The sequence below is a fragment of the Choloepus didactylus genome, chromosome 2 (genome assembly GCF_015220235.1).
Source record: "Choloepus didactylus isolate mChoDid1 chromosome 2, mChoDid1.pri, whole genome shotgun sequence".
Taxonomy (NCBI): Eukaryota; Metazoa; Chordata; class Mammalia; order Pilosa; family Megalonychidae; genus Choloepus; species Choloepus didactylus.
The window spans coordinates 115,002,252-115,146,430 of NC_051308.1; the positions used below are offsets into that span (position 1 = coordinate 115,002,252).

At 38.4% G+C, this 144,179-nt stretch overlaps 4 protein-coding genes across 6 annotated transcripts; 2 read left to right on the forward strand and 2 right to left on the reverse strand.

The window, feature by feature from the left end:
- The first annotated feature begins 21,621 nt into the window (after positions 1 to 21,621).
- Positions 21,622 to 23,314, forward strand: LOC119526679 (EP300-interacting inhibitor of differentiation 1). Its single transcript, XM_037825992.1, has one exon. The coding sequence runs from the start codon at positions 21,652 to 21,654 to the stop codon at positions 22,225 to 22,227; it is 576 nt and encodes a 191-aa protein (XP_037681920.1). The 5' UTR covers positions 21,622 to 21,651; the 3' UTR covers positions 22,228 to 23,314.
- Positions 23,315 to 34,344: 11,030 nt separating this feature from the next.
- On the forward strand, positions 34,345 to 80,089 carry POGZ (pogo transposable element derived with ZNF domain). 3 transcript variants are annotated; one of them, XM_037825995.1, is made up of 19 exons: positions 34,345 to 34,564; positions 45,170 to 45,294; positions 46,295 to 46,453; positions 57,991 to 58,166; positions 59,100 to 59,208; positions 60,495 to 60,785; positions 60,894 to 61,085; positions 61,960 to 62,066; positions 62,717 to 63,054; positions 63,458 to 63,612; positions 70,870 to 70,970; positions 71,557 to 71,703; positions 74,297 to 74,431; positions 74,546 to 74,718; positions 74,883 to 75,023; positions 75,487 to 75,543; positions 75,742 to 75,854; positions 76,147 to 76,171; positions 76,315 to 80,089. In XM_037825995.1, the coding sequence occupies exons 2-19, from the start codon at positions 45,171 to 45,173 to the stop codon at positions 77,984 to 77,986; spliced, it is 4,215 nt and encodes a 1,404-aa protein (XP_037681923.1). In that variant the 5' UTR covers positions 34,345 to 34,564; position 45,170; the 3' UTR covers positions 77,987 to 80,089. The 3 variants fall into 3 exon arrangements, with proteins under 3 accessions (XP_037681923.1, XP_037681921.1, XP_037681922.1); XM_037825993.1 differs by having other exon boundaries at positions 34,346 to 34,564; positions 60,867 to 61,085; XM_037825994.1 differs by lacking the exon at positions 34,345 to 34,564 and adding an exon at positions 37,972 to 38,027 and having other exon boundaries at positions 60,867 to 61,085.
- Positions 80,090 to 80,889: 800 nt separating this feature from the next.
- PSMB4 (proteasome 20S subunit beta 4) lies at positions 80,890 to 83,285 on the reverse strand. Its single transcript, XM_037814716.1, has 7 exons — positions 83,113 to 83,285; positions 82,674 to 82,880; positions 82,288 to 82,434; positions 82,038 to 82,119; positions 81,514 to 81,630; positions 81,210 to 81,298; positions 80,890 to 81,011 (listed from the first exon to the last, which is right to left on the reverse strand). The coding sequence occupies exons 1-7, from the start codon at positions 83,250 to 83,252 to the stop codon at positions 80,999 to 81,001; spliced, it is 795 nt and encodes a 264-aa protein (XP_037670644.1). The 5' UTR covers positions 83,253 to 83,285; the 3' UTR covers positions 80,890 to 80,998.
- Positions 83,286 to 135,575: 52,290 nt separating this feature from the next.
- LOC119513038 (centromere protein P-like) lies at positions 135,576 to 136,055 on the reverse strand. Its single transcript, XM_037807877.1, has one exon. It carries the CDS (start codon positions 136,053 to 136,055, stop codon positions 135,576 to 135,578), a length of 480 nt encoding a protein of 159 aa, XP_037663805.1.
- Between the last annotated feature and the right edge of the window lie 8,124 nt (positions 136,056 to 144,179).

Sequence of the window (144,179 nt, forward strand, 5' to 3'; positions counted from 1 at the left end):
TACTGAATGTCTCTTGTTCCTCTGCTCCCTAGTTTTACCCATTCTTTCCTCGTTGTGTTTTTATCCCATGCTCTGTCTATGATCTTCCACAGCTCCAGACCCTACCCTCTCTCTTCTATGGTTACCTCTTCTCCGGTCCGCTAACTGTGGCTGTGGTCCAAGTTTCTTTCCTTTGCCTTCTACTCTTGTTCCTATATGCATGTTTACTTTCTCTCATGCTTTCTACTGCCACCTCTAAGCAGAATACTCTCAAATCTCCATTTGAAAAACTGACCTCTCATCTGTGTACCAAATCTGTATTTCCAACTTTTCCTAGGACTTCTACACTTATACATCTCACCTTTACTTAGGATGAGTACAAACAAGATGCATTAACTTCCCCAGTACACCAGCTCTCCTTCCCAACTTCCCAACTTAACTGTAGTCCTCAATCCCCTCAATATCAGAAGCAACTCCTTCCTTAGCATTGTACTAAAAACTAGTTACTAGGAAAACCTGTTTTACATCAAACTGTTTTCCACTGAGTCTGCACCATTTTACATTCCCACCTGCAATACAAAAGGGTTCCAATTTTCCAAATCCTTGCCAACACTTGTTGTTTTCCTTTTTTTTTAAGGTGTTAAGTGGTATCTCATTATCTGTTTGATTTGCATCTTGTTTATCCATTTATCTGTTGATGGACACTTGGGTTACTTTTACCTTTTGGCTCTTGAATAATTCTGCTATGAACATTAGTGTAAAAATGTCTGTTTGAATCCCTGAATAAGGGAAAAATAGTTTTTAAACAAGCAAGTTTCTGGAAATAATGGGGATAATCTCAACTGTTGGCAAAGAAAGCCGGAAAGTAGATTTTCACTTCAAAGGAAGAAATGCCATTGCTAGGTTGAAGTTGGAGGACAAAGAAGGAATGTCTGAGCACTAGAGTGGATGTGGAGGAAGAAGAAGGGTGCCTGGGAGCCTCTGGGAAGAGAGATTGGAGACAGGACAGGGAATGGGATCTAGACTCAAGTATTTGATGATTTTGTATCATCAGCATGACTAATTCAGATAGGGTTTTGCTCCATTGGTCAGTGAATCGATGTGTGATGACAATGATAAAAACACTAAACTCAATCATCATGGCCAAGAGGAACCTAATGAGACATGACCAGTAAATATAATATTGTATTTTGGATGTGATCCTGGAAGAGAAAAAAGACATTAAGTAAAAACTAAGGAAATCCGAGTAAAGTAGGAAATTTAGTTAATAATAATATATCAATATTGGTTCATTAATTATAACAAATGTACCATATTAATGTAAGATGTTAATAACAGGGAAAACTAGGAATGGGAATACTCTATACTATCTTTGCAACTTTTCTGTAGTCTAAACTAGTCTTTAAAAGTTTATTTTAAGAAAGCAGTAAACTTTAATGAATTCCTGTTTCTAACACTTTGGCTCCCTAGGCACATGAGAAGACCCTATCACTGGGAGGATTCCTGCTGGATGAGCCCGGTAAGGACACTACTGTTATCCCCCAAACCTAGAAACACTGGTGTTACCTTTTGTTTTGTTTTGTTTTGTTTAACTTGCCATGTTAACCATTTTTCAGTGTACAATTTTGTGGCATTAATTACATTTACGATTTGCTACCATCACCACCATCCATTAGCAAACTTTCATCACTCCGAACAGACACTCTGTTCCCATTAAGCATTAACTCCCTGTGCTGGTTTGAATGTGTTATGTACCCCATAAAAAACTATGTTCTTTTAATCCACTCTTGTGGGGGCAGACCTATTGTGAGTGGGATCTTTTGATTAGATTATTTCCATGGAGATGTGATCCTGCCTATTCAAGGTGGGTCTTAATTAGTTTACTAGAGTCCTTAAGAGAGCTCAGGGAGAGAGAGAACTCAGAGTCAACACAGACCCAGATGCTTGGAGAAGCTGAGAGAGACATTTTGGAGAGAAGCTAAGAGAGGAAATCCAGAGTTTGCCCTGGAAAAACTAAGAGAAAACCCCCAGAAGCTTAGCGAGAAATACCACAGGAGAAATAAGCAAAGATCCACCAGTTGCCAAGAGAGAGAAGTTAAGACACAATCCCAGAGGCATTTTGGAGAAAGCTGTGCAAACCAGAAGCTAAACCTGGAAGAGGCCCAGCAGACTCTGGCCATGTGCCTTCCCATGTGACAGAGGAACCCCAGATGCCATCAGAGTTTCTTCAGAGAAGGTATTGTCCTGTTGATGCCTTAACTGGGACATTTGCATGGCCCCAGAACTGTAAATTTGTGAAGTAATAAACCCCCATTGTAAGAGCCAATCCATTTCTGGTATATTGCATTTTGGCAGGTTTAGTAAACTGGAACACTCCCCATTCCCCCAACTCTGGCTCCATGAATTTCCATCTCCATGAATTTGCATAGTCTAGCTATTTCATATAAATGAAATCATACAATATTTGTCCTTTTGTATCTGGCTTATTTTACCCAACATGATGTTTTCAGGTTTCCTCCATGTTGTCACATGTATCAGAACTTCATTCCTTTTTTACAGCTGAATAATATTCCATTGTATGTATATATCACATTTTGTTTATCCATTTATCTGTTGATGGACACTTGGGTTACTTCTACCTTTTGGCTCTTGTGAATAATTCTGCTATGAACATTGGTGTAAAAGTATCTGTTCGAGTCCCTCTTTTCAATTATTTTTGGGTATATACCTAGGGGTGGAATTGCTAGGTCACATAGCTCAAAGAGTTAAATTCAATGTTTAGTTTTTTGAGGAACCATCAAACTGTTTTCCACTGAACTTGCACCATTTTACATTCCCACCAGCAATACAAGAGGGTTCCAGTTTCTCCATATCCTTACCAACACTTGTTATTATCCTTTTTTGTTTTTTTTAATAATAGCCATCCTGGTGAGTGTGAAGTGGTATCTCTGTTGTCTGATTTGCATTTCCCTAATGTGGTTTTACCTTTCATATATCTTCTTCCCTTCCATCTACATCCAAGCTGTCATCAAGTACTGCTGATTGAAATTCAGCTGATCTCTCATCCAAAAGTTTCATTGTATAAAAGTAAAATCTTTGCTTCTTTATAGGAAAAAAAAAAATGCAGCAAAAAAAAAAAAAATCAAAATATTAACAAGTCAGGGAAAATATTTATAACTATATGATAGAAAAATGATTAATTTCTTAATTTACATAAAGAAACATGAAAGATAATATAAAAGGAAAATGAACAAAAGGACAGCAAAAAGAAATTCATAAGAAGAGAAATACAAAAATGACCAATAAACAAAATATATAGAAAAAATATTCAACCTCACACAAAATCAAATAAATGCAAATTAGAACTACAAGATGCTGTTTTTTGTCTATCATTTTGACAAAATTTTTAAAGTTTGAAAATCTCCATAATTAGCAAGCTGTGAAAAAACAGACATTCTCAAATATTCTTAGTAGGAATGAAAATTAGTACAAACATTTTGGAGAGCAACATGGTAGTATCTGTCCTAATTTTAAATGCAAACATCCTTTGATTCAGCAATTCCACTGCTAGTGTACCCATGAATATATTGCAAGGCATACCAAAGTATAGATATTCAAGGATGGTCCTTTCAGCTCATTTCTAAAAGCAAAAATCCATAAACAAAGTAATGTCCATCAATAGGAGACTTGATAAACAAATTATGATGCACCCATACCATGGACGGTAAAAGAAAGTAGATCTGTATGTGAAAAGATCTCCAAAGATAGAATATTGAGTTAAAAAAAAAGATTAAAGTACAAAATAGTATATATAAAATGAGCTTATTTATTAAATTAAATTTTAAAACACACACATACATGACAGGCTACATCATTTGTGGGGCCCAACGCAAAATAAAAATGTGGAGGTCCTTGTTCAAAAATGAAGAATTAAGACAGTGACAGCAGAGCCCTCTTCTGAGAGCCAGGCCCTATGTGACTGTGCAGGTTGGATATCTATAAGCTGGGTCTCTGTCTCTGTATATATAGGGTGGCTCCATCTCATTAGGGACTCAGGCTCCTTCTAGGCCTCCCCTCTGCTATCCTTAGCTCATATATATATATGGATAGATACATGTTTAAAACTTATTTGAAGTATGCAAGAAACTGTTAAGACTGGTTACTTTTGTAGAGCCACATTGGGAGTAAGGAAGAGAGGAGAATTTTTTTTTTTAATTTTATACATTTATGTGCTTTTTTAACTCTAAATATATCTTACTTATATTTTCTAAAAATAAATTTTAAACTAGATTTCCCTCATCTTCTCAGATTCCCCTCATCTCTTCCATGTTTACGGCAATATTAAATTAGGTCCTCACCACCTCAAACCAGAATTATTGTAACTACCTCTCAACTGTCTTCCCTTCTTCTAATCTTTTCTCCTCCCCAGTCTTTCTGGGAAATGACTGACAGGTAAATCGTTCTGAAATACCACTTTCATCTTGTCATTTCCCTCCGAAAAGTCTTGACAATTCTCCACTGCCTATTACAGGAAATCTAGCTTTCAAGGTCTTATATAATGAGGACTCAAACAACTTGCCCAAGCTTCTCTCTCCCTACTCCCCAATTCCAATCCTTCAGTCTGGCCATCTCTTCCCACCTCCACCTACCTCAGCTGTCCCTGCACTTTGCCAGTTTCTGCCTCCATACCTTTGCCTGTTGATCTCAGGATCTGGACTTCACCTTTACATCTACCCAAATCCCACCCATTCATTTTTTTTTTAATCTTCATTTTATTGAGATATATTCACATACCACGCAGTCATACAAAACAAATCGTACTTTCAATTGTTCACAGTACCATTACATAGTTGTACATTCATCACCTAAATCAATCCCTGACACCTTCATTAGCACACACACAAAAATAAGAATAATAATAATTAAAGTGAAAAAGAACAATTGAAGTAAAAAAGAACACTGGGTACCTTTGTCTGTTTGTTTGTTTGTTTCCTTCCCCTATTTTTCTACTCATCCATCCACAAACTAGACAAAGTGGAGTGTGGTCCTTATGGCTTTCCCAATCCCATTGTCACCCCTCATAAGCTACATTTTTATACAACTGTCTTTGAGATTCATGGGTTCTGGATTGTAGTTTGATAGTTTCAGGTATCCACCACCAGCTACCCCAATTCTTTAGAACCTAAAATGGGTTGTCTAAATTGTGCATAAGAGTGCCCACCAGAGTGACCTCTCGGCTCCTTTTGGAATCTCTCTGCTACTGAAGCTTATTTCATTTCCTTTCACATCCCCCTTTTGGTCAAGAAGATGTTCTCCGTCCCACGATGCCAGGTCTACATTCCTCCCCGGGAGTCATATTCCACGTTGTCAGGAAGATGCACTCCCCTGGGTGTCTGATCCCTCGTAGGGGGGAGGGCAGTGATTTCACCTTTCAAGTTGGCTTCTCTAGAGAGAGAGAGAGGGCCACATCTGAGCAACAAAGAGGCATTCGGGAGGAGGCTCTTAGGCACAATTATAGGGAGGCCTAGCCTCTCCTTTGTAGCAACTGTCTTCCCAAGGGTAAAACCTACGGTAGAGGGCTCAACCCATCAAACCACCAGTCCCCTATGTCTGTGGTCATGTTAGCAACCACTGAGGTGGGGTAGGCCAATACCCCTACATTCTCCACAGGCTCCTCAAAGGGGCACTACATATTTTTTTTCCTTGTTTTTTTTTTTTTTTTAACCTTTTTTTCCTTTTTAAATCAACTGTATGGAAAAAAAAAATTAAAAAAAAAAAACAAAAAAGAAAAACATACAATAAAAGAACATTTCAAAGAGACCATAACAAGGGAGTAAGAAAAAGACAACTAACCTAAGATAACTGCTTTACTTCCAACCTGTTCCTACTTTACCCCAAGAAAGTTACCTAATATAGCAACATTTCTGTGAACTTGTTCCTACTATATCCATCAGAAATTAACAGACCATAGTCATTCCTGGGCATCCCCAGAACATTAAATAGCATATCTGTTCTTCTTGGATTACTATTCTCCCTTCCTTAATTACTCTCTATTGCTAGTTCCCCTACATTCTACATTATAAACCATTCGTTTTACATTTTTCAAAGTTCACATTAGTGGTAGCATATAATATTTCTCTTTTTGTGCCTGGCTTATTTCGCTCAGCATTGTCTTCAGGGTTGATCCATGTTGTCATATGTTTCACGAGGTCGTTCCTTCTTACTGCCGTGTAGTATTCCATTATGTGTATATACCACATTTTATTTATCCACTCATCTGTTGAAGGACATTTGGGTTGTTTCCATCTCTTGGCAATTGTGAATAATGCTGCTATGAACATTGGCGTGCAGATACCTGTTCGTGTCACTGCTTTCCAATCTTCCGGGTATATACCGAGAAGTGCAATTGCTGGATCGAATGGTAACTCTATAACTAGTTTTCTAAGGAACTGCCAGACTGACTTCCAGAGTGGCTGAACCATTATACAGTCCCACCAACAATGAATAAGAGTTCCAATTTCTCCACATCCCCTCCAGCATTTGTAATTTCCTGTTTGTTTAATGGCACCACTCTAATAGGTGTTAGATGGTATCTCATTGAGGTCTTAATTTGCATCTCTCTAATAGCTAGTGAAGCTGAACATTTTTTCATGTGTTTCTTGGCCATTTGTATTTCCTCTTCAGAGACCTGTCTTTTCATATCTTTTGCCCATTTTATAATTGGGCTGTCTGTACTATTGTCATTGAGTTGTAGGATTTCTTTATATATGCAAGATATCAGTCTTTTGTCAGATACATGGTTTCCAAAAATTTTTTCCCATTGAGTTGGCTGCCTCTTTACCTTTTGGGAAATTCCTTTGAGGTGCAGAAACTTCTAAGCTTGAGGAGTTCCCATTTATCTATTTTCTCTTTTGTTGCTTGTGCTTTGGGTGTAAAGTCTAGGAAGTGGCCTCCTAATACAAGGTCTTGAAGATGTTTTCCTACATTATCTTCTAGGAGTTTTATGGTACTTTCTTTTATATTGAGATCTTTGGTCCATTTTGAGTTAATTTTTGTGTAGGGGGTGAGGTAGGGGTCCTCCTTCATTCTTTTGGATATGGATATCCAACTCTCCCAGCCCCATTTGTTGAATAGACCATTATGACTCAGTTCAGTGACTTTGGGGGCCTTATCAAAGATCAGTCAGCCATAGATCTGGGGGTCTATCTCTGAATTCTCAATTCGATTCCATTGATCTATATGTCTATCTTTGTGCCAGTACCATGCTGTTTTGACAACTGTGGCTTTATAATAAGCTTCAAAGTCAGGGAGTGTAAGTCCTCCCACTTCGTTTTTCTTCTTTAGAGTGTCTTTAGCAATTCGAGGCATCTTCCCTTTCCAAATAAATTTGATAACTAGCTTTTCCAAGTCTGCAAAGTAGGTTGTTGGAATTTTGATTGGGATTGCATTGAATCTGTAGATGAGTTTGGGTATAATTGACATCTTAATGACGTTTAGCCTTCCTATCCATGAACATGGAATATTTTTCCATCTTTTAAGGTCCCCTTCTATTTCTTTTAGTAGAGTTATGTAGTTTTCTTTGTATAGGTCTTTTACATCTTTGGTTAAGTTTATTCCTAGGTACTTGATTTTTTTAGTTGCTATTGAAAACGGTATCTTTTTCTTGGGTGTCTCTTCAGTTTGTTCATTTCTAGTATGTAGAAACATTACTGACTTATATGCATTAATCTTGCATCCCTCTACTTTGCTAAATTTGTTTATTAGCTCTAGTAGCTGTATCGTCGATTTCTCAGGGTTTTCTAGGTATAAGATCATATCATCTGCAAACAATGACAGTTTTACTTCTTCTTTTCCAATTTGGATGCCTTTTATTTCTTTGTCTTGCCGGATTGCCCTGGCTAGCACTTCCAGCACAATGTTGAATAACAGTGGTGACAGCGGGCATCCTTGTCTTGTTCCTGATCTTAGAGGGAAGGCTTTCAGTCTCTCACCATTGAGTACTATGCTGGCTGTGGGTTTTTCATATATGGTCTTTATCATATTGAGGAAGTTTCCTTCAATTCCTACCTTTTGAAGTGTTTTTATCAAAAACGGATGTTGGATTTTGTCAAATGCTTTTTCAGCGTCTATTGAGATGATCAATTGATTTTTCCCTTTTGACTTGTTAATGTGTTGTAATACATTGATTGATTTTCTTATGTTGAACCATCCTTGCATGCCTGGAATGAACCCCACTTGGTCATGGTGTATGATTTTTTTAATGTGTCTTTGGATTCGATTTGCAAGTATTTTGTTGAGGATTTTTGCATCTATATTCATTAGGGAGATTGGCCGGTAGTTTTCCTTTTTTGTAGCATCTTTGCCTGGTTTTGGTATTAGATTGATGTTAGCTTCATAGAATGAGTTAGGTAGTGTTCCATTTTTTTCAATGTTTTGAAAGAGTTTGAGTAAGATTGGTGTCAGTTCCTTCTGGAAAGTTTGGTAGAATTCCCCTGTGAAGCCATCTGGCCCTGGGCATTTATTTGTGGGAAGATTTTTGATGACTGATTGGATCTCTTTGCTTGTGATGGGTTGATTGAGGTCTTCTATTTCTTCTCTGGTCAGTCTAGGTTGTTCATATGTTTCCAGGAAATTGTCCATTTCCTCTACATTATCCAGTTTGTTGCCATACAGTTGTTCATAGTATCCTCTTATAATTTTTTTAATTTCTTCAGGATCTGCAGTTATGTCACCTTTTTCATTCATTATTTTGTTTATATGGGTCTTCTCTCTTTTTGATTTTTACAGTCTAGCTAGGGGCTTGTCAATCTTGTTGATCTTCTCAAAGAACCAACTTTTGGTGATATTTATCCTCTCTATTGTTTTTTTGTTCTCTATGTCATTTATTTCTGCTTTAATCCTTGTTATTTCTTTTCTTGTACTTCGTTTAGGATTGGTTTGCTGTTCATTTTCTAGCTTCTTCAGTTGATCCATTAGTTCTTTAATTTTGGCTCTTTCTTCCTTTTTAATATATGCGTTTAGTGCTATAAATTTCCCCCTGGGCACTGCTTTTGCTGCATCCCATAGGTTTTGGTATGTTGTGTTCTCATGTTCGTTCATCTCTATATATTTAGCAATTTCTCTTGCTATTTCTTCTTTAACCCACTGATTGTTTAGGAGTGTGTTGTTTAACCTCCAGGTATTTGTGAATTTTCTACGTCTCTGATGGTTATTGACTTCTAATTGTATTCCATTGTGGTCAGAGAATGTGCTTTGAATAATTTCAATCTTTTTAAATTGATTGAGGCTTGTTTTATGTCCCAGCATATGATCTATTCTGCAGAAAGTTCCATGAGCACTAGAAAAGTATGTGTATCCTGGTGATTTGGGATGTAATGTTCTGTATATGTCTGTTAAATGTAATTCATTTATCAGATTGTTTAGGTTTTCAATTTCCTTATTGGTCCTCTGTCTGGTTGATCTATCTATAGGAGAGAGTGATGTGTTGAAGTCTCCCACAATTATTGTGGAAACATCAATTGCTTCCTTTAGTTTTGCCAGTGTTTCTCTCATGGATTTTGTGGCACCTTGATTGGGTGCATAGACATTTATGATTGTTATTTCTTCTTGTTGAATTGCCCCTTTTATTAGTATGTAGTGGCCTTCTTTGTCTCTCAAAATATCCCTGAATTTAAATTCTATTTTATCTGAGATTAATATTGCTACACCTGCTTTCTTTTGGCTGTAGCTTGCATGAAATATTTTTTTCCATCCTTTCACCTTCAGTTTCTTTGTGTCCCTGTGTCTAAGATGAGTCTCTTGTATGCAACATATTGATGGTTCACTTTTTTGGATCCATTCTGCGAATCTATATCTTTTAATTGGGGAGTTTAATCCATTTACATTCAACGTTATAACCGTGAAGGCATTTCTTGAATCAGCCATCTTATCCTTTGGTTTATGTTTGTCATATATATTTTTCCCCTCTCTCTATTAATATCCTTTATTGTACCCATACCGAATCTCTTTAGTACTGAACCTTTCTCCAAGTCTCTCTGTCCTTTCTTTGTTTCTCTGTCTGTAGGGCTCCCTTCAGTATCTCCAGTAGGGCAGGTCTCTTGTTAGCAAATTCTCTCAGCATTTGTTTGTCTGTGAAAAATTTAAGCTCTCCCTCAAATTTGAAGGAGAGCTTTGCTGGATAAAGTATTCTTGGTTGGAAATTTTTCTCACTCAGAATTTTAAATATATCGTGCCACTGCCGTCTCACTTCCATGGTGGCTGCTGAGTAGTCACTACTTAGTCTTATGCTGTTTCCTTTGTATGTGGTGAATTGCTTTTCTCTTGCTGCTTTCAGAACTTGCTCCTTCTCTTCCGTGTTTGACAGTGTGATCAGAATATGTCTTGGAGTGGGTTTATTTGGATTTATTCTATTTGGAGTTCGCTGAGCATTTATGATTTGTGTATTTATGTTGTTTAGAAGATCTGGGAAGTTTTCCCCAACAATTTCTTTGAATACTCTTCCTAGACCTTTACCCTTTTCTTCCCCTTCTGAAACACCAATGAGTCTTATATTAGGACGTTTTATATTATCTATCATATCCCTGAGGTCCGTTTCGATTTTTTCAATTTTTTTCCCCATTCTTTCTTTTATGCTTTCATTTTCCATTCTGTCATCTTCCAGGTCACTGATAAGTTGTTCAACTTCCTCTAGTCTTGTACTATGAGTGTCCAGAATCTTTTTAATTTGGTCAACAGTTTCTTTAATTTCCATAAGATCATCCATTTTTTTATTTAGTCTTGCAATGTCTTCTTTATGCTCTTCTAGGGTTTTCTTGATATCCTTTGTATCCCATCCTATGGTCTCATTGTTCATCTTTAGTTCTTTGAGTAGCTGCTCTAGGTGCTGTGTCTCTTCTGATCTTTTGATTTGGGTGCTTGGGCTTGGGTTATCCATATCGTCTGGTTTTTTCATATGCTTTATAATTTTCTGTTGTTTTTGGCCTCTTGGCATTTGCTGAACTTGATAGGGTTCTTTTAGGATTTGTAGACCAATTGAAGTCCTTATCTCTAATTTATCAGATCTATAGCTTCGTGGAGTACACTTTCTCTAACTACCCAGCAGGTGGCGTCCATGAGCCACCTGTTCTTCACAAGCCAGTTCTCCTCTGCTTTGCCTTTGTGGTGAGTGGGAGAGTGAGTCTTGTGGGGTCCAATTGGTGTACCAAGCTTGCATGTGTAGTTGCTGTTGCCCGCCCTGTATATGGGGTGTGTTTCTGGGCAGTCAGGGAGGGGGGGTGGCTCTAACAATCAAATCTCCCTGGTGATCCTGGAGTTTTAAAGCTGCTGCAATAGTCTAATCCTTCAGTTCAGTCCTGCCACAGTTTGTCTCTGCCACTGACCCACAAGTCGTTGGTATTGGCGTATGGCTCCTGAGACTTGCGAGTGGGTCCCTCTTCCAGGCCTTGCACCCCCTGGTCCTCTGTTGAGGGATGACTGTGCTATGTCACAGGTAAGTCCCGTCCCCCCAGGGCAGTTCTGGGCTGCTGGGCTGTGTAGGGAGGCTCCCAGTCTGCTGAAATGATGGCTGAATGGGGCTTTGTTAATTCACACTGCTCCACTTTCCCAACTCTGGGACAATCAGCTGAGGTTGCAGGGAAGGCTAATGTCCACGCCCAGTTTTGTGGAGTGTGCCTGTTGTTTGAAGCACTTCCGTCACACTGGGTTGTCTGGGGCAGTTCTGGGCTATGGGGCTGGCGATGGGCAGGAGTGTTTCCTGTCCACCAGGATGGTGGCTGTGAGCGGACACCCCCCTTTTCTTGGGAAGTTGTGGTGTTTAGTGAATTTTCTCAGCCACTGGATTATTGCCTTTTGTCTCAGAGCTCTCTTAGTTCTGCTTTTGTCTTGACCTGCCCAAATTGCAAGTCGTTGAAGCTTTCTGTATTGGGCTTCTTAGAGTAATTGTTTTAGAAAAAGAAAAAAGGATTGGAAAAAAAAAAAAAAAAGAAAAAAGGGCCTTCCTCACAGATCTAATGGGTTATTGAAATGCTAAGAGACAAAGCAACCAGGGCCATTAAGGAAAGGTCCACAGGGCAGAGAGAGCAGCTTTTCTTCAGGATTTGCATATGAGCCTGAGGGCCTGAGCTCTGCCCTTCCCTTTTCTATGTTCACCAGAACTCCAAAAATCCTCTGCTTTTATTTTGGAGTTTTTCGTGCTGTTTTTTTTCTATGCCTGTCTCCTCTCTGCTGGGCTGGCTGCTCTCAGATTCTGTGGTGTCTGGTCTCAGTCTATCTGTGGTTGGAGTTTGGATCAGTAGAATGTGTTTCTGATAAGGGCTGCCACTGCAGTTCTCCCTTCTCCTTCCCGGAGCTGACAGCCCCTCCTCCCACAGGACTGAGCGTGGCAGGGAGGGGCGCGGGTCCCCTGGCTGCAAAAACTTACAGATTTCGCTGATCTCAGCAGTTCCACATTTTCATGAGTGTTGTATGAAGTATGCCCAAAGTCAGATTGCTCTGTGATGTCCAGTCTACGCAGTTCCTTGCTTTCTACCTACTTTCCTGGAGGAGTAACTAAAACATACAGCTCACCACTCCGCCATCTTGCCCTGCCCCCCACCCATTCTTGAGAGTCTCACTATTTCAGTGAAATTTCTTGTTTTCTTTTTCCCTATAATTTTCCTCATTTCTAATTCTTACTGAGGTTTATCACACACTGAGTATTACATTTATGTTATTTATAAATCTCTAATTATTCTGTGTACATTTATTTAACAAGCACTATGCACTTACTGTATGTCTGACAATGTTCTAATTATTTTACAAATATTATCTCATATAATGGTCATAATCACCCTGATTTAAGCAAGGCAACTGAAGCACAGAGAAGTTAAATATCTTGCCCAAGGTCACACAGCAAGTAGCAGAGTCAGGCAGTCTGACTCCAGTATCATGTATGAATCATATGCATATGCCTGCTGGTTGCTCAAAGGATTAATTATATTGTGAGTTCCTTCAAGGTGGGAACCATTTCTCCTATTACTTCTCTTGAGAGTCCCTTATCATGCCTGAAAAAGTCTTATCAACCGCCAGACGAGTTTTCTGGGCCTCATTTTTATGGGAGGCTGACACTCCTAGCCCTGGGAATGGACTTGGAACCGGGAAGTTGGCTAGCTGCCTCCCTTCTTTTTGAGGTCTCTGTCCCATAGATGTGCCCAGCCGAGCCAAGCCCTTTGTTGACTTTTGCCGCCCTCCCCCCATTCCTTCTTGACACACCGATTGCTAAGTGTTCACCGTGGGTCTTGTGGCCACAAGAGGGCGAGATGGATGTCGGCTCCTTCATCAGGAAGACTCAGTCAAACAAGAGCAAAAGGTGGGATTTCAATTCACTGGTTCTCACCAGATTGAGGCTTCCAGGGTGCAGTAGGGGAACGCAAGCTTTTCAGAGTCAGACCTGCCTGCGTTTGAATCTTGACTCTACCATTTACTAGCTGTGCGACCTTAAACAAGTACTGAAGCTTTCTGAATTCACCTGGGCCTCTGAATATGAGTATGATATTGCTAATACAGTAATAGCCAACACTGAGCACGGTTCTGAGTACTTTATATGTACAAACTTGTTGAATCTTCACAACTCTTCGAAGAGGTGCTATTGCCTTGTTTTACAGATAACGAAATTGAGGCACAGAGAGGTGAAGAAATTTACCCAATGACACATAATGAGGTGCAAACCTGGCCTAACTTGATCATGGAGATTTTTTTTTAAAAGGCAGTATGTTTAAAACACCTGATATATGAAGGTACTCTGTAAATATCCCCCTGTATCAGTTAGGATTAGGTTTGCATACATAAAATGGAAAATATAAGAGTGGCTTAAAGAAGCTAAGAGTTTATTTCTGTCTCATGTGAAAGAAAGAAATCCAAAAAAGGCAAGCCCAGGCTGGTAGGGTGGCTCCATCTCATTAGGGACTCAGGCTCCTTCTAGGCCTCCCCTCTGCTATCCTTAGCTCATGTTTTCCATTCTCAAGTTTGCCTCTTGGTTGCAAATTGCCGTTTGCAGTTCCAGGCACGATATCCATGTTCTAGGCAGCCTGAATGAGGAAGAGGCAAAGGTAAAAGGGTGTCCTCTTGGCTATGTCAGAACCCTTTAAAGAGCTTTTCAAGAAGCCCACCCAAATATTCCACCTACCTCTCATTGCTACTCCTATCTACAGAGGAATCTAAGAGACGTAGTTTTTCAGCTGGACATACTGCCATCCTCAATAATTTTATAAGGACTCTATTAGTAAGGAAGAAGGAAAGATTGGATATTTAGTAAACAACCAGCAGTCTCTCTTCTCTGTGCACTGAGATGTCACATCCCATCCTAGACACCTACATTTCAGAGTCTTCCCATTTGACAGACTTCCTGAGGTCTAACTTTAGAGGATAGTCTCAACTTTCCTGTCCTATCTCCTTCAAACTCTTTATTCTTGGACAGGAAACACACAAGAAAGACAGTCTCTGCTGTCTTGATGGACTAAAAGCTGAAAATCATTCACTCATTCACCTGACAAATATTCTCTGAGTACCAACTATTGGCCAGCAAACCACATGAGGTACTTGAGACACACAAATGAAAAAACATGTTCTCAGGCCTCATTCAGCTCATAGTCTAAAGGGAAAAAATACATTCCAAGGGAGATAGCTATCCTTCACCAAACAATTGATTCTCATGGAGGAAGGGGTGCTTCACCAAGCTGAGGAGAATCAAGGAAGGTTTCACAGATGAAGTAACATTAAAGTAAGAGCTGAAGGATTAGTGTGGGAGTAATACCAGTGAGAATACAGCAAGTACAAGATAAGGAAGTATGCGAGGGTATGGAGCACTCCAAGAATGGCAAGGAGGTCTGTAGGGCAGGGAAACAGAATGCCCAGGGCACAGTGTCAGGATATGAGTCCCAAGAGGTAGGAAGGGGCTAGATTGTGATGGCCTTATAGGCTTTTATGATGAAAGATTAACTTTAGCCTATGAGTGATAGGGAACTATAGAAGAGATTTGCTTGATAGATTGGGGATGGAGACTTGTGAGTGTAGAAGTTGGGACTTCTGTTAGGAGGCTATTTTCATAGTTTAAATAAAAAATGATGAGCCAAGGCATGGTGAAGAGGACAGAAAGAAAAGTTAGACTGAGAGAAATGAAAAGACTAAATAAAGACTACATTTCTCCTTCTGGCTTTAGCAGCCAAATTGTTCTGGACTGAAACTCAGGCCAATGACCTACAATGGTCTCCAGGCTGGATGAAAGAAGGATGGATATATCTCCCATAGCCTAACCTCCCCCTGGTGTCTTAGTGTTTTGTCTTCTATTTCAAAGGCTGGGTTTCATGCTGTATGAGCTAAGTGTGTCAGAGACCACTAGTTCTCACCAACATCTGTGCTCTCCCTTTTCCCTTTGCACACAGCTAGAACACATTTTTAACCTCTGCTGTGGTTAGACATGACCACAACCCTGAATTCTAGCCAGTGGAACATGAAGGGAAGTAATGTACTACACTACTACTTCTCACACCTTCTGTGGTGAAGGGCAAGTTTTTTTCTTTCTAACCTCTTGTGGCCTGAAACTTTTGTAAAATAGTCTATATAAAAGTTACCAGAAAAATGAAATAAAAAACCAAAGACATAAAATATAGGCTCAAGTTTTTTAGTTTAGATTCAACAGACATAAAACTACTCTGTTAAAATTGCTATAAAAATCTCTAAAGCTTTACTCTCAATTTCTGTACTTATCTTGCCATGGACTAGTTACAAACTGTTTGTGAAGACACCGTTCCATGAAGCACCCTTTGGGTGATAAAAACTTCCTATGTGTGCTCCTCCATGCTTTTTATATGGCAGGCCTTCATAACCTGGGTTCCTGAATAGCTGCATGGAAGGAGGGCTGCCCTGCCAGCCAAGAAGCAAGAAATAAATTTCTGTTGTATTTGAGCCATTACCCATATGTAGGTCTATTTGTCATAGCAATTAGCCTATCTTCACTAGTCGAATACAACATACTTCTATAACTTTCTTTCACAAGAGTAATCTGTTCAGAAAGAAATTCTCAGTAAATCTTGATAGTGAGAGGGGAAGCAGGGCAAGCTGATAGCCTGGAATGTGTAAAAAGGCTTAAGATGCTCATGGAGCAATAGTCAAAGATAAAAAAATGTTTCAGTAGGTGGGGCTACCTTAATACCAAAACGTTTCTGTGGTTTGTCCTCACGCTGCTGGATCTCACTTCAGGATAAGATTCAATTTGTGAAAAAGCTGAAGGGTTTATTTAGGTCCAAATATTAAAACAATATAGTAAAAAGATGTAGATAGAGCTGCCTTGTATATAGTAGCAACTCAACAAATGTAAGTTGGTTATGAATCCAAATGCCAATGCTTTCTGGGGACAGGCCCTCCCTCAGACCAGACCTGAGGTTAGAATAGTCTTTTCTATATAGAGAAACATCTTTTCTCATTTGTTTTGTGTCAATGTCTACTCTGCCTTAATAATAGAAAGTCCTTCTGGAATTTACAACATTCCTTTCTTCCTTCTGTGGTTTCAGGTTCTCTCTTCACTCTCAGTGGAGGCAAAAAGTGTGTTGGTATCTGGCAGAGTTGTCTATGTCTGAGACATAAACAGAAAGATGAGTACACAGAGGATCATGAACCCACTTTCTCAAACCTGAAAGGAAAATAGCCTATATGCCTGGATTGGCTGTTCCTTCAACTAAGAGAACCGGTCCTCCAAAGAAAGTGGGCCAAGTTAAGAAACTACCAGCTCTCAGCACCTGAAAGTTTATTTAATTCGGTATTTCATTTATTTATTGATCTCCACAAGACATTGAATAATTAACTTGCCTTATTGCCCTACTGCAGGAGGCAGCAGCCATTTACCTGAAAGAGGCATGGCCTTGGGTAGCGGCCTGGGTTCTGACTTGCTTCAAATCACTAAACGATCCTGTGTAAGTACTTGCACCATTTTCTCCTCTGTGAAATAGCGAAGAGGCTTTTTTAACTCCCAAAGGAAGAAAATACATATTTTTTTCCTATAGAAGCTCTGTATTCGACAGGAAAATTTACTCGAAGACCATGCTGAAGTAAAAAGTGTCTTAACTCAATCCAGATAAAACATCAAGCTCTTCTAATTGTTTAATTAAGAACGTGGAACACAGAAGTAAATAACCATAGTACAAATTTTAAAATTTATTTAAATTCTGTAATATAATAAATTACAGCAGGAAGGAGAGAAAGAAAATAAGAAGAAAAGGAAATGGAATAAAAGTGGAATGCAAGAAAGAAGAAAAAAGCAATTCACATGCTAAGAGGTGGTAAGAGGAGGGAGGGAGTGAGAAGCAGACCAAAAAGAAAATAAAGTCAGAGAGGAAAGGAAGAGGCAGAAACAAGAGAGTGAAAGAGGGAAGTGAGGAGGACTAAACTAGTGAGCAGACCTCTCATGGCAGGTGCTTTATGTATGTCCTCTCACATTTGTTCAAAATGCATTCATCATAAGGTTTTAAGCAGAGAGGCTACATGATCAGATGTGCATTTTTAAAAAATCATTCGAGCTGCAGAGAGGGACATGGGTGGACACAGGTAGAATATTTCAGAGGGTTTTGGAAGTCTAGGAGAAAGAGGATCCTGGGGTGGATTAGGGTAATGGCAAAAGAATGCAGAGCAGCAGACAGAATTAAGGACTTTTAGGAATAAGACTGAAGGAATTTAGCCCCTTTTATATGCTCTCATCGTACCTTAGAATTCTCTCATCATAGCCTTTATTACATTGAATTGAAATTACCTGCCTACTTATCTGTATTTCCCCTAGACCTGGGCTGTCCAGTAGGAGGGCCTCTAGTCACATGTAGCTTTGAGTACTTGAAATGTGGCTGGTGCAAACTGAGATGTTCTGTAGGTATAAAATACACACCACATTTCAGACTTAACTTAAAAAGAAGCAAAATATTTTATTAATAATTTATAGATTACATGTTAAATGATAATATTTTAGATATATTTGATTAAATATAACATTAAAATTAATTTTAATCTGTTCTTTTTTGTCTACTAGAAAATTAAAAATTACATATGTGGCTCACATTATAGTCCTATTGGACAGCACTGCTGTAGACTATTAACAACTGAGGTATCTCCAAGGCCTAGCACTCAATAAATATGTGCAGAATGAACAGATAAATTATAACCAGTCAGGGCATATTCAATTTCTGACTACCAGTATACATTAATGATGACGGTTTTCAGGGTCAATTCTGGCATTTTCATGAAAAAGAATGCACTTTCTAAACCAGCTAAACCCAAACATTGTCCAGAATTTGGCCTAAATTTTAGAATACTTCTGCAATTCATCTACTTATCTCTAAAATTCCAGGGATATTTTGTCATCTTATGGGCACAGTTTACTTTCAGCTGAATCAATCTACTCTAGAAACTGAATGACACTGAGATGGCTTGATAATTGAGAACCACATTAAGATTTGCATTCACAAAGCCACTTCTAAAACGTGAAACATAATACCTGCATATCAAAATCTGTGAATCTCTTCCGAAGTTGCGACTTTATTTTCACCAAATAGCTCAGCAACTTGTCAGAGTCTGTGCTTCTACTGAGTTCAGGGTGGTTGAGAAAAAAGAAATGAATGTGATCCCTATAATAAACTACAATCTAAGTGACTATATCCAATGATAGTAGATATATAAAAGCTCACATTCCCACAATTAAATATCATGTACATTCTAAATACTAGTAACAATCACATATAAATGTATCTATAAGAAAAAAAAAAGAAATTAGTGTGGTGCTCAGCTGATTCCATCATCATGGCCAGTTGGAGTCTGCCATCTTTGAACTAATCAGCATTGCTCCTGTTTTATTCCCCTGAAGCTTTACATGCACTGTGCTCAGCTGTCATGTCACATCTGTAAGAAAGTACAATCTTAGGAGCCAGTAGAGGTCTGGCATCTTGCATCTCACAGAACCTTTTTAATTAATACACCAAAGTCTTTAATCTAAGGAAATAGCTCAGTAAATCTCTTAAATTTCTACCACTTAACAGTCTGATAGCATTAAAATAAACTAGAGCTCTATGTTCTGCTTCAACCTTTTCCAAACATACTAAAAATTAAATATGAGTAAGGGCGGAAACACAAAGAAAATTCAGTTTTAATCAATTCCTCCACTGAATCATGTGACTTGCAGGGCTCCCGGCACAAACCTCCTAATGGATGATGTAATGGTAACTGGGGCCCACTAATTGCTTTGATGTGAACAACTTGAATAAATTGTGGGAAACTTTTCTCCACATTTGTGTCAAGTGAGCTTAGCTTTTCCATATTTAGACAAATTTCTCAAGGTCCATAATGATGAAAGTTTAGACCCTACAAGCTAATTAGGCACAGTCTGTACCCCTTAAAATTTTAAGAGAGCCTGCATCTGGTAAAAGGGCTGTAGGATGGACACCTGCACACTAAGCTACAATACTTGAAGACATGTTCGAAGGGCCCCATTCTGGTATTTTCCCTCGGTGTATACTATGCAATATATCACATTTGTTCATCCAATCAATATTTACTGAACATTTTCAATGTGCAAAGCACTTTGTAGGAAATCAAGATAAATAATACTAATAGCCACCATTTAATGAGTCCCTATTATATCCTAGACCCTTTTAAATGCACAAGGATGCAAGGAGATTAACTCTGTTTTACTGAAGAGTAAAAAGGGTCCTTACATTTAAGGAGTTTATATTTTACAAAGACTTCTGGTATACAGCATGTTATAAAATACATGTATATGAAATCCCAAGTGTTGTTTCTCATGAAATTAATAGGTATGTCAGATTGCTTAAAAATTGTTTTAAATTACCTACAGACCTGTAATATATATTTTTTTAAATAACTACTTTACTTCCAACATGTTCCTACTCTACCCCAAGACGTAATATTTTCATATATGTGCCCAGTTTCCTAAGTAATTTGTAGGCCTTCTTGGGGCCCAGAATCTGGTTCCCCCTGATGTACTCATCAGTGCACTGAAAGGAGTAGGCATTCCCCAAATGTTTGTTGCCAAGGCCAACCAACCAGAGACAGGCTGTTTTCTATCTCCACTGAGAACATGGCAGAAATATTCAAAAGTGTCTGTAGTAATAAAATTTCCTAAGTCTGAATAAGGAGACAGTAGTATAAATTAGTTACCACTGAGATTTTTAAAAACTAATCTGAATTAAACGTGGGCTGAGCAAAGCATAATCTTGCTTACTTGAAGCAGGGACATATTAATAAGAATGAAGTAAAACAAAAACTCAAAGTCGTCACCTATGGAAGTGTTCATTACTTACCAGGGTGATATTTTGAGGAGTCTGCCTCCATTTGGCAAAATTACTCACTCCAAATCATATTCTGGCCAAGTGAGGGCAGAAGACAGAGCCTGGTGGGGGAGGGGGAGCGATTTTAAGGCCTATCATATGTAAGGCCTATTTATATGTAAATTGATTTGAGAGAGAAAAAGGAAGTGGGAAAAATATATAAAAATTAAAACCTCATTTTAATTTTTTTGTCCTGGTCACCTCATTTTGGCATTCTTAATATGGCTCCCTTAATGCAGTCTACGGCCAAGAGATCATGATGACAAATACAAATTTTCAATAAGAAAAGAGGGTTCTTGAAAATCCCAAGCCGATCCTTAGGGTTCAGGAGACCTCGGGTCCCATCCTCAGCATCAACGCCGCCAGCGCGCACTCCCGGGCGGCGGGCATGCAGCCGAGGAGCGCAGGGAGGACACGGCGGGTCCCCGGACTTCAGGGTTTTCTCCTCCTCCCTCACCTCCCGCCCTGTCACGCCCCCACCACCCGGCGGCCTCCACCGTCCTACGCACCACCCTTCCCCGGGCTTTCGGGGCTCCCGCGCCCCCGGCCCAGGCCATTCCCACCCACACGTCAGACGTCTTTTCCCCTGAAAAGTTTCTAGACAGTGGGACTATTTTCTTCTAGTGTAACCTTCCACCAAACTGGAGGGAAAAGTTGCCCGAGGCCGGAGAAGGGCTAAGCGGATGTTGGCGACCCGGGAGACCCCGAGTTTTTCTGTTTGTTTAAGTTAAAACAAAAAGAGGTCTCTTTTGCGTGAAAATGAATAATTGGACCCCAAGGCAGAGTTTGTTTGGGGGTTAATTGTTCAAGATGCATGATGATGCTGAATACTTAAGATGGAGACTGCAAAAAATTCATATAAAGGAGCTTCCACTAGCCAAATGATTCTTGTCTTCAGACCTTGCAGTTCTTCCTACCGATGCTCACGTGATCTGTCTCTTCCTCCCCTATGTTCACCTTTAGGGAAACTAAGGTCCCCTGAAAATGACTTTAAATCCTAGAGACAAAAGCCAAACCTAGAAACAGCTCTTTCAGCAGTTTGCTGAATTCTCTCCATATTCTATATAGGTAAACTAACCCGTGGATATATTTAATAATTGGGACACTAGACCTGTATTTTTCAAACTGGATGGCAAAATTAATTTGACAAGGAGCAAAAGAAAGAAAAGAAAGAGAGAGGAGGGAGGAAGGGAAAGAAAGGGGAGGAGAGGAGAGGGGAGGGGAGGGGGGAAAGGAAGGAAGAAAAGAAAAAGAACTGGAATAAAAGAGAATAGAAGAACGAAAACGCTGTGCTAGCGCTCAAGCAGCTTGTAAGATGTCTGAAATGTCCGTGTTGTCCGAGTTGTATGAAGAGAGCAGTGACCTGCAGATGGATGTGATGCCTGGCGAGAGTGACCTTCCGCAGATGGAGGTAGGCAGCGGGAGCCGGGAGCCATCCCCGAGCCCCTCCCGCAACGGGGCCCCGCCACAGCTCGAGGAAGAAGGCCCAATGGAGGAGGAGGAGGCCCAGCCAATGGCGGAGCCTGTGGGGAAACGGGGCCTTGCAAACGGTCCCAACCCTGGGGAGCAGCCAGGCCAGATCGCAGCCCCATACTTCGAGAGTGAGGACGAGGGTGAGGAATTTGATGACTGGGAGGACGACTACGACTATCCCGAAGAGGAGCAGCTGAGTGGTGCAGGCTACAGAGTGTCCGCGGCCCTCGAAGAAGCCAACAAGATGTTTCTGAGAACATCTAGAGCAAGAGAAGCAGCCCTAGATGGCGGATTTCAGATGCATTATGAGAAGACCCCATTTGATCAGTTGGCTTTTATCGAAGAGCTCTTTTCACTTATGGTTGTCAATCGTCTGACCGAAGAACTCGGCTGTGATGAGATTATCGATAGAGAGTAGTTACAAGCTGTTGGAAGAGGAGGAAACTACTTGAGGAGAGACCCAACATTCCACTACTTTTTGGGTTCATTACAAATAGTTCCGTACCTGTGAAAAACTTGATCTTCAAAAAGAAATTTTTTTGTTTTCGTTTTGCAGAATAGAATAGGGCAGTGACTGCACAGTTGGAAGAAAAGGAAAAAGGATCTGTAGACTGTTGAAACCTCTTTTCCAGAATGTCCTGAAACACCTATGCCTTTGACTTTGTTATTGATCCAGATTATTTTCCTTGCATTGGGGAAGATCTTACCTACCTGCTTCACAGTAAGGAATGGTTTTGCAAGAATAAGTCATGACCAAGACAAACTGCCAGCAAAGAGCCCATTGTTGTTAAAACTGTGTATTGAGACAAAAAAATAAGCAAAAAGTCCATCTTAGGGCACAAGATGTCTTTGAGTTATTTGGACTGGAAGCCTATTGAGAAAACTTTGAAAATTCAAACTTTATGATTTATTCAAACTAGAGTTTTCAAAGGCTAAATTATTTGTATAAGACAGAGTTTTCAGTATCCCAACAGGATGAACAAACCCCCTCAAAAATACATATCACATATGCTGTATCTTAAAATGTGTTTCCAAGAGCATCTGAAATTCTGTTTTTACATGTATCTTGATAGTTTATAAAGCTACTGTGTTCTATAATTCAAAAGAATCCATTGTTATGACCATTTAAAAAATTAAGACCAATTAAAAATTAAGATTCTCTTAATAATGTTTTAAATGTAAACACTAAAATTGTATGTGAAAATACAGAGAAAAGAAACTATTTATAACACCCTTACATATTAGGGAAATTTTCTGTTTTGCTCCCTCTATTTTTCATGTAACTTGTCAGGCAAAAGATTAGTTGAACTTCATATTATGAGAACTGTTAGTGAAAATTTGTCAGTAGAAGGAAAGCTGTACATCTTGAACTACGAAAAAAAAAAAAAAGACTTTATGAACAGTTTTGCCATCAATCTTTAAAGGTGGTTTTAAACCTGCCCAAAAATCCACTTCCGTATCTGTTTCCCTCTTCTCCTCCTCTAATTAAAGCTTGTTATTCATTATGCACCAGCATTCAATATAAAAAAAAAAAAAAAAAAAAGAGAATAGAAGAATTATACTGAAGACCAGTATTCTTTCACAAAATGTGTATCATTGAAAAAGCAATGACATGTGCTTGTTTGCACTGAGTGTAGATGTAGAATACATTTCTTACTGTGGGTTGCTGTCAAAATGTTTGAAAAAACTGCACAAGACAGTGGGATTGTTTTAGGACACTTAGATTGGCAAAGTTTGAAGTCATTTAATTTATTCCTCTATGCTTAAATCAGTATTTCATTTAAAGGATAGTACAGACTTTTAATTATTTTTCACATCATTTACTTTTTCTTTCAGGTATCTCAAATTGGCTATTGATTTGTGAGTAATTCATCTTTTTAAAACTATTATTTTGGTAAGAAAGCTATAACTTAAATTATGAAAGCAATTCTGCAGTGCTCCCCTTTTCTCCTATGAGTCCCCTTCTGCCTTGTCATCTGAGGCCTCCTACATATTCCAAAAGTGTCCAAAAGTGCTATTGCCACTGTGGTCCCGTGGAAGCCTGGGTTGCTGGAGTATCACCTAATCAAGTACCCCTGTGGATCTATTTTATTTTTATTTGTTTTTAAATTTAGTATTTCTTTATCTCTTTTCCCTTATTATTTTTTAAAGTTTATCCTTTTGTATAGATCATTTGAATAGCTAAAGTGCTTGAATTTAACCTTTTCTTTTTTCAGTAGGGGAAGCTCTCTTTTGTGCTAACGGGGGCTGCAGTCTGTTACTGAATTTTCCATCTTTACTACCTTCCTTCCCCCACATTACCCACATGGTCACTTCATTCCTGCCACTTTAAATAGCTCAACATTTGGATCAGAAAGCCTGTGTGTATGAGTGGGGCGAGAGTGCTGATGGTGGGGAAACATTCCCCACTGTCAATCATGGGTCACTGGCCCAATCATTATCATCATCACACATATTAATAGCTAACATTTACTCAATTCTTTTCTGTGTTAAGCATCTTACATGAATTAAATCACTGAATTCTCCTAATAACCCTTTCCCATAGTTGAAGAAACTGAGACTCAGCCAAGGATAAGCAATGTGATGGCTAGTGTTGTAGGCAGGATTCAAATGTGGGTCTGTCTGATTTAAGCATCACCTCCTGGGCCTCTCAGTGTACAGATTCGGCAGCACTCTTTGCCTGCTACTTGAGCTCGTCTTTCACTTTTTTCACGGACTCACTGAATATTGGGCCTGAGCGTTTTCTCCCAAGTATCTCCCAACTAAATAAAAGGCAACTGTGACATCAATGAGACATGATATTTACTGTTCCTTGAAGTTATGCCTTGTTAACTGACATCTAAGTCCCCCAGAGCCACACACTTTGCAGATCTCCTTTCCTCCCAAGCAGAGCCACACACTTTGCAGATCTCCTTTCCTCCCAAGCAGAAGGGGGTAATTACAAACATGGACTGAGGAGGGAGAACCGCTCTGAGGACACCCTACATAAAATGTTCAGAATGCTATTCAGTTGTGTTACTTGGAAGAGAGGCGGAGCAAACACTGTGAACTTAATTTAACCAGTTTTATTTCCTCTGCATTTTAAACACTCTGTTTCACCATGAATCAGGGCTGCTATTCGACTTGTTGTTCAATATTTTGGGTATCAATCCTGGCAATAAATCTTGGAGTTTGATAGATGGGAGGTCATGGGGGTTGGAGATCTATGAAGGAGAGGAAAAGGGCATGGGGAGACTTTTAGTGCAATTAGAAAAGTAATATTTTGAAAAATAATGTGCTTTCTCTTTTTACCTTCCTGAATAATTGATGTTATCCTTAGTTGGCCCTTGGCATCCATCTGCTTGGGAGAGATAAGGATTTGTTACAGAAGGAGTGGAAAAAAATACTGAGATATTCAGCTTCTGATTTCAAATAGGATTTACAGCAAGTCAAAGCCTTGCAAGCCAGGCTAGTGGCTTGAAAGATTTCCTAAATTCTTTTTATGATTTAAAAAAGATTTCTGTAACTCCTTTCATTAAGAACCCACCTTGGAGGACTTAACTCAGGGAGTCCACTGAAAGGGTGGAGAAGTCACACTTTCTACCTAGAATGGCCAGGCCATGATGCCTACTGCTCAATGGTAGAAGGACATGGGGTGGAGGAAGGAGGGAAAGCCAATGTTTTTGTGATCCTGGAGAGACCAGGGAGAGAGAAAAAGAGAGAAAAGGAAAACTGTCAGATTTGTGTCCTGATTTCTCCTCTCCAGGCTTCCATCTGAGACAAGGAGGTGCATCAGCTAACTGGAGGGAAGATCAAGGACCTGTTCCCATTTCGGGTTCTGTGAGGAGGAACAGTATGCTCTGCATCCTCCTATGGCATAGCACATCAAGTAAAAGTTGTGAGTGAAGTGTGGTGAGGCAGAAGGAGGCTCTGAGGTCTAGTTGTCCTGGGGTGCTGTCAGTGGAAGCCACAGTGGCTTAAAGTATGGCGGAGGAGTTGTTGGAGGGGGTAAACTTAGGGGAGCAACATGATGCTTTGGAATGAAATGATCAATTATCCATAAGAAAAGATGGCTCTTGAAAATTCATCCCAGGATCAGGACCAAATGGGCATCACAGACAAACTACAGAGGGACCTGTAGCACCAGAGAGCTGAGGGGATACTAAGGGAGCACTATAGGGCCTGGGCAACCTGAGGGAGGCCACATCACAAGTCACATCCATGCAGTCTTTTTTTTTTTTCTTTTTTAAGCAAAAAAGACAAAAAAACACCTTTATTGGAAGGATATGAAAACAGGGGTCTCAAAGTATCTATGCAGTCTTAAACCACAAATTTCAGCCACAAACATAATCAGTGTAAGCAGTTGCCAGGTGTAGAGGGACATTGCCCACAGAGGCCAGAGGAGTCAAATAACACTGTACTTGGAGTCTCTGGATTCTTCCTCCTTGTCATAAGGTAGCATAAGCCATACCTGTCCCTTGATACACTTGAATGCCTGAAGAAAAGATGGGGAAAATGGTGAAAGTCTGAGAATGCTGAGAAAACTGTGTTATTTTCCTAAAGAGAATGGGTATTACCTAAAGGGATTGTTTAAATTATTTGATGAGAATTACTTTTTTTTCCTTTTCTTTATTTTTAAAAGACAATTATGAAATATTTCAGACAACAAGAAAATATAAAAATAATATAAGGAACAACTACATACCTACCACTTAGTATAAAAATAAAATAAAACAACACCAGTACAGTTGAAACTCACTGTTTCTCATTCCACAAATGCTGCTTTATTAGGTAGGAACAATAGGAAATGGTCAATATATGATTGGTTTGACCTCCTAAAAAATGGCAATTTTATATGATTCAACTTAATATTTAATTAACCTTTGTGAGCTTGATCAGTGCCTTTATCATTCTTGCCTCTTGGAATGCCTTTCTTCCTTTCCCTCAGTAATCCATGTCCCACTTATTCTTTAAGACAAGGTCTGAGCCCAACTCCCTCCAATAAGTTTCACTGAAGACTTGAGCCTGCAAAAAGCTTTTGTCCCTTTTTCCAGAATGTACTCTGTCTCATACATTTAGCATATTTTTATATTTCATATTTTTAATTGTCTGGACCATATACATTAGCACTTGGCAATATTATGTTACCTATTACACTATTTTGTTAATCAACATGTGGAAGAAATAGTAGGCTTTTAGTAAATATTTGGCTGATTAAAAACAATAAACTACTTATTTCTTGGAAGTTATTGTGTCAAGCAATTTTGTAAAAGATGTTTGTACCCAGGACCCAAATATTTAGAAGAGTTATGACCTTAATTAAGGTAAGAAATCTAGGAAAGAATGAGAATAAGGAGGCTGTCATCCATGAGTATAGCCATATTCTATAATATCCCCCAAAATACTTTTATTATAATAAGTTACTTTAAGAAATAATAATGAGAGCTAGCATCTATGGAGTAACAACTATAAGCCAGGTACTGTTCTAGGCATTTTATATATTATGGCTCTAATACAACCTTGCAATGTAGGTACTTACAAGTTCTATCCAGTTCATCATGCCACCTCCCATTATTTTTTTTTTCATTTTTTTAAAATTCAGTTCTATTTAGATATATTCACATACCATACAGTCATCCACAGTGTACAATCAGTTGTTCACAGTATCATCATATAGTTGTGCTTCATCACCACAATCAATTTTGAACATTTTCATTACTCCAAAAAAAAAAAAGAATAAAAACAAAAGTAAAAAAGAGCACCTAAAACATTCCATCCTCCCCCATCCCACACTATTTTTCAATTAATTTTTGTCCCCATTTTTCTCCTCATCTATCCATACACTGGATAAAGGGAGTGTGAGCCACAAGGTTTTCACAGCCACACAGTCACACTGTGTAAGCTACATAGTTATATAATCGTCTTCAAGAATCAAGTCTATGGGGTTGCATTTCAACAGTTTCAGGTATTTCCTTCTAGCTATTCCAATACACTAAATACTACAAAGAGATATCAATGTAGTGCATAAGAATGCCCTCCAGAGTGACTTCTCAACTTCATTTGAAATCTCTCAGCCACTGAAACTTTATTTTGTTTCATTTCGCTTCCACCTTTTGGTCAAGAAGATTTTCTCAATCCCACGATGCTGGATCCAGGCTCATCCTCAGGAGTCATGTCCCATGTTGCCAGGGAGATTTACAAATCACTCCTGGGAGTCATGTCCCACATAGTGGGGGAAGGCAGTGAGTTTACCTGCCGAGTGCATCTCCCATTCTTAAGCACAAGATTGTTTTAGGGTAATTCTATTATTTTTAATCCAACCTTTGTAAAAATGTATTAGTCTGGATAGTTAGGCTATGCTACATTAACAAATTAATCCTGGAGTCTCAGTGGCTTAGCACAATAAAGTTAATTTTTTTATTCCAGCAAAGTCCAGTGTATGTTGGGTGACTCACTAGTTCAGCTCTGCTCCATGGGGTGACGCAGCAATCTAGGCGGCTTTCATCCCGTGGTTCTACCACTTCACTGAAGGGAAAGAGAGGAGGCACAGCAACCCTTATGTGTTCTGGCCTGGAAGTAACTCATCACTTTCACATTCCTATCTGCCAGGAATCAAATTTTTTTTTTTTTAACTGTGGTAATCTATCTCCCACATAAAATTTCCCATTTTAGCCACTTTCAAGAATACAATTCAGTGGTATTAATTACATTCCCAATGCTGTACTACCATCACCACCATCCATTACCAAAACTTTTTCATCCCCGAAATAGAAACTCTGTACCCATTAAGTATTGATTCTCCACTTCCCCTACTCCCCACCCTTGGTAACCTGTAATCTACTTTATGTATCTATTAATTTGCACATTCTAGTTATTTCATATAAGTGAAATCATACAGTATTTGTCCTTTGTGACTGGCTTATTTCACTCAACATGATGTCTTTAAGGTTCATCCATGTCGCAGCATGTATCAGAACTTCAAGTCAGGACTCAATTTTGAGGCTGAAATACAACTGCAAGGGAGCCTGGGAAATGAAGGGAGCACATGAATACTGAGTGAGCCATAGTCAATGAATCAGGTGAAGTAGGACCAGGTATCCCAGAAGGGCCACTATATTTGCAGGGTTGGGGAATCAGAGATCATCAATCCCAATGATACATCTTCAACTGACTGATGTAGCTGTTCCATCTGGTTATCTTTCCGATCCTGGAAGTTCTTGAACTTTTCCAGATGTGAGGAACATCTGGGGCAAAGAAAAAGAAAAAGGGAAAATAATAATAATAGTAATAAAAGTGTTAGTGATGATGATGATGAGGAGGAGGAGGAGGAGAAGAAGAAGAAGATGTAGAGAAGACTTGTTATATTGAAAAGAATTTCCAGTTCTTTGGGCACATATGTTCATATGATTACTGAGAGATGTGTCATTTCTCTAGTGGGGCTGCTCTTTTGGAGAAGACAGGGAAGGAAGCATCTTGTCCAATGAGTCCAGGACCTAAGGGTCTCTTTCTCTGAGGTTCATGCACAGCTACACAAAGGGGCTTCTTGTCAGAAAGTGTGCAAAATTTTTGTGTATGTACAAATGTGCATTTTCCTGGGGGAGATAATTCATAGCTTTCATGGAAATTTTCAAGGGGTTCATAATGCAATAAAGGTTAAGATTCACTTTTCCATGCTAAGAATAAGATCTCTTGGTAGAAGAAACAGAGATCTGAGACTGCCAGGAAACAGAGTGCAAAGGAAGGAGGAGACTCATATTCACACCTGATTCACAGTACTTACACACTGCTACATTAGACGGAAACCCAGAAATGAGAATTATTTCTAGGTTAAATCATTTTCCTCCTCTAAAATGATTTTTAATCAGTGAATCTTGGCTCTTTCACATTTTCAGATTTTATTACCTTTATGTTTCAGACAATAGAAAAGACATTAAAAATTGATCCTTGGCTGTCATAGGAGTTGTATTCTTTGCCACTTCTAACCCCAACTGTAAATACTCAACAATAAGAGGAGACCCAAAAGGATTTGACCACTTATCTGTACCAGAAAACTTTGAAACTTAATTCTGAAAGATACCTTATTCTCTGCATCTGTGAGACAATCATGTTAATCCTCATGCCCTTGGATGGAATGAACTGGTAAGTTATTTAATGCCCACAGTTGCGTTCTAGAAATTATCATGACAATAATAAAATGCAAACACTGCTTAATTTGAAAAGAATGTATCAAGAGAAAAATGGAAACTTTTATTAAATTACTCTTTGTGATCTATTATACTGAACAAGCCACATATTGAATGTGTCTATAAAGTAATCCAATTTGTTTTTCCATGAAGCTTTATAGAATCAGTCTAATTACTTTATGGTCATACCTGTTCACCTCCTTAGCAATGATCAAGATGAAATAACTATGGGTTTGCTTCTGGGTATCTCTTAAATAATATGAATTTATTCAAAGTTTGACTAAATCATTATCTCATGAAATTATGCAGCAACTCACAGTCAGTCTTTTTTTTTTTTTTTTTAAGAATTTTATTCACACACCATATCATGAGTCTTGATGGCTGATGAAGTTGCTGGTCATGCATTTCTTACAAAATATATTTTGAAGACAGACCTCAACAGCTTCTTACTGAAGGTTAATGAGAAACTTTTCCTCCTTTAGAAATCCAGTCTGAAAACTTCCTCAAGCTACTTCTCACCCCCTGTTCCTCTAGGAAAGTTCCCAGCTCCTTTAAACATTAGGAGGTCACAGAATAAAATATTCCTAAATAAAATCCAGCAGCAGTCCTCCGATTTCCTCATTTTTTATCTGAAACTGGTCAAACACAGAACTTCACTTCCCTTTATTTCATGACGATTTCCCTGTCAAGTTAGGTATTTCATGTCTTCCTTTCCACCCAAATATGTTGACTCTTGATTTCCAGGCTCCGTGTAATCAGCTGTCAATCACTTCAAGCTGGAAGCTGCTCAGATTGTAAAAATTTCTCCACTGTTTCTCTCTCAAGTCTTCCAAATTGAGTGACTGTCGTCCAGCTTTGAATATCCTGTGTGTGTTGTAGACCGTGAGGATGTCCATTTAAAAAGAAACATGGCATTGTCCCATGAAACTGTTTTCTGCTTGGACTAACTTCCCTGCTCTACCCCATTCTCTCCTCCCCCATCCCATCTCTCCCTCCCACCATCAACCTCTCACTGAACTTGAGCAATAAATTATTGGGTCTGTATTTCAGAAAAGTGACATCACAGAGGGCACCCATGACTCACTGTTTTTGAAGACATGTTGAAACCATTTGTCTTTCTGCCTTGATATGCACTCTCCAAGCTACAGGTGGTTCCAATTTTCAACTCATGGCAGAAATCATAAGCCAAAGAAGCAAATAATTGTTTCCATAAACTGTAGAAAAGAAACACTCTCCTGCTACTGCTAACTGTGAAATGTCCAACTTGGACTTAAGTTAACCTTTGACCTTTTTTAGAAACCCATATGGAGAAGATTCAATTTCTCTAAGTTGGCTCCTGAAGATTGGGGTAGCTTTTCAGCAGCAGGATTACGGTCAAATTTCTTCAATTTATCAAACTATATTGGCTTTCAGATGCCTTCCCAATATGTTTTAAAGGCAGATGTGAATTGATTTCTAAGGATTTCATCCAGATTGTTTGTTTTACTCCTTTGTTTTCCCATCAATTTCAAGATTGTTCAAACATAAGAGTGATCATAGCTGTCAGCTCTAAAACTGCACTCTAGAAATTCGTGTTAGTTGATAACAGCAAAATGGTCTAACGGTCCAAATTAATGTGGGCATTCCCTCTTTAGCACCAAGAATATGTTTATAAAAATGGGAGTGGCTAACTGTATAGTTCTTTTTGAGTTGCTGCCCCAGTGTTGTAGGCTGACAGAGTTTTTTCAAATCCCTGTAGTTACAAAATGCCTCTGCCAAGATTTCTTCCAGCTATCAGTCATTCAATTGTTGATCAGTTCTCCCAGGTTGTGGCATAGTTAGGATACCTTTTATAATGTCAAAGGATTTACTCCATTCCTGAATGGCCTATTGATCCTTACCTTTTGTTTCCTCAACCATTTCCTCAAAGTTCCTCCGGGCCTATCAAAACTCCCATTTTAATATTCAGTAAGATTATCCTCCTCAGGCATAGCACTATCAGTCACATACATTTTGTTAGCCATCGTGGGTCAGAATTATCTCCCAGGACACAAACTAAATGACAGAAAAATAGGTCACAAAGGAGTAAACGACACATTGCAGAACACACTCAGCTGAAATAGCCACTCCACAACATCCCTTTTCCCCTTTCATAGGACCTATCTCTATATCATACATTATATATTTACTGGTATATTTATTTGCATGGCAAATTGTATTTTTTCAAGATGGTTGCAAGGAGTTCTCCGCATAGTTTTCCTACAATATGATGTTGCCACTCTTCCCTTTAAGAGGTGGGGTCTACGTTCTCCGCCCCTCTTGAACTGATGTGGGGGAATTGTGGTTGAAATGATGCTATGTGATCTCTGAGAGTAGGTCACAAAGAGTCATACAACCTCTGCAAGTCCTCTTCGGACACTTAATCTTGCAACCCAGTCACTAGGACATGAGGAAGCCCAGGCCACATAGAGAGGACACATGGAGAGGCCACTTGTAGATGTTCTGGCCAACAGCCCGGATCAACTGCCAAACATGTGAGGAAGCTCTGAGATGACTTCAATGACTTCAGTGCTAGCCACCGAGTGCCTAACTGAGCCTAATCATCCCCTAGAATGTGAGAGATAATAAAATTCTTTCAAGCCATTAAGTTTTGGGGTAGCTTGCTATTCAACAACAGGTAATGAAATAATTTTATGTGTATATAGTAAATTTCTCTCTACTAGAGTGTAAATTCCATGAATTCAGGGAGTTTCTTTTCTTCTTTGTTGTATTCCCAGCACCTAGAATAGTGCCTGACTGACATATAGAGAGTATTCAATAAATATTTATTGATGAATAGATGCATGATGCGTTTTCAGTGTCATGTGCTAAGGGTTACTGGTCAACAATATGTGGTACAGTCTGCTAGGATGGACCACATTGGCTGAGAGCATGGGAAAATATGTTTAATGGGAATATTTCAGAGGCAAATAACATTATAAAAATTATAATAATTACTGCAGTCCAGCATAAAAGAGAATTAGGGCTTCATGTAGAATTTGTCTTCGGGTGATAGATTCCATAATCTTCACATGGGCTTTTCCAGATCAGGTATAGAAACATTTTAGAAGTGTTTTCAGAAGATTAATGATTCATTCAATTCTAATAAAGAAGTTCTCCCTAAGAATGACTAGTTGAAAGCACTCACATATTTGTGGTATGAAATGGGATGAAGTGGGTTGAAAATGGGTGATGACTGTGTGTGTGGCATGTGCATTTGTGTGCCTGGGCACATGTGTACATGATTTGAAATGCCTATTTCCATGGCCTATTTTTATAGTCAGGTGATTTGAATGGTCATATAACGTAGTGTGTGTGTAAAGCGAAAGAATGAATACCGTTTTGAATCTTCCCAATCTCGCACCAGGTACTTTGATTTAGCATTTGGTTTGTAGCTAACAGTTGTGTCTTGTCTAAAGAGTACCAATTTTCTCAGATATCCAAGGAAAATATTAAAATTTTATCATCCTCTAAGGAAGCAATAAAGGACAAAATTTCTTGGCTACCTGGAGAATCAGTTAGTTTTGTTTTGGGAAAAAACAACGTGGTTGGTTTTGAATGGATGTAATCAATTTCTTGGGGCCATTCCTCTCAGCCTTGACTGGAGCAGAAAGCAAGGATGTCGCTTCTTAGAATTGGAGATTTCTCTTGTGAGTCTATTCACGATGGTTTCAAGCAGTTTTTATAGCAAGAATCACCTTGATAAGCACATATGCATGACTTCTTTCCAGAATTCCGAGGGGTTTAAGAGCAAAAATGGTTTTTAAAAGTTCATCATTTAAACAAGTCTACTACTGCCACATATCTACTTGGCTCAATGTCTGTTGAGGAAGAGTACCACTTTGTTGTCTTTGTTCCAATGACTGATATTGGTTCCACTGGGCCTCACCATCTGACCTGTGGCATGGAGTTCCCCTCTTGATTGGGTACAACCCTTCAGTGGCAAGTGGGAGAAACTACCAAAAATTTCCTGGAAAGTCTAGGCAAGTGAATTGGCAAAAATTTTCTTTGGAAATTCCATTTTTCTCACCAAAATCTGGATATTGCTTCTGAAGCTAATTAATTTTTTTCATTAGAAAAATGTTTTTTCTTCTTTATTTATTTATTTGAGGGCCCAGACAAACTTGACTAGAAAAGAAGCCCGGGTAGGGGTTAGTTTGAGCTCATGACGTTCCAAGCGCTACAACCAATTGAAAGGCCAAGAAACGGGAAGGGCGGAAGTGACGAGTCGTATCCCTCCGCGGGGCGAGAGGGTCGGTGGGGGGAGTCGGCGCCTCTCTCCCCCGCGCCAGCTCCCGTACACGGAGCCGCATTCCTGGCCCCCCCCACCCCCTCCCTCGGGGCCCCCCCGCCCCCCCTCGGGAGAAAAAATCCAAACCAAATCACTCGAACCTGAGGGAGGTTTCCTTTCACCCTCGGGGAGACGAGCTTTCAACGTTTCCCTCTTCTTCGTCCCCCCCCAAGCCCCCGTCTCCTTTCTGCTCCCACCCCCTTCTCCCGGCGACGGGCGCAAGGTCCCTTTAAGGCGACGGCGCCTTCCTCGGGTCGGACTACCGGCGGCGACGACCACGGGAGGTGAGTGAGCGAGTGAGCCTTCTCTCTCCCCACCCCCTTCTCCCGGGGGTTCCGTTATCTTTTCGCTTGGCGAGGCGTTCCGAGGCAAGACAATGAGAGGGGGATGGGGCGGGTACGTGAGGGGGTGGGGGCCGGTGGCGCGCGCCCCCGCCCACCGCGAGTGGCGGCGTGGCCCGCGGCAGTGGCGATCGTGGGCTGCGGCGGGCGCGGGGGCGCGCGTGTGTGTGTACATGTGTGCGTGCGTCTGGGGAGCCGCGCGGCGGGTCGGACGGTGGAGGCCCCTTGTATGTCGACCGCCCCCGACCCCCGGCGCCAGCCGTGGCGCGCGCGCGCGCGCACTCGCGTCCCACTGCCCTGCACACACCCCGACGTCCACACGCACGCCTCGCGCGAAGCGTCTCGGAGGAGTGGGCGGGCGCGGGCGTGTGCGGCGGCTCGCTGGGGAATGGGCGGGGGCGTGAGCGGCGGCGAGACTGCGGGGCGCGGCGGGAGGGGCGGGCGAGGGGGCGAGGCCGTGCGGGAGAGGAAGGAGGGCGGGTGGCGGCGGGAGTGGCGGCAGGGTTGCTTCCCCCCTGAGGGGTGGGGGTTCTGGGCCCTCACGCGTCCACTTCCCGGCTTGAGGGAGGAGTGGGGGTTCATTTTGAGCGGCAGGAGGAAAATGAGTGATTGTTGAGCCGATCCCTTGTGTTATGTAACCCGTGCTCGGTCTAATCGCACATTCTAAGCCTTAGTTCACTTCAGTTAGTTTAGTTTTCTCCGTAAGTCCCCAGATTACTTTAGGGATGGCCCCGTGATTTATAAAATGGAACGAGCCGAAGAATCGTTATTTTATGGTGATTATATTCTGCCGCGGTGGGCGCCATGTTTATCCTTAGGACTGTTTTTCTAGATTCTTTGCACGTACTGAATAGGAGTAATGTTGTCCACCTGCTTTTCCTCTTTCTGCTTGTTGTCCTGGTTTCCTTACCCGCCGAATGTGGGACTCCTTCGAACTGTTAATTTTTTTACTCTGTTCACTTCACTTGGGCATTCTTATCTCAAAACAAGCTGCAGCTGAACAGGGTCTTGTTTAGTCCAGTTTCATTTTAGCCCAGTGTCGTCCTCATTTTCCAAATGGAAATTGGGATATAGTTGTACTATCTCAATGAACAGCTCTTGTCTTGTGGCAGATTGTGACGTGGCATTCTGCAGCCCTTGACACTTCCCACCGCGTCTCAAAACCCAACAGAAATGAGATTTTTAAAGGAATTTTCCCAAGTAAATCAAGGGGAATCAAGCGGGGCAGGGAAGGTTGCTGCTTGTGGAATGGCAATGAATTTGGAAGGACTGGGAGCCTAGTCTGTGAACCATTTGCGTTCTTTACTTCAGTGTTCATAAAAAATACCTGAGAGATTGCTCAGTTTGCAATTTGGGGGGCCTCATCCCCAAAGACTCCTGGGGTGGGGTGGAGTGGGGCGGGGCGGGGCCTGATGTGGCAGCAAAAGTGTCATCATCTACATTTTTAACCCGCAGACCCTCAGCTCATCCTAATTAAGATAACCACACCTTGGGAATTATTACTGGTGTAGCGTCAAGATGTTCAAAAAATATATATCAGTGGTAATCTGTGCTCTTGATTTCCTTTCCCTTTCCTGATCTATGTTGGTGGTGTATCCCAACCTAAAGGAATTAACAGAATGAAGACTCTTTGGATAAACAGGACTTCGTTAGTGTTTCCACCCCCATCTTGAACCAGTGGTATAATTGGGGAAGGCAGTCCTCAGAGTTCGGATGACCCCTGGGGATCTCCTCAGACCCTTTCAGGGTGGGTGGGAGTCAAAACTATTTTCAAAATAACACAAAGATGCTGTTTATCTTTTTTGCTAACTTTTGCACTGATGGTCCAGAAGCAGTGCTGGTTAAAACTATTGGCACCTTAGTACAAAGCAAGGTAGAGAATATCATATCATAAGGATATTCTCTACTGAAGGATATTCTCTACTCTACCTGAGAATATCGTTCTGAAGCAGTAAGAATAATTATTTTTTATCTCAACCCCCTTAAGTACATCTCTTTTAGGACTATATGATGAAATAGGAAGTATGCCTAAAGCCCTTCTGCTACCTACTGAGGTTTGATCATTGTCTTGAGGAAGAGCACTTGGGAGATTGAACATGAGCTCAACTAGCTGCTTGTTTCATGGACCAGCATTTTTACTTGAAAGAACGGCTGAGACTGACTAGTTTTTCAGAGTTGAGTATTTGGCAGACATTTTCTTGAAATTGACTGTTACTAATGATAAAATTTGAATGAAAATTAGAATTTTTAGAAAGTTGACAACGTGCGTTTGACAGCTTCCCAATACTTACAACATTTTTTTTTTTTTAGTAATACCAATGGTTAGGACTGTGATTTTTGTATATATATATGGCATAATGAATTGTGTCAACATTTGGAAGATTGTCATAACTTAGTAAATCCATTTTCCAAATGACCAGTGATTGATAAAAAATCATTCAAAATGCAGTATAGACCAATGGATTTAAATGTAATAAAGTACAGAAAGTTAACTGATGTGATTTCAGATCCCATCATGCTACTGTCCTTTAAGAAACTTCCGTTTGTTGAATTTTAGTATTGTATCAAAGGTTATTAAAACCCTCCTCCCTTTTCTTACTACTTATCTGTGTGAAGCCAGATTTTCTTATATACTTAGCCAAAACTACATGTAGCCACAGACTGTCACTGTGCAAAAGCAGAATAGAAGCCAGCTATCTTCTATTAAGGTAGACATAGAAGAGATTGGCAAAAAATGCAAGACAACATTACTTTTCTCACTAATTTTTTTGGAAACTAGTCTTTTCTTATGAAAATGTTATTGTTAACATGTATTGTGTATATTGTTTTTGTATGAATATTTTTAAATTTTCTGTTTTAACTTCTGTTATGTTAAATATCAAAAGATTGCACTCATAAACAAATGCTCTTTGGGGTCCTCAGTAATTTTAAGAGTGTTAAGGAGTCCTGAGGCCAAATTTGAGAATTTCTGATCTAGTGGGTAACATTTGTGTCTGTCCTATGCTTCTGCTTTTCAGATCATCCAAATTTACCTCCATTTAGGAACTTCTGGAGAATTTACTTGGAGGTATTAATGAAAGAGGCAGTGATTTAGGAAAAGTATGTAGGTTCTAGAGCAAAAAGCTTGGTTTGAATCCTGGCTGGGATATTTACTAACTGTAACCTCGGGCAGCTTATCTAATCTCTAAACCTCAGTTTTGACTTTGAACTCATTGCCCTTCCCTTTACGTAGGACCTGACTCCCAGGGGTGTAAATCTCCCTGGCAGTGCAGGATATGCCTCCCAAGGATGAATCTGGACCCAGCATTGTGGGATTGAGAACATCTTCTTGACCAAAACAAGGATGCAAAATGAAACAAAGTTTCAGTGGCTGAGAGATTCCAAATGGAGTTGAGAGGTCACTCTGGTGGGCACTCTTACGCACTATATAGATAACCAGTGTATAGAAACACCTGAAACTATCAAACTGCAACCCAGTAGCCTTGACTCTTATAGACAATTGTATAATAATTTAGCTTATAAGGGGTGACAGTGTGATTGTGACATCCTTGTGTATCACACTCCCTTTATCCAGTGTATGGATGGATGAGTAGAAAAATGGGAACAAAAACTAAATGAAAAATAGGGTGGGAGGGGGTGATGATTTGGTGTTCTTTTTTACTTCTATTTTTTATTCTTATTTTTATTTTTTCTGGTATAAGGAAAATGTTCAAAAAATAGATTGGGGTGACGAATGCACAGCTATATGATGGTACTGTGAACAGTTGATTGTACACTGTGGATGATTGTATGATATGTGAAAATATCTCAATGAAACTGAATTAAAAAAAATACCAAGGGTAAGTCATCAACAGTATCCAGAATGTAGGAAACGCGGAGGTGACTTGGTCCTTCAATAAATAAAATGAAAGGGGAAAGAAAAATAACAGAAAAAGAAGGGGGGAAAAAGGCAAAGGAAAAAGGTACAATGTAGGAGAATCTATAGATTAAGAGAGATTGAAGAAATACATCACATAATCACAATGTGTGGACCCTTACTTGTATTTTGATACAAAGAAATGTTTAAGAAGTTATAGTAATTGAGAGAATTTTTAATTAGAATGTTAACTAGATATTTGCTATTAAGGAATTACTAATTTTTTAAGAAACATAATGGCACTATGATCTTTTTTAGTCTCCATCCTTTAGAGCTACAGACCAAAATATTTATGAATATAATGTGAGCAATTTGCTTCAGATCCCTAAAGGAGGAGGTTGGGGCATAGATTGGTTTGAGTTGAGTTGATACTTTTTAAAGCTGGATGATGGATGCTTGTCTGATAACTTTTGTATTTAATTTAAATTTTCCATAATAAAAAGTTTGAAAAGGAAGAAGTAGCTCGTTAAAAAAGGAATAGCAGAGAGGAGGGGCAAGATGGCGGCATAGGGAGGTGTGAAATTTAGTCTGTCTCCTGGAGCAACTAATAAACAACCAGGAACAGCTAGTAAATAATCTGGAACAACTGCTGGAGGACAACCATGACTGTCCACACATCGTACACCAACTTGGATTGGGTGAAATGGCTGAAATTGCAGCATAAAATCTGTAAATAAAAACTGCGGAACTGCACCGTGAGCCTCCTCCCTCCACTGCAGGCTGAGCTTCAAGACTTCTCGGTAGGAGAAAGCAGCATTCCCAGAGCAAGTGAGTATAGCTCTAGCTGGCGTTTTAATTAACAAATGTGGACTACTGAATACAACCTGCAAACACAGACAAACCCCTAACAGGCAGCAAAGTACCCTGAGGTCGCTCCCAGTGGAGAGGAGGTGGGGCTGATGGAAAAAAAAAATTGCTTAGAAAAAAGAAGGAAAAATACAGAGGCCTTTAAGGACGGCTGACCTTAAAGAGCCAGAAAGCGTCTGTGCCCCGGGAAAGGGAGCCCAGAAGACCAGGTGCTCTTTCTGACTGATGGGCGAAACTGGGGGGCCATGGACTGGCTTTGAAATGGGGCTTTCTTTCCCTTTCTCTCTGTCAACCTGAGTGGCTCAGTGGAGAGAGCCTCAGCCATTTTCAGTTCATAGCTCTCTGACCCAGACAGGGGTGGAGTTAACAGAGTTAGAGAGACAAAGGAGAAATTCACATGCAGAAGATAGTTCTGTAGGGGGTGTATCTAACCTAAGAGGAAGGAGGTGGGGCCCACCTCAAGTGCCAGCCCTCCCTTCAGAACTCAGACCCCAGGGCCTGGGGGAAAACAGTCAAAACAGAAACAACCTAAGCAGAAAATTAAAGGGGCCGCACCTCCTTAGGCCAGTAGGGAGCGACAGGCTGACAGGTGCCACCTGCTGGGCAGGTTAGGAAAGGCAGAGCGGCTAGAAACCTCACAGGAAATTCTGTCAGTCTTCTAAGACACACCTTCAGGGAAACTTGACACTGAATATAGCCCCATTCTGAGACCTGAACCCGTCATCCTCTGAGAAAATCTCATTTGGTTAACCAAGGAAACCAGATACCTGGACAACAGAAAACTACAAATTACACTAGCAAAAATGAAGATATGGCCCAGTCAAAAAAACAAACTTAAACCTCAAGATACAGTTGAGATACTGTTTTACTTTAATGAAACTATCAAAGATTTTCAAAGGAATATGCTGAATCAATTCAGAAACCAAGTCAATGAGTTCAGGGAATATATGGCAAAAGAGATGAAGGATATGAAGAAAACACTGGGCAAACATAAGGTAGAAATAGAAAGTTTGAAAAAACAACTGGCAGAATCTATGGAAATGAAAGGCACAACACAGATGAAAAACACAATGGAAACATACAACAGCAGATTTCAAGAGGCCGAAGAAAGCACTCAGGAAATGGAGAACAAGACACTTGAAATCCTGCACATGAAAGAACAGGAAAAAGAATGGAAAAATATGAGCAACGTTTCAGGGAATTGAATGACAACGTGAAGCACATGAATGCACATGTCATGGGTGTGCCAGAAGGAGAAGAGAAAGGAAACCGGGCAGAAGCAATAATAGAGGAAATAATCACTGAAAATTACCCATCTCTTATGAAAGACATAAAATTACAGATCCAAGAAGTGCAGTGTACCCCAAACAGAATAGATCTGAATAGACCTATACCAAGACATTTAATAATCAGGTTATCAAACATCAAAGACAAAGAGAGAATCCTGAAAGCAGCAAGAGAAAATTGATCCATCACATACAAGGAAAGCTTAATAAGACTGTGTATTCTCTGTAGAAACCATAGAGGCAAGAAGGAAGTGGTGTAATATATTGAAAATACTGAAAGAGAAAATCTTCCAACCAAGAATCCTATATCCGGCAAAACTTCAAATATGAGGGAGAGTTTAAGATATTCTCTGATAAACAGACAATGAGAGAGAAATACTAAAGGGAGCACTACAGACAGATAGGAAAAGATGGGAGTGAGAGGTTTGGAACACAATTTTGGGTGATGGTAACTCAACAATGTAAGTACACTGAACAAAGATGACTGTGAGTATGGTTGAAAGAGGAAAGTAAGGAGCATGTGGGACACCAGAAAAAAAAAAGAGGAAAGATAAAGACTGGGAGTGTATAAATCAGTGAAACCTAGAGTGCTCAACAATTGTGATAAAATGTACAAATATGTTTTTACATGAGGGAGAACAAATGAATGTCAACCTTGCAAGGTGTTAAAAATGGGGTGGTATTGGAAAAAATACAACCAATGCAAACTAGAGACTATAGTTAACAGAAACATTGTATTATGCTTCCTTTAATGTAACAAAGACAATATGCCAAAGCGAATGCCTATAAGAGGGGGATGTAAGGAAGGGGTATGGGACTCTTGGCACTGGTGATTTTGTCTGACTTTTATTGTACTTTAGTTTACTTTTCTTTCCATTTTTGCTTTTTAGCTGTAATTTTTTTTTCTTTCGTTCTCTCTGCCTTGACTCTTCCTCCTTCTTTGTGGAGGAAATTGAGATGCCCTTATATAGATAGTGGTGAAGGTGGTGAATGCATAAATACATGATTATACAGGGAGCCTGGTGGGTGAACAAAACCATCTTAAAAAAAAAACAGTTGATGAAGAAACCTTGAGGGTGCTACACTGAGTGAAATAAGACACAAAAGGACAAATATTGTATGGTCTCACTGATAGGAACTGATTATAATATGTAAACTCGTAGACATGAAATGTCAGTTACTAAGACATAGAACAAAGTTAAAGAATGGGGAGTGGTTGCTTATGAGCAGAACATTTAACTAGGTTGAACTTAAGTGTTTGGAAATGGACAGAGGTGATGGTAGCACGTTACTGTGAGAATAACTAACAGTGCTGAATGGTGTGTGAATGTGGTGGAAAAGGGAAGTTTATAGTTATGTATGTGACCAGAAGGAAGGTTGGAGGTTAAAATATGGGAATGTATAAAACGGTGAATCTTTAGTCAATGTCCTGATTAACTGTATAAATATTAGAAATCTCTTTCATGAACTAGAACAAATGTATGACACTATAACTAGAAGTTAATAATAGAGGGGTACATAGGGAAAAAATATACCTATTGCAAACTATGTACTAGTAGTACGTAGGAGGATTTGAGTTTTCTTTTTTGTTTTTATTTCTTCTCTGGAGTAATGAAAATGTTCTAAAAATTAAAAAACAATTGTGGTGGTGGATGCATAGCTGTATGATGGTACTGTGGGCAAGTGATTGTGCACTTTGGATGATTGTGTGGTATGTGAACAATCTCAATAAAATTGAATTAAAAAAAAAAAAGGAATAGCAGAGAAGGGATTGCTACAATCCTAATTCAGAGACTCATGGTTGTAATTTGATGAAAGGTTTCCCCTTCACTTGTTTACCAAATGAGTCTCAAATTTATTGCCCACCTGTTTTCCTCTTGATACAGTACCATGTTCCTTGTTTTGTGTTCCTTGTTTGTGTTCCGTATGCACTGGCCTTTAATTTCTAAAATTCATGTTTTTATCTGGCGGTTTTTCAACAGAAATTGAAATGTCCCTAAATTGAATAAGGATCAAATTTCAGCATAATTTTTTTGTTTTTTTTAAATGTGAGAATTAATTCAGGTCTATGACTACATCTGTCCTTTACAACAAAATAATAGGGAAGAAGGGGAAAAATGCCAGTCTTTTTTTTTTTTCCCTTGTGAAAAATTGAATTAAAGGTTTGGTGTGGAAAGAGATTAAAACATGACTAGAATGACAGTTTGGGAAGGTCTGTTCATTTTAGTACTGTATATTTAGTAATTGCTGTCTTCTTTGATGAGAATATTTGAATATGTGATAGATCATTTGAAAGACCACAGTGTATGATGGTGTTTCTTGAGCCTCTTGGCAGAGATATTAAATATAGCATTTCATCCTGTTAATGGAGATAGTTTTCTTTTGCTACCTGGAAAACTATAAGAAGTATGCTAAACTTACATTTTCCAGGTTTAGAGTTTGCCAAGTATTTAATTTAGGTTCATATCTCTATTATGGAATGGCCCATGCTTTCAACAGTTAATTTTTTGACCCTGAAATAACAGTCAAGGCCAGAATAGAAAACTAAGCCTTTGAAAAACTTGGTTTCAGGTCTTTTGGAGATGTTTTGTGTCTGTAAAGTATACTGAGTCAGCAGACTTACTGTTTTTTTTGTTTAGTTGGCAAGACTTATTGGTTATCTTTATCTTCTACACTGTGAAAAATAAAGAATGTCTTCTAAGTTGGATTTCTCTTTACATTTTGAGTCTTTTAATTTATGTTGGTTGTCTTGACAGAGCTTATACCTAGAAGAGTTGTTTTTCTCACTTCATTATAAATACTTAGAACATAAACATCTTTCTTTGCCATCTTTTCAGTTCCACCCCTTTCATTTCATGGGAGGAATGACATAATTTGGCTTTTATGGTTTGAGTGAAGCAACTGTCAATATTCTTATTAAAATTCATTGTTTCACAAAATAAAACACAACAAAGAACTCAGTCTCTTAAGATATTATAAATACTTGAGAAACCTTTATGGTATGCTATTAAAATATCCACAGGCATGATGTTGAAGACCACAATTTGCATTCAGATAGCTATTCAGATGCTCAGCATATGTATGGAAAGTTTGAATGCAGCTAGTTGGTCAGAACTGAAAGAAGGTCTTTGAAGAATATCTGCAGATGTTATCCACAATTTATAGTCACCATTCTGCTGGGTGTTTGATATTTATGCATTCGTTATCTATTGGCTATAAACTTTTAAGAAGGTTATACAGAGAGATAAAATTAAGTGCTTAAAAAGGTGCTTAATTTGTTTAGCATGTCATCTTTCCAGTGGAACTATGCTAAAAAATATAGGGATATGTGTTACATGGTCTTTGACTCAAGGAATGCCTGTGATATGGATTTGGTTTCTTAAATTCAACTTCTGGCTACACTGTTTGTGCATATATAAATTAAATATCAAATTAAGAGAATTTAAGTTGATCCCAGATCTTTTTCCATCAGTACTTTTTCCTCCTCTCCTTTGTAGTTTTGTTTTAGAAAAATAGAATAATTAAAGTAAAAGATTAGAAATCAGTTAGAATTATGTTAAGCATTTTACCCCCTAAAACTGCGGTTCCCAAACTGTGAGTCTGGCTGACACTAACACCTTGGTGCATTGTGGGAGATAGTTTAAAATTTCAAGAGAAACAGCGCCATCTGTTGGGTATCTCACAAACTACTATTATCACATTGTATGGACCTAACTATTTAATAAACAGAATGGTTAGGGTTTTTGTTTTTTTGTTGTTGGTGGGGAGGTGCTTTTTTGGAAGGGGGCTTAGGGGTGTTCTGAAATACTTAAGGACGCTGACAGCTCTCATATTAAAGGCTTTGTTTGAATGTTGAGCAGTAATACTGCTCCTATTCCAAGACAAAAATACTGACCCCCCCTTAGTCAACTAATAGTGGAGGGCAGAATAGCAATAGCTGTTTGTTTGCATTTGCAAAGATACAGACTTTCTTTTTAAAAGAAGCATGTATCTTAGACATGTTTTCAAACTAAAGGAAGACTCCAAAATCATGGTAGAGTGGCTTCCAGAATTTTCCTGTGTTAGAAGTACAGGTAGTAGTAGTGCTGGAATTAAGGTATGACAAGTGAGGCATCAGTCACTCCAGGAACAAAATTTAAAGGGGTGCAAAAAAGCTCAGTAATCAAGATAAATAGCATTTTAATGGAATGTTTTGATTTTTGCAAAAAAAAATTTAATATTAATGCAAAAATAATTTGTGATGAACAAAATATCACCTCACTTGCGTCATCGTAATCTTGTCTTGGGTAGTATAGATTCAAATTGTATAATCCTAATTATTAAAGAATTTGTTGTGGAAGGGGCTCTAATATTTAAGAATAAAAGTTATTATTCTGGTCCCTGGAAATAGGGGAAGGGTGGGGGAAATGGTGAGTTGTGAGAAGAGGGAGCATAAGAGTGTAGGTTACCAGTGAATTCAAGAATCTGATTCCGTATTTTGTATAAATATTTCTCCCATTCCTAAGTCGGTATCTTAATTTTTTTTTTTTTTACTTGCAGCATGGCGGACACCGACCTGTTTATGGAATGTGAGGAAGAGGAGTTGGAACCATGGCAGAAGATCAGTGATATTATTGAGGACTCAGTAGTTGAAGATTATAATTCAGTGGATAAAACTACCACAGGTAATTAAAGCTCTTTTGATCTTAGCTGGTTGTAAAACCAATCCCATATTTAAATCGGAATGGCATTTTGGTTAAGAAAGTGTGAGGTGGAGGACTTTTAAGAATCCAAGGATGCCTCATTGTGGCACTGTGATGTCGCCGCCTTTTCCATGCTCTAGTTTATAAATGCCTGTGTCCTCATCCATAAAGCTAGAAATACTAAAAATACCCGGGACAAGATACTAATTAAAACCTCAAGAGGTTGAATTAACCATTTATCAAACATCTAGTGATAGTTTTATCAAATAGTGTTATGAGCAAGTGGTATGTGTTAGTATTCATTTACGAACCTAGTCAAAAAAATAAGGCCCCTGTATTTTTTTTTTTTTAACTTGAAATTGGTTTCCTCTATGAGTTGAACAGAAATTGCTTTGTGTTTGTCTCCATGGACAGTATACAAACTCAGGCTTATTAGCTTCTCTTTCAAAAGGGTGATGTTGCAGGGTAAAATTCTGTATTGCCCTGAATTCAAGAAGTGGGTGGTAGTTTTTTGTTTGTTTGTTTTGCCCCCTAAATTGTACCAGTTGTTTCCTTTATTTTTGTTTTCCCTGTTTTGAGACCTGAAGATTGCATTGGTTTAGGCTGAAACAGGACACAGTTCAGGGTCTTGTGGATGGCTTAATTTGCATGATTATGAATACCACTAGTGATGATGTTAATAAACCTTCCTTTGAGTCCTAGAGGTTTGCTCATGCTATATAAGCAAAACGTTAAAATCCAGGTTCATTGGACTCATGATCTGACTTACCCAGGAAATGTAAGACAAAGAAAAAGGAATTGTGTCTGAATGGTGGATTGAGGGACAATTAGGAGAAGAGATCAGATGAGCAGTTGGACTTAATAAAATAGGAAACTTTCTGGCTGTAGAGACCCCAAGAAGATGGAAAGGGAAGATTAGAGCAGTATCCTTTAGTATCATCTGTTTCTGTTTCCGAGTGACTGTGCCTCCCCTTCTCCACAGTTTCTATGAGCCAGCAGCCAGTCTCGGCTTCAGTTCCCATCGCTGCTCATGCTTCTGTTGCTGGGCACCTCTCTACAGCCACCACCGTTAGTAGCAGCGGGGCACAGAACAGCGACAGTGCCAAGAAGACTCTTGTCACACTAATTGCCAACAACAATGGTAAGTGGGATTATTGGGAAGTTCTTCTTGGGACAGAGGGCTGAGAGAATAAAAAAGGTTTAAGAACAGCTAAACGTTTTTCAGTACAGATGTTTCTACTAGTTGGGATAGTGAATTTAGTAATGATTCTCTGGTAAAGTAGTGGTTCAGTCGGTGATGTACTTCATTTTTTAGTTAGTGCTTATTTGTGCTGGTATTTCAAGTCAGAAGGCAGCTGGTTCTTGCCACTGGTTTCTAGGATAGGAAAAGGAAATCTAAGATTCCTGACTGTTAAAGAGATGTGGTTTTGTTTTTGTTTTTTAATTAGATTCCTACTAGTAGTTTGGTAGGAATTTTCCCAGAGTACCTTTGTTCTTTATTTTCTCTGGCAGATTCATTGGGTTATTGGTTTCCTGGTTGTAAAAGATGTGATAGGGTTGTTGTCCACCTGAAGAAAATGGTGAAGGAGTAGTCCTTTCAGTGTATTTATTGATTAGGGAAGCTATATAGTATTGGTTTCTACTTCATTTCTGGTGACTTTCTCTGAAGGTGAATTATAGGCAAATTAAAACTCAAGATCCATAAATAAAATAGGTACATTCATAGGATCATTTTATTACTGGAAGGAATTTTATTTTTAATTGTTTTATTTCCTTTAAAAATAAAATAGGTTTATTAATACAAGAACAATATATGCAGTGTAGAAAAACTAGAAAGTAGAAAAAATCAAAAGGAAGGAAAAAAATTAAAACCATAATCCACCACCTGGAGACAATGATTTGTAACTCCTCCTCTCTCTATATATGTTGTTTCATATACTTCTATATACTATGTGTAATGATTTATTTTTTTACAAAAATGGGATCTGTTCCAGTTCGCTAATGCTGCTGGGATGCAAAACAGCAGAGACGGATTGGCTTTTATAAAAGGGGGTTTATTTGGTTACACAGTTAACGGTCTTAAGGCCATAACGTGTCCAAGGTAATGCATCAATAGAGTACCTTCACTGAAGGATGGCCAGTGGCATCTGGAAAACCTTTGTTAGCTGGCAAGGCACGTGGCTGGCGTCTGCTCCAAGTGCTGGTTTCAAAATGGCTTTTTCCCAGGACGTTCCTCTCTAGAATACAGTTCCTCAAAAATGTCACTCTTAGTTGCTCTTGGGGCGTTTGTCCTCTCTTAGCTTCTCTGGAGCAAGAGTGCTTTTAACGGCTGTCTTCAAACTGTCTCTCATCTGCAACTACTCGCTCAGTTTCTGTGCATTCTTCAAAGTGTCTCTCTTGGCTGTAGAAGTTCTCTCCTCCTCTCTGAGCTTATATAGTGCTCCAGTAAACTAATCAAGGCCCATGCTGAATGGGCAGGGCCACACCTCCATGGAAATTATCCAGTGAAAGATCTCGCCCTCAATTGAGTGATCACATCTCCACGGAAACATCCAATCAAAAGTCTCCAGCCCAATCAACACCAATATGTTTCCTGCCCACACAAGACTGCATCAAAGATAATGGCGTTTTGGGGGACATAATACATCCAAACCAGCACAGGATCATACTGCCTATATATTACTTTTTACATGCTCCCCCCCACTTAATATGTAGTAAATATCTTCATTTTTAAATAAATATTTATAAAATTTTTGGTGACTGAATTTCTCATTGTTTGGTTAACCATTGTAAATAAGTAGTAAGAGGGTATTTTGCCATTATAAGGAGCTGAGTGAACATTTCTGAATCCAGATCTTCTCACATCTTTAATTAGTTCTGAAAATACATTCTTAAAAGTCATACTGTTCAGAGGTCATCAGAGTTTTTAAGAATTTTGCTCATTGTTAAATGACCATCCAGAAATGTTGTATCAGTTTATATTTCCATTAGAAGTGCATGGTTTCAACAAATGAGGTGAGGCAAACTGAATATCCACATGCAAATGAATGAAAGTGGATTCCCTATACTATATACAAAATTTAACTCAAAATGGATCAGAGACCTTTAAATATAAGTTCTAAAACTATAAAACTCTTAAGAGTAAACATAAGGGACTATTTTAAAGATCTTGTATTAAGTAATGGAGTCTTAAACTATATATACTAAAAGCGCAAGCAACAAAAGAAAAAATAGATAAGTTGGACTTCATCAAAATTAAAAACTTTAGTTCATCAAAGGACATTATCAAGAAAGTATAAAGATATCCTATAGAATGAGAAAAAATGTTTAGAACCATATTTCTGATGAGGGTTTAATATCTAGATTATATAAAGAACTACAATTCAACGCAAAAAGACGGACAACCCAATTAAAAAATGGGCCAAAAAAAGTGGGCAAAGGACTTGAATTAACATTTCTCTAAAGATATGCAGTGGCTAGTAAGCACAAGAAAAAAATGCTCAGCATCATTAGCCATTAGGGAAATGTGAACAAAAACAATGAGATACCACCTCACACCCACTAGAATGGCTGTTTTTAAAAAAACAGAATTTACAAATGTTGAGGAAGATGTGGAGAAATAGGAAACTAATTCATTGCCAGTAGGAATGTATAATGGCTGCAGCTGCTGTGGAAGACAGTTTGGCAGTTCCTTAGAAAGTTAAGTATAGAATTACCATATGACCTGGCAGTCCCACTTCCATCCCAAAGAATTGAAAATATTTGTACACCAATGTTCATAGCATTATTCACAATAGTCCAACTGTGGAAGCAACCCAAGTGTCTGTCAGTGGATGAATCGATAATCAAAATATGGCATATACATATAATGGAATATTACTCAGCCGTAAAAAGGATGTTCTGATACAGGCAACAACATGGATGAACCTTGAACACATCATGTTGAGTGGAATAATCCAGGCATAAAAGGACAAGTATTCTATGATCTCACTAATATGAAATAAGTAGAATATGCAGATTCATGCTTGTTCTTATTTTTGCATGGAACCATTTGTGTAAGCATTCCCTTATTGTTGGACATTTATTAGGGTCCCAGTTTTTCATGATTACAAACAGTGCTGAGGTAAACGTCCTTGGGTATTATATCTTTGCACATTCTGTAAGCATAGCTATCTTAGAGGTGGGATTGCTGGGTTAGGGATTTAAAATTTGAAAGACATTGTCAAATTGCCTGTTCTAGTTTGCTAATGCTGCCAGAATGCAAAACACCAGAAATGGATTGGCTTTTATAAAAGGGGGTTTACTTGATTACAGAGTTACAGTCTTAAGGCCATAAAGTGTCCATCAACAAAGGATACCTTCACTGAAGAATGGCCAGTGGTGTCCGGAAAATCTCTGTTAGCTGGGAAAGCACCTGGCAGGCGTCTGCTCCAAAGTTCTGGTTTCAGAACGGCTTTGTCCCAGGACATTCCTCTCTAGGCTGCAGTTCCTCAAAAATGTCACTCATAATTGCTCTTTGGGGTGCTTGTCCTCTCTTAGCTTCTCCAGAGCAAGAGTCTGCTTTCAAAGGCCGTCTTCAAACTACCTGTCATCTGCAGCTACTCTTTCAGCTTCTGTACATTCTTCCAAGTGTCCTTCTTGGCTGTAGCAAGTTTGCGCCTTGTGTCTGAGCTTATATAGTGCCCCAGTAAACTCATCAAGGCCCATGCTGAATGGCGGGGCCACACCTCCAAAGAAACTATCCAGAGTCATAACCCACAGTTGGGTGGGGCGCATCTCCATGGAAACACTCAAAGAATTACAGTCTAATCAACATTGTTATGTCTGCCCACACAAGATTACATCAAAGATAATGGCATTTTTGGGGACATAATATATTTAAACTGGTACATTCCCCTAAAAGGTTGTTCTAAATAAACACCCACCAGTAGCTGTTTCCCTATATTGTTGTCAACTTTAGGTATTAGCTTTTAAATCTTTATGATTTCCATAGATATTTTTTCAATCTTTTGACACTGAGAATATGATTATCATATAGGAAATCCCCAGAATTTTTTTTTAAACTTGAAATAGGGGATGTTTGTATATACGAAGATTGAGGACCACTTACCTAGAAAATTCTCCCGTTTTACAGATGTGGAAACTGAGGGCTACAGAGTCTCAATAATTTGTTTAAGAATAAATAGTTGGTAATTGACTAAACTGGATTTAAATGATCTAATCATTAAAGCTTGTGATCTTTCCACTGTGTATTATATTTCTTTTCTCTGCTTTTCTTAAACTTTCAAAGTTCTGTCAGGGATCAGTTTAATTAAACTTTTCTTTGATTCAGTGTTCCAAGGCCCATGCTTAGGTGGTTGAGCATCTCCTGAACTTCTCAGATGATATACTCTCCTTGATCCCTGAGCCTGGCTTGGGCCTGTGTACTAATTTTTTTTTCAGCATGAATTGATTATGTTTATTTCCAAAACCTTGTATTTAAATTAAAATGTTAACTCATGCTCATGATTTTTTAAAAAAATGCTGACAGACTAGTAGATGGTAACCATGGTTACATATGTCTTGTGTATTTTTCCAAAAATTTTTCACGTATGAATTTTAAGTATAAATTAATAGGTCCAATTTGTCTAGCTTTTTCTCTTTTAATTAGGGAAGTTACAGGTTTACAGAAAAATCATGCAGAAAGTACACAGTTCCCAGACACAAAACACATACACACACACCACCATCACCACACTCACAGTTTTCCCCATTAATACTATGCATTAGTGTGGTACTTTTGTTAGGATTGATGAAAAAAATATTATAATTATACTATTAACTGTAGTCCATAGTTTACATTAGAGTTCACTGTTTGCATACAATTCTGTGCCTTTTTTTTTTTTTACATTTTTTAAATTAATAATTCTTTTTCTGTTAGAGAAGTTGTAGGTTCACAAAATGCCATACATAAAATATATAAAATACAGAGTTCCTAAATACCACACCTTGTATCAGTGAGATATGTTTGTTGTAATTCATGAAAGAATATTTTATAATTGTGCTATTTACTGTAGTCCATCCTTTACAATAGGGTTCATTGTGTTGTACAGTCCTATGTATTTTCTTTTAATTTTTGTTCTAGTAACATATATAAGACCTAAAATTTCCTCTTTTAACGACATTCACATATATTACTATTATTAACAGTATGTTAACATATTAACATTACTGTTAATTACATTCACAAGATTGTGCTACAATCACCACCATCCATTACCAAAACTTTACAGTCAACCCAAATAGAAATTCTGTATAATTTAAGCATTACCTCCCCATTCCCTACCCCCAGCCCAGCTCCTGGTAACCTATATTCTAGATTCTGACTCTTAAAAGAGTTTACTAATTCTAAATATTTCATAACAGTGAGATCATACGATATTTATCCTTTTGTGTCTAGCTTATTTCACTCAGTATGATATCTTCAGGGTTCATCCATGTTGCATGGATCAGGACTTCATTCCTTTTTATGGCTGAATAATATTCTGTTGTATGTATGTACCACATTTTATTTATCCTCTCATTGGTTGATGGACATTTGGGATACTACCATATTTTGGCAATTGTGAATAATGCCACTTTGAACTTTGGCATGCAAATATCTGTTCAAATCCCTGCTTTTAATTCTTTTGGGTATATATCTAGTACTGGGATTGCCAGAGATCATATGCTAATTCTATATTTAGCTTTTTTGAGGAACTGCCAAACTGTCTTCCACAGTGCCTGCACCATTTTCCATCCCCACCAGCGATTAATTAGTGTTCCTATTTCTCAACATTCTTACAACACTTGTAATTTTCTGGGTTTTTTTTTTTAATAGTAGCCATTCTAGTGGGTGTGAAATGATATCTCATTGTGGTTTTTTTAAGCAGTTATATTGAGATATATTCACACAACATACAATTCATCCGAAGTGTACAATCCATGGCTTGCAGTATATTCAGAGTTGTATATTCATAATCAATTTTAGGATATTTTCATTACTCTGAAAAGAAAAAATTCTTTTTGAAAAGAATGAATGTTCTCTACATCTTCTGCAACACTTAACATTTTCTGTTTTGATTTGCATTTCCCTAATAGTGATATTGAACATCTGTTCTTGTGCTCTTTGGAAAGGTGTCTATTCTTTTGTCCATTTTTTAATTGGGTTGTTTGTCTTTTTGTCATTGAGTTGTAGGTTTCTTTATATAATCTGAAAATTAAACCCTTATCAGATACTGTGGTTTGCAAATATTTTCTCCCATTGAGTAAGTTGTCTTTTCACTTTCATGATGAAGTCCTTTGATGCACGTAAGTTTTTAATTTTGATGAGGTCTCATTTATCTATTATTTCTTTTGTTGCTTGTGCTTTGGGTGTAAAGTCTAAGAAACCATTGCCTGACACAAAATCTTGAAGATGCTTCCCTCTGTTTTCTTGTAGAAGTTTTGTAGTCCTGGTTCTTAAATTTAGGTCTTTGATCCAGTTTGAGTTAATTTTTGTATATGATGTGAGATAGGGGTCCTCCTGATGTGAGCGAGGGGGTTCTCTCAGCACCGTTTGTCGAAGAGACTATTTCTACTGAGTGAATTTTGTAGCCTTGTCAAAAATAAGTCAGCCATAGATGTGAGGGTCTACTTCTGGTCTCTCACTTTGATTCCATTGGTCTGTATATCTGCCCTTGTGCCATGCTGTTTTGGCCATGGTTCTATGGTTTGTTTTTTAAATTTTATTTTGATAATGTATATACAACCTAGAATTTTCCATTTTAACCACTTCCAAATACATAATTCAGTGGTGTTAATTACATTCACAATATTGTGCTACCATCATAGCCTTTTTTTAATTGTATAATACATACAGTTTTGCAATTTTTTTCATCGGATACTTTTGAAATGCTAGGCTTAGGGTAGGGATTAACTTCAGAATAGACTGAATAAAAAAATATTCCCTTTCCCAACCTAGTTCTTCTTTTAAGCCTTCTTTTGGTTGTGTTGTTATATTGTTATCTTACTACATTAAGGGAGAATAGTGTCCTGGATTCTTAGAAGGTTAAAATTTTTTTTTTTTGACTCCCAGTCCTCTTCTGTCCCCTTTTAAACTTTTCTTCAAACCAGCCTGGCTCTTGGTGACCTATGACTGCCTTTTTTTAGTAATTATATATTACTAAATATATATGTATTTGGTGAGGAAACATTGTAACACATTAATTCAGTAGACAGTGCTCCTAGTTCAAGAGGAAAAGTTTTTCTAGAAATACAGTTTCCCAATTTGGGAGAGGTTGAACAATTTAGCAGAAACTTAAAGGATCCTCTGTTTGAGTCTATATGTTAAAATATTGTCAAATAAGATGTTCTCATTACTTTGGAGAAGCAGGAACACATTTTCATGGGAAATGGAGTTTTAGGAATACTGCTTGCATCCAAAAATACCGCAGTCATTTAAGAACCTTGTAATACATTCATTGTCTCTTAAAAAGAAGGGTCTGTGGTTGCGTGTGTTTATGTTTCCTGAGATATTCTCAAAGTAAACACACCTTTGTGCATTTACAGAAAACATATGGACTAAGTGTTAGCATAAATTCAGCAAAAGATATCAAAAAAATAAGTTTAATGTTTATGAGAAGCATGATTTTGAAAATTTTTTCAGAAGTAATTATATTTTAAAAGACCATTCTTTCTCTGTACATTTATTTGGCTTTTAATTTCTGTTTCCTCGCCTTCTCTATATAGAAAGCATTTCCTTTACTCTTGATTTTAGGGAACATTTTAAAACCACTTTTCTCTGGAGCTTTTTCACTCTCCACTTATGTCATATGGATAGGTGACATTTTCCCTTGACTACCTGCTTATTTGTCTGTGTCATATGTAAATAAATGTGAGGGGCAATAGCTCAAAGAGTAGTTGGGTCATGGTTTTAAATTTCAGCTGTCGTTACAAAAATACTAAGTTGTATAACCTCCAGATCTGTAAAGGAAAGGTAAAGGAATGTCTTTTCAAGTCAGTTTAACATATTTTTGCATGTAATACCACATGCTTATATATTAGGCTTTGTTATGTAAGTGTAAGATACGGTTCTTACCTTCAAAAAGCTTAGAATCTTATTAGACATATCTATTCCTGCAGCAAACATCTTTGAGTGACCTTGGATTAGGCAGTGGTTTCTTAGATATATCTGACATCCAAAGCACAAGCAACCAAAATAAAAATAGATTAATTGTACTTCATCAAAATTAAAGACTTTTGCTTCAAAGGACACAATTTTAAAAGTTAAAAGATAAACCATAGAATGGGAGAAAAATTCTGCAAATCATATATATGATAAGGGACATGTACATGCATCTGGAATACATAAAGAAGTCCTACAACCTGTTAAAAATAACAACCAATTAAAATATGGGCAAAAATCTGAATAGCCAAGAAACATAAAAAATGTTTATTGAAATGCTACTCAACGTCATTAGCCAGGATACTACTTCATATCCCCTAGGATGGCTATAATGAAAAAGATTGACAATAACAAGTGTTGGTGAGGTTGTGGAGAAATGGAACCCGCATACACTGCTGGTGTGAATGTCAAATGGTGTGGTTGCTTTGGAAAACAATTTGGTTGGCAGTTCCTCAAAAAAAATTAAACATAGAGTTATCATCTGACCAAGCAATTCCACTCCTAGGTTTGTACCCAAGAGAATTGAAAACATATGCACATGCAAAAACGTGTACACAAATGTTTTTATTTATTATTCATAGTAGCCAAAAGGTGGGAACAAATGTCCATCAACTGGTACATGAATAAATAAAATGTGAAATATCCACAATGGAATATTATTTGGCCATAAAAGGAACAAAGTACTGATACATGCTGCAACATGGATGAACCATGAAAACTTTATACTAAATGAAAAAGCAAGATACAAAAAGCCATGTATTGAATGATTTCATATATGAAATGTTCAGAATAGGTAAATCCATAGAGAGAAAAAGTAGATTAATGGTTGCCAAGGAAGAAGGAGGGGAATAGGATGTGACTATTCATGGGTATGGGGTTTCTTTTTGGGGTGATGAAAGTGTTTTGAAATTGGATTTGGTGATGGTTGCGCAACCTTCTGACTATGCTCAAAACTACTGAACTGTACATTTTCAGTGGATGAATTGTATGTTAATATAGATTATATCTCAATAAAGCTTTTTTCCTTTTCTAATTAATTTTATTTAAAAACTTCCAGAATTTGCAAACACTATCAAGCCACAACTTCCCCTTCCCCGTTTCCCTAGCCCCTGGTAACCTCTAATCTACTTTCTGGCTCTACAAATTAATTATTTCTAGATATTCGTATAAGTGAAATCATATTTATATTTGTCCTTTTGTGTCCGTTTATTTCATCCAGCATAATGTTTTCAAGGTTCATCCATGTGGCAGCATTTATCAGTAGTTCATTTCTTCTTCTAGCCAAGTAATATTTCATTGTGTGTCTGTACCACATTTTGTTTATCCAAGTTCATCCGTTGATGGACTCTTGGGTTATTTCCATCTTTTGGCTATTTTGAATAATACTGTTAAGAACATTGGTGTGCAAGTATCTGTTTGAGTCTGTTTTCACTTTCTTTGGATATATACCCTAGGAGTGGAATTGCCAGACCATACAGTAATTTTTTGAGGGACCACCATGCTACTTTCCATAGTGACTGCATCACTTTGCATTCCCAGACGCTGGGAATAAAGCACTTGGCATTTAGACATTATTCCTAGAGTTCTGGCTGGTTACATGTTTGCACTGAAAAGAATCATAAAATGAAATAAACACTGTTTGCTTAATTCTGAGCTATGGACAATGGGAATTTAATGTTACGAGTTTCTTACAACATACTAATTATGATTTTCAGGTAATTGGGTTTTAGCACACTTGGGTTTTAAGGGTATACAAGTAAACTTAAAAGAATGCAGAAAAAAATCAAGATCTTCGTATTTGTAAAACAAACAACATATTGTGAGAAAAGGTGCTGTACCTCCTTCACTTACTTAATAAGTTTATGACAGGAGGGACCTAGTTCATTGAGAGCAAATGTAGAGACAGGGTGGATAAAGGGCTTTTTTTAAGCCCCACAATTCTAATTGCCTATTTTACCCTCTGGAAATGGACCTTGTAAGACCTTTTGAGTTATGAGAAATCTTTGAGGAAAGATTTAATAAGAAAGCAGAAGTCATTAAAAATGCTACTAAATAAATAAAGTAAGTATACTTTTGCTTACCCTGTGTGATTGTGAACCTTATCTGGGCTTAGATACTCACTTGTGGTTTTTTCTTTAATTAAATTTTTAATTTTGAGATAATTGTAGATTCACGTGCAATTTTTTTTCATGTGGAATGTAACATACTTACATAGAAGGGATAACTTTCCAAGTGCAATGTAACAAGTAGTTAGAGAACAAATTTCAGTGAATGTTATTTCCAAGAATGTTATGGGTTACAATACCATAGTTTCAGTCATTTCCTTATTGTGAAATATAATATATATACAAAAAGGTGATAACTTTCAAATTACAATTTAACAAGTAGTTCTGTAGCAAATTTCAAAGAAAGTTATGGGTTGCAGTTCCACCATTTCAGTTCTTTCCTTCTAGCTGTTCTAATACCCTAGCAACTAAGAAGAAGAAAATTAGAGATTCAGTATTCATAATCTTTTGTTAAATTCCATCTTGTCTGTTGCTACCTCTTCCTCTAGTTTAGTCACTTTCCCAATCTTCAGGGATGTTTAGGCAGTGATCACCCTAACTTGTTCATGTTGAAAAGGGGTGTCGACATTATGGGAAAAGGATGTTCTTGAAAAGACTTGCCTCTGGGTTTTGGGACTTAGCTGGCATAGGAGCGCTCGGGAGAATTTTAAGTTTCTGGAGAATATACTTAGTGAGTGAAACTTTTAGAGTCTCAGATAGGGACCCGGGTATTCTTTAGGGTTTTTGGGACTACTATTGACTTGGGCTTATCATACTGTGGCCATTTGAGATATGAAGCTTGTGTAGAGTAACCTCCACGACAGCCTCTCAATTCTATTTGCAATCTCTTAGGCACTGAAAGCTTATTTTGTTGCCTTTCTTTTCACTCTTGTGGTCAGAAAGGCATTCTCAACCCCGCAATGCCAGGGTCAGGCTCATTTCTGGAATCCGTGTCCCACGTTGCCAGGGAGACTCACTCACCTGGGAAGTCCTGTCCCACATCGGGGGAGGGTGATGAATTTATTTGCAGAGTTGGGCTTAGAGAAAGTCCACATTTGAGTAACAAAAGAGGTTCTGTGGCGGTGACTCCTGGGCATAATTATAGGTGGGCTTAGTCTCACCTTTAAACCAATCTTTGTCACATAAATCATCAGAGTCAAGGTGTAAGCAACATGGAAATCTTAATATGTCTTTCATCCCTTGTTATATGGGTGAGATGTTAGTAAACCTTCCCTATCTACCTGATTTTCTGTTAGCTGTAGATTTGGGTGAAGCTTAAATTTTAGTGAGTTTGGTGACACAAACCTGGTAAAGTAAAAGCGACAAGTTTTGGATACTTGGCTGTCTGGGAAACCAATTTTCATTTAAGACCACAATGTTTCTTAAGAAATGTGGGTTTAATGTTTTCTCTTACCTTCCTTTTTATCCCCCCTTCCTTTAACCCTTTAGCTGGCAATCCTTTGGTCCAGCAAGGTGGACAGCCCCTCATCTTGACCCAGAATCCAACTCCTGGTCTGGGCACAGTGGTTACTCAACCAGTATTGAGGCCTGTACAGGTCATGCAGAATGCCAATCACGTGACGAGCTCCCCCGTGGCCTCACAACCAATATTCATCACTACGCAGGTGAGTAAGACTCTGGGGGGATTTCTGGGATTTGGTAGAGAAGTAGGGAAAAACTATGTGAACCTTTGGAGGCTATGGCTTAAGGTCTTTGGCATCATTTTAAATGGTTCTAAGACCTATCTTTTCATCAGGCATTCTCGTTTGCTGTTTTGTAATTTGATGCTGACTTTTGTAAAACGCCCAACCTAGCACCATGATTGGGTAATTTTCTCTTTGTACCTGTTGGATAGCTAATAAGTGGTTTGATTGCAAACTGGGCACAAATTAGTAGGAAAGGCTGGATTAGGAAGCCTTAACACATGACACTGAAGGCTTCTCAATCTGTGCTTCAGCTATTTTTCTTAATTCGGGATGAGTTTGTTGACTTTGGGAGACCTAGTATGAAATTGGTGAAGTATGTAGAGATCTTTGGAAGAGAAAGAAGATGACTTAGTTGCCAGGGATTTATGACCTTTGAAGTAGACTTTGGGAACAATTTCTTGGTATTGTTTGTATGTTCAGTCACTCCAATGAATACTGTTGGTGTCATTTTTTTTTCTCCTTCTATGCTTTTAGCAGTTTAGGGGCCAGTCTGGGGATTAGTTTTTCTAAGCTGAGGTTCTTTTAAGGGAGGAATTAGGTTTTCATTTTTGCTCATATGTACCAAAACTTGTTCTCTGGTGTGTTTTTTTGTTTTGTTTTATTCTCCCTTCTCTTTTTTTCAAATTATTTTCTATTGGAGAGTAGGTTTTGTTCTCTGTTTATTATATTTTGTCACTCAAAATTTTGCCAAAATTTCCTAAATTTCTCAATCTTCATCATTTACAAGCTCTAACTCTAGAGAGAGCACCATTAGTATAGTGTGGGAAGTTTTTCAGATATAGGTCATTCTTCATTCTCCATGTTAGTATTAGTTGGTCTCCATGGTAAAAATCTTTTTGCTTTTTAATACAGGGATTTCCTGTAAGGAATGTCCGGCCTGTACAGAATGCAATGAATCAGGTTGGGATTGTGCTGAACGTACAGCAAGGCCAAACGGTTAGACCAATTACACTAGTCCCAGGTAAGGAAAAATGTCTATCTGTTTGGAATAAAATGGCATCCAGAAGATTTGTTTTTATTGTTTCAAAATACTTTAGGTCACTTCAAAAATATATTTAAAGAAAATCTAAAATTATAAAAATCTTACTGATTTAACCCCAATTTTAAAAACATTGTTTCTAAGCTTTGGCCAGGGTGGTAGTTTCATTTGTTTTTTCTTTTTAGCCTTTTACCACCCTTCATGAGGTAGTGAAAACAGGGTTTATTTAGTAATTTTTCTCTATCTGGTGTTTTCTTCAGCTATTAAGTTGTTATTCTGAAGGAACATAATTAGTGCAACATCCCAAATTCCATATTCCTTGTAAGTCTACTCACTTACGTGGTGGGATATAAACTTTATTTTGCTTTGATTTTATAGCACAGATTTGAAATAAATAAATGTACAGTTTGTGGATAAATATTGCCATTGGCTAGATAGTTTTGTTTTGTTTTGTTTTTTTAAGAAAACTGAATTGAGTGATAATTTTTTAAGATTTTGTAATTATCCTCCCATTCTTTATTTAGTGTCTAAGTTTACTATAATTCAGTCCAAGAAAGGGTATCTTAATATCTTAAGATTAGTTTATAAAAGTTCCTTTGTAGCTTGTCTTCCTAAGTTTTTTGTTTTTTTTCTCAGATCCTATAGTGATTTTTTTTTGCCTTTAGTCTAATCAGCTTATCCTGTTAAGTTTTGGTATTTCTTAAATATTTCTCGGTGGAATTGTCTATAGCTGAGCCAGGAGAAAGTCTCCTTTGGTAGATTGAAGTAGAATCTTCGAAGTAGAATGGCATAGTCAGTCTTTTATCCGAGTTTATATGAGAGGATGGAAGAATCCTTTACTATTCTGAGAAAGAGTGATCTCTTTTTTCAGGACCAAGTTCACCCTGTGGCCCATATACACCCATACTGCCTTCCACTCTCCTTTTCAATACTAAGGGGAAGATACTCTTGATTGTATTCTTGGAATAGAAAAGGCAGTATGGTCTGGTGTTTGGGAAAGAGTTGATGGGAATCTTCAATTTAATGTTCTTAGGGCTGGTTACCTAGGCTAATTACTTTTTATTAATTTCTTTTATCAGCTTGGATACCTTTGCTGTCTTAGACTTTAGAGTCTGTGCGTGCTACTCTTGGTAACCTCTCATAGTTACCAATCAGTTTGGGGAAGGAATTTTTTCCTATTACAGTATATCCAGTAAAGTCAGGGAGAATATATTATAGGTAAGCTCACTTATCAGGGTTTGGTACTTTTCTTTGTCTTTCTTTTAAAGCCCCAGGTACCCAGTTTGTTAAACCTACAGTTGGAGTCCCACAAGTGTTCTCTCAGATGACCCCAGTGAGGCCAGGCTCAACGATGCCTGTGCGGCCCACCACCAATACCTTCACCACCGTCATTCCAGCTACCCTCACCATTAGAAGCACCGTCCCCCAGTCCCAGTCCCAGCAAACCAAGTCCACTCCCAGCACCTCCACCACTCCCACCGCCACGCAGCCGACTTCATTGGGGCAGCTAACTGTTCAGCCTCCAGGCCAGTCCAACCAGACCCCGAATCCCAAGCTAGGTGAGACTTGAAAAAAGTATATGGCAGAGCTGGGAAGGGGTGGTGGATGGGGAACAGATGATTATCACTTGGCCAACATAGCTCCCTCTTTCTCATCTCCACCTGCAGTGAGCATTGCCAGCTTTGTTACTGTCAAGCGACCTGGAGTTACAGGTGAAAATAGCAATGAAGTGGCCAAACTGGTGAACACCCTTAACACCATCCCTTCTCTGGGCCAGAGTCCTGGGCCAATGGCGGTATCCAACAATAGCCCTGCCTATGGCTCTCAAAGAACCAGTGGACCTGAATCTTCGATGAAAGGTACAATAACTGGGTGACCCTGAGCAGCCAGTGATTTGAAAACATTAATGAATTATTTGTTGTATCAGAATTCTTAACTATGAAGTAGAAAAATAAAATAGAAATGATTGCTATAATCTCTGTTCTCAAAGAAAACTTTCAGTAGAGTACTGAAGGGGGATAGCCATTTGTGAAATGTTTAAATGAATCAGCCACAAGGAATTCTGCATACAATTGTATTTTGGGGATTATTGAGATGAATTGGTTGATCAGAGATGAGTGGAATAATCAGGGATGGCTTTAAGGAGGAGGTGGATTTTGGAACAAGGTGTTGGAATCAAGACTTGATAAAGAGGTTTTCAGGTGGAGAAGGATATGAGCATAAGTAGGTTCAGTGACCTAGAGCAGGGTCTGCAGACTTTTTGTAAAGGGCTAGATGGTTAATATTTTAGGGTTTGTGGGCCATATGATCCCTGTCGCACTATTCAGCTCTGCCATTGTAGTGCAAAAGAAGCCATATGTAATATGTAAACAAATAAGTGTGGCTGTATTACACTAAAACTTTATTTATGGATTCTGGAATATGAATTTCATATAACTTTCTGTAGCACAAAATTTTATTCTTTTGATTTTATGTCAGCCATTTTAAAATGTCAGCTCATGAGTTGTACAGAATAAGGTGGCTGGCTGGATTTGACTTGTGAACCATGGTTTGTTAACCCATGACCTAAAGTTAGGAGAATGGTAAAAGGAATATTTTCAAACATGGAGACCCCTCATGCTTGCTTACCCCTTGATATACCTTTTATGGAGTGTTGAAACTTTTTCCAAATGGTCAGTAACCTTTTCTCAGTATCATCTTATTAATCTTACTGATGCTTCTCACTTCTTCCAGTGACCTCTCCCATCCCAGTGTTTGACCTCCAGGATGGTGGACGGAAAACCTGTCCACGGTGTAACGCTCAATTCCGTATTACTGAAGCATTGAGAGGTCACATGTGTGTAAGTGATCCAGCTTAAATGGCTACCACTGTATACTTCTTTAGTATCAGGAATTTGTGAAACAGGGGATCTAAAATGACTTGAAAACTTTTTAAAGGCTTATCTCTTTTGGCCTGTTAGAGAAGACTTATGTGGAACATGATAGGTTACATTTAAAAGACCCTAAAATAGATCAGAACTTGTGCAACCTTAACTTCCTTAGCTGTGGTAGATTTTGAAAACTGCACAAGAGGACAAGTTTGTTAGATAATAAGTTACCAACCAAGTTGGCCTCAGTTCATTTTCTATTTATTGGTCACTGAACAAATCAGAATCTGTTACCCAATTCTCATTTCCTAGTCTTTTCATTTTTTGGTATTAGTCCAGATGCAAAGGTTGGAACTTCTGCCTGGGAGCTCTGAGCCAAATTATGCTAGTGAGTAGTTAAAGGGATCTAAGACAAATAGGACGGAGAAGTACAAGTAAGGCTTTTGGGGTGGCATTCAGCTATATATATGTGTTAGAAAGAGTGAAACCAGAAAACATTATAGAAAATGGAAGGATGAAAGTTGGATGAGGATAACATTGCCAAAGGTTGTAGTGAAGTTGGGGAGTTCCCAAACCTAGCCCCAAGGATAATCAGAATGATCAGATGTCCTCTTTCTTTATAGTACTGTTGCCCAGAAATGGTTGAATACCTGAAGAAAGGAAAGTCTACGGATTCAGAACCCAGTGTCCCATCAGCAGCAAAGCCCCCATCCCCTGAGAAAACAGCTCCCGTTGCTTCCACACCCTCTTCTACACCTATTCCTGCTCTGTCACCACCTACCAAAGTACCAGAGCCAAATGAGAATGTGGGTGATGCAGTCCAGACCAAGCTCATTATGCTAGTAGATGACTTCTACTATGGACGGGATGGTGGCAAAGTAGCTCAGCTCACAAACTTCCCTAAGGTCCCTACATCTTTCCGGTGCCCACATTGTACCAAAAGGCTAAAAAACAACATTCGGTAAGTGTTGAAGAGCCCTGGAGGCTGTTACATTGGACAAAAGAAGATGGAACTTTTCTTATATACATAAGTTTTTCTCTTTGGAGAATGGTCCTGTGTCCTGTCTTGCTGAGGTTATTGTTAAATCAATAACTACTGTAGAAGGAAGTATTGTGGTAATATACGAAAGATAACTTTGGGTGAAGTAAGGGAGACCAGTGCATTGTGTTACACAGAACTCTCTTAGATTCAAGACCCCATTATCTTTCTGTGCTCAGAAAAGGACCATCCCAAACACAGGAAATGGCTGAGGGGGAAGGGAGGACGGTCAGGGAATGTCTGTTCTGTGATTCTGCCATTGTATATTTCAAAGGCTACTGATTTTAATGTGTTTTCTCCACTTCTTTTTTGTGCTGCTCTCCAGATTTATGAACCATATGAAACACCATGTAGAACTTGATCAGCAGAATGGTGAAGTGGATGGTCATACTATCTGCCAACACTGTTATCGCCAGTTTTCCACTCCCTTCCAGCTCCAGTGCCACTTGGAAAATGTTCATAGTCCCTATGAATCTACTAGTAAGTTTGAAGACTCTTAAACTCTAGAAGAATACCTTGCTCTTCACTCATTGAATGGCCCTGGCATGGAGCCCAATATATTCATTTATATGTGGGTAACAGTGTAGTGTAAGTACTTTTTATATTTGTAGCCAGTTCCTTACTTTACTTTACCCTATTTCTTTATAAGCCTGACTTCTATTCAAGCATGGATTCAGTTTGGTGCTAGATCCTTTATTATTAGGGCCTTTGGTTCAGGGCCACTGTAGAGAGGCAGATATAATGGATTTATTACCTAGATCCTTTTGTAGAAGGAGCAGTCATCTATATTTGAGTAGTTAGTACTCTGATAGGCATTATGTAGGATAAAAGATAATTATTTAATTAAAATACTTCACTGTTAAAGTACTTTGTATAACTAAATTTCAATGAAATGTAAGGTGAGTTGGGGTATTGTCTATATTGAACATCTTACAAATGAGAGAACACAAGCTGAACACATGGCTCAGAGAAATAAGCTCATTTGCTTAAGAGCTTACAACTCTAGTAAGGTCGCAAAGTAAGGATTTTAGCCTAGTATTCTAGAGTATTTCTAACATCCTTTAAGGAGTTTCCAGTTTTGTCAAGACAAGAATTATAAATATAGGAAAAAGTGAGAATAAAACTTAAGACTGTATTTTAAAAATGCATTGTATGATACGATACTAATGATAGATGGAACAGTTCAAAGAAGGGAAAAGATACTTGTAGCTAGGTTTCACAGAGAAGTGGGATTTAAACTGGGTCTTAAAATATAGGAAAGATGTAGATGATAAAAAGGCTTTTAGGTGATGGGAAATGGCATGAGCAAAAATATAAGGACAAAAATAAGCATATTATCTTTATGCTTTTGCTGCAAATTTAAAACCTAGACTAAAAATGAATTAAGCGGAGGACATCTGTCATTTAACTGAGAGGTCTGGAGGTAGAGTAGGAACAGCTTCTAGCCCAGAACTTCAGTGTCTTGCTCTGCTTTTCAATAATTCTCGTCTCTGGCTGTTAGCAGGGTGGCTGCATTATTCTCTGGTATTACATCCAGACATAGCATTGTCCAGAGAAAGAAGAGACTATATCTTCCTAGATCTTTCCTGAATCTGTTTCTTAGGAGTGAAGAAAGCTTTCCCCTTGTTGTCTCCTTGGCCAGAATTAGATCATAAACCCATTCCCAAACCAGTCATTGGCAAGGAGAATGGAATTGCAGTGGTCAGTAGAAATGTAATGTGAGCCACATAGTAATTTTAATTTCTTTAGTAGCCATTTTACATAAAGTAAAAAGAAATGGGTAAGATTAATTTTATATAAAATTGTTAACCTTTCCCATTAATGGGTATATTTTTACATGATTTTTCTGTAACCTTATAACTTCTCTAATTAAAAAAAATTTTTAAAGAGATTTTACTTTTTTTCCTTAAAAACACAGATTTTTAAAAAATCTGATGTATACATTACACTTCTCAGCACATCTTCATTTGAACTCACCACATTTCAAGTGCTTAGTAGCCACATTTGGCTGGTGGCTAGTTGGCTATCACATTGGACAGCACAGCATTGGACTAATCATTTGAGGGGGTAGAATGGATATTGGAATTAGCAATCATGTAACGTCAAAGTAGTGGCAAAGTAGCCAACTTAGTCTAGGTTAGGACCCCAAATTCTTCACTCTCAGTGATAGGAAGCTAGAATAGCTCATCGGTACCTCCCGAAGAGAACACCTATTATTTTTTTTTTTGAACTTTATCAAAAAATTAAAAAACAAAATAAAAAAAACATTTCAAACAAAACCAAAACAAAGAATAAGAAAAATGAATAACCTAAAATAACTACATTGCTTCCAGCATGTTCCTACCCTACCCCAAGAAAATAAACAAACTATAACCCAACAAAGCAATAAGAAAAACAAATAACCTAAAATAACTACATTTCTGCGAACTTGTTCCTACCATACCCCCCCAGAAATTAACAAACCATAGTCATTCCTGAGCATTCCCATAACATTCTAACTTATTTTTATAAGTTAATAATGAGATTCAGTTTTAAAAAATTTTCTTTGAGGTAAACATTATCAACATGTTGCAGCAGATTGTTAAAGAAAAATCTTGTTTAATAATAAAGAGGTTGAGAAAAGTCATTCTAGACTTAAGAGGGTTAAGTTATGAGAGAATCTAGTGGTTTTTTTCATTCCATTTATATGTGGACCTTAAAAAGGAAAGATAAGTTTTTCTTTTTTGGAAAAGAAACAGGCAATGCAGAACCTCATTGCTCTTTTTCTCTTGGTTTTCTGCTCATCCCTCACTTTTAATTTTTGAGTATCTTACTACTTAAAATTTACACTGACTTCATATCAATAATCTGAGTGTTGACCCAGACCAGTATATATCTATTCAGTTGTATTCTTGCATTCTTTTGTGAACTCCCTTTTTGTACCCATAATAGATCTTGAATGAAGGTAGCTGGTTTTTTTTCTGTGAGTTTTTTTTTTTTTTTTTTTTTTAGATTTTCTGACTTTATTAATTATAGCACAAACACAGTTAATAATTTAGCAATCATACTTGTTTTTTAGTTGGTAGTTATTTTGAAAAATATTTACTAACTTGCCATTTAGAATTGAATTGAAAATCCAGTTTAAGAATCAAGTTCTCTGTTTACCTAAGATTGATTAACTTTTCTATCTAAAATATAAAATTTTCCATCAAATAAAATACAGATTTTATGTAATGTCTCAAGTCAGATGCATGTCACTGTAATGGAAGGTACTGCTTGAATCACAGCTTGGTATGTTATTAACTGTAACATTTGGATCTTTATCAAAGTCTCAGGAGTTGGGGAATTTTTAGACTTGAGTTCACTATATTAGATACATTTCCTAATGGCGAAATAGTCAAGCCCAGCGTATGTCAGAGACTACAAGCAGAAAAAAAAGAGAGGTAGTTCTGGATGCTGGTAGTGTGTGATCTGAGAATCATTTATTGCCGATAAATGAATTTTGTGGTTTTAGGACTGATACCTGTGAGCAAAAAAGACAGTGAGGGAAGCATTGAAAAGGAAAAAAAGGAATCAGTATGTTAAGGACCAATCACACCAGAACTCCTTCACTAAATCTTTTCAACTCAAGGGACCTTTTTCCCTTACTGGGAAAACAATTCTGATTTTGTAATGGAAATCAAAGAAATAATGAGATTCAATTTTAAAGAATTTTCTTTGAGGTAAACATTGTCAGTCAACATGTTGCAACAGATCTTTAAAGAAATATCTTGTTTAATAAAAAAAGAGGTTGAGAAACGTCATTCTAGACTTCAGAGGCTGAAGTTACGAAAGTATGAAACAGAAATCACCCAGGGACTTGATTGAGGTTGGAAAAGATTTAGACTGGTTGTGAAATCTGGGGAGTATGCAAACAGTAGTTAACATGTCAAAAAGAGTTTCCACTTCAATTTAGGAGGTGGGGGAGAAGCTGGCATTCCCAGTGATCATTACCCAGAGAGCTGGCCAAGAGGTAGTACAAAATTTTATGTATTAAATATTTAAATTTATGTATTTAAGCTCTCTGTTTTAAAGTGAATCCTATATATTACTTGTTAAAGTGCAACCAAAAAAATCACCATACCATGGTGTTACGGCTAATAGTATTACAACTTAAGCGATTCCAGCTGGAAAAAAATGATAATGAGAAAGGTACAAGTCCCAAACCACCTGTATCAGAATGAGCAGGACAATAAAAAATGCAGATTTCTGAACCCCATTCTAGATCAACCATATTAGCGTTTCCGGGAATAGAAACCAGAACCTGCATTTTTAATAGGCTACTCATAAGAATGCTTGAGAATCACTGAACTAAATTTTATAGGGAAACTGGTGTCATTTTAATGGATGTTGGAACTCATTAGAGGCAAATATAGTTTTTAATGTTTAAGGCTGCTCTTGATGATACCATCATGTCTGTGATCTTTTTTGAGTTCTGCAAAGGCATAACGGAGATTCTCTGTTGTTTTAAAGGTGGGGTTATTGGATTAAAACAGTATCTTTGAAGTGTTAGAAGAGCTACATCCCTAAGTGAATCACAGTGTTTTCTGCTGCAAGTGCCAGCTGTCAGACTAAACTTGAACAGCTACAGTGAGAACTCTTATAGCTCTAAAGCAGGATGACAAATAGCAAATAATTAGTATGATTGCTTTCCTCTCTTCCCCTCAAGATGCAGACTTTAAATTCTTAACATAACACAACACTTGAGGACATGCAATCAGTTGTAGTAATGAACAAGATGAAACCAATTTGCCGTGACTTCTCCAGGGGCATGGGAGGGGTGGACGGGGTTGGGCACACTTTCTCGCGTGCAAATTCTCTCTCTCTCCCTCACATACATGTATATAATGTATATAATATTTTGTGTGTGTATATGTATGTAAAAATACTTGTGTAGGGGAGGGTAGCTTATTTTTGAATGTTAACATTTTAGGACCCGTTTCTAGTTTTGAAAAATTTCAAACACGAGAATAGTAGAGAGAACAGTATTCTGAACCTCCATATACCCATTATCCAGATTAAACACATATCTTTTCCTTTAATATTTTCTAAATTGTTTTTTAATTAAGTTACAGATACCATGACATTCCACCCCTAAATATTACAGTATGTATCTCTAAAAATACAGATTCCTGTATACAACCAGAATATACTTTTGTCAAGACCTAACAAAATTAACCATAGTTCTTAATATGAATGTAATGCCTGTCCATTTGCAAATTTCCTGAATTATCCCTAAAACATCAATAGATAATTACGGTAACAGTGTAATCTTAATAGCATTACATTTCCTTCACACTTGTTTAAGGTCAGTGCATGACTTCAAGGACCGTGTGTGGCGTTAGTGCTCTTTCACAGGTTCGCTTAATACTGCTTCATGGTCCTTTCATTTATATCTAATAAAGAGCTCTTAACCTGCTTGGTCTTTCAGTTTCCTGTGAACCCATTGAAATTATATATACTGACTGTATGTGTGCACATTTTTTCAGGGGAGTGGTTGCAGAGCTTTCGTTAACATCTCAGTGAGATCCAAGATTCAGAAATGGTTAAGACCATTGGTTCTTATTCCTGATATCCATAGTAGCTATCCTAAGCTAAATTTTCTTCACATGTCTAACATTGTTCCTCTTAGTACATTACCCCCGCATCCTTTGCACCCAATTAAAGTCTATAATTGTAGATTATTCTTCTAATCATTCAAAAAAAATCTCAAAAATCTTGAGAAAGAGGTAGGATTAAGGGCAAGGATGCTTCAGGAGGCTTAACCACATTCACATGTGATGAGGAGGAGCCAGGTAGAAAAATACTCAATAGAGGAAGAACTAACTGATGGAGAAAGTCCATCAGTTAGACTGATGAGGTTGTATAAGCCTTGGAAAGGAGGAAGGGATCTATCCTTTCATGATTTGGAGAACAGAAAGCAGAAGCTACAGTTCATGACTGTTTTCTCAAAGTAAGAGACTGTTAGATTCCAAGGATATGAGAGAGATGGTGCTGGGAGGGACAGTGTTAGGATTTTTAAAGAAAATAGTAGTTTGGGATAGCTACAATTCTCCTTTTTACACCTTTTCCCATATCAGCTCTTCCCGTGTATAACATGTCAAAGGTTACTAGAGATCTCTTAAATCCACTGATACCTTGGGTTCCTATTTCACTAATTTTCTTGATATGAGATAGTACATGTGTATCTTAGCATGGTGCTTTAGGCATTAGAAATTGCTTAATGTTTCTATTATTATTGATGATGTGAGACTGCTGTGACAATAGAGCTGCTATGTAGGTTGTAGGAAAAGCCTTTGAGATTGAATGAGATTGCCCAGGGAACATATGTAGAATAAGAAAGGCTTGAGTGAACACTGAAAAACACTAGTGCTTAAAGGTGTTCTGTAAAAGAACAGTTAACAGATAAATGAATTAAGTGGTAGGGGAAAAAAACAGGAGAAAATATTGCCATGCTACTAATTACTGTTTCCCAAACATTCATGCACTTTCATGCCACCATGCCTTTGCTCCTGCTTTCTCTCTTGGCTCCTCTGTCTGGCAAACTCCTATTTGTAACTTTTCATCATTCCTACAGACAGAATTTCCTTCTCAGTGTCCTCATAACACATAACATACATCTAGGCAGTAGTTGTAAACAGGTATGGACCCCTTTGAGAATAAACACAAAACCTGTGAGCCCTGTTCCCAGGAAAATACTCATTTTCCTCTTTTGCAAATAATTTCAGTCCCTGAGGCCTAGTCCATGGACCCCAGATTAAAAGTACCCCCCGCCAGTTTTGTTTGTTAGACTTTAAAGAATTATTTCAACTTACTCATCTTTTATTTCTTTGGATCAAACATTAAATGCTTTAAAGTTTTAAATTTAGAATTTTTATATTTGCAAAAACTTGAAAATAATTCCAATGTTAAGTAAGAAAAATGCAAATAACTATATTTTGCTTGTATAATTCAAAATATGTAGCCATTAAAAGTTTTAACCAAAAATTCAGAATTGTAGCTTCATAATCTTGACTGACTGTCCAAATTCAAAATTATCTTGAATTTGTTGATACTGAGAAAACATGATAACTCTTAGGAGAAGGCAAAACTTCTGTTCTTGGCTGTTGGTTCTTTGATGGCAAATTCTTATTTGTACTCATTTATTAGGTGTTCAATAAATGTTTCTTGAATTACTTGTAGGAGGATTCTTGAAGTAACATGGTAGTATTTTAAAAGAATTTGATGGCATATAAAGAGTAGATACTATATAGGTATTATTGGAAAAACAGGAGGTATTAAAAGCCAGTTGATTAGCAGTAGAAAGTAAATAGGTTTCTACAAAGGTTTTTGCCTGTGAGAATATAGAAGTGATAATTCCTGGAGGAATTTTGAAAAAAATGGTAACAGAACACAAGAGTTTGAAGTCAGAAATAGTGCCTAAATTTTGAGAAAGGACAATAATGGAAGGCAGGAGGAAGCTGAATTAAGTTAGAATTAATTGTGGCATATCCAATTATAAATGTTTTGTCGATAATTCAAAATGTAGAACTGGAGCTTCTGTAAGAAGACCTAAGGTTAGTTGTTAACAGCAACAGAGATGTTAAGATGGCACCATTTTACAAAAAGAAGTTACTTGTTGAAAATGAAGATGTGGGAATCAGAGAAAATAAAAAATGTGATCAGTAGGACTTTGGTCTTATTTTCTGGTGGATTTAGTGATTATTTTTCTTCTTACAGCCAAGTGCAAGATCTGTGAGTGGGCATTTGAGAGTGAGCCACTATTTCTCCAGCATATGAAGGATACTCATAAGCCTGGAGAGATGCCTTATGTTTGCCAGGTACTGCTTTTTTCTTCAGAAAGCTTTAGTCAGCTTTTTCTTCGTTAAATTCAAAGAATCCACTAGTCAACATTGCTGAATACCTACTGCATACCCTCAGATTTAGGAAATCTGAAGAGGTATAAGAGAAATAGTAAACATAGTTTCTGTCTTTAGGTGCTTTCATGGAGAAGACAAACATAACCGAAGATACCTCCAAGTATAATACCCAGCCAGGGAACATATATATTCATGAAGTACGGAGGAATGTTGGGAGTCTCTGTCTCTTGAACTTATCTTTTGGAGATAAACAGAGAAAACTTTACTCCTCTTAGTCATAGAATATGAATTGTTCTCAGACTTCCCTGACCTTCCCCATTTTTATCTTGTCATAGCTGAATTTATCACAAACAGCTCTGTATTACAATGTTAAAAAAAGTTGGCTTTCTGGATATTTAGGAAAGCTTTTTTTCCCCTATAATTTCTACATTTTTGTTGCTACCTCTTTTTTTTTAAATACAATTTTATTGAGATATGCTACGTCTTTTTTTAAGGCCTCAGTTGTTCACCTCACTCTTAGCCTTATTTTCCCTCTTGTATGACTCAGGTGTGTCAGTATCGCTCCTCACTCTACTCTGAGGTAGATGTCCATTTTCGGATGATCCATGAGGATACCCGGCATTTGCTCTGCCCTTACTGCCTGAAGGTCTTCAAAAATGGCAATGCATTCCAGCAGCATTACATGAGGCACCAGGTACCAAGTGCAAAGCAATTCTCATAGTCTCATTTTTAAATTAATGAATCCTGGGGCCAGGGCGGAGCTAGGCACATAATTTTGGTAGAAATAATAATACACATCTGTGGGCAAAAATCTGTTGGATTTCTATTATGTGCCACTAACTGTGCTAGGTACCAAGAGATTTAGTGGTAAACAAGAAATTAAGCAGTAAAATAAAGGATAAAGAGAGTTGAATTAGGGGAAGTTCAGGATATAGGAAAGCATATACTTACTCTAGGAGCTTAGGCTTCTGGGAAGAAGTAGTGTTCAAGACCTGAAGGATAAGTTAAGAATGAGCCAGCTGAAATGGAAAAGAACAGCATGCTTGAAGGCACAGTGCTGGTGTATGGAGGCTTAAGAATTTCACTGGGTTGGAGTGTAGGGTACATGAGAGAGGGTGGAAGTTAGGCAGGGAGGATCTTGTAAGCCATGAAAAAAATATTTATAATAAATTATTGAGAAGCTACTGTGAGAGGAGGGTTAAGCCCAAAAGTGATGTGTTCAAATTTGCATTTAGTTAACATATGCTGGCTGCACCAAGGACAATGAATTGAAGTAGATTAAGAGTTAGGGAGACAAGCCAAGAGGCTTTTTCTGTAGTTTCAGAGAGAGATGATAGTGGCCTATACTATTGTCTTTTTTTGGGGGTATAGATAATATATATTTGTTTGCAAAAATCTATTGAATTTCTATTATGTGCCATGAACTGTGCTAGGTAACAGAGATTTAGTGGTAAGCAAGACAGTTAATAGTACAGTAAAGCATGAAGAGTGTTGAATTAGAAGTGAAGGATATAGGAAAACATATACTTATTGTAGGAGCGTATTTAGATGAAGAAAAGAGGATTGAGTTGAGAGATATTAAGTAATATTTGTGATTTGGAGATGATTAAGTAAAGATAGAGATTGAGTAGTTAGGAATAGTTCTTAAAATTCAGTCTTGTGCAGCTGGGTGGATGGTGGGAGTTAGAAACACGAGAAAGGAATTTTGAGAGGAAGATGATGAGTTTGGATATTCTGAATTTTATGGTATCTGTGGACATCAAGTGTAGCTATCTGATAACTAGGTAGTTGGGTATATAGGGGTGAAGCCTGGGCTAGAGGTCTCAGTTGGAGAAAAAGATATTTAGGAATAATATAAATCCAGTGGGTTTTAAATTTTTAAGTGACATGATTTCCTCCCCCCCTTGAGAATAAGGTGAAGACTTATGGCCCTTGAAGTCTGAATCCCGAAAGCCAGCATCATAGTCTTAGGAGGAAAACTAGAATGTTCTTAGTCACCAGGAAGCTGAGGGGAAGAAAGTATTTTGAGGAAAAGGATGTGATCAAAATGTCACATGACACAGGATGGTCAAGCAAGATAGAAAATTAAGAGACCTTTAATTTAGTAACATTGATGAGAGCCATTTGTTGGCTGGTAGGGATGGAAGTCATATTTCAACAGTGTCAGTGATTGAGAGGTAAGAAAATGGAAAGAGCTTGAAGATTTTTGTTTGTTAATGGGAGGACATAAAGTGGTAGATTTGGGGGGAAGAGGGAGCAAGGGACAATTTGTTGTTGTGTTCTGTTCTTAAGGGGGAATAGATAAGACCTTATTTTAAAAAGCTGTGAGAAAGGAGCCACTGGAGGAGGAGAGTGAAGGTACATAAGAGAGGGAACATGGAGAACAAGACAGGGGCACCTGTACTTGATGTTTGTACATGTGTGTGCACATGTGTGCATTTTCACTTGTAAACACCCTCTTAAACTTACACTCATTTGCACAGTAATGCCACTAATAATCTGCCTCAAACGTATTTCCAAATTGGGGCCTGGAAATTATCACTTGTAACTCGGTCAGAGTCTTGTGTTCTCCTAGGGAAAATAAATCACATACCTGGCTCCTATTTTTGAAGTTCAATAACTAGGCAGCCTGAATTCTCAAAATGTTCTCAAAGGGATGCATACTTGTATATCTTGATATTGTTAGTGGAAAAACAGCAGGGTTGCAGAAAGGTACTGTCACTTGTGTTTAAAAACAGGAAAAACAGGAGGTGGTGATTGGATACATATAGAATATGCATGTATTACATGCATAGGCTGTCCCTGGAAGGATAGCCAAGAAACTGGTAACAAGTTGTTTCTGTGGAAGGGGACTGAAAGGTCAGGGCTGAAGGCAGACTTCAAATGTAGAAGAATACAGAAATTAAAAATATGGTTTTTTTTAACAAGGTAATTTTATTGCTTTTAGAAAAAATAATTAAGACTGTCCAGGACTAGGTAGTACTGTCTGCAGTGTAGAGATGAAAAGTAGGAGCAAGTAAAGCTTAAGACACTCACCCGAAGTATCAAAACAAGTCAACACGAGGTATTTAAGGATCTAGTCATCCTAGCTTTGAGTTCTCTTTGGGAGCAAGGGAGGTGCTGATTTTCAGTGGTAGGTTTTATTGTTCTTTCATATTTTCCTCTTAGTCTGTTAAGTTATCAACAGACAAGTGGAAAGAATAAGGTTGGCATTAATCTACCTTCTTGTTAGAGAAGAAAATTCATTTTCTTTAAGGAATTCTGTCTCATCTTTTTTTCCCCTTCAGAAAAGGAATGTTTATCACTGCAACAAATGCCGGCTGCAGTTTCTCTTCGCCAAGGACAAAATTGAACACAAGCTTCAGCACCATAAAACCTTTCGTAAACCCAAACAGCTGGAAGGCTTGAAACCAGGCACCAAGGTAAAGGGTTTGCCAAAGTTTTCTTTACGGTTCCAGGAGGAGAGGAATAGAAACTTTCAGTAATCTGCAGTTCAGTGTGAGTGGTATATAATTGTACCTTCCCTTGACTCCCAGGTGACAATCCGGGCTTCCCGAGGGCAACCACGAACTGTTCCTGTATCGTCCAGTGACACACCTCCCAGCGCCTTGCAGGAGGCAGCACCTCTGACCTCCTCAACGGACCCTCTGCCAGTCTTCCTTTATCCCCCTGTCAAGCGCAACATCCAGAAGAGAGCTGTTAGGAAAATGTCAGTGCCGCCTTCTAAATACCGGGCAGGTGGGGGTTGGCTGGGTAGGATCGTTCTGATAGCCAGTGTAATCTGGGAGCCTTTTAGTAGGGCCTATTGTCCAAACCCCCTACAGTTTGCAGGCTTCTGAAGCAGTAATGAGAATTTCCCTTTTTTCTTAACAGGAGTGTCATGGGCCGGCAGACATGTCTGGAGTGCAGCTTTGAGATCCCAGATTTCCCTAATCATTTCCCCACTTACGTACACTGCTCTCTGTGTCGCTATAGCACATGCTGCTCTCGAGCTTATGCCAACCACATGATCAAGTAAGTCAAAACAATTAAATCAATTGTTTTCTACCTGGGAGTTCAGATTCTCCAGAACTTATTTCGTTCCCTCCCCTGCTCCTATTTTGTTTCCTCCTTCATTCTCAGAGCTGTTTGTCTTTTCTGGCAGGATAAGAGGGCAAACCAGGATTCATTTGGCTTTGATGGTCTGTCCTCTCTAATTTGGGTAGGACCTTGCTATTCAAAGTGTGGTCTGAGGATCATCAGCATCAGGTGGAAACTTGTTAGAATTGCAGACTCAGGCCTCATCCCAGGCCTCCTCAATCATAATTTGCATTTAATAGATGCAAATTAAGAATCACTGTGGTAGGAAAACTGTTTGGATTGGGGTTAGAGTGGGTTGAAGAAGCAGCTCTTTCATTGGGGCATTGCCACTGGCTGGCTATCTCTAGTTTAGCCACAGAACCTCTAACTCATACCACTTCTCCTTTATCTTTCTCAGCAATCATGTTCCACGCAAGAGCCCCAAGTATTTGGCTTTGTTTAAAAATTCTGTGAGGTAAGGAAAAGCTTATTGGTATAGTCTCTTAACTTTTCAAGATTTTATATTAAATCCTTTTAATTATTTTTGCAGAGCGGGAATGTGAGTTAATTTGAGGGAGAGGAGAAAGAAGGGGGCATTCCTTTATTAAGCCTTGAAGCTCTCTCTAGTGTTACTACTAAATTTGTCTTACCTACTCTTTACTCTCTTTCTCAGTGGAACCAGGCTGGCCTGTACTTCGTGTACCTTTGTTACCACTGTGGGAGATGCCATGGCTAAGCATTTGGTATTCAACCCCTCTCATAGATCCAGCAGCATCCTGCCACGGGGTAAGTGAGAGAGAGATAGGGTTAGTTAGTAAAGGAAGAAAAAAAGACAGGATACAGGTCATACTGTATGAGACAGGAGAATGCCTACTCAGCCCAACCCATTCCCCGTTTAGGATATACTGCCCCAAATTGGAAGCGTTCTGACCTGGAGTTTATATAAGGCTGGGGAGGTTGATGCGAGAAGTATATTTTTGCATAGTAGCTTTGCTTTTTTTTTTTTGGTTGAGTATCTTTGCAGGGCTTGTTTCTTCAATGAGCTAACGTATTTTTTTTGTTGGTCTTATTTTCATAGGACTCACTTGGATATCTCACTCAAGGTAACAGAAACTCTCATTTCATGGTTTAATTTCTGTTTTTCAGTGTGTTTGGCCTTTTATAGTAATAATTATTATTTCATTTTCCTAGTTTAATTGACCTACTTCCTTCTCTCTCTGCCTCTCCTACATCGATCTCCCTTTAGGCATGGCCAGACTCGTGACCGAGTGCATGACCGGAACCTGAAGAATATGTACCCCCTTCCTTCCTTCACCCACAGCAAAGCTGCTACTGTGAAGCCTGCGGGGGCCATCCCGGCTGAGCCCGAAGAGCCTCCAATGCCCATGGCCCATGCACTCCCATCACCAGCCTCAACTGCAACCCCACCACCAACCCCTACTCACCCCCAGCCTTCAGCTCTTCCACCTTTGGCTGTAGAGGGAACTGAGTGTCTGAATGTTGATGACCAGGATGATGGAAGTCCAGTCATCCAGGAACCTGAGCTAGCATCAGGTGGGGGTAGTAGCAGTGGGGTTGGCAAGAAGGAGCAGTTGTCTGTGAAGAAGCTTCGAGTAGTACTGTTTGCTCTATGCTGCAATACAGAGCAGGCAGCTGAACACTTCCGAAACCCCCAGCGACGTATCCGACGCTGGCTACGGCGCTTCCAGGCCTCCCAGGGAGAGAATCTAGAGGGTAAATATCTGAGCTTAGAGGCAGAAGAGAAACTGGCAGAGTGGGTGCTGACCCAGCGTGAGCAACAGCTACCTGTAAATGAGGAGACCTTATTCCAAAAGGCCACCAAAATAGGACGTTCTTTGGAGGGGGGTTTTAAGATCTCTTATGAGTGGGCTGTACGTTTCATGCTACGGCACCACCTGACTCCCCATGCTCGGCGAGCTGTGGCCCACATGCTACCTAAGGACGTGGCAGAGAATGCAGGACTCTTCATTGAATTTGTGCAACGGCAGATTCACAACCAGGACTTACCCTTGTCCATGATTGTGGCTATTGATGAGATCTCCTTGTTTCTAGATACGGAGGTGCTGAGCAGTGATGACCGAAAGGAGAATGCCCTACAGACAGTGGGCACAGGGGAACCTTGGTGTGATGTGGTGCTGGCCATTCTGGCAGATGGCACCGTCCTCCCCACCCTGGTTTTCTACCGGGGGCAAGTGGATCAGCCTGCCAATATGCCCAGCTCTGTATTGCTAGAGGCAAAGGAGAGTGGCTACAGTGATGATGAGATCATGGAGGTGTGGTCAGCCCGAGTGTGGCAGAAGCATACAGCTTGCCAGCACAGCAAAGGCATGCTTGTGATGGACTGTCATCGCACTCACTTATCAGAAGAGGTACTGGCTATGCTTAGTGCCTCTAGCACTTTGCCTGCAGTGGTCCCAGCAGGCTGTAGTTCCAAAATCCAGCCATTAGATGTATGCATCAAACGAACTGTTAAGAACTTCCTGCACAAAAAGTGGAAGGAGCAGGCTCGGGAAATGGCAGATACCGCATGTGATTCTGATGTCCTGCTTCAGCTGGTGCTGGTCTGGTTGGGTGAGGTGCTGGGTGTCATTGGGGACTGTCCAGAGCTAGTTCAGCGGTCCTTCCTTGTGGCCAGTGTTCTTCCTGGCCCTGATGGCAACATTAACTCACCTACAAGAAATGCTGACATGCAGGAGGAGCTAATTGCCTCTCTAGAGGAGCAACTGAAGCTGAGTGGGGAACAGTCTGAGGAGCCCTCAGCTTCTACTCCCAGATGCAGATCATCTCCTGAAGAGACAATTGAGTCTGAAAGCCTTCACCAGCTCTTTGAGGGTGAAAGTGAGACCGAGTCTTTCTATGGCTTTGAAGAAGCTGATCTAGATCTGATGGAGATTTGAGTGTTGGGGTTATAAGGAGTGTGGAACGGGGGTGGGAAGTGTGAGGGAGGGTAGAGGGATTTAGGGAAAAAAGGGGTATACCAGGTGGGGTATTTGGTTTATATTTTTTAATTTGATGCCACCATTCCCCCCTGATGTTGACTGATACTTCCCTGTGCATTTGTGGATTCTTAGGAAAACCAATAGTGATCATGTCTGAGCCAAGGAGCTGGCCCATTGGTTATTCACTTCTGCCGAAAACAGGTTTTTGTGACTTAAAAAAATTTTAATCACTGTGTTTGGTATTTTCTGACAAAATCAAGAAAAAAAAAATCCTTCGTGGGTGAATGTTAAAATTTTTGTTTCCCTCTTACCTCAATTGTATCATAGTACTTCTGTTTTTTGTTTTACTTTGTTTTGTTTGTTTTTACTGTGCGGCCAGTGTCTTTGGGCATGATGCTATCTAACCATTGTCAATGTGAGAACATTTCTGAGGATGAGAAAGACAAAAATATGTAGTTCACAAACCGGTTTATTACATATATGGATAAAAATTCTTTTTTCATTGTGGTCTCAACACTTTTATATAAAAATGAAAATGGAAAAAAAATCCCACTGAACTCTCTTCCTTCTCCTTTTCTTTCCTTCCCTTTCCAGAGATGTTGGTTTCTACAGCAACTCTAGACATAAAATTGTGGCTTTAAAAATGCATGAAACCACCTTTAATCAACCAGAATGATGGATAGATTTGTCTTTCCTCACCACCCTCCGACAAAAACACAATAAAAACAAATTTTCTTTGCACTTGCAATGCTTGGCCCCTTTCCCCTTTCTCACATCCTTCCGGACAACAAAGGATCATACATGTGTCATTAGTAAACAAGAGGTACAGAGGTGATCAAACAGAGCATTAGGGTAGAAACCAGTCCCAGTTTATGGGTCTTCATCCTGCTAACTCCCAGTGTCAATCCCTACTTCATTGAACTTCTTCCTGTTGAGTGGACAGCACGCCTGTTCAAGAAGTCACATATCCTACAGCCAGGAGCTAATTGTGCAAGAGGTTAATTGTTGAACTTTTTAAAGAAGACTAGCCTACATGTCTGCCTACCCTGTGGCTTTCCCTATTAGAGTTTAGAGAAGAATCTGACATGAAGAAGAAACACACTGAGGTGTGCATAAAGACAAATCTTTATTTTTCACTGCCAGCTTCAACGGAAGAAATTTTTTCTACAACTTGCATGAGGGATTTTTTAAAAATTGTGTGTACTCATGGTTATAAACTGAAATGTACTGTAACACAGAGAAAAGGAACAAAAAACCAAGTCCACCTTTCCCACAGCTATACTACTACTCTGTTCATCCTGAGGCTTTCAGCAACATTTCCTTCCTGTGAACCAAGGAAAGGTAACCTACACAGGTTGTAAATGGTTCATCTTTAAAATGTATATAAGTGGAACATTTAATAAAATAAGGGGAAATGGATTTATAAACAATGTGGTTTTTTTCCTAGGTGACCCTGTTTAATAGGCTTTCACAGACTGGGAGATGCTCAAGATGTGATGGGCCTGTTGGCACAGGTGTGACATTTGTTGCCACCTATTTCTCCCTCCTTCCCATTTTTTTTTTTTTTTGTTTTTGTTTTTGTTTTTTTAACCCCCAGCACACTATAATAGAGTGAACTGGAGTGATGCCTCCCAGAAAACAGCGTGGCCAGCTTTGTGAACTCATGGCATCTGGAAACTGAACTGCAAACCCATCTGGGCTTTTCTTCCCCAGCTTTTTGCCTGCCATTTTATTGACAGAATATGGACTTTCATGTCAGTCTTTTGCCTTTGAGAAAGTTCAAGAACTATGGTTGGTTGACTACAAGGACCTAATTCTACTATCTGGTAGTCTCAGCAGCAGCCACAGCCTTAGCAGAGCTGGGTTCCTGACCTCTACACAATGTATGACTTTCTTGATGAGTCGTCTTTTTTAAACCGTAATATCATCAGTGGATCAGCTGGGTTTTGGCCAGGAAATTATCTTTGTGGATTCTGCCTGCATGGCTTAGTAGTAGAAGGAAGTTTTTTTGTTTTGTTTTTTATAATTCAGTTTAATCAATAAACAAGTATTTATTGACTACTTTGTGTGTTGAGATTGAATGTGTGGAAGATTCAAACTGAAAGCACATGGTTTTCTTTGCTTGAATTTTCTAGGTTGCTGTCATCGTTGGCAATACAAATAAATACAGAAGCAGCTGTTTCACCTCACTGAATTTCACGAGATTTGGGGTTTGCTGCCTATACTGGTTTCTCAAAAAGAGGCTTGGAGGTAGTATGCATCAGAATCACCTAAAGGTGTTCATTTGTAAAATTTAGGTTTGGTGCCATTCCCAGGATGGAACTTGGCTAATACCCCAAGTGATTTAATTCAGTTCTATATACTATGCCAACCATGATTTTTTGACAGTGCTAAAAATTTAGTAGTAGACTATTATAAACATTTAGGGTAAATATGAAATCACTTCATATTTCCTTTATGCAGAAGGGTGATTGGATGGGTGAGGGATCAGGGCTCCAGTTCCAACTTGGGGGTGAACTTATACAGAGCTGTACTACTAGATGCTGCATCTACAGCCAACATTAACCAGAAAACTCTATATACTTTTAGAAATAGTGCAGTGGGGAAACGTTGAAGAAACAAATGTTAAACGTAAAAGGCCAGTTATTTTATCACTGAAAGATTAAGCCTTGCTTCTATGTGAAGTTGCCTCTGGTTCAGGCCCACATGAAGACAACACTGGGTCTCTATTGTCATGCAGAGAATTCTCTATTTGGTAGGAGAAAGACCTAAGGGTTCTCTGGCCAGGAAAGGACATGGCAAATGGCAATACTCAGCAGTTTTGCTCTTTGACCTACTCAGACAATGAAGTCAGTCAGCAAGCATTTTGAAGGATTTATTTATTTTACAAAAGAAAAGTCTCACTTTGAACAGCCAAGTTCAAAGTTAAAAGGAGGGTACAACTTCGGTTCTGGATAACGCATCTGTATTTCATTCAAAGCCACTAAAAAGGAAGAGAGTATAATGCAATTGTGACACAACAGACGATTAATTAAAAAACCAGCTCTGTCCTCCAAACCCTCTCCACCCAGAGAATTTTTCTGGTTCTAGACCTCCAGAAAAGCCCAGCTTAGAACAAGTCAAGGGGCTTCACAACTCTTCTACCATCTATTTTTTTCCCACTGATTTTAACTTGAATCACCTGATCATGTGGGCAATATCCCAGTTGGTCTCTGCAGACAGTGGTCCTTCTATTTCAACACCTTTTTCTGTTACCATGGCGATCTGAAACTGAAAGAAAGAAGAGTTCTCAATGAAAATGCCCACCCCCACGTGAGTGGCTTTGGGATCTGGTCAAAGGTCAAGTAAGCATCTTCCCCACGTGTGAAAACTTGGGACCCAGAAGTGAGGCAATCCGTCCTTCAAATCTTAGAGACGGGAGTTGCAAGTATCCAGAGCCTGCCAATCAGATTCCCAGCATCCTTATTCTTCCCATTCCTCCTCACCCTGTTATAAGAACGGGCATCTCGATAGTACAGCACTCGCATGCAGCGTTCCACCAGGTCTCGAGCCTCAGTCTGGCTCAGCACTGGCTGCTTCTCCAGAATTTCTCGCAGCAGGGGCTAGAGAGATCAGGGTTGGGGGAAAGGGGCCATAGGAAATATCAGAGGATCAATAATAAGTAGTTCATTTCAAATCCATGTTGCGAAAAAGAAGCCTAAGTGCGTGAAAAGGTGACATTCCTACTGCCTTACCAGAATTTATGCTGCTTACTTGTGCTAAGATCCATTTGAAGGGGAAGTTATAGGACATTCTCTCTTTGCACATGTCTGTTGAACCCCATGAATGCTACCCTTTGTCACTGGGATATAAATGCCAACACTTATAGCCCAAGAACTACAAAGACAACCAATTATCTGTTCAGCAGAAAGGATCCTAGCCTGTTCCTCACATCAGAATTCCAGGGGAAGTACAGACAACCACTAACCCCCACTGTCTTTCTCCCCCACCTTTCAGACTGATTGCTTACCTGAGCCAAGTATGCACCATAACCAGTGGCCAGCGAAGGGGCTTCATAGGCTACACCAAGCATGTCCACATAACCAAGGAAGCTAACGGGACACAATAGGTCAAAGAACTCATTTCATCTCAGGTTTCTGTATCTTAGATGAATGGGGTCTGAGTTAAAAGTGAGATTCACTTGGGAAGAGAGAGAAGAGACACCACACAGGCACTGGGTTGGGTGGTCAAGCAAATAAATTGTTAGAATTCAAATAAACCTCTCTCCATTAGCATAGCCTCCAATGACCATGGTGTTCCAGAGGGGGTTCATCTTGGAGCGCCGGCTGTACATGGCCCTGGTCAGCCATGAATGAATAGCTCTAGGACTATAGCTGTGTCCATCTCCCAACAGCTCCTCATCAATCCTTAAGAAGTTGTGAGAAAAAGGAGAGAATGGAATTCTGAATCTCCACCCATCCCCAAAATAAGTCACCACATTTTTCTCCATTTACACCCACAAATACGGAAAACTATTGCAAACACTCCCACATCTTCCACCTCCAACGATTCTTCTCGAATCCTCCCTCTCTTCCATCCATCCCTCTCCCCACTTGGGATTCCTCTCCCTACATGGAAGCTACTACCTGTTGTCTGCATAACTTACACCATCTGGCCGAGAACCTGCTTCAAATACTGGAAATCTGCGTAGTCTCCAGAGGCCCCCAGCATGGTGCTGTTGTTGACTCGCATAATACGAGAGATGTTGCGGAAGCGAGCCAAGGAGCCATAGGAGCCCAGCATGTCCGCCGCAATCACCACTCCGCTATCGAACTTAACGCCAAGAACCGAGGTCCCGGTCACCATGGGGTTCCTGGAGAGTGAGGAAAGGCCTGGAGAGGGGCGGTGCGGGGGAAGAGTCGGCCCCTCTTCCGGCGCACTGGGTCCGCTTCTGGTTTTCTGTGGCTCCTTCCAATTATTCCCTATTTTTCCGGGACTCTGCAACCCGGTTCCCCGCCTCGCCTTGTCTGGCTCTCTCGGAGCCCGCCAGCAGCACCAGGCCCCACGTTCACACCCCTTCGCGGGCTAAGGCGCAGAGAACTTACTGAGTCCGCATGATCGGACCCCCGTAGAGCGCGGAGGCAGGATCCATGAAGGAACTGGGAGTGGACGAGATCCGGTAAAACTGCCCGGGGGCCGGAACCCCGGCCCAAAGTCTAGACTGAGAGTCCAGAAACGCTTCCATCTTAGTCACCGTAGCAGAGGAAATGAAAACACTTGCGCCAACGGAAGCGGAAGTGGTTCTTCAGTGCGACACTTTTCTTTTTCCTGCAGGCCACCTCTCGGCACCATGTTGGTGAGGTCATGGCCTAACTTTGCTCCTGGGTGGCAGCCGAGACCCAGAGAGTTTTTTTAAAGTTTGTGCCTGTGTGGCCTATTTAAGAAATCTTTGCCTGCTCCAAGGTCATGAAAATATTCTTCCATGTATTCCTCTAAAAGCATTATTGTTTTCCTTTTCACAGGTAGATGTGCTATCCTCCTGGAATCAATTTTTAGGTATAGTGTGAGATAGGATTTCAGGTACATTTTTTTTTTTTTCTGTATGGCGATCCAGTCGACCCAGCACCATTTATTGAATTTATGGAAAAGAGCAACTTTCCCTACTTTGCACATTCAGGTTGGTTGTGTGTGTATATGTGTATGTGTGAGTATGTCGTTTATCCATTTTTTTATTGCGTATATGTAAAACATAAAATTTGCCATTTTAAGTGTACAATTCAGTGGCATTAACTGCATTTAGAATGTTGTGCCAATATCATCATCTTCCATTACCAAATCTTTTTCATCACTCAAAACATACACTTTGTATCTATTAAGCAACAATTCCCATTTCGCCTCCTCTAGCCCCTGGTAATTTCTAATCTATTTTCCATCTCTATGAATTTGGTTACTCTATATATTTCATATAAGTGGAATCATACTATATTTGACCTTTTGGGGCTGGCTTATTTCACTTCGCATGATATTTTCAGGGTTCATGCATGTTGTAGTATATATTGGAATTTCATTCCTTTTTATGGCTGAATTATATTCTATTTTATGTATATACCAGATTTTGGCTATTGTGAATAATGCTATTGAAAACATTGGTGTACAAGAATTGTTTGAGTCCCTTTTTAATTCTTTTGGGTATAAAGCTAGGAGTGGAATTCCTGGGTCATTTGGTATTTCTATGTTTACCTTCTTGAGGAACTGCCAAACTGTTTTACACACTGGCTGCACCATTTTAAATTTCCACCAGCAGTGCACTAGAGTTTCAATTTCTCCACATCTTCACTAACACTTGTTACTTTCAGTTTTTGATTTTTTTTTTTTTTTAATAATAGCCATTTTAATGGGTGTGAAGTGGTATCTCATTGTGGTTTTGGTTTGCACATCCATGATGACTAATGTTGTTGAGCCTCTTTTCATATGCTTATTGATCATTGTTCTAGTTTGCTAATGCTGCCAGAATGCGAAACACCAGAAATGGATTGGCTTTTATAAAGGGGGTTTCTTTGGTTACACAGTTATAGTCTTAAGGCCGTAAAGTGTCCAAGGTAATACATCAGCAATCAGGTACCTTCACTGTAGGATGGCCAATGGCATCTGGAAAACCTCTTTTAGCTTGGAAGGCACGTGGGCAGCGTCTGCTCCAAAGTTCTGGTTTCAAAATGGCTTTCTCCCAGGACGTTCCTCAGTAAGCTGCAGTTCCTCAAAAATGTCATTCTTAGTTGCACTTGGGGTATTTGTCCTCTCTTAGCTTCTCCGGAGCAAGAGTCTGCTTTCAATGGCCATCTTCAAACTGTCTCTCATCTGCAGCTCCTGTGCTTTCTTCAGAGTGTCCCTCTTGGCTGTAGCAGTTTGCTCCTTCTGTCTGATCTTATATAGTGCTCCAGTAATTTAATTCAGACCCACCCTAAACGGGTGGGCCAACACCTCCATGGAAATTATCCAATCAGAGTCATCACCCACAGCTGGGTGGGACACATCTCCATGGAGACACTCAGAGAATTACAATCTAATTAACACCGATAGGTCTGCCCACACAAGATTACATCAAAGATAATGGTGTTTGGGGAGACATAATACATTCAAACTGGCACAGTCATTTATATATCTTCTTTGAAAAAAAGTCTATTCAAGTCCTTTGCCCATTGTCATTTGTCTTTTTGTTGTTGGTTAAAGGAGTTTTTAAAAATATATTCTGAATATTAAACCCTTATAGATATATGATTCACAACTGTTTTCTCTCTTTCTGTAGGTTGTTTTTTTTTCACTTTCTTGATAATATCCTTTGATGTAGAAAAGTTTTAAATTTTGATTAAATCCAATTTATCTAGTTTTTTCTTTCATTGATCATGCTTTTGGTATGGGTGTGTCTTTCTGAGTTCTCCATTTTGTTCTATTGGTCAGTTTTTCTATCCTTGAGACAATGCTACTCTGTTTTCAGAATCATAATAAGGTCTTGATTTCTGTTAGTGTCTTCTATGATATGAACAGGTGCACGTTCATCTGCCATTTCCTTCATTAAGATACTGATAGCACAGGCCATTCCAACAGCACCAACCCGAACAACTCTAATCTTATCCTAGGGGTCTGTTCTTCCTTAAGATGATTCTGAATCATCCAATCCTTGAGAGCTGCCATTTTAGACTTGGAATAGAAAGGAACCGGGACTACACATCTAGCAGCATTTGCAGCATGCAGTGGCTAGACCCAGACTTAGCAGTGGCATCTCCAGGACTCTACTTATTAATTTTTAAATCTTAAATTTTTATTATTTTTCAATTACAGCAGTTGTAGGTTTTATAGAAATATCATGCAGAAAGTGTAGAGTTCACAATATGCCTCTCCTCACACACATAAATTTCTCTATTATTAACATTTTGCACTAGTGTAATAACTCTGTTACAACTGATAAAACAATATTGTAACTATTTTGTTTACTATAGTCCATAGTTTACTTTAGCATTCGCTCTTTGTGTTTTATAGTTCTATGTGTTGTTTCTTCTTGTTTTGTAACATATATACAACCTAAAATTTCTCATTTTATCCACTTTCAGATATACAATTCAGTGGTGTTAATTAAATTCACAATGTTTTGCCATCATTTGCATCATCCATTACCAAAAATTTCCCATCACTCAGAACAGAAATTTGGTACCAATTAAGTGTTAACTCCTTATTTCCTATTCCAACCCCAGCACTTGGTAACCTGTTATACCGGTTTGTATATATTATGTCCCCCTAAAAAAGCCATGTTCTTTGATGTCATCTTGTGGGACAGACATATTAGTGAGGATTAAGTTGGAATGTTTGGATTAGGTTGTTTCCATGGAGATGCGACCTACCCAACTCTGGATGATAACTCTGATTGGATAATTTCCATGGAGATGTGGCCCCATGGGCCTTGATTAGTTTACTGGAGCACTGTATAAGCTCAGACAGAAGGAGCGAGCTTTGCTACAGCCAAGAGGGACACTTTGAAGAATGCATAGAAGCTGAGAGAGTAGCTGCAGATGAGAGACTGAAGACGGCCGTTGAAAGCAGACTCCTGCTCCAGAGAAGCTAAGAGAGGACAAATGCCCCAAGGGCAACTGAGAGTGACGTTTTTGAGGAAATGCAGCCTAGAGAGGAACGTCCTGGGAGAAAACCATTTTGAAATCAGAACTTGGAGCAAATGACAGCCACGTGCCTTCTCAGCTAACAGAGGTTTTCCGGACACCATTGGCCATCCTCCAGTGAAAGTACCCAATTGCTGATGTGTTATCTTGTACACTTTATGACCTTAAGACTGTAACTGTGTGACCAAATAAACCCCCTTTTATAAAAGCCAGGCTTTGCTGGTTTGAATGTATTATGTCCCCCAGAAAAAGTCATATTTTTTGATGCAATGTTGTGGGGCAGACATATTAGTGGGGATTAAGTTGAAACGTTTGGATTAGGTTGTTTGCATGGAAATGTGCCCCACCCAACTGTAGGTGATAACTCTGATGAGATATTTCCATGGAGGCATGGCCCCACCCAGAGTGGGCCTTGATCAGTGGAGCCATATAAATAGGCTGACAAACAGAAGGAACTCAGTGCAGCTGCAGCTGTGAGTAACTTTTTGAAGAGGAACTATAGCCAAGAGGGACACTTTGAAGAAAGCACAGGAGCTGCAGATGAGAGACAGTTTGAAAATGGCTGTTGAAAGCAGACTCTTGCTCCAGAGAAGCTAAGAGAGGACAAATATCCCAACTGCAACTAAGGGTGACATTTTTGAGGAACTAACAGAGGTTTTTGCTCCAGAGAAGCTAAGAGAGGACTAATATCCCAAGTGCAACTAAGAGTGACATTTTTGAGGAACTAGAGCCTACAGAGGAACATCCTGGGAGAAAGCCATTTTGAAACCAGAACTTTGGAGCAGATGCCAGCCACATCCTTCCCAGCTAACAGAGGTTTTCTGGACACCATTGGCCATCCTCCAGGAAAGGCACTCGATTGCTGATGTGTTACCTTGGACACTTTGTGGCCTTAAGACTGTAACTGTGTAACCAAATAAACCCCCTTTTATAAAAGCCGATCCGTCTCTGGTGTTTTGGACTCTGGCAGCATTAGGAAACTAGAACACAGTCCATCTCTGGTGTTTTGCATTCCGGCAGCATTAGCAAACTAGAACACCTGTATTCTAGTTTCTGTCTCTATGAATTTGCTTATTCTAATTATTTCATATCAGTGAGATAAAATAATATTTGTCCTTTTGTGTCTGGCTTATTTCACTCAGCATGATGTTTTCAAGTTTTATCCATGTTGTCGCAAAGATCAGAACTTCATCCCTTTTTATGACAGAATGATATTCCATTGTATGTATATACCACATTTTGTTTATCCATTTGTCTGTTAATGGAAAGGTGGTGTTCCAGTTTGCTAATGCTGCCGTTTTGCAAAATACAAGAAATGGATTGGCTTTTTATTTTTTTATTTATTTTTATTTTTTTAATAGTTACAGTCTCTAGTTTATGTTGATTGCATCCCTCCCCCAATGCCTCCCCATTTTTAACACCTTGCAGGGTTGACGTTTGCTTGTTCTCCTTCGTAGAAGAACATATTTGTACATTTTATCACAATTGTTGAATACTCTAGATTTCACCAAGTTATACAGTCCCAGTCTTTATCTTTTCTCCTTTCTTCTGGTGTCTCACATGCTCCCCATCTTCCTCTCTCAACCGTATTCATAGTTACCTTGTTCAATGTACTTACATTGTTGTGCTACCATCTCCCAAAATTGTGTTTCAAACCACACACTCCTGTCTTCTTCTATCACCCTGTAGTGCTCCCTTTAGTATTTCCTGTAGGGCGGGTGTCTTGTTCACAAAGTCTCTCATTGTCTGTCAGAAAATATTTTGAGCTCTCCCTCATATCTGAAGGACAGCTTTGCTGGATACAGGATTCTTGGTTGGCGGTTTTTCTCTTTCAGTATCTTAAATATATCACACCACTTCCTTCTTGCCTCCATGGTTTCTGCTGAGAGATCCGCACATAGTCTTATTAAGCTTCCTTTGTATGTAATGGATCGCTTTTCTCTTGCTGCTTTCAGGATTCTCTCTTTGTCTTTGACATTTGATAATCTGATTATTAAGTGTCTTGATGTAGGCCTATTCATATCTCTTCTGTTTGGAGTATACTGCACTTCTTGGATCTGTAATTTTATGTCTTTCATAAGAGATGGGGAATTTTCATTAATTATTTCCTCTATTATTGCTTCTGCCCCCTTTCCCTTCTCTTCTCCTTCTGGGACACCAATGATACGTACATTATTGTACTTTGTTTCATCCTTGAGTTCCTGGAGACGTTGCTCATATTTTTTCATTCTTTTCTCCATCTGCTCCTTTGTGTGTAGGCTTTCAGGTGTTTTGTTCTCCAGTTCCTGAGTGTTTTCTTCTGCCTCTTGGGATCTGCTGTTGTATGTTTCCATTGTGTCTTTCATCTCTTGTGTTGTGCCTTTCATTTCCATAGCTTCTACTAGTTGTTTTTTTGAACTTTCGATTTCTGCCTTATGTATGCCCAGTGTCTTCTTTATAGCCTCTATCTCTTTTGCAATATCTTCTCTAAACTTTTTGAATTGATTTAGCATTAGTTGTTTAAATTCCTGTATCTCAGTTGAAGTGTATGTTTGTTCCTTTGACTGGGCCATAACTTTGTTTTTCTTAGTGTAGGTTGTAATTTTCTGTTGTCTAGGCATGGTTTCCTTGGTTATCCAAATCAGGTTTTCCTAGACCAGAACAGGCTCAGGTCCCAGAGGGAAGAAATATTCAGTATCTGGTTTCCCTGAGGGTATGTTTTAGAAAATTGCTCCACCCTTTGATGCCTCGGGTCACTGTGCTTTTCTGCCCAGCAGGTGATGCCTGTTAGCCTATAATTCTTGACTGGTGTAAGGAGGTATGGCCGTGTTCTCCTAGGCTCTGGGGTGTGGTTCTGATTGGAAAGGGCCCCACCCCTTTCCTCTTAGAGAAGATAGACCCCCTAGGGGGAAGTCATTAGCATTTCATTGGTCTCTCTCTCTGCTTGTGCTGTCTCCACCCTTCTCTGAGTCACAGCCCTGGAAACTGAAAATGACTGGGGCTTTCTCCACTGAGCTGAAAAACAAACAGATAGTCCCCTTCAGACCTAGTCCAAGGTGCCCCTCCGGCTCTCCATGGTCAGTTGTCACCCAAAGCCTCTGTCTGTTTTTTAGGGATTCATACCTGTAGTGAGCAGTTCATACTCGCTACTTAAAACCCTAGTTGGAGCTCAGCTGAGCTATATTCGCTTGCTGGGAGAGAGCTTCTCTCTGGCACCATGAAGCTTTGCAGCTCGGGCTATGGGGGAGGGGGTCTCGTGACTTGGATCCGCAGGTTTTACTTCCAGATTTTATGCTGTGATCTTGGGCATTCCTCCCAATTCAGGTTGGTGTATGATGAGTGGACGGTCTCGTTTGTCCCCCCGCAGTTATTCTGGATTATTTACTAATTGTTTCTGGTTTTTTGTAGTTGTTCCAGGGGGACTACTTAGCTTCCACTCGTCTCTATGCCACCATCTTGCCCCAGCTTTTTATTTTAATGCAATTTTATTGAGATATAATCACATAACATTTAGTCATTCAAAGTGTACAATCAGTTGTTCACAGTATTATCTATAGTTGTGCTTTCATCATCACAATTAAACTTTGAACATTTTCATTACTCCAAAAAGTAAAATAAAATAAAAAAAAAGAACATCCAAAACATCCCATTCCCCTCCTCCTCACATGGCTCATTTATTTTTTTAATACAGTTTAGTTGAGATATATTCACACACCCTACAGTCATCCACAATGTACAATCAGTTATTCACAGCACAATCCTAGAGTTGTGCATTCATTACCAGAATCAATTTTTGAAACTTTTCCTTACTCCAAAATAAAAATAAAGCAGAAAAGAACACCTAAATCTTCCCATCCCCTCCATCCCACCCTATTCTTCATCTAATTTTTGTCCCCATTTTTCCACTCATCGGTCCATATGCTGGATAAAGGGAGTGTGAGCCACAAGGTTTTCACAGTCACACAGTCATACTATGCAGTCTTTATAGTTATACAGTTGTCTTCAAGAATCAAAGTCACTGGGTTGTAGTTTGACAGCTTCAGGTATTTCCCTCTAGTAATTCCAAGACACTAAAGACTAAAACGTGATATCTATATAGCACATAAGAATACCTTCCAGAGTGACCTCTTGACTCCATTTGAAATCTCTCAGCCACTGGAACCTTATTTTGTTTCATCTCTTCCCCCTTTTTTGGTCAAGAAGATTCTCTCAATCCCACAGTGCTGGGTCCAGGCTCATCTCCATGAGTCATTTCCCACATTGCCAGGGGGATCACACCCCTGGGATTCACGTCCAATGTAGGGGGGAGGGCAGTGAGTTCACCTGCCTAGTGGGCTTAGTGAGAGAGGGGACCACATCTGAGCAACAAAGAGACTCTCTGGGGGGGACTCCTAGGCACAATTATAAGTGGGCTTAGCCTCTCCCTCACAGAAACCAGCCTCACAGGGGAAAGCCCCCAGATCGAGGGTTCAGCCCACCAAATTGGCAGCCTTCAATGTTTGCAGGAAAATCATAAATAGCCCAGGTGGGGAAGTCCAACACTTCCGTATTTCTCCCCAGCTCCTCGGGGGGCCCTGCAAATACACTTATACTCTCTGCCCATATCACTCTGGGAGGTGTTAGGTTGTCACCCCAGGCTATACAAACCCACCAAATCCCACTTCCCATTTAAAGCTCCAGGCACTTATGGTGTTCAAACAAACTGATTGTACAAGTTAGACTATCCAGTGTGCTACAGAAAACATAGACCCTGCACCAGACAAACATCTGCTCCCTTGGTTTCACACATAAGTTGTAGTTTTAAAACCCAGTCAGTATTGTCCTTTACCCTTGGGCCTGATTTGCTTTAGTCCTAACCAGATCTTCTTCATTCATATCTCTAATTAAAGTCTGAACTTCCTTTCAGCTTTTTCAACAGTTGCCATATGGGACAACACTGACACTCATAGCTGCCAAGTTCTAGCTCCAAGTCTCATGTGTCAACAGATACCCAAAGTTCCAGAGACCAACCAGGTTATACACAAGGGGCTCAGCATCTCAGGATTTAGAAATAAACATTACAACTCAGGAACAGATGCAACTGCTCTAAGAGCTTACAATCTAGGGACCATTACAATAAGCATTTCCCTGATAAGCTGTGCTCCAAGAGTCAGTTCTCAGAGTTCATACACTATAGATAGTCCGTATTAGTGAGGCATCATAGTGCCTGTCCTCTCGTTTCTGGCGTACTTCACTCAAAATGTACTCAAGATCCATTCACCCAGTTGCTCATCTCACAGCTTCATTTCTTTTTGTAGCCACTCAGTATTCTATTGTATGCATACACTACAGTTCACCATTCTGTTCACAGTCAATGTACTCTTAGGCCGCTTCTGTCTATGGCAGTGTATACTGCTGCCATATATATATACTGGTGCGTAAATGTCCATTCGTGTCCCTGCTCTCCAATCTTGCAAGTATACACCCCATACTGAGGTTGCAGACCTTGAAACTCCCACATACCTAGCTTCTTGTGGGACCACCATACTGTCCTCCAGATAGGCTACACCATTCTACTTCCCCACCAACAGTGAATACATACATATCTCTCTCTCCAAGTTCTCGCCAGCACCTGTGTCCCTCTGTTTATTTTTTTCCCTGCAATTTTATAGGGATATATTCAAATACCATGCAATCATCAACAGTGTACAGTTGTTAACGGTATCATCATATGGTTGTGCGTTCATCACCACAATTAGCACTTACACATGTTCATTACTCAAAAAAAGAGAATTGAAACGAAAGAGTAATAAAAACGATAAAAGGAAAAATAAAAATAAGATAAGGTACAGCCACAAAGAAAGAGGAAGAGACAGAAAGAGTAATAAGACAAAAGAAAAAGGAGAAAAAATGGCAACTGAAAAGCCACAAAAAGTTAAAATACAATAAAATACCATAAAAAAGTCAGACAACAACATTAATGCCAAGAATCCCATACCCCTCCCTTATGCCTCCTATTATAGGCATTTAGCTTTGATGTATTGCCTTTGTTACAATTAAAGAAAGCATATTGTAATGTTACTGTTAACTATAGACTATAGTTTGCATTGATTGTGTTTTTCCCTCAATACCACCCCCTTTTTAACACCTTCTAAAGTTGTCATTCATTTGTTCTCCCTGGTGCAAAAACATATTTGTACATTTTATCGCCATCATTGACTGCTCTAGGTTTCACTAAGCCACACAATCCCAGTCTTTATCTTCTATCTTTCCTTCTGTTGTCCTACATACTCGTAACCTTTCTCTTTCAACCATACTCACACTCATCTTTGTTCAGTGTACTTACAGTATTGTGTTACCATCTCCCAACATTGTGTTCCAAACCTCTCTCTCCTGTCTTTTCTTATGTGTCTGTAGTGCTCCCTTTAGTGTTTCCTGTAGAGCAGGTATCTTGTTCACAAACTCTCTCATTGTCTGTTTGTCAGACAATATTTTAAACTCAACCTCATATTTAAAGGACAGTTTTGCCAGATAGAAAATTCTTGGTTGGTGGTTTTTCTCTTTCAGTATCTTAAACGTATCATACCACTACCTTCTCTCCTCCATGGTTTCTACTGAGAAATCTGCCTATAGGCTTATCAAGCTTCCTTTGTATGTGATGGATCACTTTTCTCTTGCTGCTTCCAGAATTCTCTCTTTGTCTTTGACATTTGATAACCTGATTGTTAAGCATCTTGGCATTAAGTCTATTCAGATCTATTCTATTTGGAGTTCTCTGCACTTCTTGGATCTATAATTTTACGTTCGTAAGAGATGGGAAATTTTCAGTGACTATTTCCTCCATTATTGCCTCTGCCTCTTTTCCTTTCTCTTCCCCTTCCAGGACACCCATGAAATGTACATTCAAGCACTTCATATTGTCACTCAGTTCCCTGAGACATCACTCATTTCTCTCCATTCTTTTCCCCATCTGTTCTTTTGTTTGTAGGGTTTCAGATGTCCTGTTCTCCAGTTCATGAATCTTTTTCTTCTGCCTCTTGAAATCTGCTGTATGTCACCATAGTGTCTCTCATCTCTTGTGTTGTGCTTTTCATTCCCATAAGTTCTGCCAATTGTTTTTTCAAACTTTCGATTTCTTCCTTGTGTTAGCTCAATGTCTTCTTTATATCCTTCATCTCTTTTGCCATATTTTCCCTCAACTCATTGAATTGATTTAGGAGATTTGTTTGATTAATAATTAGTTGTTTCAATTCTTGTATCTCAGTTGAAGTGTAAGTTTGTTCTTTTGACTGGGCCATATCTTCGTTTTTCCTAGTGTGATTTTTCTTTTTCTGTTCTGTAGGCCTCTGGTTTCCTTGACTGCCCCAATAAGGTTTTCCAAGACCAGAGGGGCTCAGGTCTCAGGGGGAAGCTGTGTATTCTGTATTCCCTGAGGGTGGGTCCTAGAAGATTGACAGACTTTCCCATGAAGTCTCTAGACTCCTGCTTTCCCTAACCAGCCCAGATGGTGGTGTTTGTCAGCCCACAGCTCCCCACCAGTGAAAAGAGGTGGGGTCCCTTTAATTCAGTTTTCTCTGACCTGTCGAGGGGCTGAGAGTGACAGAAGCCAAGGGGTTTCTGATTTGTTTTCCTCTAGGCCCTGGGGTCTGAATTCTCTGAGAAAGGGGAGCCACTTGGGCTGGTCCCACCCCCTTTTCTTAGGGAAGATACACCCCCTAGGGAGTTATCTTCTCCATTTGTCTTTATGGCTCTGTTAACCCCACACTTGCCTGGGTCAGCAGGGAATTGAAGATATCTGAGGCTTTCTCTAATGGGCTGCTTAGAACTCGAGGCAAAAAAAGGAGCAAAAGCTCCTTTTCAGAGCCAATCCTCAGCCCCTCAGTTTTCTTGGGACATAGCCTTCTTCCAGTATTCTGAAAAGTCTCTGTTTTTATTTATTTAAGTATTTTTTTCCTGTTGTCCCTGCCTCCTCCCTGCTGGAAGGAATCTGCTTCCCTTCCTGCTCTGTGCTTGTAGCTCGTATTCACTTGTCCAAATGTGTTAATTAAAACCACAGTTGGAGCTTGGTTGAGTTACTTTCCCTGTAACCTGTTTCTTTTTCTCACACAGCAGTGTTTCAGTTCAGCCTGCCCTGTCTGAGGGGGGAGGGGCTTCAGCTCCAGGTGTGTGGAGCTTTACTTATGATTCTGTGCTACAATCTCAGCCACTTCACTCATTCCAGGTTGGTGTACGATGTGTGTCCATTCATGGATGTCTCCCACCAGTTATCCCAGATTATTTACTGGTTCTCCCGGTTGTTTACTAGTTGCTTTAGAGGACTAACTAAATTCCATACCTCTCTATGCTGCCATCTTGCTCCACCCCCTGGATTGGCTTTTATAAAGGGGATTTATTAAGTTACAAATTTATAGTTCTAAGGCCATAAAAATGTCCAAACTGAGGTACCAACAAGCGGATACCTTCACTGGAGAAAGGCCAATGGCATCTGGAAAACCTGTTAACTGGGAAGGCGTGTGGCTGGCATCTGTTGGTCCCGGGTTGTGTTCCAGCTCCTTTCTCAGCTTCGATGCATTCTTGGTTCTTTCTCCCAGGACATTTCTCTCTAAGCCCCTGGAGGTCCTGCCTTAGTATATCCCAGGGAAAACTCTGGGCTTTATCTCTTAGCTAACATCCTTCTGTCTGTATCTCCAAGCATTTCCTAGTGTCAGTATCAGCAAGTATCTGGGCCTATGTGGCTCTTTTTAAAGTACAACCATAAACCAATCAAGACCCACCCACAGGGCCAAATCTCCATGGAGACATTCAATCAAGAGGTCACACCCTAATCAAAAAGATTACTCAATCTGCCACCATAAGATTGCATTAAAGAATATGCCTTTTTCTGGAGGACATAATATATCAAAACTGGCACAAGTAGGATGCTTCCATCTTTTGGGAATTGTGAATAATGCTGCTATAAATAATGATTTTCTTATTAATTTTTAATAGTTTGGTTATAAATTCATTTGAATTTTCTGGGCTCACAGTTGATGGCTTTTATGAATAATGCAGCTTGATTTCTTTCTTTCCAATCTTTATACCTTTTATTTCTTTTTCTTGCCTTATTGCACTGGTCTGAACTTCTAGTATGTTATTGAATAGAAGTGGTGATTGCATGCATCCTTGTTGTGTTTCTTATATTGGGAGAGAGTTTCAATGTTTTGCCATTGAAGATGATTTTTACTGTAGATTTTGATAAATACTGTCTATCAGATTACACAAATTTTCCTCTATTCCTAGCTTGCTAAGGGTTTATATATTAGGGAGTGGATGTTGAATTTTGTAAATTTTTATACAATTTTTCTGCAACTATCAAGATAATCTTATTTAATTTCTTGTGTTAATGTAGTGAAATTCATTGATTACTTTTCAAACATCAAACCAAGCTTGTATACCTGGAATAAACCCAAACTGTCCTTATATAGTATCCTGATTTATATAACTGGATTCAATTTCCATATATTTTGTGAAGGATTCTTGCATTTATGTTCATAAGAGAGATTGACCTGCAATTTTACTTTCTTGTAATACCCTTGTCACATTTCAGAATCAAAGTTATGCTGACTTCCTAAAAAGAGATAGGAAATAGGCAAATTCATAGAGACAGAAAGTAGATTAGTGGTTGCCAGGGGCTAAGGGGAGGAAGGAATAGGGAGTGGTGGCTAAAGGGTAAGGGATTTGTTTTGGGGGCAATGAAAATGTTCTGGAATTAGAAAGGATGAGCATGACTGTGTGAATATTCTAAAAAGCCACTGAATGTTACATGTTAACAGGGTTAATGTGAATTTTACCTTAATTAAAAAGGAAAAAAAATGAGATAGGTAAGAAATACCCCCTCTTTTTCTACTTTCTGGAAAAAAAGTTGTGCAGGATTGGTATTATTTCTTCTTTAATTCTTTGGAAGAACTCAGTGGTGGAGACATGGGCCTGGGGTTTTATTTGTGCAATATATTAGTAGCAGATTCTTTAATAAAAATCAAACTATTCATATTTTCTGTTTCTTCTGTCAGCTTTGTTAAGTTGTGTTTTTCAAAGAATTTGTATATTTCTTCCATGTAGCCAAATTTGTTAGCACAAAGTTTATAATATTATTTTCTTTTTGATGTCTATAGGATCTGTAGTGATGCCACTACCTCTTTCATTCCTGATATTTGGTAAGCCATGTGTGTGTCTGTCTGTCTCTCTTTTTTTCTGTTACTTACTGCAGGTTTATCAGTTATATTAATCATTGTAAAGAGACAACTTCAACTTTGTTGATTTTCTCTATTATATGCTTGCTTTCTATTTCATTGACTTTTGCTCTTATTAGTTTTTCATTTTACTTTCTATGTTTTGATTTGCTGCTCTTACTTCAGTTTCTTGAGACAGAAACCCATATCATCTTGTTTTCTAAAATGTGCAATTAAGGTTATAAATTTCCCTCTAAACACTAATTTAGCTGCATCCTACAATTTTTACTATGACATATCTTTATTTACATCTTTGTGGTCATTTAGTTCAAAATATTTCCTAGTTTATGTTTCAATTTCTTCTTTGAACTATGGATTATTTAGAAGTATATTGTTTAATCTATGGGGAGTTGGATTTTTGTCTTATCTTCTTATTATTGACTTCTAGCTTAATCCCATTACAATTTGAGAACATATTCTGAATGATTTCAGTCTTTGGAAATTTGTAGCACTTTTCTTTATGGCCCAGCATTTGTTCTATTGTAGTATGTTTTCATGTGCACAGGAAAGGAACATAATTTCTGCCATTGTTGAATACAGTGTTCTACACATGTCCATTAGGCGAAGTTTGTTAATTGTATTGTTTACAACTTATATATTCTTGCTGTTTTTTTTACTGCTTGATCTATCAATTGTTAAGACAGGTGTATTAAAGTCTCACTATGATTGTGTATTTGTCTATTTCTCTTTTTAATTTTCTCAATTTTTACTTTATAATTTTTGAAGTTATATTACGGGTACATACAGATTTAGAATTGATTATTTTATCATTATAAGGTAACCTTTTTGTCTTTAGTAATGCTTCTTTCCTTAAAATATGCTTGTCTGATATTGGTAGTTCTACACCAGTTTTATTTTTGTTAATGATTGTATAGTATACTTCTTTCTATCATTTAATTTTCAATATTTTTCTGTCTTTATATATGCATTTTTTCTTTTTGTCTCTTGTAAATGGCATAAAGTTGGGTTTTTAAAATCCAGTCTGACAATCTTAGTCTTTTACTAGGAGTAATTTAGACCACTTACTTTTAATGTAATTACTGATATAATTAAGTTTATATCTACCATCTTATTACTTCTTTTCTTAGCTTCTTCTATGTTCTTTCTTTCTTCTTCTTTTTATTTCTTTATTTCTTTTTTGCCTTCTTTTGGAGCAATCATTTCCCCCCATTTTGCCTTCTATTAATTTATTAGTTTTTCATTATTATTGGTTATTCAAAAAATTACAATATGCTTCCTTGAATCATTATGCTGTAAGAAATTATTATTTTTAACCACTTCCATGATACTGTAAGAACCTTAGAAACTTAAAACTTTGTTTATCTTCTCTTGACTTCTTCATTACTGTTGTCATGGATATTAATTCTACATATAAGTTAAACTCCACAAAACATTATAATTATTGGTTCATGTGATCAATATTCATGTATATTTACCAACATATTTAAAATTTTGGCATTTTTTTTTTACTCCAGCTATTAAATGTTTCTTGCTGCAATCATTTTTTTCTCCCTGAAGAGAATTCCCTTTATTTTTTATTTTTATTTTTGTGTTTTAGTGCAGGCCTGTGGTGAAAACCTCCCTCAGTTGTTGTCTAAAAAAAAAATTCTATTTTTGCAGCATATTTTCTTTGGTATAGAAATATAGCTTTACAGTTATTTTCTTTAGTAACCACAAAGATGTTATTTCATTGTCTTCTGGCTTCCATTAGTTCTGTTGAAAAGTCACCTGTTGATCATACTATTGTTGCTGTTTTCACTGACATCTTGTAAAATATTCAACAGTGTCTTTGATATCTAGTAGGTTACTAAGATATACTTAGGCATGGTTTTATTTGTATGTATAGTGCTTGGTTTTGCTGAGTGTCTTAAATCTGTAGGCTTATATCTTTAAGCAATTTTGGAAAATTCTCAGTCCTCATTTCTTTGAATATTGCTTCTGCCCAATATTCTCTCTTCTTTTGAGACACCAATTTTATATACTTTTTTCTCCCATGCTTCACTTTGTGTATTTTCTATTGACCTGTTTTCCAGTTCATTAATCCTGCATTCTGCTCTGACCATTCTGCTATTAAGCCCATACACTGAGTTCTTCTTTCCAGATTTTGTATTTTCTGTTTTAGAATTTGTAGATTCCAATTCTCTGTTTAAATTCTCCATATTTTCATCTATGAGTCCACCGCTTCTCTATTTTCTTTAACAGGTTAATACATCATAGTTATTTTTGCATTGTTTATGCTAAATCCAAAATCAGGATATTCTATTGTCTGTTATTTCTTGTCACTATTGGTCATGTTTTCTTTTTCTTTGCAAGTTTGGTAATTTTTGTTCATTTGTTTACCAGAAATTATGAGTAACTATAGAGGCTCCATATCATGTTATTTTTCACCAGAAAGCATTCTCCCTTTTCTATATTAGGCAGATAGGGTGAGGGGCTGATCACCTTAGTCCATTCAGGGATTAAGCTTTGTCAGGGCTGTTTGATCTTTCAGTCTTGTTCCTCACTCTTCTTCAGGCATGACCCTCACAATCATTTTATTGAAATTGAGTGGGTATCCACCTCCTTAGCCTTGAAATATTGAAGGGTTTTGAGGTAGCTCTCTGGTTTCCTGCTCCAGGCAGCTTCAGAATTTGCCAGATATTCCGAGGAGAGACCACTTGAGTATTTGAGACTCTTGTCATTTTCCTGACACAGTGGGTCTTAGTTTCCTAATTAATGTAAGACTATGGAAGATTTCCATCTGGTCTAGTTTGCTAAGGCTGCCAGAGTGCAAAACACCAGAAATGGATTGGCATTTATAAAAGGGGGTTTATTTATTTACACAGTTACAGTCTTAAGACCATAAAGTTCCAAGGTAACACTTCAACAATCAGGTACCTTCACTGGAGGATGGGCAATGGCATCCAGAAAACCTCTGTTAGCTGGGAAGGCATGTGGCCAGTGTCTGCTCCAAAGTTCTGGTTTCAAAATGGCTTTCTCCCAGGACGTTCCTCTCTAGGCTGCAGTTCCTCAAAAATGTCACTCTTAGTTGCTCTTGAGGTGTTTGTCCTTTCTTAGATTCTCCGCAGCAAGAGTCTGCCTTCAACAGCCGTCTTCAAACTGTCTCTCATCTGCAGCTACTCTCTCAGCTTCTGTGCATTCTTCAAAGTGTCCCTCTTGGCTGTAGCTCCTCTTCAAAATGTCACTCTCAGCTGCACTGAGTTCCTTCTGTTTGTTGGCTCATTTATATGGCTCCAGTGATTTAATTTAGACCCACCCTGAATGGGTGGGGTAACACCTCCATGGAAATTATCCAATCAGAGTCATCACCCACAGTTGGGTGGGGCACATCTCCACAGAAACAGTCAAAGAATTACAGTCTAATCAACACTGATACATCTGCCCACACAAGATTGCATCAAAGACAATGGAGTTTTGGGGGACATAATACATTCAAACTGGCACACCATCTAACTTTTTGAAGCATTTAATCTCACTCTCCAGCTTCCTGCACATTCCCAGAACTCAGCAAATGTCCCATGGGTAAAACTGGCTACGGTTGGAAGCCCCTTAAGTTTCAAACTTGTTACTCCAGCTTTGCATGACCAACAAAATTTTAGTGGTTTCTCTTCCACAAGCAGAGGCATTCTGCCTGGTTGAAGTCTGATCCTCAGCCCACGCTCAACTCACCTCAGAGAGATTCTCCCCTCTCTGGAATTTTAGTTCATCCAATCCTTCTATAGCCTGTTTATGCTCTTTTAGAAGTATTATTTTGTAATTTACATAGTTTCTTCTTCTTGTTATAGCAGGAGCTACCATGACCTTCTAAAATTTTCCTGGTATTAGTTTCCTGTGGTTGATGTAACAAATTACCACAACCTTAGTGATCTAAAACAACAGAATTTATTTTCTCACAATTCTGGAGGTCAAAAGTCCAAAATAAAGGTGTTGCAAGGTTGCACATCGGAGGCTCTGGAGAGTCTCAGAAATAATCCATTCTTTGCTTCTTCTAGCTTCCAGTGGGCTGCCATATTCCTTGGTGTTCTTTGTCTTGTGGCTGCATCATTGCCATCTCTTCCTCAGTCTTTACATCATCTTCTCCTCTTTGTCAAAGCTCCGTCTGCCTTTCTCTCATAAGGACACTTGTGATAGTATTTAGGAACCAATCAGATAATCCAGGATAATCTCATCTCAAAGTCCTTAACTTAATTACATCTTTGAAGATCGCTTTTCCAAATAAGATAATAGTCACAGGTTCTGGGGATTAGGATGTGATGATATGTTTGGTAGCCATTATCACCCTACCATACCTGAAGTCAGGAGTCCATAATTCATTTTTTTTTAAATTTTGAAATAAATTCAAAATTTTGAAATTTTGAAATAAATTCATTCTTACAGGACGAGTTGCAAAAACAGTACAAACCCCATACATAGAACTCCATCATACCCCAACCCCCCTCCCCCGATACCCCGATCCACCACCTTTAACATCCTGTCACACCACTATTTCTTTCTTTCCCTCCCTCTCTCCCTCCCTCCCTCCCTATCTATCATCCATCATCTATTGCTCTGTCCTCTGAACATATGTGAGCAAGCTGCACATATCTTTGAACAAACAATATAATTCACATGTACCTTTCCCATGGACAAGAACATTCTTTTATGCAATCTCATTAAGCGCAGCTAAGAAGTTCAAGAAATTCAACATTGATACAAAGCTTACATTCTATATTTCCTTTTTTGTGTGTGTGTGTGACTCATCTGTGTCCCTTTTAGCCTCCTCTCCTCCATCCTCAGATCCCATCAGAGGATGGCATTTCATTGTCATCCATTTAGACTTTTTTTTTTTTAATTGTGGAAACATATATATAGCCTAAATCTTCCCATTCCACCCCCTTCCTAGCCTTCCATTAGTGGGATTAATCACATTTAGAATGTTGCAATGCTATCACCTTCCCACCATCCATTTCTGGGAGTTTCCCTTCACCCCAAACAGAAACCCTACACTCATTTCTTAACTCCCCATTGCCCCTTCCCCCACTTCTTGGGACCCCTACTCTACTTTTCATCTCTATGGTCATATTCTCTGATACTTTCTTTGTGTTTACCGTGGGGCTTAAATTTAACATCTTAAATCTATAACAATCTTGTTTTTCTTTGATACCAACTTAACTTCAATATGATACATAAACTATGTTCCTATACTCCTCCGTTCCCCCACCTTTATGTAGTTCTTGTAAAAATTTACGTATTTTACATTGAGTCCAAAACCACTGATTTATCATTACAGTTTATATGTTTTAGATCCTGTAGGAAGTAAATAGCAGAGTTATAAATAAAAAATGCAGTAGTATTGGTATTTATATTTACCATGTGATCTTTACTGAAAATCTGTATTTCTTCATGTAGTTTCAATCAATTGTTTAGTATCCCTTCCTTTCAGCCCGCTCAACTCCCTTTAGCATTTCTTATAGGACTAATTACTGGTGATGAAGTCCCTCAGCTTTTGATTATCCGGGAATGTTTTTATCTCTCCCTCATTTTTATCCTCCAGGTGCTTGTGAATTCTCCAAGTCTCTGATGGTTATTGACTTCTATTTGTATTCCACTGTGGTCAGAGAATGTGAACAATTTCATTTTTTTTTTTAATTTATTGAGGCTTGTTTTTATGACCCAGCATACAGTCCATTCTGGAGAAAGATCCGTGATCACTAGAGAAGAATGTGTGTCCCGGTGACCTAGGATGTAATATTCTATATATGTCTGTTAAAATTTTCTATATCTCTCTCTCCTTTCTTTGTTTCTCTGTCGGTAGGGCTCCCTTTAGTATCTGAAGTAGGGCACGTCTTTTATTAGCAAAATCTCTCAGCATTTGTTTGTCTGTGAAAAATTTAAGCTCTCCCTCAAATTTGAAGACAGTTTTGCTGGATAAAGTATTCTTGGTTGGAAATTTTTCTCTCTCAGAATTTTAATTGTGTCATGCCACTGCCTTCTCGCCTCCATGGTGGCCGCTGAGCAGTCACTACTTAGTCTTATGTTGTTTCCTTTGTCTGTGGTGAATTGCTTTTCTCTTGCTGTTTTCAGAACTTGCTCCTTCTCTTCAGTATTTGACAGTCTGATCAGACTATGTCTTGGAGTGGGTTTATTTGGATTTATTCTATTTGGAGTTCGCTGGGCATTTATGCTTTGTGTATTTATATTGTGTAGAAGGTTTGGCAAGTTTTCCCAACAATTTCTTTGAATATTCTTTCTAGACATTTACCCTTCTCTTCCCCTTCTGGTACACCAATGAGTCTTAAGTTTGGATGTTTTATTTTATCTGTCATATCCCTGCGATCCATTCCAATTTTTAAAATTTTTTTCTCCATTCTTTCTTTTGTTCTTTTATTTTCTGTTCTGTGGTCCTTGAGGAGGCTGAGTTGTTGTTCAGCTTCCTCTAATCTTGTATTATGAGTATCCAGACTCTTTTTAATTTGGCCTACAGTTTCTTTAATTTCCATAAGATCTTCTATTTTTTTCTTTACTCTTGCAGTTTATTCTTTATGCTCTTCTAGGGTCTTCTTTATGTCTTTTATATCCTGTGCCATGCTCTTCTTCATGTCCTTTATATCCTGAGCCATGCTCTTGTTGCCTGTCTGTAATTCTTTGATTAATTGTGCCAAGTACTGTGTGTCTTCTGATCTTTTGATTTGGGTGTTTTGGTTTGGGTTCTCCATATTGTCTGGTTTTATCATATGCTTTAAGATTTTCTGTTGTTTTTGGCCTCTTGGCATTTGCTTTACTTGATCCCTAATTTAACAGAACTGCAGCTTGGTGGCGTACGCTTTCTCTAACTAACCAGCAGATGTTGTCCGTGAGTCACCTGTTCCCCTCAAGTCAGTTCTCCCCCACTTTGTCTTTGTGGTGTGTGAGGGTCTGATTCTTGTGGGGTCCAATTGGTGCACCAAGTTTGGGTGTGTTGCTGGTGCTGTCTGCCTTGAATGTGGGGTGTGTATCCAGGTGGTTAGGCAGGCAGGGCAGCTTTAATAATCAAACCTTCCAGGTGTTCCCAGAGATTTAAGGGTGTTCTCTGCCGCTGATCCACAAGTCCTTGGTATTGGCGTAGGTTCCCTGGGATTTCTGAGCAGTTCCCCCTTCCCAGCTGTGTTCTTCCAGGAACTCTGCTGAGGGAGGGCCGCACCACATCACTAGTGCGCGCCAGGCTGCCAGGGAAGCCGTGGGTCGCTGGACTGTGCAGGGGTCCCAGCCTGCTTCAAAGGTGGTTGAATGGGAAGCATTAACTTCCCCCTTTTCACACAGCTCCGTCCTCCCAGCTCTGGGACAATCAGCTGTGGATGTATTAAAGGCCACTGTCCACAGCCGATATTGTGGCTTGTGTGTAGTGCTGTGGGAAAGATTCCTCGTCACACTGGGTTTCTTGGCGTGGCTCTGGGCTGTGGAGCGTCCCCTGCCCACTGGGGAGATGACTGCAAGGAATGCGTTTTTTTCCCTCCTTTTGGCTCCCCTCTGTTCCTCTGGTCTCGAGACAATCAGCAGTGGGTGTGGGAAGGGGTGTCCTCCACACCAGACACCGAGGCATTAGCCCAGCCCGGTCCCACCATGCTTCACTGCATGGCTTTCCTCGTCGTATCTGCAGCCACTCCTGGGCTTTGTTTTTTAAAGAACTGGTCTGTCTCTAAAGCCCACTGTTTCCCCACACCACAGCATGCCATGGAACTTTCAGCCAACTCACTCACTCGTTTCAGAATGCAGGCTCCTGGTTTCACCAAATGCACATTCCCTGTGGATTTAGCAGACCTTGTCCGGCTGGTGCATACTGGCAGTGGTTCTGGGTCACTTTCTGGTTTTTATCTAGTATTTTTCATGGAGGTGTTTTTTTGCCCTGTCTCACCTAGCCGCCATCTTAGGATCTCCCATGTTTCATTTTTTAAACTTTTATAATTGAAAAATAAGGCAAATATATAGAATACCACACAGAAGAAATATATGTCTTAAGGAATTATTATAAGGCAAACATTCTCAAAACTACAACCAAGATCAAGAAATAGAACTTTGCCAGCTATTCCAGTCATGATCACAAGTCTCTCTCTCATCTGAAAAGTATCCACTATCCTGAATTTTAGGTTAATCACTTCCCTGCAATTCTTTATGGTTGTATCATTCACATTTCCTTCCCTTATCACTCATTTATTTAATTTGATATGTATTTCAAGTTTCTTAATCTACAGATTTCCCCCTCTTTCCCTTTGTTTTCTTAACAGTTTATCTATTGATGAACCTAGGATGCTTGATCTATAACCTCTCATCCCCCAGTCTGCGTTTTGTCCAGTGAATACTGATATACTTCAACACGTTCCTCTGTCCTTTCCATTTCCTGTATATTGGCAGCTGGCTCCAGAGGCTTGATCACTCAGGTTTGATACCTTTGAGAAGATTATAGGTGATGGAGTGTTCTTTCATCAGGAGGCATTGTTGTCACATTTTTTTGTGATATTTGCAATTGCTGCTGTTCAGTTAATTCACTGTAGGTGACAAAATAGTGATATTCTAATTCTATCATGCCTTTTTCATTCATCAGCTTGAATATTTCCATAAAGTGATTCTTCCCCTAATGTAGTATTTAGTTATTCAATGTTACAGCTCATACAGAAAGGCAAGATGAATGCTTTATTCTTTATCTTTAATAATTAAAAAAAAGACTTTGTTCCCTATCATTAGCTAAATGTGACCAATTATGATTTGTGTTAGTATTGTTATGAACTTATAAACATTATTTATTTTGATACTCAAAATATTTGCCCACTGGAGCCTCTTCAAGCTGGGTTCTGGTTCTATCATTATTTGAGCATTTCCTTATGTTCTGGCACAAGATATTTCAGGCTTATCTTGTACTTTCTCTGTGCCAGCCTTGGAATCAGTCATTTCTCCAAGTAGCTTGGCTACCTTTTAGGGGAAACTGGTATTTAGAAACCAAGATTCGCTCCCTAGGTGAGCTCATTATTATTAGGATGTTGCTGCTCCCAAGGCTTCTCAGTGGAGAGAGCTATGCACATACATTAACATCTACATTTATTCCAATACCTATCTATTTATCTATAGAAAACCATGAGTTTACACAAATATTTCCAATTCCAGTCAAACACCATGGGGTTTATTTTTGTTACAGGAGGGGTAGGTTTACAGAAAAATCAAGCAGAGAGAACAGAGTGCCCATATTCGGCTTTCTCCCACATATACTTTCCCTATTATTAACATTTTGCATTAGTGTGGTATTTTTGTTATAGCGAAGAAACAGTATTATTATGATTATGCTATTAAGTTTATCCCACTGTTAACACAAGGGTAAACTCTTTGTGTTTCACGGTTCTCTGTTTTTTTTGTTTGTTTTTTTTACACATTTTGAGTTGCAGAAGTTGTAGGTTTACACAATAATAATGCAGAAGATACAGAGTTCCCATCTACCCCCCTGCACACACAGAGTTTTCCCTATTATTAATACTTTGAATGAGTATGGTACCTTTGTTACAATTGAAGAAACAATATTATTATAATTGTAATATTAATTATAGTCCATACTTTACATTAGGGTCTACTGTTTGTGTTGTACACTTTTTAAAAATTTTTATTCTAGTAGCATTTATACAACCCAAAATTTCCTCTCTTAACCACAATTCAAATATATAATTCAGTGGTGTTAATTATGTTTGTAATGTTGTGCTACCATTACCACCATTTATTACCAAAGCCTTTTTCATCACCTCAAACAGACACATGGTGCCACCAATTGAAATTAACTCACCATTCTCTAGCCCCACCATGGCACCTGGTAAACTATATTTATTTTCCAATATTTGAATTTGCTTATTCTAATCGTTTCATATTGGTGAGATCATACAGTATTTCTCCTTTTGTTCTAGCTTATTTCACTCAACAGATGTTTTTAAGGTTCATCCATGTTGCTACATGTTTCAGTACTTTATCCCTTTGTACAGCTGAATAATATTCCATTGTATGTATATACCACATTTTGTTAATGCATTCATCTGTTGATGGACAGTTAGGTTGCTTCCATCTTTTGGCAATTGTGAATGGTGCCGCTAAGTACATCATTGTGTGTTCTGGTTTGCTAATGCTACTGTTTCGCAAAATACCAGAAATGGATTGGCTTTTATAAAGGGGGTTTATTTGGTTACAGAGTCACAGTCTTAAGGCCATTAAGCATCTGAGGTAAGACATCAACAGTAGGATACCTTCACTGGAGAAAGATCATTGGCATCCGGAAAACCTCTGTTGGCTGGAAAGGCATGTGGCTGGTGTCTATTTGCTCCCAGAGTTTGTTTCAAAATGGTGTTCTCCAAAATGTGTCTGTATCAGCTTCTTGGGGCAAACTCTGGGCTAGTACCTCCAAAGCTTCAGCAAAACTCTGCTTCCAACAGCTGTCTTCAAAATGTCTGTCTTAATCCATAAATGAATGAGTGTTCTAGTTTGCTAATGCTGCAGAATGCAAAACACCAGAGATGGATTGGCTTTTATAAAAAGGGGGTTTATTTGGCTACACAGTTACAGTCTTAAGTGTCCAAGGTAGCACATCAGTAATCGGGTCCCTTCACTGGAGGATGGCATATGGCGTCCAGAAAACCTCTGTTAGCTGGGAAGGCACGTGGCTGGCATCTGCTCCAAAGTTCTGGTTTCAAAATGGCTTTCTCCCAGGACGTTCCTCTCTAACAAGCTTGCTCCTCTTCAAAACATCACTCACAGCTGCACTTGGGATATTTGTCCTCTCTCAGCTTCTCTGGAGCAAGAGTCTGCTTTCAATGGCCATCTTCAAACTATCTCTCATCTGCAGCTCCTGTGCTTTCTTCAAAGTATCCCCCTTGGCTGTAGCTCCTTGTCAAAACATCACTCACAGCTGCACTGAGTTCCTTCTCTTTGAGTCAGCTCATTTATATGGCTCCACTGATAAAGTCCCACGCTGAATGTGTGGGGCCATGCCTCCATGGGAATATCTCATCAGAGTCATCACCCACAGCTGGGTGGGGCACATTCCAAGCAAATCTAATCAGCACCAAAATGTCTGCCCCACAAGACTGCATCAAAGAATATGGCTTTTTATGGGGGACATAATACATTCAAACTTGCACACTGAGTGTGGCTCTGTTCCAATAAAACTTTGATTACCAAAAAAGGTACATAGTCAGATTTGGTCTGCAGATCATAATTTTCCAACACCTGGACTAATAAATTAAACAATTTTTTGGTAACATTGATGGAAAAAAACAATATAGTAATGAGAGAGTTTAGCAAAGTGGCTGGATATAAGATCAATATACAAAAATTAATTGCCTTTTCAAACACCAACAAAATAGAAAAGTAACTTTTTAAAAGTTATTTATAATAACAACAAAAATATTTAAGAACCTAGAAATACATCTGGCAAAATTTGTGTAAAACCTAAAGGAAAAAATTATAAATCATTATTGTTATTGTGCCTTGTTCCCAGACCAGTGGTTCTCTAAAATTTGGTCTTTACACTCTTAAAAATTACTGAAAACCTCAAAGAGCTTTTGTTTATTTATATCATATCTATCTATATTTGCCTTTTTAGAAATTAAAACTGAACATTTCAAAGTATTTACTAATTAATTTAAAAATAACTATGATAGATCCATTATATCTGTAATAATTAACATAAATTACATATCTTTATGAAAAAAATATATTTTTCAGAACAAGAATAATTAATGAGAAGAATGACATTGTTTTAGATTTTTCCAAATCTCCTTAATGTCTAGCTTAATAGAAGACAGCTGGATTCTAGTATCAGTTTCAGTATGCAATCTGTATTCAATCTGTTAGGATAATTTTGTTTTGAGTTAATTATATGGAGACAGTTCAGCCTAATGCAGATATGTAGTTGAGAAAGGATGGAGTATTTTAGTAACCTTCTCAAATAATTGTGTATTCTTCTTTGATACTACACCAGAACTTGACAAATGGTAATTTCTTAAAGGTTAATTGCAATGTAGAATCTAAAACTGTTATCAATCAACATTTCATACTCTGTTACATTAAAATTCATTGGTATTTCTTGCACTTTGGAACAAAAAAAGTCTGTCTTAGCTGCAGCAGCATCTGGGCCTGTGTGGCTCTTTTTAAAGTACTCTGGTGATCCAATTAAGACCCACCCAGAATGGGTGGAGCAACACTTCCGTGGAAATAATCCTATGAAGGGTCTCACCCACAGTTGATTGAGTCATATCTCCATGGAACTACTGAATCAATAGGTTCCAACCTAATCAACACTAATACGTCTGCCCCCACAAGATTGCATCAAAGAACATGGCATTTTGGGGGATATAATATAGCCAAACAGGCACATTGTGCAAATATCTGTTAGGGATGCTGCTTTAAATTCTTTTGGGTAAATACCTAGAAGTGGGATTGCCAGATCATATAGTAATTCTATTATTAATTCTGAGGAAATCCAAACAATTTTCCATAGCATAGCAGCTACACTATTTTACATTCCCACCAACAATGAGTGGGTGTTTCTGTTTCTCTACATCCCTCCAATGCTTTTATTTTCTGTTTTTTTTTTTTTTAATAGTAGCTATTCTTTTGGGAGTGAAATGTATCTCATTGTGGTTTTGATTTGCATTTTCCTAATGGCTAATGATGTTGAGAATCTTTTCATGTGCTTTTTTTGGCCATTTGCATATCTGCTCTAGAGAAATGTCTGTTCAAGTCTTTTTCCCTTTTAAAAGTTGGCAGCCATTGGGTTGTTTGTCTTTTTGTAGCTGAGTTATAGGATTTCTTTATAAATTCTGGATATTAAACCTTTATTGGATATGTGGTTTCCAAGTATTTTCTCCCATTCTGTAGGTTGTCTTTTTTTTTTTTTTAGTATTTATGCTTCCATTTTATTGTTTTTAAGAATTAAATTCACCTCAGTAGTCTTAAGAGCAATATAATGAAACATACATACATTTAAATTAGACTTATGTCTATTATAGCTTCAAAGTCTCCCCTGAAATAAGGCTGGGATTCACATCTTTTTCCTTAAGGAAAGAAACACTAACAGTAATTTTGTTATGTTTCTACCCACCCATTCTCATTCAAACAACAACTGGATGAATTCAAGTCTAATACCATTTAAAAATTTTGTTTCCTACAACACATTCAGGTGATCTGCTTCCCTGTATAACATATTTCTTAAATGTAACTGAGCATAAATCATTTTTTAAAAGGCATACTTCTTTTAACGTGGAACTTTATCATGACACTTAATTTTTTGTCCAATGCATAGGCTAAGTGGTTTCATACTTTCCAATTTCTTGTGAATTTCAGTAAAAACAGAAGAGCTTGTCATAAATAGTTGAGAAACTTTAAAGTGAATTTGTCTGTTTTTTCATTACATGAAACAAAAAATGGTATTGGATTTTTTTTTTATCATCATTTTATTGAGATATATTCACATACCACGCAGTCATACAAAATAAATCGTACTTTCGATTGTTTACAGTACCATTACATAGTTGTACATTCATCACCTAAATCAATCCCTGACACCTTCATTAGCACACACACAAAAATAACAAGAATAATAATTAGAGTGAAAAAGAGCAATTGAAGTAAAAAAGAACACTGGGTACCTTTGTCTGTTTGTTTCCTTCCCCTATTTTTCTACTCATCCATCCATAAACTAGACAAAGTGGAGTGTGGTCCTTATGGCTTTCCCAATCGCATTGTCACCCCTCATAAGCTACATTTTTATACAACTGTCTTCGAGATTCATGGGTTCTGGGTTGTAGTTTGATAGTTTCAGGTATCCACCACCAGCTACCCCAATTCTTTAGAACCTAAAAAGGGTTGTCTAAAGTGTGCGTAAGAGTGCCCACCAGAGTGACCTCTCGGCTCGTTTGGAATCTCTCTGCCACTGAAGCTTATTTCATTTCCTTTCACATCCCCCTTTTGGTCAAGAAGATGTTCTCCGTCCCACGAGCCGGGTCTACATTCCTCCCCGGGAGTCATATTCCACGTTGCCAGGGAGATTCACTCCCCTGGGTGTCTGATCCCACGTAGGGGGGAGGGCAGTGATTTCACCTTTCAAGTTGGCTTAGCCAGAGAGAGAGGGCCACATCTGAGCAACAAAGAGGCATTCAGGAGGAGACTCTTAGGCACAACCATAGGGAGGTCTAGCCTCTCCTTTGCAGCAACTGTCTTCCCAAGGGTAAAACTTATGGTAGAGGGCTCAACCCATCAAACTACCAGTCCTCTATGTCTGTGGTCATGTTAGCAACCATGGAGGTGGGGTAGGCAAATACCCCTGCATTCTCCACGGGCTCCTCAAGGGGGCACTAAATCTTTTTTTTTTTCCTTTTTTTTCTTTTTTTTTCTTTTTTTTTTTTTTTAACTTTCCCTTCTTTTTTAAATCAACTGTATGAAAAAAAAAAAGTTAAAAAGAAAACAAACATACAATAAAAGAACATTTCAAAGAGACCATAACAAGGGAGTAAGAAAAAAACAACTAACCTAAGATAACTGCTTAACTTCCAACATGTTCCTACTTGGTATTGGATTTTTAACAGTAATATTTTAACAGTTCTTAAACAAGGGCATGAAAAGGAAACAAGTTTACACCAGTCCAAGTACCTACAGTAATCTGATAGAAGCATTCACCAGCATTTCACACTATTTCACTCCCATGCTTCTATAACAATAAATTCTCACAAGAAATATTGCATTAATACTGGACTCTCAAATTGGTAGGTGTGAAAATCCGCTTACTTAACTTAAAAAAAAACAAAAAACAAAAAACTATTAGGTATTTTCAGCCGGCCAAGGTTGAAATGGCCATTTGTATTATTCCTAACTTCAGCTTTAAGATCAGATGCCTTTGGATATGATCATCCAATATGAGAATTTGTTTTGCCTGTACCTGACAGTGTGAAATGGTAAATTAGTAATCAGCTCTTCCCTTGCCAAAAAGAATATGTGTCTAAATTATACACCACAAACTATCTAATAAACAGTGTCTGCATACTAGACATTTCATGTTTATATTATGCACCATTTTAGGGGGCAGGAAAACTTCACAGGGTTTTTTTCAGAGGTTATAGTAATACCCTAATAATGCCAATTTATACTGTAAGTGGTCATCTTAGCTGGACTGTAACAAGCCTCTATAATGCAAAATGACTCAAAAGCCACCTTATAAAGCACTGAAATTCATAATTTAGTGATTACTTTTCTCCAGTACAAAATGATCTAGCAGTCTTCCCTGTTAACTTCATGCTAAAATGCTCCCGGTTCAGGACTGCTTTATCAATGAAAGGAAAAAATAATTAATAGTTTTCAAATTTCAAGTTAGAGGAAAACACTTTTTTCACACTGTAATGAAAAATGAGCAAATGCAGGTTTGTGATTACAAGAATGTCCTTAATAAATACATTACTCAAATTCCTCCATGGCATTCAAATAGTAGTGTAAAACCAAATAAAGAAAAATCACTTAAGCAGAGGATCAAACTCTACCATGAAAAGAGGCATTATATAAAGCCTATTCAGCCCTAAATATTTAAGACAATAACAGAGCAGGACGCACTTCAACTGACAGACACCATTTAAACACTTCTATAAAATAATGTTACTCAACATTATTTTGTGTTATGTGATTCCAACCACTCAGAAAAAAAAATTCATGAATAATAGCATCCCCCACCAGCTTGGAGCCTATAGACTCGATTACTTTGGCCATATCTATCCAAATAATTATTAATGCCTTTTAACATTACAAACGTAAATATATCTTGAGCTGGAATTCCAATGTATTTTGTGCTCTAGAGGCTACCTAAAAATTAAAAGGCATCCAAGTGAAGTGTATTATATACTTACTATAGCTCAAAATTTCAGTGCTTTACATGTGAAATAATTCACCATTTAACTGTCTACCTTACAGTAAACTCTAGTAAAGTTTTACTTTTAAGACTTTATTGTAACTTTGGGAAATTATTGGTAAAACAGATGGTTTTAAAAAAAACAGTATGTAGCTGCACCTAAATTCACATAAAAACAGCATTTTGACAACCATATTGAAATTTAGTCCTTTTTACATAGGTTAACAAAATGTATCACAAGAAAAACTAAACATTGGGTTTGACGAAAGCAATACTGTTGAAAGTGGAACAATGAAAAATTTTTTAGGAAATATTACAAACGGTCACCTCTGGGTCAATTTACCACACCACGGGAACAAAGTTGTTACAGTAAAGCAGTGTTCCATTGAGCTATTTATCTGCACTTCAGTATAGTACTTGAAATCAGCCCTAAGGTCAAGGTTTAAAACAATTTTAAGAGACAAGACCCTAAGTGTTTTAGTCACCTCTGTAAGAGGTGCTTTTCCTTTCCAAAACAGTCAAAGCTTAATTAAAAGGTTGACTATACATAGGTTGTTTTTTTCTCATCATATTGTCAGTTCAAAATACTATTATCATTGGTAATACGGTCTATATCTTGTCCAATCTGGATGATGTGGTCTGGGAAGTAGGGTTTGAGAAGGTGGACTCTGCATTTGTAAGGAGGTTGTGGCCCTCTGGGTGCAGGCCTTATACCAGGACTCATTCCCCCTGGTTGTGTAAGTGGAGGGCTCAGAGTTCCTGGATCTTCAGTGAACTGAGGTAAAGAGGATTATAATGGTGAGGAGGGCGTGCACTTACAGGTGGACCACCATGTTGAGGTCGGGGAGGTCCTGGAGGAGGATGATTCATATGAGTGGCATCTGGGCAATAATATGTCCAGGGGGAGGCATTACTGGTGGTAGAGCAGAGGTCACTGGTGGAGGTGGAGCTTGGCTATAAACCAAGTGAGGAGTATGCAGACTGTCTTTTTACTATCATGATGAAATCCTTTTATGCACAGACATTTTAAATTTTGATGAGGTACCATTTATCTATTTTTTCTTTTGTTGCTTGTGCTTTTTTTAAATTCAGTTTTATTGAGATATATTCACATACCATACAGTTATCCACGGTGTACAATCAAATGTTCACGGTACCATTATATGCTTGTGCATTCATCACCACAATCAATTTTTGAATATTTTCATTACCACACACAAAAAAGAATAAGAATAAAAGTTAAAGTAAAAAAGAGCACCCAAAACATCTCATATGCCCCATCCCTCCCAATGATTCATTTACTTTTTACTCTCATTTTTCTATTCATCTATCCATACACTGTGTAATGGGAGTGGGAGCCACAAAGTTTTCACTATCACACAGTCACACCGTGTAAGCTATATAGTTATACAATCATCTTCAAGAATCAAGGCTACTGGGTTGCAGTTTGACAGTTTCAAGTATTTCCTTCCAGCTATTCTAATATACTAATAACTAAAATGGGATGTCTATATAAAACATAAGAATATGCTCCAGAATGACCTCTTGACTCCATTTGAAATCTCTCAGCCACTGAAACTTTATTTTGTTTCATTTCTCTTCTCCCTTTTGGTCAAAATTAATTTCTTAATCTCATGATGCTGAGTCTAGGCTCATCCCCAGGAGTCATGTCCCATGTTGCCAGGGAGATTTACACCCCTGGGAGTCATGTCCTACATAAGGGGGATGGTAGTGAGTTTAATTGCAGAGTTGGCTTAGAGAGAGAGCCCACATCTGAGCATCAAAAGAGGTTCTATGGAGGAGACTCTTAGGCACAATTATGAGTAGGCTTAGCCTCTCCTTTGCAGTAAAAAGCTTCATAAGGGCATGCCCCAAGATTGAGGGCTTGGCCTACTAAATTGGTAGTCCTCAATGCTTGTGAGAATAGCAGTAATTCCCCAGGTGGGGAAGTTTAATATTTCTGCATTTTTCCCCAGCTCCTCAAGGGCCCTGCAAATACAATTTTATTCTCTGCCCAAATTACTTTGGGATGTATCAGGATTTCACACTAACCTCTACAAACCTATAAGATCTCACTCCCTATTCAAAGTTCCATGCATTTATGGTGTTTGAATAAACTGACCATACAAGTTAAATTATTTAATGTGCTGCAGAAATACACGCTGCCCCAAAGACACATCTCTTCCCAGTCTCACACAGAAGTTGAAATTTTAAAACACAGTCAATATTGTCCTTTACCCTTTGGCCTTAATCCTAACCAGATCTGCTTCATTTATATCTCTAACTGAAGTCTGAACTCTTTTTCAGCTTTTTTAACAGTTGCTGTATGAGGTAATACTGACATTCATAGCTGCCAAACTCTAGCTCTGAGTCTCAAGTGTCACACAGATACCCTAGTTTCCAGAGACTGACCAGGTTATGATGTATAGTTCTTTTGATGTTCTGTTGGATTCAGTTTGATTATTTTTTTCGTACTCAGCTGTTGCATTTTTTTAAATCAATTTTAGTGAGATTATTCACATACCATACACTCATCCAAAGTGTACAATCATTTGTTCATGGTACCATTATATAGTTGTGCATTTACCACAATTAATTTTTTTTCAATTTTAGAACATTTTCATTACTCCAGAAAAGAAAAAAAAGAAAAAAGAAAACTCAAACCCTCCTATACCCTTAGCACCCCCTCCGTAATTGACTCATAGTATTTGTATAGTACATTTGTTACTGTTGATGAAAGAATGTTAAAATATTACTAACTGTAGTACATAGTTTGCAGTAGGTACATTTTCCCCATATACCCCTCTGTTATTAACTTCTGCTTATAGTGACATACATTTGTTCTAGTTCATGAAAGAAATTTCTAATATTTGTACAGTTAATCATGGACATTGTCCACCACAAGATTCACTGTGTTATACATTCCCATGTTTAAACCTCCAACTTTTCTTCTGGTGACATACGTGACTTTAAACTTCCCCTTTCCATCACATTCACATACCATTCAGCACTGTTAATTATTCTCACAATAATGTGCTACTGTCATCTCTGTCCATTTCCAAACGCTTAAGCTCAACCTAGTTAAACACTCTGATCATATTTAAGCAACCACTTCCCATTCTTTAGCCTAATTCTATATCCTGGTAACCTATATTTCATGTTTATGAGTTTACATATTATAAATAGCTCCTATCAGTGAGATCATACAATATTTGTCCTTTTGTGTCTGACTTATTTCACTCAATATAATGTCCTCAAGTTTGATCCATCAACCAGTTTTTTTTAAAGACAATTTTGTTCACACCATTCATCCCATCCTATGTAAACAATTGATGGTCCCCTGTATAATGTAATTATGCATTTACCACCACCACCACTGTCTATATAAGGACATTTCCATTTCTTCCACCAAGAAAAAGGAAGAGTCAAAAAAGGTAGAGACAAGTACCTAGGAATAAACTTAACCAAAGGTGTAAAAGACCTATACAAAGAAAACTACATAAGTCTACTAAAAGAAATAGAAAGGGACCTTAAAAGATGGAAAAATATTCCATGTTCATGGATAGGAAGGCTAAATGTCATTAAGATGTCAATTCTACCCAAACTTATCTACAGATTCAATGCAATACCAATCAAAATTCCAACAACTTACTTTGCAGACTTGGAAAAGCTAGTTATCAAATTTATTTGGAAAGGGAAGATGCCTCGAATTGCTGAAAGCACTCTAAAAAAGAAAAACGAAGGGGGGAGACTTTCACTCCCTGACTTTGAAGCTTATTACAAAGCCACAGTAGTCAAAACAGCATGGTACTGGCACTGAGATAGACATATTGATCAATAGAATCAAATTGAGAATTCAGAGATAGACACCCAGATCTATGCCTGACTGATCTTTGATAAGGCCCCCAAAGCCACTGAACTGGGACATAACAGTCTTTTCAACAAATGGGGCTGGGAGAGTTGGATATCCATTTCCAAAAGAATGAAAGAGGACCCCTACCTCACACCCTACACAAAAATTAACTCAAAGTGGATCAAAGACCTCAATATAAAAGACAGTACCATAAAACTCCTAGAAGATAATGTAGGGAAACATTTTCAAGACCTTGTATTAGGTGGCCACTTCCTAGGCCTTACATCCAAAGCACAAGCAACAAAAGAAAAAATAGATAAATGGAAACTCCTCAAGCTTAGAAGTTTCTGTACCTTGAAGGAATTTGTCAAAAAGGTGAAGAGACAGCCAACTCAATGGGAAAAATTTTTTGGGAACCATGTATCTGACAAAAGACTGATATCTTGCATATATGAAGAAATCCTAAACTCAATGACAATAGTACAGACAGCCCAATTAGAAAATGGGCAAAAGACATGAAAAGACAGTTTTCTGAAGAGGAAATACAAGTGGCCAAGAAACACATGAAAAAATGTTCAGCTTCACAAGCTATTAGAGATATGCAAATTAAGACCACAATGAGATACCATTAGAATGGCTGCCATTAAACAAACAGGAAACTACAAATGCTGGAAAGGATGTGGAGAAATTGGAACTCTTATTCATTGTTGGTGGGACTGTATAATGGTTCAGCCACTCTGGAAGTCAGTCTGGCAGTTCCTTAGAAAACTAGATATAGAGTTACCCTTTGATTCAGCAATTGCACTTCTCGGTATATACCCAGAAGATCTGAAAGCAGTGATGCAAACAGATATCTGCATGCCAAATATTCATAGCAGCATTATTCACAATTACCAAGAGATGGAAACAACCAAAATGTCCTTCAACAGATGAGTGGATAAATAAAATGTGGTATATACACACGATGGAATACTACACAGCTGTAAGAAGGAATGATGTCGTGAGACATATGATAACATGGATGAACCTTGAAGACATAATGCTGAGTGAAATTAAGCCAGGCACAAAAAGAGAAATATAATATGCTACCACTAATGTGAACATTGAAAAATGTAAAATAAATGGTTTATAATGTAGAATGTAGGGGAACTAACAATAGAGAGCAATTAATGAAAGGGGAATGATATCCCAATAAGAACAGATAAGCTATTGTGGGTAAATTTAATGTTCTGAGAATGCCCAGGAATGACCATGGTTTGTTAATTTCTGGTGGGTATGGTAGGAACAAATTCACATTTGTTATTTGTTATTAAATATTAGATTATTTTCTTGGGGTAGAGTAGGAACATGTTGGAAGTAAAGTTATCTTAGGTTAGTTGTCTTTTTCTTACTCCCTTGTTATGGTTTGTTGAAATGTTTTTTTTTTATTGTATGTTTTTTTTTATTTTTTATATAGTTAATAGTTAATTTTTTTAAAAGAGTTAATTAAAAAAAATGAAAAAATATGCAGAGCCCCCTTGAGGAGCTGGTGGAGAATGCAGGGGTGTTGGGCTTCTCCACCTCGATGGTTGCTGATGTGCTCACAGACATGGGGACTGGTCGTTTGATGGGCTGAGGCCTTACCCCAGAACTTGCCCTTGGGAAGACTGTTGCTGCAAAGGATAGGCTAAGCCTGCCTGTGATTGTGCCTCAGGGTCTCTTCCCAAATGCCTCTTTGTTACTCAGATGTGGCCCTCTCTTTCTGTAGCTAAGCCAACTTGGCAGGTGAAATCACTGCCCTTCCCCCTACCATGGGATCTGACACCCAGGGGAGGAAATCTCCCTGGCAATATGGAATATGACTCCCGGGGAGGAATGTAGACCCGGCATCGTGGAATGGAGAACATCTTGACCAAAAGGGGGATGTGAAAGGAAATGAAATAAGCTTCGGTGGCAGAGAGATTCCAAAAGGAGCCGAGAGGTCACTCTGGTGGGCACTCTTATGCACAATATAGACAACCCTTTTTAGGAATAGCTAGCAGTAAATACCTGAAACTATCAAACTGTAACCCAGAACCCTTGAATCTTGAAGACAATTGTATAAAAATGTAGCTTATGAGGGGTGACAATGTGATTGAGAAAGCCATATGGACCACACTCCCCTTTGTCCAGTGTATGGATGGATGAGTAGAAAAATGGGGGCAAAAAAAAAAAGCATCCATTGTTCTTTTTTACTTTAATTGTTCTTTTTCACTTTAATTTTTGTTATTATTATTTGTGTGTGTGTGGTAATGAGAATGTTCAAAAATGTTCCTTTGAGTGGGGTATATCTTTGTTTTTCCTAATGTGATTTATAGTTTGCTGTTGTTTAGGCATCCAGTTTCTTTGATTACCCCAATCAGATTTTCCCAGGCCAGAAGGGGCTCAGGTCTCAGAAGGGGGCAATATTCAGTATCAGGTTTCCCTGTGGGTGTGTCTTAGAAGATCGACAGGCTTTCCTATGAGGCCTTCAGCTGCTGTGCTTTTCCTAACCTGCTCAGCAGGTGGCACCAGTCAGCCTGTTGCTCCCCACTGGTGTAAAGAGGTGTGGTTTCTTTAGTTTCATCTTAGGTTGTTTCTGTTTTGACTGTCTTCTCCCAGGCCTTGGGGTCTGAGTTCTTAACAGAGGGCCAGCACTTGAGCTGGGCCCCACCTCCCTCCTCTTAGGGAAGATACACCCCCCAGGGAGTTATCTTCTGCACTTGAATTACCCTTTTGTCTCTCTGACTCTGTTAACTAGCCCCCTGCCTGGGTCAGAGTGCTGAGAACTGAAAATGCCTGAGGCTTTCTCCACTGAGTCACTCAGATTGAGAGAGAAAAAAGGGGGAAAAGAAAGCCCCCTTTCAGAGCCAGTCTCTGGCCCCCCAGTTTCACCTGTCAGCCAGATAGTTCCCAGTTTTCTGTGCTCCTTTTTTGGGGTACATGCTTTTTGGAGTATTCTAAGCACAGTCATCTCCAAAAGTCCCTGTATTTTTTTTTTTTTTTTTTTGTCAACCCCACCTCCTCTCCACTGGGAACGACTTCAGGGTACTTTGCTGCTTGTTAGGGGTTTATCTGTGTTTGTAGCTTGTATTCAGCAGCTCACATTTGTTAATTAAAACTCCTGTTGGAGCTAGGTTGAGCTATATTCACTTGCTCCCTACAGGGACTGCTGCTTTCTCCCACAGCAAAGTTTTGCAGCTCAGCCTGCCATGTGGGGGGTGGGGTTTCCTGGCACGGGTCCACAGTTTTTACTTACAGCTTTTATGCTGTGATCTCAGCCATTCCACACATTCCAGGCTGGTTTTTGATGTGTGGACAGTCATGGTTGTCCCCCAGCAGTTGTTCCAGACTATTTACTAGTTGTTCCTGGTTATTTACTAGTTGCTCTAGAGGACTAACTAAATTCCATACCTCTCTATGCTGCCATCTTGCCCTGCCTCTCCCAGTTTGATTATATTTTGCTGAGGATTTTTGCATCTATCTTCATAAGAGATATTGCTCTTTAATTTTCTTTTTTTGTCATGTCTTTGTCTTTAATTAGGGTGAAGCTGTCCTCATAGAATGAATTAGGGAGTGTTTATCTTCTTCAATTGTTTTGAAGAGTTGGGAATGATTGGCTTTAATTCTTCATTGCATGTTTGATAAAATTCATCAGTGAAGCCATCCTCTCCTGGACTTTTCTTGGTTGGGAGATTTTGGTTACTGATTCAATCTCTTTATTATTATTGGTCTGTTTTTTTTTTTTTTTTTCATTTTTATTGAGATTGTTCAGATACCATACAATTATCCAAAGATCCAAAGTGTACAATCACTTGCCCCTGGGTACCCTCATACAGCTGTGCATCCATCACACTTAATTGTTGTTCAATTTTTAGAAACTTTTCATTACTCCAGACAAGAAATAAAGTGAAAGATGAAAAAAGAAAAAAAGAAAAGGAAACTCTAAACCTCCCCTATCCCTAACCAACCCCCTTCAATTGTTGACTCCTAGTATTGATACAGTACGTTTGTTACTGTTTATGAAAAAATGTTGAAATACTACTAACTGTAGTATATAGTTTGTAATAGGTATATAGTTCTTCCCTATATGCCCCTCTATTATTAACTTCTAATTGTATTGTCATACATTTGTTCTGGTTCATGAAGTGATTTCTAGTATTTGTACAGTTGATCATGGACATTGCCCACCATAGGATTCACTTTTATACATTTCCATCTTTTGACCCCCTACTTTCCTTCTGGTGACATATATGACTCTGAGCTTCCCCTTTCCACCTCATTCACACACCATTCGGCGCTGTTAGTTATTCTCACATCTTGCTACCAACACCCCTGTTCATTTCCAAACATTTAAGTTCATCCTAATTGAATATTCTGCTCATACTAAGCAAGAGCATCTACATTTCTTCCACAAGGCAGGAGGGAGAGTCAAAGAAGGTAGAGAGGCAAAAGAAAGAGGAAACAAAAAAATGACAGCTAGGAAGCAGCAAAAGGAAAAATAACCTTAAATCAAAGTAGAATAAAGAATCAGACAATACCACCAATGTCAAGTGTCTAACATGCCTCCCCTATCCCCCCTCTTATCTGCATTGACCTTGGTATATCACCTTTGTTACATTAAAGGAAGCACAATACAATGATTCTATTAGTTACAGTCTCTAGTTTATGCTGATTGCATCCCTCCCCCAATGCCTCCCCATTTTTAACACCTTGCAAGGTTGACATTTGCTTGCTCTCCCTCGTAAAAGAACATATTTGTACATTTTATCACAATTGTTGAATACTCTAGATTTCACCAAGTTACACAGTCCCAGTCGTTATCTTTCCTCCTTTCTTGTGGTGTCTCACATGCTCCCCATCTTCCTCTCTCAACCGTATTCATAGTTACCTTTGTTCAGTGTACTTACATTGTTGTGCTACCATCTCCCCAAATTGTGTTCCAAACCACACACTCCTGTCTTCTATCACCCTGTAGTGCTCCCTTTAGTATTTCCTGTAGGGCAGGTGTCTTGTTCACAAAGTCTCTCATTGTCTGTCTGTCAGAAAATATTTTGAGCTCTCCCTCATATTTGAAGGACAGCTTTGCTGGATACAGGATTCTTGGTTGGCGGTTTTTCTCTTTCAGTATCTTAAATATATCACACCACTTCCTTCTTGCCTCCATGGTTTCTGCTGAGAGATCCGCACATAGTCTTATTAAGCTTCCTTTGTATGTAATGGATTGCTTTCTCTTGCTGCTTTCAGGATTCTCTCTTTGTCTTTGACATTTGATAATCTGATTATTAAGTGTCTTGGCGTAGGCCTATTCATATCTCTTCTGTTTGGAGTACGCTGCGCTTCTTGGATCTGTAATTTTATGTCTTTCATAAGAGATGGGAAATTTTCATTAATTATTTCCTCTATTATTGCTTCTGCCCCCTTTCCCTTCTCTTCTCCTTCTGGACACCAATGATACATACATTATTGTACTTTGTTTCATCCTTGAGTTCCCAGAGACGTTGCTCATATTTTTTCATTCTTTTCTCCATCTGCTCCTTTGCGTGTAGGCTTTCAAGTGTTTTGTTCTCCAGTTCCTGAGTGTTTTCTTCTGCCTCTTGAGATCTGCTGTTGTATGTTTCCATTGTGTCTTTCATCTCTTGTGTTGTGCCTTTCATTTCCATAGTTTCTACTAGCAGGTTTTTTGAACTTTTGATTTCTGCCGTATACATGTCCAGTGCTTCCTTTACAGCCTCTATCTCTTTTGCAATATCTTCTCTAAACTTTTTGAATTGATTTAGCATTAGTTTTTTAAATTCCTGTATCCAGTTGAAGTGTATGTTTGTTCCTTTGACTGGGCCATAACTTTGTTTTTCTTAGTGTAGGTTGTAATTTTCTGTTGTCTAGGCATGGTTTCCTTGGTTATCCAAATCAGGTTTTCCCAGACCAGAACAGGCTCAGGTCCCAGAGGGAAGAAATATTCAGTATCTGCTTTCCCTGCAGGTGTGTCTTAGAAAATTGCTCCACCCTTTGATGCCTCAGGTCACTGTGCTTTTCTGCCCAGCAGGTGACGCCTGTTAGCCTATAATTCTTGCCTGGTGTGAGGAGGTATGGCCGTGTTCCCCCAGGCTCTGGGGTCTGGTTCTGAATGGAAAGGGCCCCACCCCTTTCCTCCTAGAGAAGACAGACCCCTCAGGTGGAGGTCATTAGCATTTCAGTGGTCTCGCTCTGCTTGTGGTGTCTCCACCCTTCCCAGAGTCACAGCCCTGGAAACTGAAAATGACTGGGGCTTTCTCCACTGAGCCAAAAAAGAAACAGATAGTCCCCTTCAGACCCAGTCCAAGACAACCCTCTGGCTGTCCCAGGTCAGTCATCACCCAAAGCCTCTGTTTTTTGGGGCTGCGTACCTGTAGTGAGCAGTTCACACTCGCTACTTAAAACCCCAGTTGGAGCTCAGCTGAGCTGTATTTGCTTGCTGGGAGAGAGCTTCTCTATGGCACCACGAGGCTCCGCAGCTCGGGCTATGGGGGAGGGGGTCTCCCGACCTGGTTCCGCAGGTTTTACTTACAGATTTTATGCTGTGTTCTCAGGCATTCCTCCCAATTCAGGTTGTTGTATGATGAATGGTCTCGTTTGTCCCCCCGTAGTTATTCTGGATTATTTACTAGTTGTTTCTGGTTTTTTTGTAGTTGTTCCAGGGGGACTACTTAGCTTCCACTCCTCTCTATGCTGCCATCTTGCCCCATTATTGGTCTGTTTTAATCTTCTATTTCTTCTTGAGTCAGATTAGATAATTTGTTTCTAGGAATTTGTCCATTTCATCTAGGTTACATAACAATTGGCATACAGTATTTTTGTGGGGTCAGGCTTAATGTCTCTATCTTCTCTCCTTTTTTATTTCTCAGTCTAGCTAAAGGTTTGTAGTTATGTTGATATTTTCAGAGAACCAACTTTTTGGTTTGTTGATTCTCTCTTTTGTTTTTCTATTGCTTATTTCTTTTATCTCTGCTCTGGTCTTTATTTCCTTTCTACTGTTCATTTGCAACTTAGTTTGCTTTTCTTTGTCTATTTCCTCCAGGTGTGCATTTTTTTTTCTTTTTTAATGTAAGCATTTAGAGCTATAAACTTCCCTCAAGTACTGCCTTTTCTGCATCCCATAAATTTGCTATGTTGTGTTTTCATTTCAAGATATTTCCTAATTTCCCTTCCGATTTCTTCTTTGGCTCATTTGTTGTTGATTGTATTTTTTTTTCTACATATTTGAGAATTTTTCAATTCTCCCTTGGTTATAGATTTCTAGCTTTATTCCATTGTGGTCAGAGAAAATACTTTGTATGATTTCAATCTTTTAAAATTTATTGATACATATTTTGTGTCCCACCATATGGTCTACCCTAGAAAATGTACCAGTTTGAAACTGTTATGGAAAAAAAGAGCCATGATCTTTTAATCCAATCTTGTTTGGTGGAAACTTTTGATTGAATGTTTACATGGAGATGTGACCTACCCAACCGTGGGTGAGACCTTTTGATTAGATCATTTCCATGGAGGTGCGGACCCCACACTTTCAGGGTGGGTCTTAATTAGATCACTGGAGATCTTTAAGGGAGCCCACATTGAGAAGAAGCTTAGAGAGAAGCTGAGAGAGACAGTTTGGAGAGAAGCTAAGATATGTAATTCTTAGTTACATATTTACCCCTGGGAGAAGCTAGGAGCTGATACAGTCCCTGACGCTTGGAGACACTGGGAGATGCAGACAGAAGGACACTAAGCTAAGAGATGAAGCCCAGAGTTTGCCCTGGAGAGCTAAGAGAGGACTCCCAGATGCTTAGAAAGAAATGCCCCAGGAGAACCAAGCAGAGAGCTGAGAGAAGCTAAGAAAGACAGAAGCCGAGAGACATTTTGGAGAAAGGCATTTTTTAAAATATAGTGTGCTACAAAAAAATATGTATTTTGCACCATATTTACATCTCTTCCTGGAGAAAGGCATTTTGAAATCAGAACTCAGGAGCAAAGGACCAGCAAATGCCAGCCACATTCCTTCCCAGCTGTCAGAGGTGTTCTGGACACAATCAGCCTTTCTTTAGTGAAGGTATCCTCTTATTGATGCCATAGTTTGGACACTTTTATGGCCTTAGAACTGTAATTTGTAACCTAGTAAATCCCCTTTATAAAAGTCAATCCATTTATGGTATTTTGCATAAAGGCAGCTTTAGCACACCAGAACAAATAGTGTATATGAACTTGAGGAGAATGTATTCTGTCATAGTTGGATGAAATGTTTATATCTCTCTGTTAGGTCTAATTTGTTTATAGTATTATTCAAGTCCTCTACTTGCTTATTGATCTTTTGTCTAGATGTTCTATCCATTGTCAAAAAATTGTGTATTGAAGTCTCCTCCTATTAATGTAGAACAATCTACTTCCCTGTTCAAATCTGTCAATGTTTGCTCCATATATTTTGGGGCTCTGTGGTCAGGTGTGTATATGTTTATAATTGTTATATCTTTATGATGAACTAACTAACCCTTTTATCAACATACCATGCCCTTCTTTTCCCCTTTTGACCATTTTAAATTAAAGTATATTTTATCTAGTATTAGACTAGCCATTACCAATCTCTTTTGGCTAATATTTGCATGGATTTTTCCCCCATCCTTTCATTTTCAGTGTACTTGTGTTTATGAATCTTTTGTAAACAGTATATAGATGGACATGCTTTTTTATCTGTTCTGCCAATATCTGCCTTTTGACTGAGAGTTTAACCCATTAACATTTAAAGTCATTATTGATAATTCAGGACTTACTTGTGCCAGCTTGCTATTTGTTTTTTTAGTCATATCTTTTTTGTCCCTCAGTTCTTCCATTGCTGGTCTATTATTAATTTAGTTGATCTTTTGTAGTATATCATTTAGAATCCCTTCTCATTTCCTTCTATATCTGCTTTTCAGGTATTTTCTTTTTGGTTACCATTGGGGCTTAAATTTCATATCCTAAATTTATATCAGTCTTGTTTGATTTGATACCAACTTAACTTTGATAGCATGCACTAACTATATTCTTACACCTCTCCACTCCCCCACCTTTTGTTATTCTTGTCACAAGTTGCATCTTTGTACATTGTGTATCCAAAGCCATAGATTTATCATTACTTGTTATTCATGTGCATTTTAGATCCTGTAACAATAAATAAATAAATAAAATACCATCAATATTTATATTTACACATGTAGTTATTTTTACTGGAGATATTTCTTTCTTCATATGACATTGATCTACTCTCTAGTGTCTTACCTTTAAACCTGAAGAAGATCCTTTAGCATTTCTTGACAGGCCAGTATAGTGCTGGTGAATTCACACTGCTTTTGTTTATCTGGAAATGTTTTAATCTCACCCTCATTTTTCTAATTCAATTTTATTGAGATAACTCACACACCTTAAAACTCATCCAGAGTATACAACCTGTGGCTTACAGTATCATTGTACAGTTATGCATTCATCACCACAATCAATTTTCAAACATTTTCATTACTCCAAAATAAAGAAAAAAATATTTTAAAAAATTTAAAGAGAAACAAAAAGAACACCCAAACCATCTCATATCCCTTATCCACCCCCCCATTGTTTATATATTTTTGTCATTATTTTAATACTCATCTGCCCATACACTGGTTAAATGGAGTGTCAGTCTCTGGGTTTTCACTATCACATGTCACATGATAAAAGTTATATAGTTATACAATTATCATCAAGAATCAATTCTTCTGGATTACCATTCAACAGATTCAGGCATTTTCTTCTATCTATTCTAATACACTAGAAACTGAAAAGGAATATCTATATAATGCAGAAGAATAACCCCCAGATTTACCTCTTGTCTCTATTGGAGATCTCTCAGTCACTGAAGCTTTATTTTGCTTCAATTCTTTTCTCACTTTTGGCCAAGATGGCTTTCGCAATCCCATGATGCCAGGGCCAGGCTCATCCCTAGGAGTCCTGCCCCTCATAGACAGGGAAAATTACACCCCTGAGAGTCATGTCCCATGTAGTGAGTTTATCTGCAGATTTGACTGAGAGAAAGAAACCACATCTGAACAATAAAAGAGGTTTTCTGGGTCACCCTCATTTATTTTTTTATATTTTTTATTATAAAATATATATATACAGAAAAGTGATAACTTTCAAAGTACAATTTAACAAGTAGTTGGAGAGCATATTTTAAAAAATGTTATGGGTTACAGTTCCACAATTTCAGTTATTTCCTTATTGTGAAATATAACATATATACAGAAAGGTGATAACTTTCAAAGTACAATTTAAGGAGTAGCTATAGAGCAAATTTCAAAGAATGTTATGGGTTACAGGTCCACCATTTCAATTATTTCCTTCTAGCAATTCTAACACCCCAGCATCTAAAAAAATATATAAAGATTCAATATTCATAATTCTTTGTTAAATCCTGTCTTGTCTGTTGCTAACTCTTCCTCTCATTTAATCACTTTCTTGATCTTCAGAGATGTCTAGGCAGTGACCACCCTAACTTATTCATACTGAAAATGGGTGTCAACATTATGGGGAAAGGGGCTACATCTGGTTGATGTCTTGAAGAGGCTCTTGCCTCTGAGATTGGGGACTTACCTGGCATAGGAACACTAAGGAGGATTTACATTTCTGAAAAAATAAACTTACTGAGTGAAACTTTTATAGAGTCTAGCTAATGATTTGTCAATCTTGTTGGTCTTTTCAAAGAACCAACTTTTGGTTTATTTATTCTCTCTCTTTTTTTTCCTTTTTGTTTGTTTTTGTTGTTGTTCCCAAGATCATTTATTTCTGCTTTAATCTTTGTTATTTCTTTTCTTCTACTTGCTTTAGGGTTAGTTACTGATCATTCTCTAGCCTCTTCAGTTGTTCAATTAGGAGCTCCCTGCTGCAGGGCTGTGAAAGGTTATCTCCCCAGCCAACTGCCTGAGATGGATGCATAGGGAGTGGATAGCTGGTTCCTCTCCTGCTTGGTGGCTGGCTCCAGCTGCCATCCCTTGCCAGTGGTCCTGATTGAATAAACTCACCCCATCCTTTCAGAAGCAGTGTCTCCACTTTTTCATCCAAGTCCCCACTATGTGTTGTAGAGGTTCCTCTCTGACCAGTCATATCCTGGAACTACTGTTCTGGGGCACTTTCTGTCCTTTATTTAGTTTTTTCATAGAGGAGAAGTTTGCTCTGCCTCTCCTAATCTGCCATCTTCCTGGAAGTCCCTCATTTTAAAAAGAGAGTTTTGCCAGATATAGAATTCTTGGTTGAGAATTTTTTTTTTCTTTCAGCACTTTAAATGTGTCATCACACTGTCTTCTTTCCTTCATAGTTTCTGATGAGACATTGGCACTTAATCTTATGGAGGTTCCCTTTCAAATGATGCTTTTCTTCTCTCCTGTGGCATTCAGGATGGTCTCTTTGTCTCTGGTATTCAACAGTGTGATTATAATATCTTGGTGTGGATCTCTTTGAGATTATTTTGTTTTAAGTTCATTGAGCTACTTGGATTTGTATTTTACTGTCTTTCATTACATTTGGGAAGTTTTCAGCTTTTATTTCCTCAAATATCCTTTTTTTCTCCTTTCTCTCTTTCTTCTCCTTCTGGGACTCCCATAATGTATTCATTAGTTGCTTGATGGTGTACCATAGGTCTGTTAGACTCTGTTCACTTTTTTTTTCTTTTTTTTTTTTTTTTTAGAATATTTTCACTTTTCTTATTTTTTCTTTCTGCTTCTCAGACTGCATAATTTCAAATATCTTACTTTCTAGTTCACTGATTATTTCTTCAGCCAGCTCCAATCTACTGTTGAACCCCTCAGGGCAACTTTTAATTTCAGTTAATGTGGTGTTTGGCTCCATTATTTCTGTTTGGTTCCTCTTTATGATTTTTACCTCTTTATTAAAATTCTCATTTTATTCATCTATTGTTTTCCTGACTTCCTTTTATTCTTTGTGTTTTCATTTGCTCTTTGAGCATGTTTAAGACAATTTTTTAAAAAGTCTTTGTCTGCATGTCAAAAGTCTGGCCTTTCTCATTGATGGTTTTTATGCTTTATTTTGTTCCTTTACATGGCTAGTATTTCTTGTTTCTTTTCATGCCTTGTAATCTTTTGTTGCACATGGAATATTTTAATATGTTTCTCTGGAATTTAGTCCCTGATTTGTCTGTTCCTTGAGCTTTTATCCAGCCTATGTTATGGCTGAGATTTCCTTGAATGCCAGAAGCTATCAAAAGAAAAGAAAAGACCGTTCCCTGTCTTTGCAGATTGGTCTGTGAAAATACTCTTTTTCAGAACTTAGCCAATCTAATAGTGTCTTTTAATAAAGCAAAGCTAAAGGTGAAAGTGTAGGGTCCTCCTGGACTTTCTGAGCATGGGTCCTGTCCTGGGCATGCATGCATAGCCTTTGGAATTTCCCCATTCATATGGATCCAAATTTTCCCTTTTTCCCTAGGAAGTAGTCTTTCCTCCCCATTCCAGGTACTGTACTATATGTGTTAAGCCATTGATTCTTTGCCCCAAGCAGTTACAATTCAATTGCCTTCTAACAGTATATGGCTGCTCTGCAGACCACTTTTAGATGCTAAAAAGGCTCTGGGAAGGCAAGCCTGCAATGAGTGTCCTTTTCAGTTCTTCAAGCCGACACCAATTGGTACAGATATACATGCACCCTAGTATGTACATAAGGGTTGCTCTGTTCCCTTCAGAACCAGGGCCAGGGACTTGCACTGGGAAGATGGGACAGCTCTGCATCAAGTTGGGAAGGGAGTAGGGGAGGGACCAGCAAAGGCGCCACAAGGTTTCAAGGTTTTCCTACTGTTTTTAAGTTACTTTTTTCTTGGTTCATGCTCTCCCAGTAATTGCTTCCCTTTAACTCTTTTCTGGAGCTTTGAAAAAGGTGATTCTGCATGTTTTTGCTCGGCATTTAAAACTTCTGTGAAGGTGCAGAATCCTGGAACATCTCACTCTGCCATCTTGGTGACATCCCCAGTCTCAATTAAAAAAAAAAAAACAAATCAATTCCCTTGTGTGTAACCAATCTCCCATCTCTGCCTCCACCATCACCTCTGCATCAATGCCCTCATCAACATGCTCAGGCTTCAATATTCCCAGCTGTGCCAGTGCTGTGCTGCCCCAGCCATGAGCAAACACTCTCCTCATCCCACTTTGGCTTCAATACCCCACTATAGGCCATCTCTCAAAGTGCATACCCTCTTTGTCCAGCTCCAACACCCCATTCCAGATCACTGCCATTGCAGCCTCCCTGTTCATATGTCCTTCTCACATCCAGTACCGGGCCATGGTGGCTCTGCCCCTGTCTCTGCTTCATGTTGATGCCTACCTTGCTTGGCTCCACCTAATGGCTTTTACATAATATACTTGCTATAATTAATACAATATAATATAAATATAAAAATGCCTCATGAATTCACACTGATACTTCCACTTCAGATAAGGTACTACAGGGCTTTTACTTAACCTTGTCTATATTATATCTCTATTTTCTTCCACAATGAGGAGAGAACCTGTTTTCTCAAGGACACAGAGATTATTAATTACAATATACCATAGTTACTTATTTATTTTATCCCACATTACATATACAAGGATCTCAGAATAACAATATTAATACTACCACCAATGTTATTTCTAAAAAGTTAAAAAATTTTTGCATTTGTCCTCATTCTCCCTCATTTTTTATAGATGTACTATATCCACACACACTGTCAGATCATCCAGCCATTATACCATACTCTCTCCCTTTTAACTCCCATTTAATCTTAAGTCTACAAGTAATTACATGTATATATATATACATATGTGTATATATATATATATATCCATTCTTGTGTTGATGTCACTGTAGTCATTTTGTTTGTCTAAAGCTCATTTCCAGATCTCTCAGGGAGGGTTCATGGATTCTCCATTTTCTGAGTTATTGCATGTTGCTAACAGTTGTTTGTGCCATTTATACTTCAAAATCAATTTTGCTGGATATAAAATCCTTGACTTACATTTTTTCCTTGAGTATCTTAGTTATGTTTCTCCATTTCCTTCTGGCATATATCAGTGCTGTCAAACAGTCTAATGACAATATAATTCTTCCCTTTTTATAAATCACTCTCTCCTTTTGCCTAGATGACCAAATGATTTTTTTTTCTTTAAAGCCCAGAACTTTATTAGAACAAGACTAAATTGGTCATTCTGTGTCCATATTTTTAAATATGTCGTGTGTCCTTTCAAAATGTAGTTTTCTTGTTTGTTTGTTTGTTTGTTTGTTTTCCTTAGCTTTTAGTATTTATTCTGTTCCCTTGATTTGGTTTTCTTCTTCAGAGTCACTATTATCTATATCTTAGAGCTTCTTATCCTCTTTAATTGTCTTCAGTATTTGTCACTCTCTCTTGAATCCTTTTTATCTCTTAAATTATTTTTAATTAAAAAATTTTTCCCCACCTTTTTACCTTCTATTTCTCTTAGGCATTCTCTCAGACATACAGTATTGTATTTCTTCTAGTTTAGTCATCATTTCTTAAAATATTTTTTATTTCTAATTCTTTTCTGAGTTTAGTCACCTCATAGCTCAGTTTTTCTAATTCTACTAACTGTTGTTGTTTTATTTATTTTATAATTTTTCTCAGTATCTTTTTGTTTTAAAATAGATTGCGATTTGTTCTGTTTTGTGGTCACTTCTTTCTAGTGTCCTTTCATTGTTAGGAGGAATGTTATTCTGTTTCTTGTTCTCTTTTTTCTTATAATAACTCTGGGATTTGCTCTCCATCTTTTCTTTTGGTAAAATTTGTTTTCCTGAGCCTTTAGACTCAGGCATGGTTCCAGATAGCTTTTCTAGCGTCAAAGAGCTCCCTCTGCTGTTGGTTTTGGATAGCGTTTCAAAAACTACGGCGGCTTGCGCTCAGCTATCCTGGCTAAGTTACCCTTCTCCATGTTTATCTAAATCTTTCTTCCTTTGTATCCGCTGTCTCTGTTCTGCTTAATTTTTTATTGTACTTCTAGAAGTTTCTGTTCAATATGGGGCTGTGTCCTAGAAGGGAACCTTGGCTGGTCAGTTCGAGAGTTCATGGGGTCTAGATTGCTCCAGCCCCTTCACACTTTACCCTAGACCCCTTGCATTCATCGCTCTTGGAATGGGCAAAATCCTTCTCCGTTTTAGCTGCTGTTTTCAAGTCATCCTGGTCTGGTTTCCAGTGAATGCCTGCTCATTCTCGTCTGTCAGATGCCCTGCGTTTCCCTCTGTTCTCTCACACAGATGCTGCCATCAGGAGGGGTTTTTTTTGCTGTTTGGTGGTTTGTCACCATCTGCTTGTATTTTGTGTGTCTTAAGTATACCTTGTCACCTAGTTTTGTAATTGCTGAAAATATTGTTTATGCAATTCTGATTTTGTTGCAAAGTTCTGTTTTTCTGAGAGGATTTGGGAAGATTCCAACATTATGCCACCACCATCTTCCCAGAATCCTACAAATACAAAAAATATATACAGGAGAAAAACTCACCCATTAGTGCTTTTTACTGTATATAAATTATACCTCAGTAAAATTGATTTTAAATGTTAAAAATGTAACTTCACTCTTAGCCCCATTATAAAGGGATAACCATTCTTAACATTTTGACAGTTTATTCCAAGGTGCCTACAATAATTGTGGATTTTTTCCTTTTGAATACTGTTTATTTCTCCATTTAGTAAAGTATTTTACTTCAACAATAAAACACATGTCAAAACAATACAAATATGTTTTTCAAAAGTTAGTTAGCTATCTCTTCTCCAATTCCACTGGCCTCAGGTAAACAATGTTAGCAATTTTGCATGTAGCCTTCCACACCTTACTCCATACTTATACAAACATAGAAATTTCCTTTTTACAGGAAGTATGCTGTTTACAGTATGATGTTTACAGAAGTAACATTGAATTATACACATTTCTTCAGGATGACCTTTTTTGATGTAACAATATCCCTGCAGATCAATTATTTTTATTTATTCAATAATTTCTCTTTTGAAAGTTGTTTCCTTTTTACACTACAAATTGCTGCAATCAATTGTTAAACTTCAATGGCTATATAGTGGTGCTTTTGTTTCTGTAGAATAGATTCCCAAAAATAGAATTTCTGATTCTAAAATATGTACTTTTCTCACTTCTTTATAGATGTATCATACATACAATAAACTGCATAAATCTTAGACACACAGCTTAAATAATACTTATATATGTATATATATCCCTGTATATATCAAGATATAAAACTTTTACAGACCCCAAAAAATTCCCTTATGGTCTTTCCAAATCAGTACCCCCCAGAGGAAATTACTCTGTCTTGTGTCAGTATAGATCATTTTTTTCTGTTCTTGAACTTCAAATAAACGGAATCATGCAGTGTATACTCTTGTGTCTGGCTCCTTTTGCTCAACATTTGCTCTCTGAGATTCATTCATATTGTTGTGTGTAGCAGTAGGTATTTTGTAATTTTAGTAGATGCTGGCAGATGATTTTTCAAAAAATTATATCAAACTTATACTCTCATAAATGATGTATGGTAGTGTATAAGAGTGTCCAATTTCCCCACACCCTCAAAACCATTGGATGTTATCAGTCTTTCACTTTTTGCCAGTTTGATGGTGAAAAACACCTCTTTATTATTTTAATTTTTATCTTGCTGACAGAGATACTTATATTTAATCTCCTCTTCTGAGAATTGCTTCTTCATAGTCTGTGCACATTTTTTTTGGTTTTACTTTTTAAAATTTAGGTCTTTATTTTCTGGGTTTCATCTTTGTATATGTATAAGATAGTTGGTCTAATTTAATTTTTTTTCCAATACTGTGTATTAACTAAATTATTACAATTATTCCAATACTGTGTATTAACTAAACCATCCTTTATATTCATTCACCTTTGTCAAGTAATAAGTCCTTACATAAATTTAAAAATCTGTTTCTAGATTCTGTTTAAAAATTCTGTTTCACTGGTTTGTTGCATACTTTGTATTGTTTTAACATCATGTAAGGCAGTGACCAACAAACATTTTTCATATTTAGAATTTTTCTTTGCAATTTTCACACTTTTTTTTTCTCATTCCCCCAAATCCATGGTAATTCTTAATGGAAAATAATTGCTTATTATTTTGGAAAGAATTGACATTTTTATATTAAATTTTCCCATCCAGGAACATGGTTTATCTTTTCATTTATTCCTTTCTTGATCTATGTTCTTTATTATTATTATTATTTTTAATAAAAATTCCTAAATTTTTATTTTAAAGATAAATTCCTGGGTGTATTAAGCATAAAGTCAGGTGACTATCAGAAGTTAATTCACTAAAATATTAGCAATCACTCTCATACAGTGGTAGTGAAAATGCAAAATGGTACAGCCAAACTGGAAAACATTTGGGCAGTTTGTTATAAAGTTAAACACAGGCTTCAACAATCCTATTCCTGGTTATTTACCCTAGAGAAAAGAAAACTGATATTCACACAAAATCTCGACACTGATGTTTATTGCAGCTCTATTCATAATTACCCAAAACTGGAAATAACCCAAATGGGTGAATGGATAAACTGTGCTATCGCCACAGAATGGAATACTAATGAGCAAGAAAAGAAACAAACTACGTGGATGAATTTCAAATGCATTATGTTAGTAAAAGAAGCCAGTCTCAAAAGGTTTACATATTATGTGACTTCATTTAAAGGACACAATGTAAAAGGCAAAACTGTAATGATGGAGATAAGATAAGTTGTTGCCAGTGGTTAAGGGTTAGGTAAGTGTGTTTTAGTCTGCTAAACCTGACGAAAGCAATATACCAGAAATGGGTTGGCTTTCATAATGGGGATTTGTTAACTTACAAGTTTAAAAACCTGAGGCTGTGAAAATGTCCAAATCAAGGCATCAGCAGGATGACACCTTCCTGAAGAAAGGCTGTGGTGATCCAGGCCTCCTCTGTCATGTGGCCAGGCACATGGCAACGTCTGCTGGTCTTTTCTTTCTCTCCCGGGTTTTGGTGCTTCCAGCTTCAGTGGCTTCCTCTCTGAGTTTCTGCATGTTTCTCTCTTTTAGCTTCTGTCTCTCTTAGCTTCTGTGTATCCTTCCCTCTAAGCTTCTCTGGCTTTTCTCTCTGAACTTCTCTGGGGCTTTTTTCTGTGTCTTCTTTTTGACATTTACCCTTTTATAAAGGACTCCAATAAGAGGATTAAGACCCACCCTGAATGAAGTGAGTCATCTCAATTTAAGATCTTACTCACCAAAAGATCCTACTTACAATGGGTCCACACCCATGGGAATGGATTAGCTTGAAGAACATCCTTTTCTGGGGTACATACAGCTTCAAACCATCAAAAGGTGTTACTATAAAGCAATAGTATAAGGGAATTTTTGTGTGGCTAGAACTGGTTCAATATCCTGGTTGTGGTGTTGAGTGCACAAATCTATGGATGTGTTCAAGTTCATAGAATTATACACCAAAAAAAAAAAAAATCAATTTTACTTTATGTTAATCTAAAACAAAAAAGTGTCTGGGCAGGCTAAAACTGGAAACTATCCAAATGTCCATCAAAAGAAGAGATATTTTATCTAAAATACAGTATATTCACAAAGTAGAATACCATACACAATAAGAATGAAAAACTTAAAACCTCTTATGACAATATAGGTGAATCTCACAAACATAACGTTGAATGAAAAAAACAAGATAGATAAGAGGATGCACCATAAGACTGCATTTACAGGAAGTTCAAAAACAGGCAAAATGAATCTGTGACATCAGACACAAGAATCCTGGTTCACTACTGTGGGTTTGAGGAGTGACTGGAAGGGGCTATGAAAAGGAACGTCTGGATGCTGGCTGCATAGATGGGCTCTGTTCGTTTCCTAAAAATTCACTGAGCTGTATACTTAGGACCTGCATGCTTTTCTGTGTGTATTATCATGCCTCAACACAAAGTTCTAGACACAAATCCATTTAATTCTGAATATTCTGTGGGTTCCATTATTATGTTGAGGTCAGTAACAACAGAAGATAAGCTCTCCTCATTCTGAATTTCCAGAATCTGAAATTCAAGTTGAAATGTAACCTTGCAGCAATTTCCCGATAATCTGTGTTTTTGAAGAACTTTCTTTATATTCTTTTCTGTCATCTCGGTGCTTGTTAGGTCCTCTGTTTCCTTGGAGTAATTTCTTATATTGATGCCAGTAAGTGTACTTAGAAATGAAAGTTCAGATTCTAAATGTCCAAGTTGAAGTCTCAGATCTTGTGAAGACTCCCATCCTTTAGGATCTGACTGGTATATTTCTTGAACTGCTTTTCGAGTTCCGGAGGTCTCTCCCTGGGGCCCCGGCGGCTCCCCGCAGGCCCGCCTCAGGACTGCTATCTCAGCTTCCAAGGCGCGGACCTCGGCCCACTCGGCCTCCATGCCGCGGCGGTGACAGAAAAGCCTCCCTACCACCCTCCCGGCGTCCACAGCCCGCCCCCTCTATCTTCTTTAAAATGAGATTTCATCCTTTTCCTTATATAGATCATGGACTTTAATTTAATACTTTAACATAATTTTATCAATATAATTCACTAAATCAATAAAGGAAGAGAGCCAATATTACTGTATCAATTATTACCTCCCCCCCAAAAAACATTTTACATAAAGATCAACAGCCATACCTAATAAACTCCTATACAAAATAGGAATAGACAAATAACATAAACATGATAATGCCTACTTACCAAAAAGCAACAATAAATGTATTAATGCTGAAGTATTCAAATCAGGAACTAGAGAAGGAACCCCACTATCACCACAAATTTTCAGTATTATTTTGAATTTTTTAGCTGATTTATTTATTCATTCAACGAACATTTATTGAGGGTTCGCTATGATCTAGTCACAAATATATGTAGGTATAGCAGTGAATAAAATTCTTTTCTTCATGGAGATTATAGTTGAAGGAATGAGATAAGAAAGTGGAAAAAGTGGTATAAATATTTGAAAAGAAAGAAAAAATTATTTTTACTTGCAGATATGATTGTGTTTCTAGAAATCCTAAGACACTAAAAATCAGAAGAATTTATAAGAGAATTTAATAAAGTGGCTGATAAAAGATAAATGTATGCAAGCTTTTTTTGATGGTAGCAAAGACCAGCTTGAAATAGATGTGATTAAAATATCCCATTTATTGTAGTGTTTTATGTGCACACCTACAGATATTTCGAGTTCTAATGTTTAAAAAAGTGAGCAGATGTTCTCAACACGTGTTTTCCCCTGAACCACTCAGTCTGACCCATTCTATTCTCAGACTTTCTCATACTGTGAAAGCATATAGCTAGGAGTGCCCAGAAGGAAAACAAACTGTTTACACATCCAATCTGTTTCCTGTGGTTCATCAACTGTTTCCTTCAAGTGTTTACTGAATTGCATAACTCCAAGTTCTGGAAGAGGTTGAGAAAATTTCATGATCAACATCCACTCCACTCCTAGGCTGGTGAATGCTGTCTTATTAGGTATGCTGGTTTGAATGTATTATGTCCCCCAGAAAAAGCCATATTCTTTGACACAATCTTGTGGGGCAGACATATTAGTGGGGATTAAGTTGGAATGTTTGGATTAGGTTGTTTGCATGGAAATACACCCCACCCAACTGTAGGTGATAACTCTGATGAGATATTTCCATGGAGGTGTGGCCCCACCCATTCAGGGTGGGCCTTGATCAGTGGAGCCATATAAATGAGCTGACAAACATAAGGAACTCAGTGCAGCTGAGAGTGACATTTTGAAGAGGAGCTACAGCCAAGAGGGACACTTTGAAGAAAGCTCAGGTGCTGCAGATGAGAGACATTTTGAAGATGGCCATTGAAAGCAGACTCTTGCTCCAGAGAAGCTAAGAAAGGGCAAATGCCCCAAGAGTAACCAAGAGTGACATTTTAAAGAGGAGCTGTGGCCTAGAGAGGAACGTCCTGGGAGAAAGTCATTTTGGAACCAGAACTTGGAGCAGACACCAGCCACGTGCCTTCCCAGCTAATACAGGTTTTCGGGACACCATTGGCCCTCCTCTGGTGAAGGTACACTTTGTTGATGGACCCTTTATGGCCTTAAGACTGTAACTGTGTAACCAAATAAACCCCCTTTTATAAAAGCCAATCCATTTCTGGTGTTTTGCATTCCAGCAGTATTAGCAAACTAGAACATTAGGCTACTCTGACTTTCCCCTAATCCTTCCTAACAAACAAACAAATAAAAATAGATATTTGGGGATGAGGTGGCAATTGTAACATGGTTCCTGCCAAGTGTTCCTGAAAGAGAGCTATGGTCCTTGTTCTGTCAGTGTGGGTAGGAGTTAACTATTGTATCTCTAGGCAGAGGTCAGTAAAGTGATGCTTGAGGCAAGGAGAGTAAAAGAAGAGCAAATTTTGGCTTATTAAACATGTGCAAAAAAATAAAACATTAGCAAATTGAATCCAGCAGTATAGTAAATAATACCACATTGTGACAAATAGGGTTTATCTCAGGACTTCAAGATTATTTCACCATTAGAAAATCTATCAATGTAATTCACCAGATTAAAAGAGGCTGTATAATTATTTCAATGGAAGCAGAAAGAGAACCTGATAACATCTAATAGACATTCATGAAAAGAAAATAAAAACTTTTAGTAAAATAGAAATAGAGGAGAATTTCTTGAATCTGATAAAGGGTATCCAACAAAATCCTACAATAAACATTACTTAATGGTAAAAGTTTAGATGTAGTCCCATAGTCTCATTATAGTAAAGCACAAGATAAAGAAGATCACAATCACTGCTACTGACGGACCGGCAATCCTAGCCTCATAAATAAAACCAAAAAAAAAAAAAAAGAGAGAGAGAGAGAGAAGGGAGGGTGAGGGGGGAAAGAGAAGAAAGATGGAAGGAAGGAAGGAAGGAAGAAAAAGAAAAAAAGAAATGAGGCACAGGGATTGGGAAGGAAGAAGAAAAATCATGCATAGGCAATATGATTGCCTACATAGAAAATCCAAGAGACTAAATGGACATGCTATTAAAACTAATGGTATGTAATAGAAAAATAGAATCCATTCAGAAGAGCATAAAAATATTGAGGAATAGAATTATGATGAGAATAAAATACTTTAATTCTGCTTGGTTAAAATTAAAGAAAGTGAAGCATAATTCTAGACAGAACAGTATAACAAGAGACCTTAAAGGAAACATTTATATATGAAAGGTTATTTCAGTATATAAATCTCTGGATTCATTAACTTTTGTCAAAAGTTAAAGGTGAAAGTTCCCTTTTCCCCATATCCTTGAGAACACAGCTGTAATAGCTCTTTCCCATGTTTACCTTTCTGACGTTGTAGAATGTGATATCTCACTGTTAATTTAAGTAGCATTTCCTAGACTGCTTGTGAATTCAAGCATTTTTTCATATTTGTTGGCAGAGGATTTTCTCTCCTGTTCATGGTCTAGTCATATTATTTATCCATTCTTCTTTTGGATTTTATCCTTGTCAATTTATAAGAGCTCTTCATATATTATGGATATTAAGAGAATGTATACAATTAATGCTTGTGTAATTAATTTTTAAGACATGCCTGAGGGCTTTTTTTTTTAGGATGACAGAGCAAAGATATCTTCACCCTCTTGTCATCTTGAAAAATCTTAGATTTTGGAGGCACTGGCTACCTTGAATGACTGGAGTGAGGAGGGGGTCTGAAAATTCAGAAATTTAAATATAAAAGGATTAATCACCAGAGATCACTAGATGTTTAAGGAAATCCTCCAAAAACGAAAGAGGAAAACATCCCCTTCCCAATCAAAGAAAAAGTGATCTCGCCACTCCTAGGTCTATACCCAAGAGAAATGAAAACATATGCCCACACGAAAACTTATACACAAATGTTCATAGTGCCATTATCCATAATAGCCAAAAAGTGGAAACATTCCATGTCTATCAATAGATGTATAGATAAATAGAATGGATATTCACACAATGGAATACTATGCAGCCATAAAAAGAATACAGTTCTGATACATGCTACAACATGGATGAGACTTGAAGACATTATGTTAAGTGAAAGAAGTCAGACACAAAAAGACTTATATTGTATGATTTCATATATAAAATGTCTGGGATAGGCAAATCTAGAGAATAATGGTTGCCCAGAGGAAGGGGTGCAAAATGAGGAGTGGACTGTTAATCATTATGAGTTGATGAAAATGTTCTATGTGTTAATGAAAATGTGTTAATGCTTGCACAACTCTGTGAATATATTAAAACCTCTGAATTGTACACTTTAAATGGATGAATTTTATGATATGTGAATTATGTCTCAATAAACCTGTCAAAGTGATCTCAGGATAAAACTTGAAGAGAAATATACCCCAACACTCATCAAACTTTCAAATGCAAAGGAGAAGGAGAGAGTTCTGAAAGATGCAAGAGAAAAGCAATGCATTATGTACAAGGGAATACCAATTAGATTAAATGCCTATTTCTTATCAGAAATCACGGAGACAAGAGGTCAGTGGATTGAAATACTTAAAGTGCTGAAAGAAAACAATTGCTGACCAAGAATTTTATATCTGGCAAGACTTTCTTTCAAAAATGAGGGAGAAATTAAGACATTCTCAGATAAACAGAAGCTGAGGGAATTCATCACCACTGGATCTGCCCTACAAGCAGTTAAAGGGAATTCTTCAGACAGAAAAGAAAGGACGCTAGACAGTGGTTCAAAGCAGCAAAAAAGAAATAAAGGCCTCCAGTAAAGGAGCTAAAATGCAAAAGCATAAATAGTAATGGTAAATCTATGGTTTTGGACATACAATGTATACTGATATGATTTGGAACAAGTACAAAAAAAGGTAGGCAGATGGAGGGCTTTAGGAACAGTGTATGTGTATGCTACTGAACTCAAGTTGGTATCAAATCAAATATGATTGTTGTGTATTTAGGATGTTAAATTTTAACCCCATGGTTACCACAAGGAAAACAGATGAAAAATATATGCAGGTAGAAATGAGAAGGGACTCAATTATATATATATGAAAGTAAGCATTAATGGAACAATTAAGAGACAAAAATGGTATAAGACTTACAAAGACTATATAGCAAAATGGCATAAGAAGGTCCTGCATTATCCATAGTGGCTTTAAATGTAAATAGATTAAACTCTCTAGTCAAAAGGCAGAGATTGACAGACTGGATAAAAAAGCATGAACCAAATGGAGTCAAGAGGTCATTCTGGAGGGTATTCTTATGCTCTATATAGATATCTCATTGTAGTTTTTAGTGTATTGGAATAGCTAGAAGGAAAGACCTGAAACTGTTGAAACAAAATGTGGTATGGGGGAATGGGAAATGGGATGTTTCAACTGTTCTTTTTTACTTTTATTTTTATTCTTATTTTTATTTGTTGGAGTAGTGAAAAGTTCAAAATTTGATTGTAGTGATGAAGCACAACTATATGATGGTACTGTGAACAATTGATTGTACACTGTGGATGATTATGTGAATATATCACAATAAAACTGAATTAAAGGGAGAACCTAAGATGGCGGCTAGGTGAGACGGGGCAAAAAAACACCTCCATGAAAAATACTAGATAAAAGCCAGAAAGTGACCCAGAACACCATTTCCAGTGATGCACCAGCCGGACACGGTCTGTTAAATCCACAGGAACCATGCATTTGGTGAAACCAGGAGTCTACATTCTGAAATGAGTGAGTGAGCTGGCTGAAAGTCCGGCGGCCGTGCTGCAGTGTGGGGAAACCATGGGTTGGCATTTGGAGATGGACTAGTCCCTTTAAAAAAAAAAAAAAACAAACCTGGAAGCAGCTGCGGTTACGACGGTGAGAACCGCACAGTGAAGCATGGCAGGAGCAGACTGTGCCAATGTCTCAGTGTCTGGCATGGAGGATAGCCTGCTGCTGATTGTCTCAGGGCCAGGGGGGCAGAGGGGAGAGCCAAAAGGAGAAAGAAACCACACCCCTTGCAGCCATCTCCCTGTTGGGCGGGGGACGCTCCTGCCTGGGGCCTGACCCACAGCCCAGAGCCATGCCAAGAAACCCAGTGTGACAGGGAGTATTTCCCACAGCACTGCGCACATGCCACAATATCGACCATGGACAGCAGCCTTTAGTGCACCCACAGCTAATTGTACCAGAGCTGGGAAGGCAGAGCTGTGCAAAAAGGGGGAAATTAACATGCCTCATTCAGCCATCTTTACAGCAGTCTGGGAGCGCCCCTGCATGGCCCAGTGGCCCAGGGCTTCCCTGGAGGGCTGGTGCACACTTGTGATGTGGCACAACCTTCCCTCAGCAGAGGTCCTGGAAGATCACAGCTGAGAGGGGAGACCTGCTCGGAAATCCCAGGGACCCTATGCCAATAGCAAGGACTTGTGGGTCAGTGGCAGAGACAATCTGTGGCAAGACTGAAATGAAGGCTTAGACTCTTGCAACAGCCTTACATCTCCAGGAACACCTGGGAGGTTTGATTATTAAAGCTCCCCTGCCTCCTTTACCACCCAGACACACGCCCCACATTCAGGGTGGACAGCACCAACAACACGCCCAAACTTAGTGCACCAATTGAACCCCACAAGAATCAGATCCCCACACACCACAAAGACAAAGTTGGGGAGAAATGACTTGAGGGGTATAGGTGACTCATGGATGCCATCTGCTGGTTAGTTAGAGAAAGTGTATGCCACCAAGCTGTAGATCTGATAAATTAGAGATCGATATTTTTTATAGCCGGAAAGAACCCTATCAAGTAAAGCAAATGCCAAGAGGCCAAAAACAACAGAAAATCTTAAAGCATATGATAAAAGCAGACAATATGGAGAACCCAAACCCAAACACCCAGATCAAAAGATCAGAAGAGACACAGTACTTGGCACAATTAATCAAAGAACTAAGGACAAACAACAAGAGCATGGCACAGGATATAAAGGACATGAAGAAGAACATGGCACAGGATATAAAGGACAAAAAGAAGACCTTAGAAGAGCATAAAGAAGAAATTGCAAGACTAAATAAAAAAACAGAAGATCTTGTGGAAATAAAAGAAACTGTTGGCCAAAGTAAAAAGACTCTGGAATATCTTTTTGACCAAAAGGGGGATGCGAAATGAGACAGAATAGTTTCAGTGGCTGAGAGATTTCAAATGGAGTCGAGAGGTCACTCTGGTGGACATTCTTATGCACTATATAGGTAACACCTCTTAGGTTTTAATGTATTGGAATAGCTAGAAGTAAATACCTGAAACTACCAAACTCCAACCCAGTAGTCTGGACTCCTGAAGATGATTATATAATAATGTAGATTACAAGGGGTGACAGTGTGATTGTGAAAACCTTGTGGATCACACTCCCTTTATCTAGTGTATGGATGGATAAGTAGAAAAATGGGGATAAAAACTAAATGACACATAGGGTGGGATGGGGGAGATGGTTTGGGTGTTCTGTTTTTACTTTTATTTTTTATTCTTATTCTGATTCTTCCTGATGTAAGGAAAATGTTCAGAAATAGCTTGTCATGATGAATGCATAAGTGTATGATCGTACTGTGAACAGTTGATTGTATACCATGGATGATTGTATGGTATGTGAATATATTTCAATAAAACTGAATTAAAAAAAAGACTCTGGATACTCATAATACAAGATTAAAGGAAGTTGAACAACGACTCAGCCTCCATAAACCACAGAACAGAAAATGAAAGAACAAAAGGAAGAATGGGGAAAAAAATTGGAAAACTTGAAATGGATCTCAGGGATATGATAGATAAAATAAAATGTCCAAATGTAAGAATCATTGGTGTCCCAAAAGGGGAATAGAAGCGTAAAGGTCTAGAAAGAGTATTCAAAGAAATTGTTGGGGAAAACTTCCCAAACCTTCTACACTTGGGGAAAACTTCCCAAACCTTCTACACAATACAAATACACAAAGCAAAAATGCCCAGCAAACTCCAAATAGAATAAATCCAAATAAACTCACTCCAAGACATATTCTGATCAGAATGTCAAATACGGAAACGAAGGAGCAAGTTCTGAAAGCAGCAAGAGAAAAGCAACTCACCACAGACAAAAGAAACAACATAAGACTAAGTAGTGACTACTCAGCAGCCACCATGGAGGCGAGAAGGCAGTGACATGACATATTTAAAATTCTGAGAGAGAAAAATTTCCAACCAAGAATACTTAATCCAGAAAAACTCTCCTTCAAATTTGAGGGAGAACTTAAATTTTTCACAGACAAACAAATGCTGAGAGATTTTGCTAATAAAAGACCTGCCCTACTTCAGATACTAAAGGGAGCCCTACAGACAGAGAAACAAAGAAAGGAGAGAGAGAGAGAGAGAGAGAGAGAGAGAGAGAGAGAGAAATTTAACAGACATATATAGAACATTACATCCCAATTCACCAGGACACACCTTCTATAGTGATCACGGATCTTTCTCCAGAATAGACCATATGCTGTGACATAAAACAAGCCTCAATCAATTTTAAAAAAAAATTGAATTTATTCAAAGCACATTCTCTGACCACAATGG

Bases quoted from the DNA above. Each gene is read 5' to 3' on its own strand.
- LOC119526679 (XM_037825992.1), top strand. From the start codon at position 21,652: ATGTCTGAAATGTCCGTGTTGTCCGAGTTGTATGAAGAGAGCAGTGAC.
- POGZ (XM_037825993.1), top strand. From the start codon at position 45,171: ATGGCGGACACCGACCTGTTTATGGAATGTGAGGAAGAGGAGTTGGAA. The intron at 62,067-62,716 runs GTAAGTGATCCA...CTTTCTTTATAG, and splicing joins CATTGAGAGGTCACATGTGT to TACTGTTGCCCAGAAATGGT. The intron at 76,172-76,314 runs GTAACAGAAACT...ATCTCCCTTTAG, and splicing joins ACTTGGATATCTCACTCAAG to GCATGGCCAGACTCGTGACC.
- PSMB4 (XM_037814716.1), bottom strand. From the start codon at position 83,252: ATGGAAGCGTTTCTGGACTCTCAGTCTAGACTTTGGGCCGGGGTTCCG. The intron at 81,631-82,037 runs GTAAGCAATCAG...TGATCTCTCTAG, and splicing joins ATGGTGCATACTTGGCTCAG to CCCCTGCTGCGAGAAATTCT. The intron at 81,299-81,513 runs GTGAGGAGGAAT...TCTTTCTTTCAG, and splicing joins ATGCCCGTTCTTATAACAGG to TTTCAGATCGCCATGGTAAC.
- LOC119513038 (XM_037807877.1), bottom strand. From the start codon at position 136,055: ATGGAGGCCGAGTGGGCCGAGGTCCGCGCCTTGGAAGCTGAGATAGCA.